The sequence below is a fragment of the Stegostoma tigrinum genome, chromosome 8, assembly GCF_030684315.1.
Source record: "Stegostoma tigrinum isolate sSteTig4 chromosome 8, sSteTig4.hap1, whole genome shotgun sequence".
Taxonomy (NCBI): Eukaryota; Metazoa; Chordata; class Chondrichthyes; order Orectolobiformes; family Stegostomatidae; genus Stegostoma; species Stegostoma tigrinum.
This window is the reverse complement of record NC_081361.1, coordinates 54,511,896-54,619,189: the sequence shown is the minus strand read 5'-3', so window position 1 is coordinate 54,619,189 and position 107,294 is coordinate 54,511,896. Positions and strand designations below refer to the sequence as shown.

At 42.4% G+C, this 107,294-nt stretch overlaps 1 protein-coding gene across 7 annotated transcripts; it reads right to left on the bottom strand.

The window, feature by feature from the left end:
- Positions 1–9,578: 9,578 nt before the first annotated feature.
- On the bottom strand, positions 9,579–82,487 carry LOC125456413 (cytochrome P450 4B1). Of its 7 annotated transcripts, none has more exons than XM_059647885.1 (12): positions 82,319–82,487; positions 74,425–74,569; positions 49,234–49,278; positions 45,956–46,083; positions 41,771–41,898; positions 33,488–33,639; positions 31,396–31,502; positions 24,153–24,343; positions 19,982–20,115; positions 16,071–16,135; positions 13,253–13,335; positions 9,579–11,297 (listed from the first exon to the last, which is right to left on the bottom strand). In XM_059647885.1, the coding sequence occupies exons 1-12, from the start codon at positions 82,445–82,447 to the stop codon at positions 11,129–11,131; spliced, it is 1,476 nt and encodes a 491-aa protein (XP_059503868.1). In that variant the 5' UTR covers positions 82,448–82,487; the 3' UTR covers positions 9,579–11,128. The 7 variants fall into 7 exon arrangements, 5 of the variants coding, with proteins under 5 accessions (XP_059503868.1, XP_048395443.1, XP_048395442.1 ...); XM_048539486.2 differs by having other exon boundaries at positions 16,122–16,135; positions 82,046–82,426; XM_048539485.2 differs by having other exon boundaries at positions 82,046–82,424.
- Positions 82,488–107,294: the final 24,807 nt, after the last annotated feature.

Sequence of the window (107,294 nt, the reverse complement as noted above, 5' to 3'; positions counted from 1 at the left end):
CCAGAGATGAACTGATGCCATGATGCTGGCATCACTCTGTGTCACCAACTTGCTGTCCAGCCAACTGAACTAACTAGCAGCAATGTATGAACATCCTCCCTTAAATAATGAGGCCAAAGAAGTTGAGAAGAAATAGAACTGCAAAGACCAGTGGCAATCTATGGTGACTGCTGAGCTACCGCTATTAAAGAAATTACAGAAGTAGGTGCCTTCAGGATGTACATGTTGGGTACAGTCTAGTGCTCTCGACACCATTTTCACCAGCTGAACGAGGTGCAGTGTTGTTCCGGACTGAGAATGTCCATGGACACTGTATAATTGCTGAAACAGGACCTGCCACCCGAAGAGGTATTTGGCCATACTGTCCTGGAGGCTGCCAAAGTGACAATTGAGCTTACCCATTGTGCTTCCAAGGGTCCCACTCCAGTACTGTTTCAAGGATTTTACTAATTCAATTTATGTTATATCACCTCAGTTGCCTATGAAGATCTCAGTGCTGTAGCCTGGGAAGTAGGCTTAGCTGGCATAGCTGGTGCCTCCAGGGACAGGGCACTATACACCACACACACGTTGCACTGAGAGTACTAAAGCAAAGCTGACTTCATCAGGAAAAATAAGTTTCATTCCATTGATTTACAACCATCTATGATCACTGATTTTGTATCTCAACAGTATGTTCCAGGTATTCTAGAATATTCTGCAGTGATGCCTTTATCCTTGAGAACCCTAAGGTTCCTGCTTCATTTCAAGGGCTGGATGTCTATCAAGGATAGTCATTGCGAGTCCAGGTTATCCGCTGCAACCATGGCTTATGGCTCTATTATGCCAGCCCTGACTGAGCCCAAATGTAAATACAGTGCAGCCATCATGGCCATTGTGAAGTGGATGCTAGGCCTCCTGAAGATTAGCTTCTGATGCTTGAATCAATCTGGTGATCTTTGCATTACACTTCAGACAGAACATGCTGCACAATCCTTGCATATTGTGCTCTGCACATCTGGAGTTAGAAAGGGGATGTGAGCAATGCTGATGAACTGAGAGAGTGACGACTGCCTTCTGAGGATGGAGATGAGAACATTGAGTAGGATTTAAGTCACCTTCACCATATTAGAATGGAGCAGTATTGGACGTAAGTCAGACAAAAGCAAATTGATACTTAGTTCCAGGAGGTTTGAGTAGTGATCACTGATTGACTGTAGTCAGAAGATAAACAATCCCTATGTATCCTCAGAAGCAAACACAGCTTACCTTTATTAAAACAGAAAATGCTGGAGAAACTCAACAGGTCTGTAGTATCTGTGCAGGAAGAAACAGAGTTAATGTGTCAAGCTTGACTCGGAACTTTGGGAGTCACCTCTGTACAGAAGAAGAAATATTAACCATTTTTAGCATTTGCAGTATTTTGTACATATTTGGGTACAGCATTGTTTATCCCATCATCTTCTTTTGCTGTTGCTGAATAAAAGTGAATACATCAAACTTTTTACTAATTGGCACCTATGTGAGCAGGAGGGTACTGGTTGATCAAGTGTACTGGTTGATCAAATATTCCAGTTGATCAAGAGGTCCACATAATCAATGTAAAAATGCACACTAAGTAATAGAAATGTAATGCAGGGGATATCCAAATTACGGTTATACTATATTTACAGCATAAACCATTTAAATAATAGTGCAATTTTGCCTTAAATAAAACCTATTGGCAGAGAGCCTTCTCACCCACACCCTCAACTGACTACTTGGATTTCACAGATATCATGAAAACACAGCAAAATTCCAGTACTTTAGGTATATAATTGCTGCCAGTTTATAGAGAGTGCCAGCTCATTACGTGCCAGTTAAAACAAAGTTTGTTTTCTTTTTAACTGTTTGTTTCCAGTATGTGGTGCTTCCACATTGAACAATGAGAATATATTATACTAGGAGTTAGGGAAAGATGGGATGACACTCAAGGCAGTTAACCTGTGTAGCTTGGTTCTTACAGCTGCAATTACAACAATTGTTAATCAATCAGATGATGTAAAATAGCAATACATGTGACTTGTATTTAAGATGAAATGTCAGCTGTGTCACCTATGACCCCTCAGAAGCAATTCCTTTTATTACCCTCCTATTAAATGCACTGTTGAGATCAGTACTTGGCTGGCAGTGCTTGATTTGATGCCTTAAAAATGATTTTAGGAATCCAGTAGGGTCCATTGCTGAGTGGGGGATTGCTGGAGTAGGATCCTAAAGAGATGTGGTGCGTTGCTAACTAAGGCAAGCTGTGGAGAATAATATGAGGAAACACACTAGGGCTTACATATGGAAACCAGCTATGAAACTGACAAAAATTGAACTGACTTCATATCAGCCATGAGTGAATGGCAGAGCAGACTTAATGGGCCAAATGGCTTAATCCTGCTCTTATGTTTTACAGCTTCTTATGATACTTGATTTCTGGTAAAATTCAGCATACAGTCTTGGAAAGCCAAAGTGTACTCTGGACATGTGGAGAGAAAAAAGTTAGTTAAGACAAATTTAGGTCCCTTACAATCAGAAACAGGGAAGCTATAGTGGGGAATAAAGAGATAGCAGACCAATTAAATGCTTTGGTTCAGGCTTCGCAGAGGAGGATACAAATAATATCCTAGAAATGTTAGGGAATACAGGACCTACTGAAAGGGTGGAACAGAAGGAAATGGTGTTGGAGAAATTGATGATAAAGGCTGATAACTCTTCAGAAATAACACAGCATGGAGCTGGAGGAGCATAGCAGACCAGTCGGCATCAGAGGAGCAGAAAAGTTTACGTTTTGGGTTGGGACTCTTCTTCCTCCCCGTTTCTGAAGAAGGTCCTAATCTGAAATGTCAACTTTCCTGCTCCTCTGATGCTGCCTGGCTTGCTGTGTTTGTCCAACTCCACACCGTGTTATATATGACTCCAGCATCAGCAGTTCTTACTATATCCAATAACTCCTCAGGCCCAGTAATCTACAGTTGACAGCACTTGAAGAAGAGGCTCTAGATGCACTGAATAGTGTTCAGCTTTCTACAGACTATGGAATTGTTCCAATGGATTGGAGAGGAGCTAATGTAACTCTACTATTTTCAAAAAGGAGTTGAGACAGGGTACTTACAGACTTTTTCATCTGACGTTGGTAGTGAGGCAAGTTTTAGAGCCGATTATCAAAGATTAGAAAGCAGAGCATTCAGGAAAACAGGATTGGATAGAGTTGGCATGGATTTACGGAAGGCAAATCATGCTTCATGAATCTACTGGAAATTGCAAGTTGTGACACATAAGTTGATAATTGGAGCAAACGGATGTGGTTTACTTATACTTTCAGAACATTCCATCAGCAATTACTTCACCCTTACGGCTTCCCTTTTCCAGTGTGAACATTTATATCATTCGTTTATATCATATCATTCATTTCCAAAAAAAAGTTTGTATATCCTCCTTTCAACTCTTATAGCTACTTCTGCTCAGATCCACACATATATTATGTATAGAATACATACATACATATATATTCTGTAATACTTTGCATGCAAGTTTTGACAACTGCGTAAATTTCTTCTTTATTGTGTTGCCTATCTCATGATTCTCGTTTTGTTACCTGATGTTATTTTAAACTGAGCAGAATGTCTAATGTACAAAGACAAAACCACAAACAAATGATCTATTTTATGGACAATGATCAAAAATACTAAGTAGAGAAAGAGATTATGTGTATTTTTGCAACAAAACAGCTCAGTGCTCTTTAATGTACTTGGTTACTTGTCAAAAGATGAAGAATTGTCTTAAATTATCATTTCTCAATGGTGCTACTTCAACTATTTGTCTTCAAGTTGAAGCCAGGCTCTTGCCCTGGGATAAGGCTGTTTGGCTAGTTCAAGGAACTGAAAAGTGCTTCTTGTATAATATTCTTAACAATTGTAAAACACACACAAAGATAAGACGTAATTAAAAACACAAATTCCTGTTTTCAAGTTCCTCTAACATTCTTTACAGGAAGGGTTTTCATTTTTCTGGTTGAGACGTTCTCAATATATACTGACATGCACCTACCTCGATTGCTACAGTTTGCCCAATTGATATTGCCTATTATTCCATGTCATAGAGTTGTAGAGTCATGGAGCACAGACACGGACCCTTCAATCTAACCACTCCAAGCCGACCATAATCCCAAACTAAACTAGTCCCACCTTTTTTGCGCTTGACCCACATCCCTTCAAACATTTCTTATTCAAATGTCTCTTAAACTTGTAACTGTATCCGCACCCACCACTTCCTCTGGAAGCTCATTCCACGCACAAACCACTTTCTGTGTAAAGTGAGTTGCCTCTCATGTCTTTTTTAAATTGTTCTCCTCTCACTGTAAAAATATGGCCCCTTGGTTTTGAAATCCCCCACTCTAGGGTAAAGACACCTAGTGTTCACCTTATCTATACCCCGCTTGATTTTATAAAGCTCTGAAGTCACCCCTCAACCTTCTATGCTCCAGTGAAAAAGGTCCCAGCCGATGCATCCTTGCCCTAAAAGTCAAATACTCAATTCCCAGCAACGTCCTGGTGTGTTCCGCCCATCACCGATGCTGCTCCGCCCACTGCCAACCCTGATGCAACTCCGCCCACCGCCAATGCTGACGTAACTCTGTCCCCCACCACCGAAGCAACTCCGTCCACAGACGACGCTGACGTCGCTCCGCCCACCACCTCCACAGCCAGCAGCTTCAGGGAAGACAGCCACACTGAGCCCTGCCGAATTTTCACCACCCCCCCAGACCTCCCCCTTACTGAGGGTGAACGGTCAGTCCTCAGTAAAGGGCTCACCTTTGTCCCCCTCCACCTGCACATCAACGAATACTGGTCACGCTTGGATGCTGAGCATTTTTTCCACCGTCTCCGCCTCCGCGCTTACTTCTTTAACAGTGAGCCTAACCCTCCCTCTACTAACCTCTTCTGACTCCTCCAATGCACCCTCTCCTCCTGGACACCACCCACGGCTTCCTGTCCTCCCTCGACCTCTTCATCTCCAACTGCCATCATGACATCAATTGCTTAAACCTCTCCACCCCTCTTACCCACTCCAACCTCTCCCCCGCAGAACGTGCAGCCTTCCACTCCCTCCGCTCCGATCCTAACCTCACCATAAAACTTGCAGACAAGGGAGGTGTAGTTGTAGTATGGCGCACTGACCTCTACATCGCCGAGGTCAGACGTCAACTCTCCGACACCTCCTCCTACTGCCCCCTTGAACATGACCCCACGCCTGAGCACCAAAGCACCATCTCCCAAACTATCCACAACCTCACCACTTCAGGTGCCCTCCCACCCACAGCCTCCAAGCTCATCGTTCCCCAACCCCGCACCCCCCGCTTCTACCTCCTTCTCAAAATCCACAAACTTGACCGCCCTGGTAGATCCATTGTCTCCGCCTGCTCCTGCCCCACCGAACGTATCTCCGCCTATCTGGACTCTTCTCCTTTTTGGTTCAGAAACTCCCTACCTATGTCTGTGACACCACCAACGCCCTCCATCTCCTCCAGAACTTACAATTCCGCGGTCCCCAACACCTCATCTTTACCATGGACGTCCCTATACACCTGCATTCCCCATACAGATGACCTAAAGGCCCTCCGCTTCTTCCTGTCCTGCAGGCCTGACCAGTACCCCTCCAATGACACCCACATCCACTTGGCGGAACTCGTCCTCACACTCAACAACTTCTAATTTCAATTCCTCCCACTTCCATCAGACATAGGGGGTGGCCATGGGTACCTGCATGGGCCCAAGCTATGCCTGCCTCTTTGTAGGTACGAGGAACAGTCCCTCTTCCGCACCTACACAGGCCCTAAACCCCACCCCTTCCTCCGTTACATTGATAACTGTATCAGCGCTGCCTCGTGCTCCCACAAAGAGCTCGAACAGTTCATCCACTTCACCAACACCTTCCACCCCAACCTTAAGTTCACCTGGACCATCTCTAAAACCTCTCTGTCTCCATCTCCGGCAACCACCTAGAAACCAATATCCATTTCAAGCACACCAACTCCCATAGTTACCTAGAATACACCTCCTTCCACAACCTTCCTGCAAAAATGCCATCCCCTATTCCTAATTCCTTCATCTCTGCAGCATCAGCTCCCAGGATGAAGCATTCCACTCCTGTACATTTCAGATGTCCTTGTTTTTCAAGGACTGCAACATCCACCCCTCAGTAGTTGAGAATGCCCTCGACCATGTTTCCCGCATTTCCCACAACTCATCGCTCACACCCCGTCCCCGCAATAAAAACCAAAACAGAATACCCCTCGTCCTCATGTACCACCCTACCAACATCTGGATCCAACACATCATCCTCTGACACGTCAGCCATCTGCAATCTGACTCCACCACCAAAGACATTTCTCCCTCCCCACCCTTATCTGACTTCCAGAGGGACTACTCTCTCCGGCACTCCCTAGTCTGCTCCACACTCCCCTCCAGCCCCACCACACCCTGTACATTTCCCTGCAACCGCAGGAAGTGCTACACTTGCCCCCACGCCTCCTCCCTCACCCTCATCCCAGGCCCCTAGAAGTCTTTGCACACCAAGCAGATGTTCACCTGCACATCTGCTAACATGGTATACTGCATCCCATGTTCCTGTTGTGGTGTCCTCTACATCAGGAAAACCTAGTGGAGGCTTGGGGACCGCTTTGCAGAACACCTAGGCCCGGTTCCCACTAAACAACTGCACGTCCCAGTTGTGAACCATTTCAACACCCCCTCCCATTCTGCAGATGACATGTCCATCCTGGGCCTCCTGCAGTGCCACCAGGATGCTACCCAAAGGTTGCAGGAACAGCAACTCATGTTCCGCTTGGAAACCCTGCAGCCCAATGTTATCAATGTAGACTTCACAAGCTTCAAAATCTCCCCTCCCCCTACCGCATCCTAAAACTAGCCCAGCTCATCCCCACCTCCCTAACCTGTCCTTCCTCCCACCTATCCCGTTCTCCCACCTCAAGCCCCACCCCAATCTCCTACCTACTAACTTTATCCCGCCCCCTTGACCTGTCTGTCCTCCCTGGACTGACCTATCTCCTCCCTACCTCCCCACCTACACTCACCTTTACTGGCTCCATCCCCGCCTCTTTGACCGGTCTGTCTCCTTTCCATCTATCTTCTCCTCTATCTATCTTTTATCCGCCTCCCCCTCTCTCCCTATTTATTTCAGAACATCCTTTCCCTCTCCCATTTCTGAAGAAGGGTCTAGGCCCGAAACATCAGCTTTCCTGCTCCTAAGATGCTGCTTGGCCTGCTGTGTTCATCCAGCTCTACACCTTGTTATCTCTTTTGAACCCTCTCCAGATTAATACTTTCATTCCTGTAACAGGGTGACCAGACCTGCACACAATATTCCAGAAGAAGCCTCAGCAATGTACTGTACACCCTCAACATGATATCCCAACGCCCATAATTAAAGGCAATAAATAATGAAGGCAAGTGTGCTAAACATCTTTACCACCCTGTCTATCTGTGACATCAACTTCAAAGAATTATGTCTCTCTGTTCTACAGCACTGCCCAAGACCCTACTTTTAGTTGTATAAGTCTTGCCCTTGTTTGCTTTACCAAAATGCAATTTTGGTAATTTATCACATTTATCCAAATTAACCTCCATCTGCCACTCCTCTGCCCACTGATCCAAATGGTCACGATCTCTTTGCAATCTTAGATAAGTTTCTTCACTGCCCATTACACCACCAATTTTGGTGTCATCTGTCAACTTACTGACCTTGCCTTCTATATCCTTAGCTAAACCATCGATATAAATGACAAATAAAAGTGGACCCAGCACTGATCCCTGTGGAACACCTCTGGTCACAGGCCTCCAGTCCGAAAAACACCCCTCCACCATCACTCCCTGTCTCCTGCCCTTAAGCCAATTTTGTAAACAAATGATAAGCTCATCCAGTATCCATGTGATCTAACTTTACTATCAATCTACCATGCAGAACCTTTTCGAAAGTTTAACTAAAGTTCAAGTAAACAATGTCTACCACTCTGCTCATCAATCTTCTCGGTTAAATGCCTCAAAAAACTCAATCAATTTTGTGAGACATGATTTTCTTCGCACAAAACCATGCTGACTATCCAAATGCATATAAATCTTATCTTTCAGAATTACCTCCAACACATTCCTGCAATAATTTCTGGGCCATTAATGTCAAAAGGTATTTTCAATATTGGGTTGAATGTTAGTTGTAAAACATGAAAATCCTTTTCTGCCAACTGATTCTCAGCAAAACAATGACCCAGGCATGTACTGCAAGTCAATTGTGGCTCTGTTAGAAGAACATTTTACTGTTTTACAATTTATTTGCTTTTGTCTCACCATACTTTGCTAAAATTAGTTTGAAAAAGGCAAGAAAACTTGTAATAAGCATTAATCCTGCTTATAAAACGTGCATTTAACCAAAAAGAAGCTCCTGAGCTACCTTATTCTGCCTTTACTGTCAAGAAATGATTCTTACCAATATTGAACATTTTTCACAGGATCCAAGAAAAGATGAAGGCAGCAATAATCTACAGAGTTAAAAAAAACTATTCCAAGCTACTGAACAGCTTACAAATAATGGAATAAATGTGTATGGAGATGAAGACACATAGATCCACTTCAGAAACCTAAGGTGCAAGGAAATGGTAATCAAAAATCTTTTATTTCAGATTCTGCTGAAGTAGCTGTTGTCAATGAGGGGTTATCCCATTAAATAACATGCTTGATTTGAAGCAGCCTGAGTGTCTGACAAAAAAGGAAATAGGGAATTTACAGCAACAGACAGAATGATCAAGCACAGTGCATGGGTAGTTCTGGAGCACATGCTCTCAGTATTATTGTTAGAATGTTCGAGTGATCTATTTTATTTACAAGTCTAGCTTCCATCAGAATTAAATCTATTAATACTTGATACTCCCATACAGTTAAATCACTTAAGTGCCAATACAAATTCGGAAATTTCCAAAAGAAATCTCTGCGGTAGTGCATACAATCTACTGAACTACATTTTCTGTGGTACTATCCAGTCTTTCTAAATTTGTCAAAACCTAACTAGACCTTCTCAGCAGTTAATGAATCATCTTGTTGATAAATTGTATTATGAAAATTAATAATCAGTCCAAAACTTCAACTGTGTTCAAAAGATCAGGCTCCAATTCTGAAAAATAAAGTTATTTTTAGCCTTGCTTCTGTATGATAACAGAAGTGTTAAAGCCATGCCTTGCTTGTTTTTTTTTGGCAAATACCTATCCCAGGTCTACATGCTTGCTTCATTCTTCCATTGGTCCTTAGATCCACCTTCAGAAAATGGTAGTGAGCAATCTTAACTCAATACTTTATATTTTGACTCAACCCTCCTATGCTACCAATGTTATATCAGAAAATTATTTCAGAGGTAGTAGGAACTGCAGATGCTGGAGAATCTGAGATAACAAGGTGTAGAGCTGGATGAACACAGCAGGCCAAGCAGCATCAGAGGAGCAGGAAGGCTAATATTTTGGGCCTAAACATCAGCCTTTCTGCTCCTCTGATGCTGCTTGGCCTGCCGTGTTCATCCAGCTCCACACTTTGTTATACCAGAAAATAATTGTCCTTGAACGGAGTCCAAATCCACATCTTTAATGAAAGCCTTATTTTCATTAGACATATTCCAAGGAACTCACACTCCACTGATTACCAAGTGTCCGTATTTATGCAATCAAATCACCACTAACAAATCCCTATTTATCACAGATTTCCTTGTTCCATTAGGCCTCATGCTTCACTACAGACTGTGTTAAATAATTATATAGGGTTTGCCTCATGTTGCTCCTGGCATGACCCTCAGCAAACTTCATTCACCATCCAGGGATAATGTCTAATGTTATTACCATTAAACTTCCTAACAAAAACATAATATTTTAACCCTTTAAATAATTTGTCACTTATCAAGTGTTGCTTTATGTAGAAAGTATTTTCCTTTTAGAGCTACTTTTCTCTGAAACAACCAAAACTTAAAATGCTATTGCCTTTCAGAAAAAATAGTCATTTATTTGGAAAAAAAATACAGACAGCTGCATTCAATCGCTTCAGATGTTGGTCTAAATTTTATATTAATGTTAGATTTATCTGATTTGTTTGGGGACTCACATAAAATAGATTAAGAAGTCCAAGGGAAAACTCGGTGACATGTAATGAAGCTGCTGAAGGGAACCACTGGCATTATTGAAGTCCAGAGAACTGGGAACACTTGTTTAGTGTCAAACAACAAGACAGGACATACACTATTACTATGCACTAAATATAATTACAGATTGAGCTACGTGGGTGAAAAAAAGGCCTATAAGCTTCGTTTAATCCTACAACAATCATTCTGCCCCATCCTCCTATGATCGACGGATTCACATTGCATTTCAGTCCAAATTAGCAAAAAGTGGTAGTTGCATTGAAGAAAAAAATTGCTGTCAGTAATGTTGGTTAAATGTTCTTCCCATCTGTTATGTGTAATAATGGTTCCACTTTGTTGTATCCTTATTGCATTTCCAAGAAATAGAATTATTCAAACAAAATCAATTTTTGTTCATAAACCAGTGATTGTTAACTAACTTAGGTGATAATTGGGGTGTTGCCCCTCTTAGTAATTTACTCTCATTGCTTAATTTTGTGAAAATATTTAAATCAAAATAGGTTAATTGATATGTGTAGATATCATTATACATCAATTGTATGAGGCGGCCTGGCTATCAAGTTTACCAGGGTGTTCATCAACAATAGATAGAAACAAATTAAAACAATTCATAATGAACACCAGATGCTACGGGAGCTATTTGGCTAATTGAGCATAAATATAACTGTGGGAATCAAAAGACATTGTAAAACTTGCATTTTCCAAGACGATTTGAGCCTTGGCTGAGATTTCACTCTGAAAATGTTATTGAAATAATACCGTAGGGACTGGTAATAAACTCCTTCAATGCAGGTTTTGCTGTGTTTTTTTAAAAATAATCTTTACTGCCACAGCAATATTGCTACAGTTATCTCACTTACAGATTGATTTGTTTGATTTTGATATTATTACTTTCTTATTTCTCAGTTATTTCAGTTATTCTTGCAGGCTGACATTATTGTAGTTTTTTAATCCTCAGGTGTATCCCATTTTTGGATCGAAGGATCAGCTGAGGTATTTTAAGTGGTGGTTTTGACTCATCGATTTCCAGTTCAAATCGATTAATAATCAGCGCGACAGCCACCTTCATTTCATTCATGGCAAAGTGCTGACCAATGCAATTCCTACAAAAGAAAAGGCAAGTCTTGAATCCAACATCTTGAGAAACTTTTAGATCAGAAAATGTGTTTTGTTGGATCACTACAGAATCCTAAATATAAAAAATGGGCCAACATATTTCATGACATAACTCATTCAGCCCCTCAAGCCTGCTCTGATACACATTATGATCATGGCTAATGATCCAACACAATAGCTTGTTCCTATTTTTCCCCCATACCCTTTGATGCCTTTAGCTCCAAGAGCTATACACAACTTCTACTGGAAATCTTACTATGTTTTGCCCTTGACTGCTTCTGTTTGCCTCAGTCTTTATTCCTAAGTTTAACACATTCAATCTACCAGTCAAATGTAAATTGAGGAGAGAAATTTGTGTAAATTGAGCTCTTCAATTATGTGAAATTCCTCTGTGGGAATACATAAATAGGGCTATTATCAAAAATTGAATGACCTTAACCACTCTGCTGGATAGAGTCTCCTAACAAACCTCATCTCCTAATTGTCTCTCACTGGCACTTTTTAAGGATAACATGCAAATAAGACAAGTAAACCTGAAAGAATCCAGCTGTGGAAGACTACAATGTTTATTGTTATAAACTTTCTCAGTGAAATATAGTTTCCTTTTCTAACCTCATCTCATGAACCTGTGGTTGACTTTCTATTATACCCCCGTTTTAAATATATATGCATTTGTTCCTCAAGTTGTAACTTTCCAATTTATTAAACACTTTTTAGAATTTGTGTACTGTGGTTGTTAGAAAAGATAGCACATAACAAATGGTTGGGGACCGCTTTGCAGAACACCTACTCTCGGTTCACAATAAACAACTGCATCTCCCAGACGCGAACCATTTCAACTCCCCCTCCGATTCCTTAGATGACATGTCCAGCCTGGGCCTCCTGCAGTGCCATAATGATGCCACCCGTAGGTTGCAGGAACAGCAACTCATATTCCACTTGGGAACCCTGCAGCCTAATGGTATTAGTGTGGATTTCTCCAGCTTCAAAGTCTCCCCTCCCCCCATTGCATCCCAAAACCAGCCCAGTTCATCCCCGCCTGCCTAACCTGTTCTTCCTCTCACCTATCCCCTCCTCCCACCTCAAGCTGCACCTACATTTCCTACCTATTAACCTCAACCCGCCCCCTTGACCTGTCCATCCTCCCGGACAGACCTAACACTAACCCTAACCCTAATCTTAACACTAACCCTAACCCTAACCCTATCCCCTCCCTACCTCTCCACCTATACTCTCCTCTCCACCTATTTTCTCCTCTATCCATCTTCAGTCTGCCTCCCCCCTCTCCCTATTTATTTCAGAATCCTCTCCCCATCCCCCTTTTCTGATGAAGGGTCGAGGCCCGAAAGGTCAGCTTTTATGCTCCTAAGATGCTGCTTGGCCTGCTGTGTTCATTCAGCCCCACACTTTGTTATCTCACATAACAAAGAACCTGTTTTACAAGAATTTCTGCAAATGTCATGAACACTGTCAACAGAGATTATGGCACTACCACACTGTTAAATTGCATACAATCCCGCACCTTATTCCCCCATGTTCTGATTACAGAGTTGGCAGCACCAGTGACATAGATACATGACTAACTTGTAAGAAAGCTTCCTGAATTCTAATCTGCACAATGGAAAATGTAGTTTTGCAACTCATGGGGAGCCTACAATTTTAAATAACAGATCTTAGTTTGGGAGGTATTAACTCCCAGAACAACCTGGCCATGGTACAGTTTTATTTGCCTTTGAAAAGTGATCTTTGTGCAGTAACTCCCAACATCAAGTGTTAGTCAAGATTAACAATGAATTTGGAGTTGCTCCAGTGAACTGGAACCCACCCATGTGATAAATGCTAAGCCAGGCCTTCATTAAAAAAAAAGATAACATGGCAAGGAACAGCAATAAATTAGCAACCACCGGTTCTAATTTCACTAATATTTGACACATGTTGCTACCTTGGTCCAGCAGAAAAAGGTATGAAGGCATGTGTGTGTCTGCTTGCTGAATTTTCAGGGGAAAATCTTAAAGGGTCAAAAACCTATATAAAAAAAACAAAGTATTATCAATCCACAGTGTTCAGGAATATATGATTAATGAGATTTCAATTACACACTTATCTATCAGATCTGCAAAGAATTCACTTGTCAGATACTGGTTCAAACAAGTATTGCAGGAGCAAAATTATTTCATACCAGCTATGGTTGAACAGATTTTGGATTGTAACAAAAAATTAGGATATTTAGATATGAATTGAACATGGAATTCATCTCAAAAAACAAGAGGCAGGAAACTCAGCATCCTATCCATGACTGGGGCCAATTCATGTCAATATTAATTACTTTGTACTAAGCGAAAACATTGCATGACTGAAAACAAAAAAAAACACTGAAAATCATAGTAAATCATGCAGCATTCTGACCCACTGTGATTTCCAGCACTTTTTGATTTCAGTACAGATTCCAGCACCTACAGTTAATCACACCCCTATTGCACTACATTTGGGAAATTGAGACCAAATTCAGTCTTCATATGGACAAAGTGAGAAGGGGCACGTCACTGGCTTATAGTCTGACATGTTTACTCAAAATCACAAGCTTTTGGAGTGCTGTTCCTTCATCAGATGAAGTGGAGGAAGTACACAGGCACAGAGGTTATATGCAGAGAGATCAGAAGATAAATAAATAGTGTGAATAGTGTCGACAGGCTGAAAAACAAATCTTTGCAGTGATATAAAACAGTGTATAATGTAAACAGCATAATAGCAAGTGAAGGGGTGCCCTATGATCCGATAAATAATTACACAAATTCAGAAATAGGATGGTGCTGAAGACAAACCAAATGGCTCACACATGATAAGAGTAAGAATCACATGACGAGGATCTAACCAAAGTGAAAAGTAATTCAAAACTGTACAAACGAATTAAGGTAGGGAGATAATAAGTTATCAAGGCGATGGTGTCAAAACAGAACGGAAAGGAAGATTTTACAGAACAGTACGGTGGGGTTACATGTAGCGTGACATGGACACAAGGTCACGGGTATGGAACTTGGATTTCAATTTTTGCTTGGCAAATCTGTGTTATTGTGTATCTCAAAGGTCACCTTAGAGGATGCTTACCCAAAAAATAGAGGCTGAACGTCTTTGACTTCTGAAGAGTTCCCCAACTGGGAGAGAACACTCCTGCCTGGTGATTGTGGTGGTGTCCATTCAGCCATTGTCATAGCGTCTGCATGGTCTCACTGATGTACCATGCCTGGGGCATCCTTTCCTGCAGGGTATGAGGTAGACAATGTTGACTGAGTCACATGAGTACGGACCACGATCAGTGGTTTTCCCATGTAGGATGGCAGTATTTATGTTGATAATCTGACATGTCTTACAGAGGTTGCTGTGGCAGGGTTGTATTGTGATGCGGTTGATGTTGTCCTGAAGGCTGGTAATTTTCTGCGAATGAAGGTCTGTTTGAAGTTAGGCAACTGTTTGTAGGGAAAAGTGGAGGCGTAGGAATGCCCTTGACGAGATGTTTATTGTCATTGATGACATGTTGAAGGCTGCAATGAACATGGCACAGTTTCTCCACTCCGGGAAAATACGAGGCCATAAAGTGTACTCGATCAGTCACGTTCAGTGTCTGTCTTTCTGAGGAGGTCATTGTGGTTTTTTGCTGTGAAACATCAGAACTGGTGATCGATGAAGTGAGCATCATATCCTGTTCTTTGAGGACATCTTTCAGTGCCTATAGGTATCCGTCGTGTTCGTTTTTGTCTGAGCAGATCCTGTGCATACGCAGGGCTTATCTGTAGGAGATGGCTTCTTTAACATGTTGGGGTGGAAGCTGGAGAAGTAGTAACTTATTATTATCCCTCTGCCTTAATCAGTTTGTATGGTTTGGAGTACTTGCTATTTTGGTTAGACCTTCATCTTGCAATTCTTACACCTATCATGTTATTCCAGTCATTTGGTTTGTCTCCAGCACCATATCTACATCTGACTTTGTTTAATTATTAATTGGATCATGGGTCATTTCCTTCACTTGCCATTCAGTTGTTGACACTTTACTCACACGATGTGACACTTTTGATCCCCTACAAAAACTTGATATTCAACTTGTCAACAGTCCACTCACACTACTTGCATTTATCTTCTGACATTCTTAATTACCTGTAATTTTCTTGCCATTATCTCTCTGCATATAAATTTGGTGCCTGTGCGCTTTCTTCCACTTCATCTGATTAAGGAACAGCGCTCCAACAGCTTGTAATTTCAAATAAACCTGTTGGACTTCAACCTAGTGTCATGTGACTTCTGATGTTGTCCACCCCGGTCCAACACCAGCTCCTCCACATCAAGTCCTCAACTGCAGCAGTATCGGAAGGCCAACCAGTAGTTGCTCAAGGATCAATAAAAGACTGATGCTACATATCGCATTAGTAGTTGGGTGGAAACAAAGAATGCAGAGCTAAGAAAGGAGTGGAATCGGGAAAATTGAGCAGGAAGAATACTTAATCTCACTACACTTGTATGTCATCTTTTGGTATATATGCCCCTTAAAATGTGACATTGCAATAAATGAATTGTTAAAAAAATCTATTGGGTATATTCAGCAGTACACTTATATTGAAATTTAAAGTGTGCTTGCTTTGTTGTAGGTTCATCAAATGAAGGAATGGCACTAGTATGGATACATTGGGATAATATATGAAGGCAAAGAGTACATGTTGTAAAGTTAATTGCGAGAATCTTCATGTTCTACTTATGGAGGAGGAAATTACCTCTGGATTATCCCAAATCATAGGGTTCCTGTGAATACAGTAGATACTTACACCAACCAGGCAACCTGTGAAATGCAAATGAATATTAGTAACAGTTTCATAATCATGCACAGATAAACTGCTTCCTTTTGGTTTCTCAGACCTCCTTTAAAGTGCATCATTTCTCTGCCATTGATACCAACTTAAAATAGCTTCTTCTTCTCCCATCAGACATAAGGGGAACTGCAGATGCTGGAGAATCCAAGATAACAAAGTGTGGAGCTGGATGAACACAGCAGGCCAAGCAGCATCTCAGGAGCACAAAAGCTGACGTTTCGGGCCTTGACCCTTCATCAGAGATGGGGATGGGGAGAGGGTTCTGAAATAAATAGGGAGAGAGGGGGAGGCCAACTAACTCCCACAGCTACCTAGAATACACCTCCTCCCACCCACTCCCTGCAAAAATTCCATCCCCTATTCCCAATTCCTTCGCCTCGCCGCATCCGCTCCCAGGATGGAGCATTCCACTCCCGCAAATCCCAGGTGGCCGCAGTTCTTCAAGGACTGCAACATCCCCCTCGCAGTGGTCGAGAACACCCTTGACCATGTCGCCCGCATTTCCCACAACACATCCCTCACACTCCGCCCCCGCAATAACCGCCCTAAGAGAATCCCCCTCGTCCTCACATACCACCCCACCAACATCCGGATACTACGCATCATCCTCCGACACTACCGCTATCTACAATCCACCCTTGTCTGCCTTCCGGAGAGACCACTCTCTCCGTGACTCCTTTGTCCACTCCACACTCCCCTCCAACCCCACCACACCCGGCACCTTCCCCTGCAACCACAGGAAGTGCTACACTTGCCCTGACACCGCCTCCCTCACCCCCATCCCAGGCCCCAAGATGACTTTCCATATTGAGCAGATGTTCACCTGCACATCTGCCAAGGTAGTATACTGCATCCACTGTAACCGATGTGGCTTCCTCTACATTGGAGAAACCAAGCGGAGGCTTGGGGACCGCTTTGCAGAACACCTCCGCTCGGTTCGCAATAAACAACTGCACCTCCCAGTCGCGAACCATTTTAATTCCCCTGCCCATTCCTTACACGACATGTCCATCATGGGCATCCTGCAGTGCCACAATGATGCCACCCGAAGGTTGCAGGAACAGCAACTCATATTCCACTTGGGAACCCTGCAGCCCAATGGTATCAATGTGGGCATCACAAGCTTCAAAATCCCCCCCTCCCCCACTGTATCCCAAAACCAGCCCTGCTCGTCCCCTCCCCCCATTGCATCTCAAAACCAGACCAGCTTTTCCCCTCCCCCCACTGTATCACAAAACCAGCCCAACTCCTCCCCGCCTCCCTAACCTGTTCTTCCTCTCACTTATCCCCTCCTCTCACCTCCAGCCGCACCGCCATTTCCCACCTACCAACCTCATCCCGCCTCCTTGACCTGTCCGTCCTCCCCGGACTGACCTATCCCCTCCCTACCTCCCCACCTATACTCTCCTCTCCACCTATCTTCTCTTCTATTCATCTTTGGTCCACCTCCCCCTCTCTCCCTATTTATTTCAGAACCCTCTCCCCATTCGCCTTTTCTGATGAAGGGTCTAGGCCCAAAACGTCAGCTTTTGTGCTCCTGAGATGCTGCTTGGCTGCTGTGTTCATCCAGCATCTTCTTCTCCCATGTCTGGGAGCAACATTCAACAATGCAGGCAAATACAAATGTGATAATCACATCTTAATAGGTCATTTGGCCCTAAATTGTATGCAATTATGAGCCTGTGCCCTGCTTCAAGCAAAATCAGTGACCATCAAAAACAATGGTCAATCCAAAGATCAGAACAGGCAGATAATAAGCAGCAAGCCAGCACTTCCATCTGACAAACTTAATCCTATTCTTCATTACAGGAGCAAAAAGAGCGTGAGGCACACAAACCTAATTCTAATTAAGTTCTCATTTCAAACATGATGCTAAAGCACTGGAGAATTTCAAACTAAGCAAAACCAAATAATTTTAAAAGCTTTGTTTTAAGGATTAAATAGCCTCCGTTTGGTTTCTCCAGTGTAGAGGAAGCCACATCAGGTACAGTGGGTGCAGTATACTACATTGGCAGATGTGCAGGTAAAGAATCCCCCTTGTCCTCACATACCACCCCACTAACATCCGGATACTATGCATCATCCTCCGACACTTCCGCTATCTATAATCCGACCCCACCACCCAAGACATTTTTCCATCCCCATCCTTGTCTGCCTTCCGGAGAGACCACACTCTCCGTGACTCCCTTATTCGCTCCACATTCCCCTCCAACCCCACCACACCCGGCACCTTCCCCTGCAACCACAGGAAGTGCTACACTTGCCCCCATACCTCCTCCCTCTCTCCCATCCCAGGCCCCAAGATGACTTTCCATATTAAGCAGCCACCCGAAGGTTGCAGGAACAGCAACTCATATTCCGCTTGGGAACCCTGCGGCCCAATGGTATCAATGTGGACTTCGCAAGCTTCAAAATCTCTCCCTCTCCCACTGCATCCCAAAACCAGCCAAGCTCTTCCCCTCCCCCCACTGCATCCCAAAACCAGCCCAGCTCATCCCCGCCTCCCTAACCTGTTCTTCCTCTCATCTATCCCCTCCTACCACCTCAAGCCGCTCCTCCATTTCCCACCTACCAACCTCATCCCGCCTCCCTGACCTGTCCGTCCTCCCTGGACTGACCTACCCCCTCCCTACCTCCCCACCTATACTCTCCTCTCCACCCATCTTCTCCTCTAACCATCTTCGGTCTGCCTCCCCCTCTCTCCCTATTTATTCCAGAACCCTCACCCCATCCCCCTCTCTGATGAAGGGTTTAGGCCTGAAATGTCAGCTTTTGTGCTCCTGAGATGCTGCTTGGCCTGCTGTGTTCATCCAGCCTCACATTTTATTATCTTGGATTCTCCAGCATCTGCAGTTCCCATTGTCTCTGAGCTGGAATATTATGTACAGTTTTGGTCATCTCAACCGAGGAAAAATATATTGACATTGGAGACAGCCAAGAGGAAGTTCACTGGCCTGATACCAGGTAAGGGAGGGGCTGTGTTATGAGGAGAGGTTGAGTAGATTAGACCTGTGGATATTGAAATAAAGAAGTAGGTGAGGTGAATTTACTAAAACTGCAGTTCTTAGTGCACTTGATAGTGTAGATGTGGAATGCTATTTCCCCTTGTGGGAGAGTAGAGGAACAGAGGGCATAATCTCAGAATAAGATGTTTCATATTTAACACAGAGAGGAGCGAGTTCTCCCCTCAGAGGGTTGTGAATTATGTGCAAGTGCAGAGGTATGTTAAGGCTGGTCACTACGTATATTCAAGGCTGAGATAGACTGATTTTCAAATCAGTAAGAATCAAGTGTTACGGGAAAAAGGAAAGTGAGGATTATCATATCAGTCATGATCTAGCTGAATTGTGGAACAGACTTGAAGAGCAGAGAGGTCTATTTTTATTCCGCATGTTTATGACTATTTCAGAAACCCACTCACTGTCCTTCATTTAAAGAAGAAGGAGATAAACTGTTAACCAAGTCAATGCCTTACAGTGTGCCAAATAACAGTTGTGAGAGTATAGGAGGCAAAAGCAAAAAGCATAGAGACTTGGCAATGATAAAGATATAGAATCCACAAGCGTGGCTAAGTTCAAAGTTCCAAAGTCCTCTTTTAAGAAGCATATTCTTTTCTAAGCTTATCTCATAAAGTTATGATTTTGTAAAAACGACAATTACTGCACTTGCACATGGCATCATTACCTGTCATATTCAATGTTGTTCAGATTGTGTTTTCTGCTGGTATTTGGAAGCAGATTCAAAGCTGTCAGTAAAATTCAACTCACAACTTAATAAGAATTATCTAATGTCAGAAATGTACTTATAAATGAAACCTTCAGGTATCTTCCTCCCATCAAAGAATGTGAGTGGTTTTGTCAGCCTCCTGGATATCCCTGGCACAGGGGGGAAAAGTCGCAGAGACTCCTTAACGCACATTGTAATGTAAGGCATCTTACTGAGCAACTCCCTGTGAAGGAACAGAAGGCTGTGACTTAGCAAAACAAGGGTGAATGTATGTGCAAATACTAAAGAACAGACGGCTAAAAATCTGTGAGCATTAGATAAGATTACAACAACAGCCCCCACCCTACCACCTCCCCCCCCCCCCACCCCCGCAACTGCAGGACCCAAAGTCTGATCCAGAGTTGAACCGCAGGCCCCATTAACTGACTAAGCTGCTGAACACCGTTTGTCCACTTGAAAAAGAACAAACTCTGAGTCACTTGCAATCAGCATACTGTGGAATCAGGAAAGCATTCCTGCTTTTGCAATTTGACCCCTAAGTAGAGTTGGCTCAGCTCCTATTTAACTCTACCATGAATTCCAGCCATGTGCCTCAAAACTGATAATAATCCCCTTTTAACAGACTTGTGATACTGTACTTAGCTTCAAGTTTCTAAATATGTCTGGTAAATTCTGCAAGAAACTCCATTCCTGACCTGTAACTGGAAAGGAATTCTGGTAGGGAAACTGCAAGATTAGTGTCATCTCCCACCCATTCCCCCATCTCAACAGATCTCAGCACAGCCATAGCCTCTGTATCATTGACATGCATCCCATCAGACATCCCACTAACAGTAATTGGTTGAGAGGAATGGATTTTCAGGCAACAGTACGTTGCTGGCCAGCACCAAAGACTAACTCAGGTAAGTCACAGTGAGGGATCTTTTCAACAATGTCTCTGGAGGAAGAGAATGGGGTTCTTGGTGGCTCTGGGACCGTGAAGTCTATTGAAATTCTGGACTACAATATTCCTCTTCCACATCTCTTCAGCTGGCAGAAAAGCCACAAGAACTTCCCCAGATAAAATAATCAGATCTTGATCTGGGGAAGGTAGTCCTGGAAGTGCTAAGGACAGGGAGGGTGTCTTTAGAAGCTGTTTGCTGGGTTTCCTGCCATTGCTTTGGGCCAGACTGACAGAGTACTGATGAGGAGTCTGACAGTAAACAGTCATGGCTAGAGATCATTGGAGATTTTCCGAGGCAAATAGAAAATGTTGTGAGTTGCTGGTCAGTCAGAGAGTTGCGATGATAGTCCTGGAGATGGAGAATGAGGGGAGATTGCAGCTCTGTGAAGCGTGGGGTGGCTGATCTCAGCAGAGGATTTTCTTGAAAGTCCATGAGGAAGTGATCCTGCTCCTTCCAGATCACAAGCAGTGAATTCAAATGGCTGCCAAGATCTGTGGAACAGAATTACATCCACGTACTATAATCTTTGTTAATTTGGACATCCTCAAACACACTGTGGTGGAAGTAGAAGTGGGATCGTTCACATGGCTTTTTGTACATACGTTAACTTAAACCCAATATGGTACATGGGGGGAGTGGTTCAAAGTGACTCTCCTTGGAAGTCATTCAATTTAATTTAATTTAATCAAACAGCTATAAAGTCAGAAAAGAATGAAGCCAGATGAACTACCCTGCATTAGGTCTGGCATTGGGAATTACCAGCAAATTCAACCTTGCAAAGTCTCCCTTACTTATGTCTTAGGGCTTGTGCCAAAGTTAGGAGAGCTGTCCTACAGAATGGTCTATCAACAGCCTGACATTTTCCTCACTGTACCATTACTAACAAGCTCGGGGTTCAACTCTTGTTCAAAGAAGAAAGCAGGAGAGCCTGCCAGAAGCAGGTAAAGCAAAAAGTGAGCTATCAACTTGATGAAGCTCTAACACAGGGCTACCTGCAAGCCAAACCACAGAAGCAAACAGTATTGGAGTTACTCCAACCTACAACCAATGGTTCAGTTTGTAGTTTTGCTACATTCATTTCTAAATGGCAGTGGAAAATTAAACAACTCAAAGGAAAGAGTTTCATAAATATTCTCTTTCTTGATAATGGAAAAAGTACTGAAGATTTGTGCTCCAGAATTAGTTGTGCCTCTAGCCAATTCATTGCAATACAGTTACAACAATGGCAACCACCCAGGAATGTTGCAAAGCACATTCCAGGACAAATGCAACATGGCCCCATCAGTCTTTGGTCAACTGTCAACAAGGTGATAGAAGCAGTTGATGACACTGTTTTCAAATGCTACTTACTCAGCACTAACCTGGTAATTGATGCTCAATTTAGGTTCCACCAGAGCCATATGACTCCTGATCCCATTAAGGGCTTTGTTAACTCAACAGGTGAGATGAGATAGAGTTCCTTTGGCATCAAGGAAGCATTATCCAAATATGGCATCAATTAGCCGCAGCAAAGGAAATGAAGATCAGGGGAAATTCTTCATTGTTAGGGCCATAGCTGACACAAAGGAAGATGGTGTGGCTGTTGGAGATCAATCATCTCGGCTGCAGGATATCTCTGCAGGAGCTCCTCAGAGAAGTGTCCTTGGCTCAATCATCTTCAGCTGCCTCACAATGACATTCCCTCCATCATAAAGTCAGAAGTGGAGATGTTCATTAATGATTGGATAATGTTCAGCACCATTTGGAACGACTCAGTCAGTGATGTAGCACTTGTTCATATGCAGCATGACCCAGATGACACCCAGGCTCGGGCTGAAAGTGGCAAGTAACATTTGTGCTACACAATGCTGGACAACGGTCATTTCTAAAACAAAACATTGCCATCTCCCCATGACATTCACTCCTGAAATCCCACTGGCACCATTCTGGGACTTAGCATTGAGTAGAAATTAAACTGGAGCAGCATTTAAATACTTTAACTGCAAGCACACGTAAGAAGCTTGGAACTCTTCATTCCCCCAAGGTGCATCAACCCATCTACAAGTCAGAAGTCAGTACTGTGGTGGAATACTCTACACTTTTTTGGATGAAGGCAACTCCAACAATACGTGTGATGATCAATACCATCCAGGAGAAAGGAGTCCATGTGATTGTCCATGTGACCTTAAATAATCATTCCCACAACCACTGGTGTATAGCAGCAAATATGTATACCATCTACATGATCAACTGGAGCAATTCACCAATGCTCATTCAACAAAAACTTCTAAACCCCTGATCTCCAACAACTTGAATATCAAAGTAAGCAGATAAATGGGATCACCACCATCTGAAAGTTTCCCTCCAAGGCACACACAATGATTTCAAACTATGTTGCCATTTATTTTTCATTCTTGCTGGTTAAAATTGTGGAACTCTCTTCCTAACAGCACTGTGGGTGTACCTGCAGTGGTTCAAGGAGGCAGCTGTCAGCATTGTCACCTCAAGGGCAATTTAGGGATGGTCAATATACACTGACCTAGTCAGTAATCCTCACATCGCATTTATGAATAAGGGAAGCAAATTTGCATGCAATGAGCTTGTATAAATAGTAAAGTGATCAGGTCCTGACAACCCAAGATATCAAAGTGTGGGGCTGGATGAACACAGCAGGCCAAGCAGTATCTCAGGAGCACAAAAGCTGACGTTTCGGGCCTAGACCCTTGAAGGGTCTAGGCCCGAAACGTCAGCTTTTGTGCTCCTGAGATACTGCTTGGCCTGCTGTGTTCATCCAGCTCCACACTTTGATATCTTGGATTCTCCAGCATCTGCAGTTCCCATTATCTCCGATACAATTGGTCCTGACAACCCATTGTTCTGGCAGTAATCTTTCAGTGACAAATAATAATATCAGGTCACAATGGACAGATTTCCTACTCTTTAAAATTAATATAATTAACCTATGAAAGCTGACGAGGCTTTGGTTTCATTTGAAAAACTGCACCAGTTGTATTTATCATTGAAAAATAGAACAAAATCAAGTCAGAAAAGTGAAAACAGTTGATCAGTGGTGCAACTGGTTTCGGCAGCACAGACAGCTACAAAATTGCTGAGTGTTAAAGCAGCAATAGTTATGTAGTCTGTGTTTTGCAGGTGAGAAGTGTTAGTACTGAATACCAGAAATTGATCTGGAGCCAAATCCATCCACAGCAGCAGTTTACTGGCCAAGAAAAATTCTGCAGAATCATTCTGACGCAAAGACTTCCAAGCCTGATTAATTGCAGTGGATTCTGTATCATGTTACAACAAATAAAAGCATGATTGGATTAAAACTCACCACTCTATTTGTTCATGACCCTCCAGAAGCTCCTGGATTTCTTCCCTACACTTTTGTTGGTGTTCTGGATATTGGGCCAGGCAGTACAAGAGCCAGGAGATTCCAGCTGCTGTGGTGTCATGGCCTTCAAACATAAACGTATCCACCTCCGCTCGAATTTCTTCATCTGATAATCCTTTTCCATCTTCATCCTGCAAGACAACATTAAGCACCCTTTGGTAGAACCTCAACCTTGATGTACATTTAGGATTTTTCAAAAGATGGAGCAAAAATAAACCTCCTTAAACACCACTGAAGTTCCACTGGCTATAATACTACACAAGCTCATTCTGGACTTTACTCAATGTGGCTAACTGTCTCTGCTGTCAGTTGCTGCCAAATTGTAAACACAGTCAGAAGATTTCATTCTGAATGTTTTTTGACCACAATTATGATTTTTCCAGAAATAGTGAACTAGGAATTGTAACCAGCTCTGTTTACAACATGCAGAAATCATCTCCCTTTTGTTTTTAAGCAATAGCCAACATAGACTTTGAGTGGGAAAGGGTGCAGAAGAAATTACACCCAACAACTTGATAAGGAAGCCAAAGGTTACAGGGGGCAGGCAGAATCAAATTAGTCATGTTTTTATTTGATAGCAGAACAATCTCAAAGGTGTGAATGGTCTATTCTTGGTCCTATTTTTTAATGATATTATATAAACATGTGATTGGAGTTGTTGTAAAGAAACTGAGTACATTCTAACACATTTGGTGAAAACTGCAAAGAGATCATATGCTTGCAAGAATTGGAGAAAAGACAGAAATGTGCAATTGAGGATTTCATTAAGTAGTAGAGCAGACTCAATGGGCTAAATGGTCTACATCTTCTCTTACGTCTTATGTCTACAGCTGAGAGTAAGTTTGGCTCACTCAGTCGAATAAACAATAGGGAGGAATTTTTGGAGGCTCTGAGCATAATATTCCAACCCTCCTTAGACAGGTGGCCGGTGCCAGAGGGAAAGAGAATTGTAAATGTTAGATATTGTTCTAAAAACGGTCTAAGGTAAATCCAGTAACCACTGGTCAATTGTTTAAATCTTATTTATGGAAAAGCTTCTCAGTTCTGAAGGAAAGTCACAAAGGTCTTGAAATGCTGATTTTGTTTCTCTCTCTACAGATGCTTTCTGATCTGCTGGGTTTCTCCTGTATTTCTCTAGATGCAAAGATCGCTGAGTGGTAGGAAACAATGTCATGTTGAACAGTTGTCTTTTGGGTTGCAGAAAATATTATGGGGAATATATATTATTCAGATGGCTCTCTATCAGACCAAGTCTTGATTTGTACTAATCCAGACTCATGTGTACAGGCGACATTTCAAACTTTGTAGGGAACAAAAATATTTGCACGCGTTGTGAATTGTGAGGAGGGAAGCATTCAACTTCAAAATGACACACTGCAGATGTAAATTCATGCAAAGAATTTTGAAGTTATGTGTCATTGTAGGAAGAATGACACGAGATAATACAAAATATTGAAAGAAGTCTAAAGAAGCAGAGAACTGGTAGATATAAATGAACAGTTGATTGAAGATGTCAGGCAAGTTTAAGATACCGGTTATTGAGACATAAATGAGGTATCCTGAGCTTCATAAATCATGACATTGAATGAAAATGTAAGGAAGTTATGGTGAACTTTAGAAAACACTTGTTCAACATGAATTATAGTATTGTGTTCAACTCTGGGTGTTAGGTCAAAAATAAAAGAAAAACTGGGAGGAATCATTTTAAATAAGAATACTACTGTCATTTCGGAAGTTTATAACAGCCACTTCACATTCCTCGCCAGACGTAAACATTTCCCTCATATTGACTGTCTTATTCTCTCATTCCCTTTATAAGTTTTTGGGCTGCCCATTGTTCTTAATTAACGTAAAATGCCATTGATTTTAGTTGACAAAAAAATGGCTGAAGAAGATAGTTAGCTGAAGCAGTTGTTTACACAGTCCGAATTGTGGCCTTCATACACATAGCAACCAGATAAAATACAGAGCATTGCGTTAAAAATCACATAATGGGATCTTATTAAGAAGTAAAAATGTAGCCACTGCTTGCACCGAGACATTTTGATAAGGGGCATCCTTGAAAAGCACAGAGAGAAGCCCCTCTTGCAATCTAATTCAAAGTTTGCTATTTAATAAGGGATAGAATGCGAAAAGATTGACTAACATTACATACATGTACATATATAAATAAGAGTTTCAAATGTAACAGACATTACTGGAGTTAATTGAATTCCTATGCACAGACAATAGGAAGAAGCAACCAGCCTGTTGGCAGAGAGGATTGAATAACAGGTGTGGAAGTCAGCGGTATTGGAATGTTCTTGAATAGGATGCATTGTGAAAAACCCAAGGATAGGTGATAAGGATGTCTGGTAAACATCATGAGGGTTATGGGGGGATGGGTCTGGGTGAGATGCTCCAAAGGCGGTGGGACTTGTTGGGCTGAAGGGCCTGTTTCCACACTGTAGGGAATCTAATCTAATCTAATCTAATCCTGGCAATACCGATAACTGTCCCTCAACTGATAATGCAGTAGCATCATTAACATGATTGGATGAGTATAAAATCAATCAACAACATGATTGGTTTACAATTGGTTTGTGAGGTGATAAACAAATATATAAAAATTTAGCAATAACAAGGTGTGGAGCTGGATGAACACAGCAGGCCAGGCAGCATCAGAGGAGCAGGAAAGATGATGTTTCGGGTGTGGACACTTCTTCAGAAATTTCTGAAGAAGGGTCCAGACCTGAAATATCAGCCTTCCTGCTCGTCTGTTGCTGCTTATCCTGCTGTGTTCATCCAGCAGTACACCTTGTTATCTCAGATCCTCCAGCATCGGCAGTTCCTACTCTCTCTGTATAAAAGTTTATGTCTTTCCTTTATTCTGGGACCTCAGAGGTTTTCTTCCCACTGGTGTAACATCAATAAACACTTTGTTACTGCAAGTGGACTGATTTATTTAGTCATTCTGCCCCAACACTAGGCATCACAATTTAGGCAGGTTCTAAAGACTTTGGAGAGGGTGCAGAAAAGAATTACAGTGATGGTTCCAGAAGATGAGAGATTTCATTAATGAAGAAATGGCATAGCTGCAACTATTCTTTTAAAATAAAAAAAAGGAAATTTGATTGTGGACTGAGTTGAGAAAACAACAAGGATTTCTGGAGTCTTACTAAATGTTTTGAAAGCAATTAACCTTCCCAGGAGTTGATGCGTACTTAGGGGTAAACTAGAGCCAAGGGTGTGTGTACAGATGGATCAGTGGTTGGTATAAGTAGCTGATTAATCAGTGGATTGGTGATCATAATCAATAGATAAGACTTCCTACTTCCCAACAACAATGCGATTGATTTTCAGGTTGCTACAATTTTGGCTTGAATTAAAAGATTAAAAGTGTACATTTAAGAGATAACAAAGTGTGGAGCTGGATGAATAAAGCAGGCCAAGCAGCATCTTAGGAGCACAAAAGCTGACGTTTTGGGACTCGACCCTTCATCAGAAAAGGGTCTATGTACATTATATCAACCACATTCCCTGCATCAATCCTTTCTAGCATCACTTCAAAAATTTCAGCAAGTTAGCTAAACATGATTTCGCTGTTAGAAATCCATGCCAAATGAATTTGAGAACTCTTCCAAATAAACCCACCTTTTTCCTTGTAACTACTAATTCTATCCAAAATCATTTCGAAGCTGCTCCATCACTGAAGTTAAACAGGCTAGTTTTATACTTACATCCTTTTGTGAAGAAGGCTATGATGATTGCAATTTTCCCATCTTGTGGCACTTTACCAAGCCTAGGGAAGGCTGAAATATTGTGTCTAGGGACCCTGCACTCTTCTGCCATTCAAAATCCTTAGATGGATCTCATCTGGTCCTGGTGTCTTGTCAACTTTAAGTAGCTACAGTCTATCCAACACTTCTGTTCTGTCAATTCTGGGCCCTTCCTTTGACTAATTTTCCTCCTCTGTCACCATGGACTAGGTAGCACCTCTCTTTCTTCATTAAAAACCAATGCAAACTATTAAATTAACACATCAGCCACATGCCTCCATGTATACATCCATTTTTTGTTCCTAATAAGGCCTACTCCTGCTACATTTAGCACCCTTTTACTATTCATATGCTCATAGAAGACTTTAGCACAACTCTTTATATTGGCTACCAGTTTTTTTCTCATAATTCCTCTTTGCTTCTCTTATTTGCTTTACACCTCTCCTCCAAACCTGCAATATTCCTCTTGGTTCTCAAATTCATTTTTTGCCTGAGACTTATCATAAGCATATTTTTTCCTTCTTTTCCTTAATTTCTACTTCCTTTACCACCCTGGGGGCTCTGGATTTGTTTACGCTACTTTTTCAATTTGAGTGAATACACCTTAGCTGAACCAGCTCTTCTTTGAAGCTGATCTATTGTTCTGTTTATGACTTTCTTGCCAGCTTCCTGTTCTGGTCAATGCTATCCAGCTGTCTTCTTGCCCCATTGACATCTGCTTTGCGCCGTTTTTCTCACTCTGGATTGTAGCATGCCATTTCCCACCATCATCCTAAATCTTACAATACAATGAACACTGTCTCCCAAATGTTCGTTGGCTGATATTCAATAAACTCGGCCTACAATATTCCCAAGAACTAATGCAGTACTTTGTGGATGCATTATTTGAAGGGCTGAGTGCTGGTTCTTTTTATGGTTTCTGTCAGCCCATTTTGAATAAACAAGCTGATGCTAAAAATTGATTGCCCTGGTCTGACTATATGTGAACTCTTGTTTCTTTCTGGGAGTTTCTTTGGTTACTGTTTAGAGGCAGCTGCAAGCCCAGGAGAGATGGTGAGCTACCAGCCACTAACCTCTGCTGAAGATCAAAGTCTCACTTCAAACTACAAATTTGTTCACTGTGCCGCTCTGAAACATGTCTCCAAGTACAGTGAACCCAGTTTCAAATTGGATCATGTGCTAGGACACAAAAAAATGCATGATGCTGGTCTGAGGCAGTGGAAGACTATCTCTGAGACTGGATCAGTGGACTGGATCGTATTCATGCACCCAGCAGGTGACCTAGGCAAGTCTGCCAGCACCGTCACAGATTCTTGGAAGACTGTTATACCAAAGAAGTCAATCCAAGTGTTCTCCAACTGAAAACCTTGGATGAACCAGGAAGTCCACTCCCTCCTGAAGACCAGACATGCAGCATTCAAGTCGGATGATCCAGATTTACACAGAAAATCCAGATATGACCTCCACAAGGCCATCAGGGATGCCAAGACGCAGTACTGGACCAAATTAGGGGCCCAAATCAACCATACAGACTCCTGTCGGCAGTGGAAAGGCCTGAATAAGGTTATGGAATACAGAATGAAGCAGAGCAAGACAGTGGACAAAGACACATCCTTCCTCAACGTGCTCAATGCTTTCTATGACAGTGGTGCAGTCTCACCTGCCCCAACAGCCCTGGGCACACCCATTCCCTCGGGCACTGCTGCAGACGTCAGATCGGTTTTCCTGGGAGTCAACCCAAGGAAAACGGCGGGCCCGGACAGTGACCCCAGCTAACCACTCAGATCCTGTGTGGACTAAATAGTGGAGGTATTTGCCGACATCTTCACCCTCTCCCTCCCACAAGCCAAAGTCCCTGCCTGCTTCAAGAAGACCACCATCATCCCGTACCGAAGAAAACACGTGCAATATGCTTTAATGAGTACCGCCCAGTGGCTCTGGCTTCAATAATCATTAAGTACTTTGAGTGGCTGGCCCTGTCACTTCAACTCCAGTTTCCCAGCCTGCCTCGATCCTTTACAGTTTGCCTACCAACGTAACAGGTCCACAGAGAATGCCATATCCCTAGCCCTGCACTCATCCCTGGAACACCTGGATAACAAGGATATCTACGTCACACTCCTGCACATCGACTACATCTCCACCTTCAACACCATTATTTCCTTCAGACTTATAACTCTGTGACTCTGGTCTCAGCACAAACCTCTGCAACTGGATCCTCAGCTTTCTGACCCACAGACTGCAATCAGTGAATATAGGTAACTGCACCTCCTCCACAATAACACTCAACACTGGAGCCCTCCAAGGATGCATTCTCAGCCTCTGACTGGACTCCTTATATACGCACGACTGTGTTGCCAAATTCCAAATGAACACCATATACAGGTTCACTTACAACACCACCATCGGGGGATGGATACCTAACAATGATGAATCAAAATACAAAAGAGAGATAGAGGGCTTGGTGACAGGGTGCAAAGAGAACAACCTCTCTTTCAATTTCAGCAAAACTAAAAAACTAATCATTGACTTCAGAAAGATAGGAGGAGAACACGCTCCCATCTACATCAATGGAACTGAGGTTGAGAGGATGGACAGCATCAGTTTCCTCAGAGTGGCAATAATGGGCAACCTGTCCTGGCCTTCCCACATGGATACAATGGTAAAGAAGGCACAACAACCTCCTTTACCTTGAACAGCTCAGGAAATTTGGCACGTCCGCAAGACCCTTCACCAAAATTTATAGTTGCACCATTGAAAACATACTGTCGGGTCAATAATGGCCTGGTGTGGTAACTGCTCTGCAGTAAGAAGCTACAGAAGACGGTGTGCACAGCCCAGACCATTACGGAAGCCAACCTTCCATCCATGGATTCCATTTACATGGCCCATTGCTGCGGAAAGGCTGCCAACATCATCAAAGACCCATTATACCCCCGTAATACTCTCATACCACCTCTTCCATCAGGCAGGGGATACCAAAGCTTGAACACACGCACCAGCAGGTTCAAAAACAGCTTATTTCCTGCTGTTATTAGACTGACGAATAGACTCTCTACTTTCAAATAACACTGATCTTTCTAATATCGATCTTGCCTAGTACATGCCCTGTGCAATGTAAACCGTTTGCCTCAGTCCAAGGCTTTTTTTCACCCTATAATCTATGTGTGCTCACTTAGAATGATCTGCCTCTACGCTCGTAAACAAAGCTTTTCACTGTACTTAATGAAGAGTAATGTGACTATAAATCAATCCATCAATCAATTGGTTGGTAGGAGTACTTCTGAAATATCTTTCAGCATGACTGAAGAGAACAGTTGAAACTACTACATATTTCAAGACAAAACATACTTAAATCTAGTTAAAAACGCGTTTACAAAATGGCTAATTGTAACAAATAACCATTACCACACACAAACACTTACCCTTGCACAAAGCAGAATATCCAAGAAATCTAAATATCTCTTATTTTTGCTTTTTTCCAATTCCTTCTCATTTTTCAGCATTTCTTTCCTCTGGCGTATCACTTCGTCTATAAACAGAAAGTTTCACTTGGACTAAATGCATATATAAATTATTTCATTAGCAATTAGTCCTTTGGTATTACTGAACTTGAAGTATTTCCAAAAAAAAGTCACATTTTGCCAAAGCTTTACATCTTGCACACATTTGACAATTTGCAAGAAACAACAAAATAAAGGCAAGCAACAATTATGTCAAATGAGAGAAGTGTAATGAGGTTTTGCAGTGGAGAAAGCACCAGTTAAATGATGGTTGACAGATAACTGATAAGGTTCTTTATAATTGTAAGCCGTGCAGGTTGGCTCTGACTGGTCAAGGCATTACCCTGAGAAGTGAGCCAGGGAATGGCCGTCACCTATTTTGTTGAGTTGAAAATATGCAGTGCGTGCACATGTTCTTTCTGTCTGTAAAGAATAGGCAATCAAAGAGTTTGGGAAATTGGAGTTGATGTAAATCATTAGCCAGAATCTTACTGACTAGTGAGTAGCTCCACAGCACCACAAAGACTACCCCTGCTCATATTTCTTATGTTCTTACTAACATGTCAGCACCAAGCACTCTTATGTTAAGGACTGCAAAGTTGGAAGCAGAGAAAGTCACTTTACACAGATTACAGTAGAACTTTGATATGGAAGTAAAGCCTAACCCATTCATTACAATAATCAACCTCGAAATCTTCATCTCATGTGCACAATCTATTCAAACCTATTTTCATTCCTTTCAACCACCTGTTCTTAAATATTGACATTATTTCTGCCTCAAGCACTAATTTTGCTGTCTCACACCACTCTATGAATACATTTCTGACATTTAACCTTATATCTAGTTCACCTCCTTCTGGACTCTTCAGCTAAGGAAACAGTCTGTTTCTTTCCATGTTGAAAATCAATCAAGCTTTAATCACCTTAATACTATGGTTCCATTGAACAGAAGCTCCAATCTGTTCACAGTAGGCTGAAATTTATTTTTCATTGGCAGTGGCAGAGGGGAGGTCAGGTGGGGGTGGGTGGCGAGGGATGGTAAGGGTGGGTTAAGGGATGGAGGTCAGGGGGTGCGTAAGGGATTGAGGTGAATGGAAGGAAAGTTGAGGCAAATCTGCTTCAGTTGAACCCTTATCTGATTCTATCGTGTGCAGTCAATTTACTAAATGGCATTCTTCCAAAAGTGGAGATAATCCAATGGGAGTGCCAATGGTTTATTGCTCACAGCAGCGCCACATGGTGGCTATTAGTGGGACTGCACTCAGCCCAAATCAATGTCATAGGGCACCTCTCTGAGAGAAAGTGACTTATTGGCCATTAACAATTAGGGAGGGGAAAGATGTGTTGCTGAGATGTGGGGGAATATTTCTACAGGAGCAGCCCCTACTGCTGGGTACTGCCAAATATGGGTTACAGGATAACCAGTCAGAAAGGAAATCCCTCGATCCTCAGGGCACTGGACCTAATGTGGCAGAGAAGCATCAGCCTGCTCTTCCCAAAGCCTTCATCCCAGTCCCACTGTGATGAGCAAAATGTCAGCAGTGGAATGCGATCCTTAAATGGGTTTGGGCTCTGGGCTCAATAGTTGTCCTGGCTTTCTCCTGCAGAGTAATGATGTTCAGATGGCAATGGATATATCTCTCCCAAATTCCTTCCCAAATCTATGGCCTTACTCCTCACAAACTGCACCTTAAACTCTGTCCTATCATCCAAGATGCAGCAGCACCCTGGTTGAACTTTGAATTTACTTAGATCCAACATCTTCCATCTGGATTTTCTGTACCACTAGTTATAAAACCAACATTCCATATCTCCTTGTGAATCTGAAAGACAAATCCTTTTGTTTATCCACCTCACTCACAGATCATCCATGCAATTTGCTGAGAATGAAAACAATCATGAGAATTGTTTACATTTAAAACCAATACTTAACATCATACCAAATTGGATAAACTTCACAATGAACCTAACTGAATTGATCATTGTTCATCTGTGCCGCTTTCCTCACACTTACCAGTGTGGTGGTGTGCCAAGCTGCAGGCTTTCCGAAAACGATAGCCATGTGGACTCAGATAGTAAATTAGGTTACTGTGATATGGAAAGGTTCTAAACCTCTGATTGGAAAGGAAACAGAGTTCATACACAGCCTTGACATATGAACTGTCACTGAAAAATCAAGAGAGTCCATGAAATTTAGTTCATAATCATAGTTACATGTCATACAATTAAAATGTCACCAGTTAAAAGTTTATAGTGACTTCACATTTGATATTCATTAGCTTGTGAATAATGGTTGTACTGTGCAGTAATTTCAACAAGGATCAAAGTAATTAACCGGGAATTTACCTCCTGCTCTGATGGAGGCCCATCTCCAGGGTTTGGGGTGGGTTTGTTCCGGGAAGTGGGATAAGGAATACGATTTGACTCTTTAGGACATGGTCTCTGCCTTTGTCTATCAGTGATATCAGATTGGGGAATGAATGTTGCCACTGCCTCCTCGTTGGCTTGTACAAAATAATCTGTGACTGCTTGTATGGGTCACACAAGCGCAAGCCAGAATCCGGTCCTCTGCTGACTTCAGAATGTTGGATGCCTGTATAAACCTTTAGTATTCAAACAATACTAATTATCATCGGGAATAACTTGCATTTATAGAAGAAACTACTTGGAAGGATGCACTTCTCAGCTTTATTCCCTTCCCTGTCTGTCAGGAGAGTAGAGAATTGCCAGTTTGTTACTTTCCAACATTTTAAACTAGCAGATTTATTTGATTTAACTGTTACATTCAGTAGTAGGACTTCAAATTTGACAAGAAATTCACAGAAGAATTTACTTAATTACTCTTTTGTCACCAGACTTGGTCAATTATCAAAGGAACAACATTAAAAGACTATGATTTTGCATGAGGCTCTGAAGTTCAACTGTTAAAATTTTATCACAGAGCTTTTTTCTTTAATTTGGAGAAATCAGTCAAAACAAACTTGTACAAAGAGAACTTCAGTTTAAAAGCTTCATCTTGAATGTCGTGCCTATGATCACAGAAGTAAACAATGTTCTGGGATACAGAATGAAGCAGAGTAAGAAAGCTGACAAAGACACATCCCTCCCTGGCAAATCAATGCTTTCTGTGCTTGGTTTAAGCAGAATGTCCCAACAACCCCAGGCACACCCATTCCCTCTGACACCGCTGCAGACGTCAGAACGGTTTTCCTGGGAGTCAAGCCAAGAAAAGCGATGAGCCCGGATAGCATCCCTAGCCAAGCACTCAGATCCTGAGCAGACTAACTGGTGGAGCTGTTCATTGACATCTTCAACCTCTCCCTTCTACAAACCAAAGGCCCCACCTGCTTCAAGAAAACAAGCAACAACCCTGTACCCAAGAAAACACATGCAATGTGCCTTAATGACGACCAAGCAGTGGCTCTGACCTCAATAATTACGAAGTGCTTCGACAGGCTGGTCATAGCCCACATCAACTCCAGTCTCCCAGAATGCCTTGATCCCTTACAATTTACCTACCTGTGTAACAGGTCCACAGTGGACACCATATCGCTAGCCCTGTACTCATCTCCAGAACATGCGGACAACAAGGACACTCATATCAGACTCCTGCTCTTTGACTACATCTCCACCTTCAACACCATTATTCCCTCCAGACTGATTTTGAAACTCCATTACCTTGGTCTCAGCTCAATCCTCTGCAACTGGATCATCAGCTTTCTGACCCACAGACTGCATTCAGTGAATATAGGTAACTGCACCTCCTCCACAATAACACTCCACACTAGAACCTCCCAGGGATGCGTTCTCAGTGCCCTACTGTACCCCCTGCACACCCACAACTGTGTTAGCAAATTCTGAATGAACGCCATCTACAAGTTCACTTATGACACTAGTCGTGGGACGGATACCTAACAACAATGAGTCAAAACACAGAAGGGAAATAGGGGGCTTGGAGGCGTGGTGCAATGAAAACAACTTCTCTCTTAATGTCAGCAAAACTAAAGAACTAATAATTGACTTCAGAAAGAAAGGGGGCGAACATACCCCCATCTACATTGACAGAACTGCGGTTGAGTAGGTGGAGAGTGTCATGTTCCTCGGAGTGACGATAGCCGACAACCTGTGTGGGACTTCCCACAGAGATGTGATGTTCAAGAAGGCACAACAATACCTCTTCCTTCTCAAGCAGCTCAGGAAATTTGACGTGTCCATAATGACCCTCATCAACTTTTAAAGATGTACTACTGAAAGCATAATGACCAGGTGCGTAACGGCCTGGAATGCAACTGCTCTGCTCAGGACCATAAGAAACTACAGAAGATGGTATGGGCAGCCAATACCATCAGAGAAGCCAAGCTTCCATCCATGGACTCCATTTACACAGCTCAATGCTGCAGAAAGACTGCCAACGTCATCAATGATCCATTGCACCCCATTAATGATCTCCTACAACGTCTTCCACCAGGCTGACTTAGCACAAATACCAGCAGGTTCAGGAACAGCTTCTTCCTGGCCATTATTAGACTCTAGCCTACGCCCTGTGCAATGCAACCTGTATGCCTCTGTCTAAGTCTTTTTGATTTGCGCATCCTTGCTTACTATGATCTGCCTGTACTGCTCGTAAACAAAGCTTTTCATTGTACTTTGGTACGCATGATGGTACATCAATCAATCAATATATGTTTCCTTAAGTAGAGGATAAAAGTTGTTTACTATATCCCATGTGTGATCCAACCATTGCCTTTGTATAGTTTTAGCAAGACTTAGCTACTTTTGATACTCCATTCCCTTTGAAATAATGGTCACCATTTCATTTGCCCTCTTTATTAACTGCTGAAGTTGTACATGAGTTTTATGTGATTCATGTATGAGGGAAAACTAAATCTATCTGTGCTGCAGCATTCTGAAGTCTTTCTCCATATAAAAACTTTTGAGTTCCTCTGTTCATCTTGTGGAAGCTCATAAGTTTGCAAATTCCCACATTATAATCCACCTGCCAAGTTTTCTCGTCTATTCACTTAAATGGTTGACATCCCTCTGTAGATGCTGTGTCATCCTTACTATTTGTCTTCACAAATATTTTTGTGTCATCTGCAAACTTAGTGATAGTACATTCATTTCCCTCATCTAAGTTAATATTAACTGTAAATAACTGTGGCCCAGCACTGATCCCTGTGGCACTCCATTAGTTATAGTTACCATCTTGAAAATGCCTCATCCCTCATTATTCCAGCCTTATGTTCTATTGGTTAGCTCATCCTCTACCCATGCTAATATAATGTCTCCAACACCATGGGCTCTTACCTCATTAAGTTGCCCTATATCCAGCCTATTATCAATCCCTTTTGAAAATCCAGATATCGCCTGAGTCAGAAAGTGTGCAAAGCTTAGATAAGGGTAATTTTAAAGGAATGAGGGTGAAATGGCTTGAATTTACCAGAGAAGATAGTTAATTCATAAAATTCACATTATATCCATTGGATCCCCTTTATCCTGCTTGTTACCTCCTCAAAGAATTCTAATACATTTGTCAGGCATTATTTCCCCTTCATGAAGCCATTCTGACTCTGCTTGATTTATCTTGCACTTCTCAAATATCCTTTATAGTAGATTTGGTCGGGGGTGGGGGGGCTTGGAGCAGTGGTGTGGAGGTAGGGTGAGAGAAAAGAGGTGGCACGGTGGCTCAGTGGTTAGCACTGGTGCCTCACAGCACCAGGGACCCAGGTTTGATTCCACTCTTGGGTGACTGTGTGGAGATTGCACATAGTCCCTGTGTGCACATGGGTTTCCTCTGGGTGCTCTGGCTTCCTCCCACAGTGAAAAGATGTACAGGTTGGGTGGATAGACCATGCTAAATTGTCCATCGTGTCCAGGGATGCGTGGGTTGGCTATGGTGGTTATGGGGATAGGGTGTGGGTGGGATGCTCTTCAGATGGTCGGTGCAGACTCACTGGGCCAAATGGCCTGCTTTCACACTGTACGGATTCTAAGTTCTAAGATCTGAACTTTTTCTTAATTATAATTATAAGCTAACTGGCCAATAGGTAACTGTTTCCATTAAAAAGCCTATGTTCATTTTGTTCTTTCTCTTCTGTTTTTAATAAATTTAAAGAAGCACTTACTGTCCTTTTTTATATTACTTATTTGTTCACCCTTGAAGTTTATTTTCTCCCGTTTTGGGTCTCTTGTTGTTTTTAATACCTTTTTTCCCAAGATTCTAGTTTCCTACTAATCTTTTCCCAAATTGCATGTTTCTGTCTCAATTTGACACGATCCCGAACTTCCTTCGACATGAAGATAGGAACAATTGCAGATATTGGAGTCAGAGATAACACAGTGTCGAGCTGGAGGAACACAGCAGGCCAGGTGGCATCAGAAGAGCTGGAAAGTTGACATCGTGGTTTTGAACCTGAGACGTCAACTTTCCTGCTCCTCTGATGCTGTCTGGTGTGCTGTGTTCCTCCAACTCCACACTGTGTTACCTCTTATTTGGACATGATTAGTTTATCCCCTATTCATAATCATTCTTCCTGAGTAGAATTTATCACTGTTGTGAGTCATGAACTACTTTTTAAAATGTCTGCCATTGTTCATCTATTACTTTTTCTGATAGACGCATTTCCCAGTTAACTCCAGCCATTCTGCCCTCATTCCTTTATAATTACCCTTATATAAACTTCGCACCTGTTGTTTACTGACCCAACTTTCTCGCTCTCAAACATTAAATCTCACCCTGCTATAATTATTCTTCCTTAGAGGAACTATTAATCTAAGATAATCAATTAAACCTTCCTCATTAAACTTTCCAGATCCAAAATAGCCTGATCACTGGATGGATCCACAACATTTTGTTTTTAAAAAAATGCACTATAAATTCTTTCTCAGGCTACCTCTGCCAAGTGAATTTCCCAATCTACACGAAGATTAAAATCAGCTATCATTCTTGTTTTAAAAATGCCATTTTTTTCATGGCTTGATTATTTCCTGCTTTATTCTCTGTCGTGCAGTATAGCCACTGTTAGAGGGTGTATAGATCACTCCCAATAGTATCTTCTCCTTGTTATTTTTGACGCCCAACAATATGGATTCTATATCTTTCATTTCTACATTTATACATATTCCATCTCATACCAGCAAAATGATCTCCCTCACCCATTCCTTCCTGCCTGTCCTTTTGAAAAATCACATATCCCCCTGAAAATGTTGCTCCCAGCTTTGATCTCCTTGTTGTGATTTTTGGACAATGGCCAAATGACCATAACCATTAACCTGCATTTGTGTCATTAATTCATTTATTTTATTCTGAATGCAATGTGCCATTAATTTTACACATATATTAGCTTTTTCTTTCTTTGATCTTATTTGCTGCATTTTTAAAAATTTATACTCTCTCTCCCACCTGGCTACCATCACCTAACTAGTTACTTTGCAATGCTGCCAAATCATTTTGCTTTGTATACCTAGGTAAACCCTCTTCAAAACGCACCCCCTATTTTAAAAGTAACACTTAAAAATTGCAAAAGCATTCCAGATGCCAGAGTCACCCTGCGCCCCCACTGCTCCATTTCTGGCAGATTTAATTTTTTGTGGAAAGAGGAAAGTGTGTGATGCATGATTCACACTGGAGGGCAGCCAGAACACAGTACAGCAATTTAAACGCAGTGCTGAATTGTAGCAAATCTTTATTTTGGTTGGTTCCTGAACTTTAACCAGCGCTTAGAAAGACACAAGAGTAGATTTGATTATTCCTGAAGGACTGATAATGTGAATGCAATTGTCATGATGAGTTTTTATTTTAAATGCCCTGTTTTAAGCATAAAACAATTGGCTGCAGTTGACAATGAAAGTTTTAGTAAACGCCTCCTGCTGGACTGCTCTGATTGGCCGTGATTGAAAAAAAATTAGCATCTGATTGTACAGTTTTAATTGTGCTCTCTGTTGGCATTTTCTCAAGATTTACGACTTCATTACAAATATCTGATGGAGCTTCAAAGCTACATTATCTCATAAAAAGTTTCGGAGTTCAATATTTTGCCAATTGCTTAAAGAGACGATGAGGATTAGCTATGATGGCAGCAACTGAAAAGACGTTTCTCTGTTTAATGAGAGGTTAGCAACATGAGGAGATTTAAAAGCTTTGAAGGGATTTGATGAATTTTTTTTCACTTAGACCTGTGGTTAGGAGAGCTGTATTAGGTTGTTAGCTTTTTTTTTTCCCTCTTTCCCACATGATATTTGTCTATAGTGGAGACAAGGTCAGTGATTATGGAGGTGGCACGCAGAGTATAAGGGGCTATAAGGTCAGTGGTGTGTGGCATGGATTAGCATGGATGGTACTGGGGTCATGGGTGTGTCGTGAGTAGGGGCATCGTTAAGCATTCAACAGGGTGTGATGAGCTGCAGAGGGTGGGTGACAGATGACAGGATGCAAGTGGTGAGGCTTTCAGGGCTTCACACCATCTATGACAGCTTAGATGAAGTCCCATAGAACCAAGAGAGGACTCCAAGCAGCAACAACCCCCCTTCCCCACCCACCTTTGAAATACTTGTGCCTACCTAGCCACTGCCTACAGGTTCGGTCTACCCAGTTCTATCCCACCCTGAACCTCTGGGTGGAAAATCCCAGTTTTTGGAATACATACTATGGAGCTGAATTGGGCCGCAGTGGACAATACCCAGTCCTAGATATCTGGTTGAATTGAAGTTATATAAATGAGAGAATTATGAGAGACGGCAGACCCTTCTGAAATCAATGCAAATTGTCAGAAGAACATCTTCAGCAGTCACTTGGGACAGCTGAAAATTGATGTGATTCAATCTTGAGTTAGATGATTTTTCGGATCTCCTTGGCACACAGGACCTTGGTCAGTCAATAAGCATTGCTGCATCTAAACAGAGCAGTATTATAGTTTTCACAAAGACCTTTAACCAACAGATTACACAAAGGAAGAGAGAATTCAGTGGAGTCTATTCCTATGTCAAGCAGTATTAACTCAATCTTTTTAAAATTATACAGTTCTTCCTTGAAGCTTTTCCCTGGCTAGTGGTGGTCTGTAACTAGAAAGCTGGTAAGAAAATAAATCTTTTGTATTAAAAGCTTCCATCCCTATGAAAAGCCTCCCAACAATCTGCTCTAAAATTCTGAACATATTGACTGTAGTGCCAAATTCCACCAGATACTCAGTCAATCCCTAATAAAGAACAAAGAACAAAGAAAATTACAGCACAGGAACAGGCCTTTCGGGCCTCTAATCCTGCGCCGATCCAGATCCTCTATCTAAACCTGGGGCCTATTTTCCAAGGATCTGTATCCCTCTGCTCCCTGCCCATTCATGTACATGATTAGGTACATCTTAAATGACACTATCGTGCCAGCCTCTACCACCTCTGCTGGCACCGTGTTCCAGGCACCCAACACCCTCTGCGTAAAGAACTTTCCATGCATATCTCCCTTAAACTTTTCCCCTCTCAGCATGAAATCGTGATCCCTAGTAATTGAGTCCCCCACCTAGGGAAAAATCTTCAAGCTATCTACCCTGTCTGTATCTGTAGACCTCAATCAGTTCCCCCCTCAACCTCCGTCTTTCTAATGTAAATAATCCTAAACTACTCAGCCTCTCTTCACAGCTAGCGCCCTCTGTACCAGGCAACATCCTGGTGAACCCCCTCTGCATCCTCTCCAAAGCATCCACATCCTTTTGGTAATGTGGCGTCCAGAACCGTGCGCAGTTCTAACATACATAGTTCTAACGTACATTCTAACATACTGAAATAATCATCAGCATTTTAAGCAAAACACCACCACCATCCAACATTCTCAAAATGTCAATGTATCTTTTAAAAGGTTCTAAGATCCAGATGTGCATACATCTTCACCAAAAGTTCACCAATTCTTCCTTTACTTATGTACTATTTGTGTGCTAAATTTAATTGAAATCTGTCCACTGGTTTTGCAGATGTGTTGTTTACAGACAAACAAACAAGGGCCACTGCATTATCTGCACCTACCTTCAGCGGTGCAGGAAATGAAGCACTAATGAGATTTATAAACTAATTATTACTTTATATTGGTCTATGTTTAAATCATGGCAGCTCACAATGTTAAAAATTTTAAGATAATTGCCTCTTGTTAAATATTAATACAGGGCTGTCATTAGAGGGAGAATTTAATCAAATTTGTTACAAATAACATAATATTATGTGAAAGACAATATATGCAGGTAATGTGTTTATTTTAATTCATTATGAAAAAAGCTGCACTACAAACTACTTGTAACACTTTTCAAATGCTAACCTTTCAATCTGGCAGTTGCCACGGTAACTGAAGGCACATTTCAGAATACTATCTAATGTCATTAGGCTGATGTGTTGGTGGATCTCCAGCGTATGGTTTTCTTTTGTGCAAAGTTGCTCCCATTTATCCTGTACAGACAAAGAAATTCATTTTCAACTTATTTAAGAAACCCGTAGTGATCATTAAAGGGAATACTGATCAATTGAAAAAAATAAAATGCATTACTTCTCTTATTTGTCTTTTTTGTCTACTTTCTCTTTCTCCAGTCTCTTATTAAGTGCGGCGTTACATTTCCAGAACTCAGGATATTACAGGTGGGAAAATGCTTTATGCTGAAGTGAATTGGGTAAAGTTTCATGTTGGTCAGCTCCAGAAGTGATGTTGAAAGCAAGCAAAAAGCAATAAATGAAAACCCATTAACAAAATAATCAACTACATTAGTTGTATGACTGCAGTTTAAGCTATGACAAGCTCACATCCGGTCATATTTCTTGGAAACTAACATTCAACTGCTGAAAATCGAGACTCGGGGATTATGATGTGTGATGCAGCAACATTCGCTGATTGTATTAAAAGATATAGGGGCAGTTCTGAACAAACACGTGGACCATGTGAATGCTACAAACTTGCAGATGGGGCAGGAGTAAAACCATCCCTGTCTCTCTGAATGTCTGGAAAGTGTTGGGACGTGGGAGTTCTCCCCTTCCATCTAGTGTCAAAGAAAACTTGGAGCCTGAGATGAACATGGTGGATGCTGCAACCTGAAGAAGAGGATGAACTTCTTCCAAGATGCTCCGGGTACAGGAGGTTGGCTATGGTCCAGTACATGCCGCCTGTACCCAAGGCTGAGTTGGAGAAACCTGACACGCTGCAAAAAAAAAACCAGAATAGGCTCCAGGAAAAAGAACTGGCCTATCTCCTGGACTTAGAGGGGGAAGGATACAGTAATTGTAATGATGTCAGTCAGGGAATATGAATTCCCTGTTTGGGGCAGTTAATCTGGTCCAATCAGGGAATCCTGGCTGATAGACATAAACAGGAGTTTCAGAGTTTCTGTTCACTTTGAGAGCTGAGGAAACCAGACCACTATCAAGTACTAAGCACATGTACACAGAGGGGGATTTGGTAATGGATACCAGCCTCTGTGAAGTTATTTTAACATCAGCATTCTTATACAGCCTTCCCCTTTGAAGTCCTCATCTACGTCCTCTGTAATAAAACCTGTGGTTATGTTATCCTGAGTGATAATGGGAACTGCAGATGCTGGAGAATCCAAGATAATAAAATGTGAGGCTGGATGAACACAGCAGGCCCAGCAGCATCTCAGGAACACAAAAGCGGAGGCTTGGGGACCGCTTTGCAGAACACCTCCGCGCGGTGCGCAATAAACAACTGCACCTCCCAGTCACAAACCATTTCCACTCCCCCTCCCATTCTTTAGATGACATGTCCATCATGGGCCTCCTGCAGTGCCACAATGATGCAACCCGAAGGTTGCAGGAACAGCAACTCATATTCCGCTTGGGAACCCTGCAGCCCAATGGTATCAATGTGGACTTCACCAGTTTCAAAATCTCCCCTTCCCCCACCGCATCCCAAAACCAGCCCAGTTCGTCCCCTCCCCCCACTGCACCACACAACCAGCCCAGCTCTTCCCCTCCACCCACTGCATCCCAAAACTAGTCCAACCTGTCTCTGCCTCCCTAACCTGTTCTTCCTCTCACCCATCCCTTCCTCCCACCCCAAGCCGCACCTCCATCTCCTACCTACTAACCTCATCCCACATCCTTGACCTGTCCGTCTTCCCTGGACTGACCTATCCCCTCCCTACCTCCCCACCTATACTCTCCTCTCCACCTATATTCTTTTCTCTCCATCTTCGGTCCGCCTCCCCCTCTCTCCCTATTTATTCCAGAACCCTCACCCCATCCAATCCCTCACCCCATCCCCCTCTCTGATGAAGGGTCTAGGCCCGAAACGTCAGCTTTTGTGTTCCTGAGATGCTACTGGGCCTGCTGTGTTCATCCAGCCTCACATTTTGTTTTGTTATCCTGGCTCCCTGTTCAATGCCTAGTCACGTGCACATGCGAACTCTACTATTATTGAAATAAATTGTCCCAGTATTTGAACGGGTGGTGGAGTGTGTAATCAAATTGATTGTGTGAATGAGGATGCACTTTCTTCTTGCTGTTCTTCTGCTCCTTGCTCAGAATGTACTTTGTATCTAACAAGGAAAAGGCAAAAGGATAAAGTTTTGGCTGGAGCTGGTGAAGGAGAGGAAAGGAAAGGAAAGACACATATACACAAAACACAATATAGCAGCTTGGAAATCAGAATGAAGTTTGAAATGAGGAGGAAGTGGGTTGACAGGGAGGATTAGCTACAAAGACATTTTGGTAATTTCAGTCCTGTTGTAGTCCATGGTCTCAACAATGGACATGCCACTAATGGTCCATTAGAGGTAAGACATATAGATATGCCAGCCCCCTCCGGTTTACTTCTGCTGATGTTGGGTCTGATTCACCTTGCCTTGTAAGTACATCAAACCTGTCAGTGAGGGTTGTGCAATCTATTTTGTTGATGTGGCTGGTACGGTTGAATAGCTGGGAGTGTATGCAAGCTGGCACATGCGGGTATGAGGCCTGTAAAAATGCTAAGTGTATGAGGCGTAAAACAAAGAATATAAATGCATTATAACTGCCGGTAGTTGAGAGACAGGACTCTGGTAATTTGAGCAATGGTTAAGGCCAGTGTTGCAGTTGGCAGATGTCTTCATTGAACTTGACCACTTGTATGATATCATTAAACTTCTTACGGTATGACAAACAGATTGTGAGTGTTTGACACCTAGCTCTCCACGCTATCAGCTCCAACTGCATTTAGAATCCATACAGTGTGGGAACAGGCCATTTGGCCCAAGAAGTCCACACCAACTCTCCAAAGAGCATCCCACCCTATCCGTGTAACCTTGCATTTCCCACCTAATTTACGCATCCCTGGGCACTATCGGCAATGTAGCATTGCCTATCCACCTCGTTTGAACATCTTTGGACTGTGGGAGAAAACCGATGTGGGACAAGGGGAGAATGTGCAAACTCCACACAGACTGGAACTGAACCTGGGTCCCTGGAGCTGTGAGGCAGCAGTGCTAACCACTGAGCCACCATGCTGCTCAATGTAGTCCCTTGTGGGTGGGCCTGTAAGTACGTGAACCTCTCCTATTTTCCATAGTTTCTACCAAGTCCTCAATGTGCAGTTTATGTAAACCTTGGAGCCAGCTTTCTCCCATGTTGTATCATTTCTCAACATTTCACATCAAAGATTTGCTTACTACATGATCTGCTCTAATGGACCTTCCCTTTCATAACTGCAGGTTGCTTTAAGTTCAGCAGGATGTTACTATTATATGCCCACTGCTGGTGTACTCAGCTAATGAAAAATATGCATATAGCAGTTATTTAATCAAGTAGGCAGCACAAAGTTGCTATGTAACCTGTATTATATACATGATCTCATTGTACGTACTGATCAATGCACCCATTTTCAGGGATTATCCAATTTGGCCTTAGGCATTGCTTATTTTCACTTGTAAATCTGGAGTGGGCTCAGTTGTTTTTCAAGTGGTTCAAGATTGATGAGTGGTGATGGGGATGGTGAGATTTACTTTCAATTCATATTTCAAAAAATTAATGTCCCTTATTCTTTTTCCAACAGCAACATTCATTTTCTCAGGTACTATTACTGTTCAATACAGCAAGCAAAAGGGTTTACTAAAAGTTGAAACTTCTCATCTGATACTTATTTGGACTAACAGACAAGTAACCAAATAAAGAAAGGGAACATCAATGTATACATTATGGGAAGAATGTGGTGATTGGCTGGTCCATGCATGGCATGGTCAGGCAGTAGTAATTGTTAACTGTCTATCTTGGTTAGCTGAAGAAAAAACACAAATCAACAGGTAGACTCCGATTATCCAGAGTGTAATCAATATATGTTAAATATGTTCTGCATGCAATAAATGAGTATACTTGCCGCACTGAAATGATCTCTTTCCTGCCAGCCGAAATTAATAAGTGCTTACTGGAAAATTGAACCATAAAACAACAAGGGGACTTTATAAAAAACAACCCAGAACAGAACAATGAAATAATAATGAGCTAAAGATTTTTGAAAAGAACATACCAGCATGATCTTGGTGGAATCCGCAACCAGTCTTACGTATGGCTTCAAAACATCATAGTGAAACCCAGGTGTTAACAGTCGTCTGCGGTGGAACCACTTCTGTCCGACACTCACCAGTAAGCCATCACCTGGGAATCAAAGATATCACTTCTTAATATCAATAAATGTCAAACTGCATACAGTTATTCCTCATTAGTGTTGCAGTTGTGTTCCTGAAAGGTGCTGTGAATGAGGGCTCAAGACACGATTGGCAAGTGACAGACGGCAAACTACAGAGTGAGAGCAACTTTGAGTTGTAGAGTAATGGAAGGGAACTGCAAGACAGAGAGGTAGTGAACAGGAAGGTAAAATGCAGCAGGATCCATGGCTGGGAAGGCAGGCCAGCAGGAGTGTTGGTGAGCATGAGGTTAGCAGACTGGAGGGATAATTAGGAGAGTGAGCCTGTTTCAAGGAGGTAAAGGGAGTTTGGAAAGCAGAAGGGGGCCACCAAGAGGACAGTCAGAAAGCAGTAGGAGGACTGGGCAGAGACAAAAAAGACTGCAGATGCTGGAATCCAAGGTAGACAAACAGGAGGCTGGAAAAACACAGCAAGCCAGGCAGCATCTGGAGGACAGGAACAGTCAACATTTTTGGTATTACCCTTCCTCAGGACTGGCCAGCTAAGGGGGCCATGCCACAATGGCACCAAACATGACTCTGTCACACAAAATAACATTAACTCGAATCTACAACATGGATGGCAAATATCGGCCCTGCTAAAGACATGATGTTAAGGTGAAACAATTTAAAATGGGGCAACTTAAAGTGAGGTTTTTAATTGAAGTCAATTTTTAATTTAAATCTCCAGCTCCTTGTCTTATATTTTTCCAGTGACTAAATGCGCGAATGTGCTATTTATGAATTGAATGAAGTTGGTGTGGCTCAGTTGTTGGTCTCTATGGAAATTGTTGATTTTTATTTGGGTTTGTGATCAAGCTCTACAATTGGCATCGGTGTCCTTAGATTACGCATGAAAAGAATAATAATCTGGGTGCATTATACCAACTGCAATGCGGCCAAATGGGAACAGGATTTGCTTAGAAATGACGGTGGCTATTATGACAAACAATTGCTGGCCAGAATTATACTAGGGTGAAGGTTTCAAGGCAGGTAACGCTCATGAATAACTACAACACAATAGTCAGGCTTGACTGACAAAAGCATATAATTTTCTTACAACATATTCATGCCATTCCTTTGGCACATGCTCCACTCATTTAAAATTCTGAACATATAGTGTACATTGTGTTTATAATCTTCCTCCTCGCAAAACAATAATGATTAAAGCACAGTACCAACCTACAAATGCAAAAAAAAGTCCCAAGTCTAATTGTTTGTTTTGTTTGTGTTGATTTAGTTGATTGTAGCTGGGCAACTGTTGAGCACTACATTTAATCTCAGCATTTGTGCTAGGGATGGGAATAATCCAGGACTGTTCCTCCCAAATGATATCTAGTTACTCATATTCAAAAAGGAGGTGAACAGGTTTTGGATGAAAGAATAAGACTTGGCATTGATGAAATATCCTCCAGGTTCAAATGCTACTCATGTTTTTTTTTAAATGAAACAGGAATAGCTGCCTGAGGAAGATGGTGGTTTGCTGGGGAACTGTAAGCCATGAGCAGTGATCATTAACATTCAAGTAGTGCATGCTGACACTTGAATGAATTAAGAAATATAAACTTCTGTTAATCAGCAAGTGTAACTCCTCAATTTTATCCCAAAGAGACAAAATTTCCAAGAATCAAATATGTAGCTACAAGTGAGTTGGCTCACGTGGATATAGAGGAAAGAAATTGTACTTAGCCCTTTAGCCTGGCTTAATCTGATGATGTATTAGTCGTCTTATAATGGAAGGAATAAGCAATTCTAGATTTTCCCACTAAATCAAGGCTGCAAGTGCTTTATGATTTCTGCTTTTCCTTATCCAAATGACTTTTAATTACATATAAGCAGCTTCCCATACAAACATTCAATTCTTGTGGGAACAACACCGTTTCTCAAGTATACCGCTCCCATTTCAGCATGAGTCAGAACAATTAAGGAAATGCTGTACCATCATAGGTGTTACTTTTGACATGAAAATGATGAAATTAAACTTAACTCAGGCATAAATGAAAAAGATCAAATTGTGTTATTGAGAGAGCAAACATTCCTTAACAAGGAAGCACGACGTTACAAGACAGACCAAGTGAATAGATAAAGCTGTGACAGATAAGAGTTAGTACGAGAAAATACACAGTCACTTTCTTTGGGTCTAAGACAATTTTTTTCACTGGTGAAAGACTAAGAATTGCTGACTGTCCAGGGATGTGCAGGCTAGGTGCATTAGCCATAGAAAATGCAGCGGTGGGGAGTGCTGGTTGTGGTAGGATACTCTTTGGAAGGTCGCTGTAGGCTCGATGGGCCAAATGACCTGCTTTCACTTTGTAGGATTTCTATGATTCTAATGACTGATCCACAATCCAAAGAGGACTTCCCAGCAGAAATGGCCATCCTAATAGCTCCAAACTGCATTGGAAGGTTTGCTTCTCTTGTCAATGAGGCTGGTCAATCTGGCCCTGGTGCAGTAAATTTAAAATAACATTGTCTGGCTTTCAGTGCCATCTTAACATGAAGGTTCCCTCTTCTTCATCCTGTACTGACAACAGTAGCCACTTCTACCAGTGACATTGCTGGGACCACTGAAACTCCAACTGGGCCTGCAGCTCTGAGAAGTGAGCTTCCATTCTCAAAATTTTGTGGGTCTATAGAATTTCCTTCCACAAGATGCAGTAGATGCAGAATTTTAAAATATTTTTAAGGCAGTGGTATGGAGGGTCATGATTATCAAGGGATTAAAGATTATTGGGGTTATGAAGGACTGTAGTGTTGAGGTTAAAAACAGATCAGCAATGATCTTATCGAATGACAGAGCAGGCTTGATGGGTCAAGTTACCACCACTCTTGCTCCTTGTTCATATATTTGTAACAACACCTGCAAGCTCCCCTCCAAGTTACACAGCATCCTGACTTGAAACTATGCTGCTGTTCCCTCACTATTAATAGGTCAACAAGCTGGAACACTCTTGCTAATTGCATAGTGAGTGCACCTAGATTACAATGACTACAATGATCCGAAAAGATGGCTCACTGCCATGTTCTCCAGGCAAATAAGGATGGGGCATATGAGCTTTGCTCGACACTCACATCCCATGGTTAATCATAGTAAAAACTGTAATGATGCTAGAAGCACTTACCAATCCAAGGAGTTATAAATTGGTACACCATATCATCTTTTGGCTCTGTAACACATGTAAACACAAAAAAGATATAATTCAGACACTTTTACTTTTGCTTTTCAATTATTCCATGTAAAACACTACAGGAAGTAAAGTTAAAATCATGCAGGCACATTATACCACACTGATCACAAGAGGTATGAGCAAGAATAAATCATACATCTTATTGAACTTGCTCCACTATTCAGTATGATCATGGCTAATCTTTGGCTTCAAATCTACTTTTCTGCCTGCACCCCAGATCCCTTGATTCCTTGACAGACTGCAGCACAGTTCAGTCTTAAATATAGTCAACAGTGGAGCATGCAAAACCCTCTTGAGCAGAGAATTCCAAAGATTCACAACCCTTTATATGAAGACATTTTTTTTCTCATCTCATTTGCTTCTTATCCTAAAGAGGTGTTCAAGATTTCTCATTTCACGGCCGGGGAAACACCTTTCTGTGACTGTCCTGCCATAACTCTTCAAAAGTTTGTTTTAAAATCTTCTATCTTTATCCTTACCATCAATTTTTTTGCAATGGTTTCTAAAATACTCCCAATCTTCAAATTGCTAATATCTGTGATATCTCACTTGGAGTAACACACTGGATAGAAAGCCCCATTTTTCCCTGAATTATCACAAAAGGTAAAAACTTTGAAAACTAAATAAAATCCTCCAATTTCCCTGTTTTCTAGACACGAGTTTACAGAAAGCATAGATGAGGTTTCTGTACTTAACAACAATGATTATTTATTACATATAATTAGCCTCCAGCTATGGATAATTACTTATAAACCATCAGTATATAACTCTATTGATGAAAACTCTGATCCTCTTACAAAAAACCCTTACACACATACATACAGACAACAAAAAAAATCTGAACAAGTGATTGAAAATAATAATAATCCTTTTTCTTTTAATCAAATGCGATTCTTAACTTCTTGAGTCAGCCACAGAAAGACATTCTTGCTGAGTTTAATGGAATCTATATTATTGAACATTTTGATTTGTTTCTTTGAATATTACCCAGTCTGACTTACATGTTTAGATTAGATTAGCTACAGTGTGGAAACAGGCCCTCTGGCCCAACAAGTCCACACCGCCCCTTGAAGCATCCCACCCAGACCCATCCCTGGACACTATGAACAATTTAGCATGGCTGATCCACCTAGCCTGAACATCTTTGGACTGTGGGAGGAAACCGAAGCACCCAGAGGAAACCCACGCAGACACAGGGAGAATGTGCAAACTCCGCACAGACAGTTAACCAAGGCTGGAATTGAACCTGGGTCCCTGGCGCTGTGAGACTGCTGTGCTAACCAATGAGCCACGGTGCCGCCCCAAATTCTCAATGTCTAGCTTGTCTGGCACATTTGGAAAAATTAGGAAGTTGAATATTATTGAGGTGAGTTGCAGAGTTAATAAGCTACAATCATCCTTAATTTGCAGCTCATTGTTGTCTAGTGAAAATCTTCCCTTGCCACAAATGCATAAAAGATGCTGCAAGACACTCCTGATATCGAACCAGATCTTGTCAGACATCTCAACCGATTCTGACACAAATCTCCCGCAGCTTGGGCCACCATAAGATCCCACCCTTTGCCCCTTCCTGACCCACTCTGTTCATCTTTACTCATGTCTCTACACTATCCTATTGTCTCAAGTTTTCTCCTTGGATTTCTAAATCTCGCTCACCAACACCTCCTCTTCACCCAAATTAAGCCCTTTGTATGTTTAAACGCCCATCCATAACCTGAGTTACATGATTCACTATGGCAGTAGTGACATCCCTATGACATCATTTATCCTGGCATCGGGAGGAAACATTTCTTCTTGGAATTATGTCTATGGTGATAGAAATGCCTGTCTTTCCCGAGTGATTGAACCTCCTCCCACTATTTCAATCCACTCTGCTCACCACCCCACCCATTGCCACCTGCACAGCTGAGCCACTTGAGGTGCCACATAGACTGGATATTGAAGAAGGCATCTGGTACACTTGCCTTCATTGGCCAGTACATTGAGTATAGGAACTGGGCTGTCATGTTGCAGCTGTATAGAACATTGGTGAGGCCACTTTTGGAATAATATATTCAATTCTGGTCTCCCTGCTATAGGAAAGTTGTTGTTAAACTTGAAAGAGTGCAGAAAAGATTTACAAGGATGTTGCCAGGGTTTAGAGTGTTTGAGCTATATGGAGTGGCTGAATAGGCTAGGGACACTTTCCATGGAGTGTTGGAGGCTGAGGGGTGACCTTATAGTGATTTATACAATCATGAGAGTCATGGATAGGGTAAATAGACAACACCTTTTCCTTGGGGTGGAGAGTCCAGAACTAGATGATGGAGGTTTAAGGTGAGAGGGGAAAGATTTTAAAGAGACCTAAGGGGCAACTTTTTCATGCAGAGGGTGGTGTGTGTATGGAATGAGTTGCCAGAGAGAGTGATGGAGGTGGGTACAAATACAACATTTAAAAGGCATCTGGATAGGTATATGAATAGGAGGGGTTTAGAGGGATAGCTTCTAAATGCTAGCAAATGGGACTAGATTAATTTAGGATATCTGGTCAGCATGGACGAGTTGGACTGAAGGGTCTGTTTCCATGCAGTGTACCGTCATGACTTTAACCATTTGTTTCTTGCTGTAATCCTCAGATGAATCATTGCCCTCAACAGTTTAGAAAATGTGAACAAAAGCAAAGTTGCTGGAAAAGCTCAGCAGGTCTGGCAGCATCTGTGGAGGAGAAAAAAGAGTTAATGTTTCGGGTCCAGTGACCCTTCCTCAGAACTCAGAAAATGTGAAACTGGTTAACGAGTGACATAGATTGAGCGGAGTCTCGCATCACATGCCTGGTCTTTCTAGACTGTCTAGCATTCACACTTTGTCTGCAACCTCTTAATCTGCAGTGACCAATTTGTTAGATGTGCTGTCCATGCAACATCACCCCCTGTAGGCTTCACCAGCTTTAACAAACTCCGCATACCATCTCGCATTCCTGTAAATTCAGCAGAACCAGTATACGTTAATCAGCAACTAAACTGGAATTTGTTGAACAACACTGCTGAGAGTCGAATCTTCCTGCTGCACACAACTGTGATATTGAAGAGAAGGTGGCAGGGTTAAAGGTGACAGCCCTGCCTCCAAATTCACCAGCTTAAGATCAGGATCTGTCTATTCTGCATACTTCTGGCACTCATGCCAAAGGCCATGCTGACATCTTCATTAAAACGGTACTCGGTGCTGACTGCTGGAAGTGTACACATATTGTTCACAAGCCATTTCTGTCCCAAAACAGTAATGTGGTGTCAAATCCATTGGTGTTAGGGAGGTGCAATACTCTTTGTTTTATCAGTACATCACAAAGCCAGGGCACAATGTACACTCTGAGCTCTCTGACTCCGAACCTACTTCTTCTGAACCTTTGTTTTCAGTCACCTGTCTCTCCCACTTAAGGGGCTCCTACTTGAGGTACAATTATCTTTAAGGGGGTTTTCGGAAGCTATTTTCTAATCAACCTGTTCACAGGTGTTACGACACACCTCTGGAGCAGGTGGGGCTTGAACCTGGGCCATCTGGCTCAGAGTTAGGGACACTAACACTGAAACACAACAGCACTCCAAGGGCGATAGTCTGAAAGATCCCTTGTTTTTTTTTTATCAGGAGCAGGGCCCTCCTCAGCCTACGGTTACAGAGCCATAGAGATGTACAGCACAGAAACAGACCCTTTGGTCCAACTTGTCCATGTCAACCAGATATCCAAAATAAATCTAGTCCCATTTGCCAGCATTTGGCTCATATCCCGCTCAACGTTTTTGATTCGTTTACACATCCAGATGCCTTTTAAATATTGTAATTGTGCCAGCCTCCACCACTTCCTCTGGCAGCTCATTCCACACACATACCACCCTCTGTGTGAAAATGTTGCCCCTTAGATATCTTCTAAATCTTTTCCCTCTCACTTAAACCTATGTCATCTAGTTTTGGACCCTCTTACCTTGGGAATAAGACCTTATCTATTCACCCTATCCATGCCTCTCATGATTTATTAACTTGTATAAAGTCACCTCTCAGCCTCTGATGCTCCAGGGAAAATAGCCCCAGCCTATTCAGCCTTAAAGCCCAAACCGTCCAACCCTGGCAACGTCCTTGTAAATCTTTTCTGAACTCTTTCAAGTTTCACAACATCCGTCCAATAGCAGGGAGACCAGAATTGCATATAGTATTCCAATTGTTGCTTAACCAATATCCTGTGCAGCTGCAATATGACTTCCCAACTCCCATACTCAATGCACTGACCAATAAAGGCAAGCATACCAAACACCTTCTTCACTATCCTATCTACCTGCAACTCTACTTTCAAGGAAATATGAACCTGCACTCTGAGGTCAGTAAAACTCCCCAGGACCTTACCATTAAGTGTATAAATCCTGCCCTGATTTGCCTTTCCAAAATACAGCACCTCACATTTCTCTAAGTTAAACTCCATCTACCACTCTTCAGCTCATTGGCCCATCTAATCAAGATCCCTTTGTACCCTGAAGAAAACTCCTTTGCTGTCCACTACACCTTCAATTTTAGTGTCATCTGCAAACTTACTAACCACACCTCCTACTTTCACATCCAAATCATGTATATAATTGCCAAAAAGCAGTGGACCCACTTGTGTGGCACACTGCTGGTCACACACCTCCAGTCTGAAGAGCAACTCTCCACCATCACCCTCTGTCTTCTACCTTCAAGCTCATTCTGTATCGGCACTGCTAGTTCTCCCTGTATTCCACATGATCTAACCTTGCTCACCAGTCTACCATGAGGAACCTTGTCAAACACCTGACAAAAGTCCATATAGGCCACATCCACCACTCTGCCCTCATCAATCCTCTTTGTTGTGTCTGCAAGAAAAACTTAATTAAGTTAGTGAGACACAATTTCCCACACAGGAAGCCATGTTGACTAACCCTGATCAGTCCTTGCCTTTCGAAATATGTGTAACTCCTGTCTGTCAGGATTGCCTCCAACAACTTGCTCATCATTAATGTCAGGTTCACTGTCTATAGTTCCTTGGCTTTTCCTTACCACCTTTCTTAAAGAGGGTACAAGGTTAGCCATCCACCGCTCTTCCAGCACCTCACCTGTGGCTATTAATGATACAAATATCTTTGCAAGAGTCCCATCAATCATTTCCCTAGCTTCCCACAGAGTTCTAATACACTTGATCAGGTCCTGGTGATTTATCCAACTTTATGCCTTTTAAGCCATTCAGCATCTCCTCCTCAGTAATGTGGACATTTTTCAAGATGTTACTATTTATTTCCCCATGTTCTCTATCTCCCATATCCTTCTCCACAGTAAACACTGATGCAAAATACTCATTTAGTATCTCCCCATATCCTGTGGTTCCACACACAGACAGCCTTGATGATATTCAAGGGACCCTATTTTCTTCCTAGTTACCCTTTCGTCCTTAATGAATTTGCAGAATCCCTACTGATCCTTATTTATTCTGCTATACAATGTTCTGATCAAAAATAAGTGGGTTCATCAGTTAAGTGATGCTACTGAAGTCCAGAAGATCAGTCAGAAGATTGGACAGAATTTAAAAATCACCAAAGAATGACTAAAATAAAAATGAAGAGTGAAAATTAAAGTATGACAGCAAGTTAGCTGGACATATGTAATTAAGTAGTAAGGCAGGAAAGATCTCAATGATGGTAGAGTTGCTGGTTTAGCTAAAATAGTGCTGGGCTCCTGAAATCTGAGATGTTCCACCTCTGAACCTAGTGCCCAGCATGTTCACCTGACCCTTTGTAAATGACCTTTTCTGCAGTTTATAACCACTTCCCTTCTTCCAAATGTAATTCTTTTAAAAACTCAATTTCTGAGTTTAAAACCCCATTGACCAAAACGAATTGCCCTTGATCATATGGCATTAGCCAGCTTTCTTGAACTATTGTCATTCATTTGGTGTAGGTTCACCCACGTTGTTGTTAGGGCAAGAAATCCAGTATTTTGACTCAGCAACAATAAAGCAACAGCAATGTATTTCATGACGAGTAGCTTGGAGAGGTACTTGCAGGTAAGTGGTGATGTTCCCGTGTATTTGCTGCCCTGTTGCTTTTGATGATTGTGCTTGTAGGTTTGAAAATGCTGTCCAAGGAGGCTTGGTGATTTTCTGCAGTGCATCAACTATTATACAAAACAAGAGCTCATAGTATAGTGGACTACATTTTTGCACACATGGAGAATTAATGACTTAACATGAAGCAGGCAGAAGGATTAAATGGGTTATTTTGGAAGGACAAAATGTAATTGGTGGAGTGCCACACAGTCCAATGCGACAGTTTCAACAATTTACAGTCTGCTAAAATGACTTAAGTGAAAGATTTAAATGCATGATTGCTAAATTTGCTGACAAAGGTAGACTGGAAAGCAAGTAAGGAGGATGTAAGGAGACTGCAAAAAAAAATAGAGGTTACATTTATGAGCAAAACTTATTAGATGGAGTATAATGTGGGAAAGAATAAACTTGTCCACTTTGGCAGGAATAGGACAGAAAAGAAACTTATTATTTAAATGAAGGGAAATCAAAGAGCTCTGTGGTGTAGACAGATCTGGGTGTCCTGGCACATGAATTAAAACAAGTCAGTTTGAAGGTATACTATTTGGTATCAAAGGGCACATGAGGTAGCAAGGGAGGCAGAGTTGAGGCCACAATCAGAAAGCATGATTTTACTCATATCTGCAGCAGGCAAGAGATGCCAAATCGTTTACTCTGGCTCCTAATTCAGATGTATGTAAGACAGGCACAGTGAAATTGATTAAATAACAAGATAAAAATCCAATGAGCTTTTAAATTCTCCACAAATTTAGTTATTTCAAAGGAAGTCTTCCAATAGATGCAAAATGCTTACAAAGTTGTCTAGATAGTTTCTTACATACATATGAATTAGGAGCCAGCGTAAACAATTTGGCATCTCTCGCCTGCTCCAGTTATGAATAAGATCATGCTAATCTAAACGAATGACTGCAACCCACACATAGATTTTTTGTTTTCATTTTCTTCCAGCTGCTGAACAACAGTTATACTGACTTAATTCCAAGTGCTGTGTGGTGCAATTTCTGTTGCTCTACACCATTGCCATGGAAGTAAACATGATACCATCTTCAATGCTGACTCAATCAATGAATATCTAAAAAGTGAATAAGGTTCAAAATGTCTCTAGTCATGCAAAGATAATGGGGTTGGTACTCCTGAGATGGTAATTTAAAATGAATGGAATTGCATCAGATGGCTGTTTTAAACAAAGTGTGGAGCTGGATGAACACAGCAGGATAAGCAGCATCTTAGGAGCACAAGATGCTGCTTGGCCTGCTGTGTTCATCCAGCTCCACACTTTATTACCTTGGATTCTCCAGCATCTGCAGTTCCCATTATCGCTGATCAGTTCCAATGAAAGTCAATGCAAAGGAACACTGAGTGGGGCATATAACCAGCAACCAGTGTGAGGCTGCCTCTTTCTGTTATTGTCTAAGTTGAATTTCTACTCCAATTTCTCTGTTACATCTTTGTCAAATGAGGTTAAGATGAAAAATGTTTTTATGCTTGTTTTATCTGACTTAGTAATTACACTTTATTAACTGTTAAAATTAAGTGCTTGCATTTTCTATCTTTGCTAATTAATTATTGTGCCCAATCATAAATCTGCAACAAAAACAAAAGTTGCTGGAAAAGTCAGCAGGTCCAGCAGCATCTGTGAAGAAAAATCAGAGTTAATGTTTCGAATCCAGTGACTCTTCCTCAGAACTCATAAATCTGCGACCTTGTTTAAGTTTTATTAGTTCCTTGTTCTGTGGAAAATATCACCTCTGTGGTTGCAATATCATGAATACATTTGTAAAGGAAATATTTATAATTTTACCTGAAATAACAAAATAAGATTATGTTTCCTCAAAGTGGGAAAGGATACTTTAATAATATTTAGTGTTGCATCCTGTTTGTTTAACTGCTTAATGTGTTAACAATAATAACTCTCACCTGAACCAAACTTCTAATATAAACAGAATGCTAGCTTGAAAGAGACTATCTATCTGCATCCCTGAAAAGATGCAGGAAATATTGTGAGACAGCTTTATCCTGGTGGTTTTAAAATCCTCAGAAATGTACACACCACAGATTAATGTTATTCAAGAAATTCTGAATCCTCCATCACAAAACATTCAAGTATTTGAAATAGTAACAAACAACTATCAGTGAGCTATACATGAACAAAGGACACTCTTATTGATGTAAGAGAAGCTATATTGTAATGTAGAGAAGGACCTATCCTGTTTCTGAATCTCTATTACTGTATCCTTTTGTGAGAATCTTCACCAATGCCACATTTGTAACAACTTTAGCTACTGTTGCAACATTATAGTCTTTGTTTCTCGATATTTGGAGAAAGTTGGGAATACACACTTTTACAATGTGATAGCTAAGCCAGCAGGGAACACAGCTAGAGAGAGAGAGGGAGACCTATCCATAATGGGATTTTGTTTTGTTCTCAAGGTATGTAAGTTGTATCAGTAGGCCCAAGAGGGCAAAAAGAGGCTCACTGACTTAAATGTAAGGTTTATTGCATTCATAATTCAAGATGAAATGCTTTCAATTAACTGTGTAGGATACAATTTAACCTCACATTCTATCAGCTTAGTTACTGATCCCCAAAGTTGCGGTTGTAAGTTAATATTTTGCGGTTCATGGTCAGAGATATCAAAGATCGCCATGGAGCTCTAACTTAGTTATGAGTGTATTCCTATTGCAACAGGCCCTACCCCATTCTTAAAATTTTTACTGAAAGGACTGTGACAATTTTCCAATGTTATTACTAACCTAAAGCATCAAAATGAGGAAAGAAAATACTCCATTGGCAGCATTTACAGGAAACTAAATATAGCACACCAATATCATTGCCCCCCCACCCCCAAAACAATCCCACCCCACCTCAACTTGTTTCCGAAAGTACCAGATTTTGCTGGCACGCATGGGAATGGGTATAAATCACTTGGAAGGAAAATCCAAAGACAGCAGGACAATTTGAATTCTGAAGCCCTTAACCCCTGATGCACATGTCACAAATTGCTGGAGTAGATGTGAATGCACTTGACGGGCAGACATGATCTGTTTAAGTGTTGTAATCTGAAATATTTTAAATAGCCCACATACCTGGCACCTTGACAGAAGACCTATTAGGCATCTTATCTCTCTTGTTCCTGAACCCTACTCTGAGCTTCAGTGCACAGCTACATATTTAAACTATGTGCTGCTGGACATTTAAATCACAGATTATGGCAACTACTGGCATGAAAAGGAGATGGGTTTTGACTGTCTCTAACTACGTGAAAGACAAGGAAGTTCTGAGTTAGCTGTAATTGGAATCTCTTGCCAGCAATGCAAAGCTCGCCTTAATGTAAACCAAGATGGCGACAGAGTAGGGTGCTTTAGCTAGAGCTTATCTGCTCTGTCCATTTCTTTCTCCTTTTTCTTTCTATTTTTTCTGTCTTGGTGATTCTTTTCTTCACTCCTGCCCTCAGCATGGATCCAGCAATGTGTCTTCTTCGCCTAGCCTGTGGTGGCTCCTTAACCTGATCTCACAATGGCACATGGCAGTCTCTTGGCCTGGCATGGCAGTGTCTCAGCCTGGCATCTCGACCCAGTCTCACGGTGGCCTGTGGTGATCTCTCGGCCCAACATGGCAGTGTCTCGGTCTGATGTTGTAGTATCTCTGCGTGTGGGTGGGTTATGCCCAGTTATGTTCTAGAGGCAGCATGAAGAGCTCAGGGAGGCGGGCAGCTTCAGCAGCAGCAGCAGTGACAGCAACATGGCCCATCATAGGAAGAGCAGGCAGTGAGGGATGGTCCCCAGTGCCTGTGGCAGCAGCAGAAAGAACAGGCAGCCGAAGTCTCCCAGAGAGAGAGCCACGTCTCAGCAAAGACTGTTGAATTTTTAACTTTGTTCTTTTATTTTTCTAGTTTATATTAAGAAAGACTTTAACATTAACTATTCTATGATGGTTTATGTTTAAATTTTTTATCTTTGTTCCTTTAATATTTTGTATCGAAGCTTTTTGTACCTAGGTATTTTGTACCAAAGGTGTGTGGTGACATTGTACACATTTCGCTGTACTCTGTACTTCTGTATTTGAGTACACATGACAATAAAATATAAACCTTAATCTAAAAAATCTAATGGAAAAAATTAGGAGCAGAATGGCAATTGTATCATGATGGCACTCCTCAAGAAACCCAGCCCGATGTTTTTTGTTTCATTTCACTGTGCCAAATGTGAGCAGAATGTAAATATGTGTTTCAGTTATTCTTCCCTACATCAACCTTTCTATCAGTAATACATAGCTCAAAGTCACTTTAGAGAATTATCAGGACAGAGAATTTTGCTCCTTGGAAGGTGATGAAAAATCAGATAAAGTATTCTAATCTGCTAATTAGGAATTTCATTTATTCAATCTGACTTCACAAGAAACACAAACGAGTTTCCGGTATTAGTGATAATGGGAACTGCAGATGCTGGAGAATCCAAGTTAATAAAATGTGAGGCTGGTTGAACACAGCAGGAAGGGGCTAGGCCCGAAAAATCAGCTTTTGTGCTCCTGAGATGCTGCTGGGCCAGCTGTGTTCATCCAGCCTCACCTTTTATTATCTGAGTTTCCGGTATTTTCTTCTTTTGTTTCAAATTCCCAGATTTCACAGCATTTCTCTCTTGCACGTATTAATTTTTTATACAGAGGCACAAAACTATCAACGTGACGTACTGCTATCATTTGAAAAGAGTAGGAGTATACAGCGGTATTATTCACGATTTCCAAGCAATGTATTGTTTTTGTAGAAGCACACTATCCCAAACACCTTGCACATAGAAGTTATATTTCAGATCCTGGGATTACATGTTCATTTATGAAAAATATTGATAGATATTGATAAAATAAAAGAAAATCGAGTACCTAGACAGTGGTAAAATTCACACACCTTCATTCATCTGAAGGAATCATGACAATCAAAAGAAACTTTAACCTCTGACCTCTGAGAAGATGGTAGTTTGTGTGACTGTGAAAGAAGATAAGGTGTGATTGATGTGTAACATCCAAATGGTATTTTAGTTCAGACCTTGGACTGTAGCATTAACTCACAGAGGAACATAAATATTTGCTTTTAGAAGAGGATACAGTTTGAACTCAGCGCACTGAGTGCTGAATCCTGCTCATTGCCCTATGTGGAGGCTAGAAAAGGCAACCTCACTGTCATTAGCGTGTATTTTACCTTAATCTGGAAAAAACATCACAAACATGTCTGGTTAACTGCATATCATAATAAAATAAAACAAAGAACTTAGGATGGTGGTAATGGGAACTGCAGATGCTGGAGAATCCAAGATAATAAAATGTGAGGCTGGGTGAACACAGCAGGCCCAGCAGCATCTCAGGAGCACAAAAGCTGACGTTTCGGGCCTAGACCCTTCATCAGAGAGGGGGATGGGGTGAGGGTTCTGGAATAAATAGGGAGAGAGGGGGAGGCGGACCGAAGATGGAGAGAAAAGAAGATAGGTGGAGAGGAGAGTATAGGTGGGGAGGTAGGGAGGGGATAGGTCAGTCCAGGGAAGACGGACAGGTCAAGGAGGTGAGATGAGGTTAGTAGGTAGGAGATGGAGGTGCGGCTTGGGGTGGGAGGAAGGGATGGGTGAGAGACAGGTTAGGGAGGCAGAGACAGGTTGGACTGGTTTTGGGATGCAGTGGGTGGAGGGGAAGAGCTGGGCTGGTTGTGTGGTGCAGTGCGGGGAGGGGATGAACTGGGCTGGTTTTGGGATGCGGTGGGGGAAGGGGAGATTTTGAAGCTGGTGAAGTCCACATTGATACCATTGGGCTGCAGGGTTCCCAAGCGGAATATGAGTTGCTGTTCCTGCAACCTTCGGGTGGCATCATTGTGGCACTGCAGGAGGCCCATGATGGACATGTCATCTAAAGAATGGGAGGGGGAGTGGAAATGGTTGGCGACTGGGAGGTGCAGTTGTTTATTGCGAACCGAGCGGAGGTGTTCTGCAAAGCAGTCCCCAAGCCTCCGCTTGGTTTCCCCAATGTAGAGGAAGCCACACTGGGTACAGTGGATGCAGTATACCACATTGGCAGATGTGCAGGTGAACCTCTGCTTAATGTGGAAAGTCATCTTGGGGCCTGGTATAGGGGTGAGGGAGGAGGTGTTGGGGGCAAGTGTAGCATTTCCTGCGATTGCAGGGGAAGGTGCTGGGTGTGGTGGGGTTGGAGGGCAGTGTGGTGTGAACAAGGGAGTCACGGAGAGAGTGGTCTCTCCGGAAAGCAGACAGGGGTGGGGATGGAAAAATGTCTTGGGTGGTGGGGTCGGATTGTAGATGGCAGAAGTGTCGGAGGATGATGCGTTGTATCTGGAGGTTGGTGGGGTGGTGTGTGAGAACGAGGGGGATCCTCTTTGGGCGGTTGTGGCGGGGGCGGGGTGTGAGGGATGTGTTGCGGGAAATGCGAGAGATGTGGTCAAGGGCGTTCTCGACCACTGTGGGGGGAAAGTTGTGGTCCTTTAAGAACTTGGACATCTGGGATGTGCGGGAGTGGAATGCCTCATCGTGGGAGCAGATGCGGCGGAGGCGGAGGAATTGGAAATAGGGGATGGAATTTTTGCAGGAGGGTGGGTGGGAGGAGGTGTATTCCAGGTAGCTGTGGGAGTCGGTGGGCTTGAAATGGACATCAGTTACAAGCTGGTTGCCTGAGATGGAGACTGAGAGATCCAGGAAGGTGAGGGATGTGCTGGAGATGGCCCAGGTGAACTGAAGGTTGGGCTGGAAGGTGTTGGTGAAGTTGGTAAAGAACTTAGGATGCTGGGTAGCTGTAACAAACAAAAACAGAAATTGCTGGAGAAACTCAGCAGTTCTGCCAGCATTTGTGGAGAGAAAGCAGAGTTAATGTTTCTGGGTCCAGTGATCACTCTTCAGAAATCCTAAATAATGGTTGCTGGACTCAAAGCGTTAACTGTGTTTTCTTTCCATAGATGCTGTCAGACCAGCTGAATTTCTCCAGTAATTTCTATTTTAACTCTATTTCATGCTGTGAAGAATCTTCTGTGGCTGTAGGAGAGGCAGTCATCACAACAGAGCCACAATCTGGGCATGTGAACAAAATAGATGCAGTACTCCTGACCACTTCTGTGGGTGCTACTCAAGTTGACACACCATCTTTGTCAATGTCACAATAATGTCCTGATCCATTTTCATCCTTGCATTTTGCACTCCGCTATTTAAATGGTGACACAGAGTGATGATCTGCTGGATCCATAAGCAGTCTTTGTTCTTATCCCAGTCTTCGATTTGAAACAACCCAAACATTTTGATACCTCCGGCATTTAAACTTTCTAGTAACCAATTTTTAATAAGCTGCTGTTTTCTTTATATTCCCCCAAATTCATGTAACTGTATTTCCAGTTTTGCTAACCAGGCAATACATTAATCTTGGATGACTTTAATCTTCATGTTGATTGCGATCTGGTATATTGACAGAAGAAACCATGAGGAAGAATTCACAAAGTATATTCAGGATGGTTTTCTAGAACGACATGTTGTGGATCCAACCAGGGATCAGGCTATTTCAGATCTCGAGATGTGTAATTAGGCAAATTTAATAAATTATGAGGGAGTTAAAGATCCCCTGGGAAATTGTGACCATAACATGGCAGAGCTTAGCATTTAATTTGATTGGGAGGAACTTGAATTGGAAATATCTGTGCTAAGCTTAAGAAAGTTTATTTACAAAGGAATGAGAACAGAATTTGCTAGACTGGACTGAGAAACCAGATTAACAGCAAAGACATTTGGGGAAAAATAGCAGACAATGAAGAAAATAGCTCATTGCTCACAGCAAAGATCTATTCCAATGCAGAGAAGAACTCCAAAAAGCGAACAAGCCAAGTGTGCTTACTCAGGGAAGTTAAGAGTAGAATAAGATTTAAAGAAAAACATAAAATGTGGCAGAGATTAATGGTAAACCAAATGATTGGGAAAGTTTTAAAAACGAACAAAAGCTAGCCAAAACAATACTAACAAGGGAGAAAATGAACTTTGAGGGTAAACTTCGAGTAATATCAATATAGCAAGAGCTTCTTTAAATATATAAAACAAAAGAGAAAAGCCAGCAAAAACAAAGTTGCTGGAAAAGCTCAGCAGGTCTGGCAGCATCTGTGAAGGGGAGAAAACAGAATTAACATTTCGGGCCCAGTGGCCCTTCCTCCGTTCTGAGGAAGGGTCACTGGACCCAGAACATTAACTCTGAGCTTTTCCTGCAATTTTGTTTTTGTTCCTGACTTATAGCATGCGTAGTTCTTTTGATTTTTAAGAGAAAAGCCAAAGTGAACATAGGCCCCTTAGAGAATGAAGCTGGGGAAATAATAATGGAGAACCAGGAAATGGCAGAGGAGCTGAATAAGTACTTTGCATTAATCCTCATAGCAGAAAACAGTAATGGCATTCCAAAATTAGTAAATGGTCAAGGGCATAAGGATGAGAGGAAATAAACACAATAACTATGACTAGAGAAAGGGTATTAGGGAAACTAGGGTTAAAGACCATGTCATTCCCAGGACCTGGTGAGATGCATCATAGGATATTAAAAGAGGTAGTTACAATGATAACAGATATACTGATAGTAATCTTAGAACTATTTGGTTCTGGAGAAGTCCCAGAGGATTGGTAAAGTGCCAATGTAAGATGTTTATTTTAAAGGAGAAAGAGATTAAAACTGGTAGCTATGGGCCAGTTTGCTTACCACCTGTTATTGGGAATATGATAGTGTCTATTACGGAGGATGTAATAGCAGAGCACTTAAAAACACACAATATAATTGAGAACAGTCAGCGAGGTACAAAAGCAAAAATTGCTGGAGAAACAAAGTAGATCTGGCAGCTTCTGTGGAGGGAAAGCCGAGTCAATATTTTCAAAGTCTAGTCTTTCTTACAACTGATTGTAGCTTGGAAAAGGTGGTATTTATGCTGATGACAGGGGTGGGGAAGGGATGAGCAGATAGATGGAGACAGAGCCTAGAAAGAGAAAGAAAGTTAGGCAAAGGTATGGTTGGTAGTAAGTCAGGGAATGAGAAAAGCTGACAATGGGGACAATGAGTAGGTGAAAATGGATTTGCTGTGCTGAAATGGCCTGAGGTCTGGGTAAGGGGCATGGATGGAGTTTGTTATGCTCTAAAGTTATTGAACTTGATACGGAAAGCTACAGGGGCCCAAGTGGAAAATGAGAAGCTGTTTCTCCAGCTTGTGTTGCGTGGCCGCTGTGGAGAACACCTGCATTCTGTCTGTAACGATGACGCTGTGCTTCCATCAGCCTGCTACTTCAACACACCACCATGCTCCCTGGCCAACATCTTTGCCTCAGGCTTACTGCAGTGCTCAAGCAAAAGTCAGCTCAAATTGGAAGAACAGGATCTCATCTTCTGCTTGGGCACCCTGCTTTCAGCACTCAATGTTGAATTCAATAATCTTCTTCCTTCCTGAAAAATGGTAAAGTTCCTCTTGTCCTCACTTTCCAATGCATCAGCCTCAGCCTTCAAAGGAACAACTCCCAACATTTCCAACAGGTTGCCACCACCAGCCACATCATCAAAATATTCCCATTCTTCCCTTCCTGCATTTTTGCAGGGGCTATTCCCTCTGCACTGCCCTGGTCCATTCCTCCTCAATCTTCCATGGCATCATCCCATGTAATTGCAAACTGACCTTTTTACTTCCTTCCTTCTCACTGTTGAAGACCCCAAGCACACCTTCCAAGAGAATCAGCACTGTACTATTTTTTTTAACCTAGTCTAAAAATGCAGTCTCCTCCATATTGCTGACTGGATATTCGCTTGCTATTTCAATGCACCACCTTGTTCTCATGATAACAATTTTGTCCTGGAATCCAATGGAAGCTGGAGAAGCAGACTCTCATTTTTCACATAGGCACTTTGCAGACTTTAGGATCCAACATTAGATTCAACAATTTCAAAACATGAACACAGTTTCCCACCACCAAGTGTCTTGTTTATATGTGTTTTCCTTCAGCATAAATGACCTATTTTCTACTATTCAAACCTACCATTAACACTTATTCTGCATTTGTGTTTTTCCTTCACTACTATTAGCACTCCTGTTGTCTTTTTCTCTGGGCACCCTCACCATTTATCCCATTCGCTCTCTCCCCCCACGCCCCCAACAGCTCCCCCACTTTGTTGACAACATAAAAACTCAATTTTCCGACCTTCTTCAGTTCTGCATTGCACAGAAAACATTAACTCCTTTTCCCTCTCCATAGACCTGCTGGGTTTCTCAAGGACATTCTATTTTTATGCAAAGATAATGGGAACTGCAGTTGCTGAAGAATCCAAGATAACGAAGTGTGGAGCTGGATGAATACAGCAGGCCAAGCAGCATCTCAGGAGCACAAAAGCTGACGTTTCAGGTCTAGACCCTTCATCAGAGAGGGGGCTGGGGAGAGGGTTCTGAAATAAATAGGGACAGAGGGGGAGGCGGACCAAAGATGGATAGAGGAGAAGATAGGTGGAGAGGAGTGTCTAGGTGGGGAGGTGGGCAAGGGATAGGTCAGTCCGGGAAGGACGGACAGGTCAAGGAGGCAGGATGAGGTTGGTAGGTGGGAAATGGAGTGCGGCTTGAGGTGGGAGGAGGGATTGGTGAGAGGAAGAACAGGTGAGGGAGGTGAGGATGAGCTGGGCTGGTGTTGGGATGCAGTGGGGGGAGGGGACGAGCTGGGCTGGTTTTGGGATGCAGTGGGGGAGGGGGAGATTTTGAAGCTTGTGAAGTCCACATTAATACCATTGGGCTGCAGGGTTCCCAAGTGGAATATGAGTTGCTGTTCCTGCAACCTTCAGGTGACATCATTGTGGCACTGCAGGAGGCCCATGAAGGACATGTCATCTCAGGAATGGGAGGGGGAGCTAAAATGGTTCACGACTGGGAGATGTAGTTGTTTATTGCAAATCGAGCAGAGGTGTTCTGCAAAGCCGTCCCCAAGCCTCCACTTGGTTTCCCCAACGTAGAGGAAGCCACACCGAGTACAGGTGATACAATATAATGTAGTATACATAGTATACATCCTCTATCCATCTTTGGTCCACCTCCGCCTCTCTCCCTATTTATTTCAGAACCCTCTCCCCATCTCCCTCTCTGATGAAGGGTCTAGGCCCAAAACGTCAGCTTTTGTGCTCCTAAGATGCTGCTTGGCCTGCTGTGTTCATCCAGCTCCACACTTTGTTATCTTCTATTTTTATGCAGGCTCCTTTGTTTTGAATGGTATTAAGATTCACTAATTCAGGCAAGTGAGGATTGTTTTATCACATTCCTGACTTGTGATATGCAGATCGTTCTTCACCTGAGATTCCTCAGCCTCTGAACTGCTCTTGTAGTCACAGCATTTGTGAAGCTAGACCATTTCAGCTTGCGGCTAATGGTCCCCCCAAGGTGTTAATATTGAAGGATTTGGTGATAGTAATTATGATAATAATGATGACAGTAGAGCAGCAACTTCTCAAGGATAATAGGGATGGACTGAAAATTCTGATCATGTCAGCAGCATCCACATCACATGAATAAATATTAAAAAAAACTTGCCCCTTTATCTGTGGGAGTGAAGCCAATTATTGAGAAAACTAAGTTTGATTAATTACATACCCAATAATGGACCTAAAGGTACACAATCACCCCATGCATCATGGACTTGTGGCAGGCAGCTGACAAACATTGTTTTGCCTGGAGATCATCATACTTGTGTGCGTGTAGCGTCTGTGGTGTGTGTGTGTGTGTGTGTGTAGCGTCTGTGGAGTGTGTGTGTGTGTGTAGCGTCTGTGGTATATGTCTGTGGTATCACAGGATGAGGGCATCACTGGCCAGGCAGCACTAATTGCCCATCCCTAATTGCCCAGAGGGCAGTTAAGATTCAACCACATTGCTCTATGTCTGGAATCAAATGTAGGTCAGAGACCACGTAAGGATGGCAGTTTCCTTCCCTATAGGGCATTAGTGAACCAGATGGGCTTTTCCAACAATCAGCAATGGATTCATGGTCATCATTTGATTCTTAATTCCAGACATTTACTGAATTCAACTTCTACCATCTGCCAGAGCGGGATTCGAACCTGGGTCCTAGAACATTACCTGGGTCTCCGGATTAACAGTCCAGTGTTAATACAACTAGGCCATTGCTTCACGTTTGAGTCCATCCAAGCGTGAAATTTTGTGCTAACTGGCTAGACCCTCCACAGAAATGTGATGGTCAGCGTGAGAGTTAGACTGCAATCCTTAAATTTGGCTTACAACTCTTATAGAGGAGTTGGATATACGAGCTGGTTAAACTGTCTCTGAAAATCTTCATGGGAACAAAGGAAATCACCCGTTGAGGAATAGACCACAGAGAGGGCACACAAAATTGTCGATGTTTGACACCGGAGATCTTAAGATGCAGGTGAAAAGGATGAGTAAAGTCATATTTCCGCAAATACCAAATAGTCCTCTAAGCACTCTCTGCAAAATAAATAGGAGAAGAGGAAGTATATTCCCAGGGACTGGCCCCAAGGACCTGGCTGTAATGTAGAAGGATGTCAAATCACTTCACACCAGTGCTCAAGGTCAGAGAATACATCTTCAAGTAACATCTCCTATCAACCATACCATTACCTTCTCACAGTTTGCAATGCACCAGCTGCTTATTGCTCATCCATCAGCAATCAGGGTTCATGCCAAACATTCAGATGCTTCACCTTGCCCTCACACAGTAACCAATGCTCTCATCTTCCACCTGAGGCTTTCATTTATGACCAGCTACTGAGCTATGGTAAGTGTTTCATCCAAATACAATCACAAATACTCTTCCCTCTCTTAGCAGGACACAATCAGTCCCAACAAGAGGAAGTAGCAGGGAACTGGTGGGAGACAGGAACACCTACATCTCTGAATATCCTTGAGGGAGATGGTGCTCCACATAACACAGCCAGCAAACCTGAGCCTGCTGCATGTGGTGTCACACAGTCATTCAGCATGACAGTATTTTCTTGCCTTTTGTACCTTCCCCAGTTCAATTTTACCCTCTATCTTGTTTTTAGTGTTAACTGCACATGGTATTAATTTGAATATCTTGCAAATCCCTCAGATACACATGCACTACAAAGTGGCCAGCTGAGAACTTTAGCTAGGCAACCTTAAGGACAAAACTGGTGGGCATTCATGCTAAGGTGCTTGGCACGGCAGCAGCTCATCCAGACTGTGTATTCTTACTGCCAGGCACATATGAGTGATGCCAACTCCAAAGTGGCAGAGGTTTGCTTACTGAACTTAGAAGCCCTCTTTTCCAAAGGAAGGCAACTGTATGAGAACTCTTGGAGAACTAGCTGTGATGGTGTGATGGCTAATGTCATGGCTAATATTGTAGTTCAGGCATTATACATCCACCAACATCAGACCACTGCAGTAGATGCTCAGACTGAGGTAAAGTGATCAATGCCTATTGCTATTCAGGCTCAGACTGCTGCCATCATGGCCAGATTTAAATGCTCAGAAGGGCTTGGACTCTCACAACAGGTCAGCATTCCATCCTCCTGTAGATTACCAGGGCTGCTGAGAGACCAGACAAGGAGATTGATAGTGGTACTATGGAGTATGCATCTGCCATCAATCTAACGTTTTTGAGAAGATTTGTAGCTCAGGTTGTGGATGAGGTTAAAGACTTGTTCGCTGAGCCAGTGAGTTTGGTTATAGACACTTTGTCACCCTGTGAGGTAACATTCTCAGTGCGTCTCTGGTGAAGCATTGGTGTTCTGTCCTGCTTATTATTTATATGCCTCATTTTGCTGGGGTGGTTGGCATCACTTCAGGTTCTGTTTTTCAGTGGGTTTACTGAGTCCAGTTGGATATGTTTGTTGATGGAGTTCCGGTTGGAATGCCAGGCCTACAGAAATTCCCTGGGATGTCTCTGTTTGGCTTGTGCTACTATGGATGTGTTGTCCCAGTAAACTGTGCGTCCTGCTTTCTCCCTGTGTATTGACACCAGTGAGAATTGGTTGTGTTCCTTGGGGGCTAGCTGGTGTTCGTGTATCCTTATTGTCAATTTTCTTCCAGTTTGGCCTACGTAATGCTTCTCACAGTCCTTGCATGGTATTTTGCACATTATGTTAGTTTGATTGGTTGTGGTATGGATTTCTTTCCGTTTGTCATTAGATGTCACAGGATGGTTGATGATGTGCGGGCTACCCTGATACCTAGGGTCTGAGTAGTCTTGTAGTCATCTCTGATATGTCTCTGATATACGGTAGGGTGACTAGTGTGTCTGGCCGTGTTGTATTTTCTTGTTGTGGCCTGTTGCAGAAGTTACTGCAGATTGTGCTTTTTGGGTATCCATTCCTTTTTAAAAACTCTGTATTTGCTCCTGTTCTGCCTGGCACAATTCCAGGCTGCTGCAATGTGTTGTAGTTCGTTTGAATAATGTCCTGATGCAATTCCTGATGTTTGTGGGCATTGGGGTGGTCACTGGTGTAATTTAGTATCTGGCCCGTATGGGTGGTCTTTCTGTATACGCCAGTCTGGAGTTCTCTGCTGTTCTTACATTCCACCATCATGTCTAGGAAGGATAGTCGGTTATTGTTCTCTACTTCTTTTGTGAATTTTATTCTGGTGAGGATGTTGGTTATGTGTTAGTGGATTTCTTCTCGTCTTGTGAGTTTGATAAGCTGCCATCTATATATCGAACTCAGAGTTTGGGTTGTATAATGGGGAACGCTGTTCGTTCTAATCTCTGCATTACCGCTTCTGCAATCAGTCCTGATATTAGGGATCCCATTGGTGTTCCATTGATTTGTTTGAATATACGGCCATTGAAGGTGAACTGGATTCTGAGGCACAGATCCAGCAGTTTCAGGGTGCTGTCCTTGTTGGTGTCCTGGGGTGCCAGCTTTCTTGTTTTGTCCAACACTGTGGCAATTGTTTCTTTGGCTAGGTTGATGTTTATGGATATAAATAGCACTGTTATGGTCAAACAATATCATTATATCATCCTGTTCTATTCTGGTATCCTTGATGATGTGGAATAATGCTTGGGAGGAGTGGATGGAGTGGGTAGTGTTGAAAAACAGAACCAGAAGTAATACCAACCACTCTAGTAAACTGAGGCGTACAAATAACTAGAACACCAGCACTTCACCGGAGGTGCACTGGCAATGTTACCCAGCATGATGATAAACGTCTGCAATCAAACACAGCGGCTCAGTGAACAAGTCTGCAACTCCATGCCATCAATCTCTTAGAGGATGATACTATTTGTGTTCTCACCATCATCTTTCAGTCAGCCCGCCCAGACTGCTGCCACCCATTCCAAGTAGTGCCATTTGAAGCAGGCTTTCTCAGCCCAGAATTGCCTAAGAATGTTCTCCAAGGCCATCAGCAGTTTCTCCCAGTTAAAGTCATGCTGTGAGTATTGTGTAGCAGCATTAGAATAAAGACACTCAAAAGATAGACAATAAGGGAATGCACAAGGGTACCTGACTTAATACGTATTATTATTTGTAGGAAACTGTTATGAATGTTTTTTTGCATTATCCATTACTTCAGGATTTTAACCCAAAGGACACCATGAATCATTTGCTGAGGGTTGAAAAGATGCAGAATTGTGAAACAGCATGATGTGAGGATGAAATCTTTGTGGAACAAGAATCCAAGTTTCTGCTCATAGACTGCCAACCCAAAGTGAAAGGGTGCCAGATGCATTCTCACTTTGTCTTCTTCTTACTTCTCCCAAGTTAACCTCCAAATGACAATATTTGACCCACACGACAGAAGCAACCTCAGGGGATCTCTCTGCCACTGCAACTCTCTTGTAATCTCTTCAGCCTTGAAACTGCTCGACCATGTCCTGAAGCAAACCAGGTACCACAGTCATGTCACCTTCCTCAGCACCTGCCTACGGAACTGGATCATCCCCAATGGAATACAGTCTACATTCAAGCCTTCCCAATTTGGACCCGACCGTGACCACCTCTACACCCAGAGCATTCAGACCCTTCAGAAGCGTTTCTCCCTGCGAGTCCTGAAACAGACACTCGCAGCCATGTGCCGGCACCTCCAGGTACTGCAATCCAGCCTGCCCCAGCTCAGAGCCTCCCTCTCCCAGACCTGCAAAGGACCTCTGCTGTTTTTTATCCTCCACAGGATCCACAGACTGAACATCCAGTTCTACTCAGTTTTACTGGACTCCAAAAATCGTAAGTACAACAAACTCACTTGCTCCTGCCCCCTACAAGAGGATTCCTGCACCTCCCAAATCCCGAGCCTTTGCCTGCCCCTCCCCCACCATGCACCCGCCGCCATTGACCATGAGGACACTGCTGGTGACCCCACCGATGACGTCACTTCCGCGACCGCGCACGCGACCGCTGCGGCAGTCACCGCCTCCACTTCCAGAACCAACACCACACAAATCACCCTCACCGCTGCTGCTGCCGCCCACTCCGCTCCGCCCACAGCCGACGGAACCCCGCCCACAGCCGATTCTGACGGAACCCCGTTCACAGCCGCCACCACCGACGTAACCCCGCCCACAGCCGACGCCGCCAACGGAACCCCGCCCACAGCCGACGCCACCGACGGAACCCTGCCGACAGCCGACAACCTCATCGCTCAGCCCACAACCTCCACAGCCAGCAACCCCAGAGTAGACAGCCACACTGAGCCCTGCTGCATCTTCACCATCCCCGCAGACCTCCCACTGACTGAGGACGAACGGTCAGTCCTAAGCAAGGGGCTCAGCTTTGTCCCCCTCCACCCACACATCAACGAATACCAGTCACGTTTGGACGTCAAGCAGTTTTTCTGCCGCCTTCGCCTCCATGCTTACTTCTTTAACCGGGAGCCTAACCCTCCCTCCACTGACTCCTTCAACCCCGCCAACACAAGTCCTCTTCCCCTCCCCCCACTGCATCACAAAACCAGCCCAGCTCGTCCCCTCCCCCCAATGCATCCCAACACCAGCCCAGCCTCTCTCCGCTTCCCTAACCTGTTCTTCCTCTCACCCATCCCTTCCTCCCACCTCAAGCCGCACCTCCATCTCCTACCTACCACCTCATCCCGCCTTCTTGATCTGTCCGTCTTCTCTGGACTGACATATCCCCTCCCTCCTCCCCACCTATACTCTCCTCTCTACCTATCTTGTTTTCTCTCCATGTTCGGTCCGCCTCCCCCTCTCTCCCTATTTATTCCAGTTCCCTCTCCCCATCCCCATCTCTGGTGAAGGGTCTAGGCCCGAAACGTCAGCTTTTGTGCTCCTGAGATGCTGCTTGGTCTGCTGTGTTCATCCAGCTCCACACTTTGTTATCTTGGATTCTCCAGCATCTGCAGTTCCCATTATCACAGAAAAAATTTGGACATGCACGTGTGCCGGAAGTGCCGCTGACTGAAACAACTCAAATTCTGGGTTTTGGAACCTGAGCAGCAACAGGGCACTATGGTGCAATGATATGGCTGAGATGTTCACAGATAGTATATTTAAGGATGCGGTCACCTCACAGTTTAAATAAATGCTTGCGGCCAATTAACATATGAAATAGCAGCAGGAGCAGGCCAGTCAACCTCTTGAGCCAACTCCATTCAATGATATCAAAGATGATCTACTTCATCACCATTTTCCTGCAATACCCCATATCCCTTGATGCTTTTAATATGTAGAAACCTATAAATGGTGACACATTACATAAGGCATAGTTTGACTCACAATCAGCTCACTCTGTCTGAAACTGTTGCACATACAGGATAGGCCTTGCTCTCTTCCTTACAAATATAGTACACTGAGCCAGAAATGATTGGAAATGGCTGGCTATCATTTTCTAAGCTCTGGACTTCCAGCATTAATGCTCACTGTATAAGTGTTAATTTAGTTACTTCTTGGATGAGAGGTTAATTACAGTGAAACTGCAAAATGTTAAAATCAGATTATTCAAAATTCTGGTTATGATGAATGTGTCAGCTATTCATTCTGGCAGAGTATCAAACTCTAATGAGCAATCGCTGGGAGAAGCTGAATGGGTCACTCCAGACTGGCCAAAATTGGAAACGAACAAAATCCATCAAGTCAAATCAATCAAACTGTGAAGTTAAACCACTCGAAATTGTTTGGCATGAACGTTAGACCCCTGAAAAATAAAAGATTTGGAGCATTCCCAAAAGACTTCAAATATTCTTTGAACCCTGCAACCTATCCAAATGGTGACATGGCTGCTGTCGGCAGACAAAGTGGCCATTGTATGGTGTCAGAGTCTTGTTGGGAAATGTTTGGCATCTTAGACAACAAGGTGTAGATCTGGATGAACACAGTAGGCCAAGTAGCATCTTAGGAGCAGGAAAGCTGACAGTTCGGGCCTAGACCCTTCATCAGAATCCATTTCCTTTAAATTTCTTACCTCTCCAAAAGACAGAAAGGCTCAGAGTATTTCCACACAAGACTTTATGTAATTCCCCATTCATTATCCATGCTGTCAACCATGAGGTCACATGAATGCCACCTTAGGGCCTTCCCACATGTCACAAAGCTCTCTTTGACTCGAATTTCATGGGGATTCCCCTGTCATTCCACTTTGAGGTTTTACTATGATAATCTCTGGCCTACTGAGTAACATTCAAGCAATAAAAATAATTGACTGACATTTTAAAGAGGTATTGTATTATATTGGTTCAAAAAATTACAACATTACTGGTTAAACACAACAAAATTTGATGTTTATTCAAATGTTATTGTACCTTGAAGGCATGGAGAAGGGATGTAGGAGGTTATTTCAATTTTTAGTGATAGAGATAAAGGGACATTTTCACAGTTGCTACCTAAAGTTGACTAGGAAAATCAGATAATGAATGATTGATCTGATGTCATCCATGTTACACATTTTCCTGAAATTAAAATTAATTCCTTGTGCACAGAACAAAATATCTTATTGCTGTTCCTTTCCTTGCATGAACAGCAATAAGACAGTGATGTTCACAAGCAAGATTTGGAAGCTGATCCTTACCAATAAATAAATAATTGTTGGTTGCATAGCAACAAAAAGAAAGCTTGTTTAATATTCTTACCTGCAGTTGTAAGTAATGTTTTAACATAATCGGGATGGTTGATACTTAGGAAAACTGTAAACGGACCAAACCAGATTGGATGAGCATACTGATATTGATTTGCCCATGTCATGGTCTTGTCTAAATCTGTCCCATCCTGAGGAAACTAAAATGAGATTTAACAAGATGAAATAAAACTTCAACAAATTGAAACATATTATCTCAATCAACTCTTCTTGACGTACTAAGCATATATTAGACATGGGGCTCAAAACAGACAAAAACTGGCATAAGCATGTTTTGTTGACCACTTGAAGAAGTTAATTGGTCTGAATCTTGCAGTAGAAAGGAAAATCAGATTTTCTACATTCCTTTGAAACTGACAGTAACTTGTGGAATTCATACCTACCATTGTTAATTGTGGCAATCCAGAAGTTACTACCACTGATTCTATGCATCATGTGCACTCTTGCAGTCTCCAAGGTCTGTAGGCAATTATAAATTACTGAACTTCATGAAAAAACATGGGCCTTTACACTATGTATCACTCAAAACAAAACTCAAAAGTTTACACCTTATTGAATGAAGCAATCTTCGGTCATAATTACTCCTAATCAATCTCACTGACCTGAAAACTTGATTTTATATTTGTTGTTTATGCAATTTAATTTTTAACAAATCACATGATATATTATTACATAATTAAATGTGCATTTGGCTTATTTTGTTCTGCAAAACCTTGTTAAAATTGAAGGAATACAATCCCATTTTACTTTCTGATATGCTGTCTTTGAGGAAATTTGAATGCAGTTGGCTGATTACGTTGCTTGAAGACAGTACTACCGGTGAGACTTCCTCAACTGGAAGCCTAATTCAAACTGGCATCAGGAAAGGTAAAATCCACTGTACATTAACATTAGATTTTTTGGGCAGTTTTCTTCATGGTCTGCTTCACTGCTGTGCCAGTTATGAGGTCATATGACAATGAAATCTGGATCATCAGTTCCTTCATCAACTCAGTGCTGATAAAGAAAATTACCTATTGCTTTAAATTATAGGGGCAAAAGCTAAATCTCTGCAAAGTTTGGTTTGTTCTTAATTGCATAACTATAGTTACACAAAAGGCATAGAAAGAAAAGGGAGAAGTTCAGCATCAGAACTAAGCGCTGAAATGAAAAAGTTATTGAAGAGGGAGCCATAATCATAGAAGTCCCTGCACTGTCAAAGCAGGCTATTTGGTCCAACAAGTCTACACTGAATCTTCGAAAAGCATCCCACTCACCCACTCCTATCCCTGTAACCTGCATTTCCCATGGTTAATCCACCTAGCCTGCATATTACTGGACACTATGAGCAATTTAACGTGGCCAATCTACCTAACCTGCAAATTTTTAGAATTTGGGAGGAAACCGAAGCCCTTGGAGGAAACTCGCACAGACATGGAGAGATTGTGCAAACTCCACACAAGCAGTCTCCAAGGCCAGAACTAAACCCAGGACTCTGATGCTGTGAGGCAGTAGTACATAGAACATTACAGCACAGTACAGGCCCTTCGGCCCTCGATGTTGTGCCAACCTGTCATACCGATATCAAGCCCATCTAACCTACACTATTCCATGTACGTCCATTTGCTTATCCAATGACGACGTAAATGTACCTAAAGTTGGCAAATCTACTACTGTTGCAGGCAAAGCGTTCCATTCCCTTACTACTCTCTGAGTAAAGAAACCACCTCTGACATCTGTCCTATATCTTTTACCCCTCAATTTAAAGCTATGCCCCCTCGTGCTCGCCGTCACCATCCTAAGAAAAAGACTCTCCCTATCCACCCTATCTAACCCTCTGATTATTTTATATGTTTCAATTAAGTCACCTCTCAACCTTCTTCTCTCTAATGAAAACAGCCTGTCCTCGTAAGACCTTCCCTCCATACCAGGCAACATCCTAGTAAATCTCCTCTGCACCCTTTCCAAAGCTTCCACATCCTTCTTCTAATGCGGTGACCAGAACTGTATGCAATACTCCAAGTGCGGCCGCACCAGAGTTCTGTACAGCTACACCATAACCTCTTGGTTCTGGAACTCGATTCCTCTATTAATAAAAGCTAAAACACTGTATGCCTTCTTAACAGCCCTGTCAACCTGGGTGGCAACTTTCAAGGATCTGTGTACATGGACACCGAGATCTCTCTGCTCATCTACACTACTAAGAATCTTACCATTAGCCCAGTACTTTGCCTTCCGGTTACTCCTACCAAAGTGCATCACCTCACACTTGTCTGCATTAAACTCCGTTTGCCACCTCTCAGCCCAGCTCTGCAGCTTATCTATGTCTCTCTGCAACCTACAGCATCCTTCATCACTATCCACAACTCCACCGACCTTGGTGTCGTCTGCAAATTTACTAACCCATCCTTCTACGCCCTCATCCAGGTCATTTATAGAAATGACAAACAGCAGTGGACCCAACACTGACCCTTGCAGTACACCACTAGTAACTGGTCTCCAGGATGAACATTTCCCATCAACTACCACCCTCTGTCTTCTTTCAGAAAGCCAATTTCCGATCCAAACTGCTATATCTCCCACAATTCCATTCCTCTGCATTTTGTACAATAGCCTACTGTGGGGAACCTTATCGAACGCCTTGCTGAAATCCATATACAACACATCAACCGGTTTACTCTCATTTACCTGTTTGGTCACCTTCTCAAAGAACTCAATAAGGTTCGTGAGGCACAATCTTCCCTTCACAAAACCGTGCTGACCATCCCTAATCAATTTATTCTTTTCTAGATGATTATAAATCCTATCCCTTATAGCCTTTTCCAACACTTTACCAACAACTGAGGTAAGGCTCACTGGTCTATAATTACCAGGGTTGTCTCTACTCCCCTTCTTGAACAGGGGAACCACATTTGCTATCCTCCAGTCGTCTGGCACTATTCCTGTAGACAAAGATATTTTAAAGATCAATGCCAAAGGCTGGGCAATCTCCTCCCTGGCTTCCCAGAGGATCCTAGGATAAATCCCATCCGGCCCAGGGGACTTATCTATCTTCACCCTCTGTAGGATTTCTAATACCTCTTCCTTGTGAACCTCAATCCCACCTAGTCTAGTAGCCTGTATCTCAGTACTCTCCTCGAAAGCCTTGTCGTTTTCTAGAGAGAATAGTGTTGAAAAATATTCATTTAGCGCTTCCCCTATCTCCTCTGACTCTACACACAACTTTCCACTACTATCCTTGATTGGCCCTAATCTTACTTTTGTCATTCTTTTATTCCTTAAATACCTAGAGAAAGCCTAAGGGTTTACCCTGATCCTATCCATCAACAACTTCTCACGTCTCCTCCTGGCTCTTCTGAGCTCTCGCTTTAGGTCTTTCCTGGCTACCTCGTAGCCCTCAAGCGCCCTAACTGAGCCTTCACATCTCATGCTAACCACTGAGCCACCGTGACACCCACAAGCACATTAATTGCACTTCCTCTGTCATATTTTCCCCTACCACTACAAAAAGCAACAGCAAAAGATAGTGAATACGTGGGGAAACACTATTTTCCAAAAGTTTAAACTTGTTAAGGCTGGCGAATGTTGTACTGTGCTCCTTGGCTCAAGCTAAATATCTTGCCGACTTCAACCATATCAGTACCTTTTATTATTTTAAAGACAATTTCAGTGATCACTTCTTTAGTACTGTTGAGGTTTAAAACAAGTAATACTCTGAAAGTCCTTTCTTTTCATGGAGACAATTTCTGTTAACATGACAATAAACAGAATAAAACCAATAGGCTGGAAAGTGTGGTCAGCAGTGGAATAACACAATTCACCAATGACTCCAAAGAAATCATCCCACAGCGATATCTGTCACGGGTTTTCCTCTTTAAATGGCCACTTAATTCTTACTTCAAGCCAAAAGGATGTCCTGGCATGCAGGAGCAGTGATGTCAGGAAGCAGGTAATCAGCCAATCACTGTATTCTCACTGTGTTGTCACCCCAATAGAAACAGATTACCCAATTTTTTTTCCCGTAATCAATGGAAATAACCAAAAGAGATTTTATGTTTTAAGATGTTTGTTATAACTAATAAGCTAAAATCAAGATAGTTTAAAATTACTTAAAAGGTAACTACTACATTGAACTAAGGAGAATGTATTTCTGCACTAACTAACAAACACAATCAAGATACATCCTGCAACTACTTTCCCTATGCATTTCACTTTTGGGAGGCACATAGAATTATGAGATCCAAACCCAAAATACACTCTGGTTTCAAGCAGGCTCACTTGTCCCTGCCAGTTTCTTTCAAAGATCTTCCCACTCTGCCTGAGTACTCATGAACTGCCCACTACAGGCAAAAACCATCTTGGCAACTCCTTGTTCCTTAAATCTCCAAAGGTCCCATCTGTTCTGTCTTCATCTTTTTGAACAGAGATCCACCTGTATGCAGCATCCTCCTTGTCTGCTAACATATGCACAGTCTATCCCTATTCTTCACAGTAGCGGCATTGTTTGTCTTTTTATTCTCTCGATCTCTTTCTGTATCCAAAGGTTTCAGCAGGTTGAGTGCTCACTTGGAGATTAGAACAACAAGTGGCGATATTTTTGAAATATAGAAGACTCTGAGGGGGCTTGAGAGAGTAGATGCTGAAATTATGCTTTCTTGTGGGAGAATCAAGAACGTGGGGACACAGGTTGAAAATGAGGGAATTCCCATTTAAGAATGAGAGAAAGAGAAAATTCTTTTCTCATGAGGTGCATTAGCTTCTGGAATTTTCTTCCATTAGAAGCAATTGAGACTGGATCAGTGAATATATTCAGGCTGAGTTAAAGAGACCACCATGTGCATTAAGGATTAAGATTTAGATGCCAAGTATAGACCTAAACATGATTTTAACCCCAGAAAAAATGGGGTTGTCTTATACTCCAGGTTGAATTATACACCACAATCAACAGTATTAACATTTACATTTTCAGATAGTGAAATAAATCATTATTATTGAATTAAGCTAGAAGTCAAATTAAAATTAACTTACTATTTTACAAATAGCCAATTTTGAATACATTAAAATTGATATTCAACAAATATGAAATTGGTTTCTCACAGCAATTGAGATTACACAGAAGTATTTATGAAGTTTGCATGCCAATAAAAGCCGAGCTATACTTCCCTTAATGGTCTTTACAGTGAAAAAACAGCTTAAAAGTTGAAGTTGTCATCACCTTAATTGATTTTCCATTGATTTCAGCCTATACGTGCCTCAAAACTAGAGTCAATGACCATATATTTATTCTGTACATTTGCAGACTTCAAAATTATATATCTATTTCAGTGGAGCAATGATGACAATCTTAGTGATTTACTGCTGTAAAAATCCAGGCTAATGGAAAGAAGAATGCAAGCTGGCTAGTCGTTTTTTTTAAAAAAAGTCTGCTGATATTTGGAAAGACAACTGGATTTTTTTGACATTATTAATTTGGATTTGGGACTGTGGAATTTATTTATGGTTAGATCACATAGTCACATACAAAGTACAACAATATATTATGACTGACAAATTGGAAGTTTCAGAGGTTTATAAGCTGGATTTTCCCAACTGTCAGAAGTTTAGGGTTGGAGGTGTGGGAGGGGACCAGGAAAATAGGTGGAGCCAATTAAGCAATTGGAGGCAATTTGTATCACTAATGGAGGTTCCATCAATCTACATACCGATGGAGGTTGCATCTCCTGATGATTGGGTCACGAGGATAAAAGGCTGCAACGGCATCCCTGAGTAAGTCTAAAAAGAGGTTTTCCCTCTATCTTGATATCTCTGTTGTGTTTGGCAGTATTCACTGCTACCCTCCTGACGGCTTAGCCAGCTAGGGTTCTTGCACGCTGAAGTAGCCTCATTCTCCTGACCTTTGATGAGGCTGCCTATGCTTGAGAGCTATGAGCACTCTACACAACAAGAACTTACCAACTTTCCACAAAAGAATGGTGAATGCAAAATGGCCAAAGAGAGGCCTACCCTTTTGAAAGTTTGTGCCACTGGCTTTGCTGAAAGAAATAAACAGTCTAGTTACCCTTTCTGGTCTCAACACTGAAGTCCTGAAATCCACAGGAAAATCCAACCCCTCAGCTTTGCAAGAAATGTGTTAAATGCAAAGCTCAAAAAAATCAGACCAATACATAAGTTATATTGGATAATGAAGACATCGATTGAGGACTGTACAACTACACAGTAATAAGAGGAGTACTAATTACATTTGGTATTCAAATAAAGAAACTATTGGAACTGCACCTGTGTTCCGTTCCAGAACTTTCAGGTAAATCTCTTAATGCCCCTGTTACATAAGTTAATGGGAAAGAGAAACTCAAATTAGAGACTACGTATGGAAAACAAATAAATGGAAGCATGTCTCTGAGCTGAAGTGGGTATTGATCCTTCATAATGAAATTGCTTTGTGGTGAACAGCTTTGCAATGTTTTCAAAATTTGCAAATGGAAGTAATAACATGATGGACTATTTTTGGAAGGTAGGATTACGTTATACAAGTTTAACAGTTAATTTTGATTTACTTTGCTTTATAAATAGCTGGAGTAATTGTTAAAAAAACATCGTCAATCTATTTTGAGCTTTAGATACTGGAAGAAGGTGCAAAAGTGCAATACATGCAAAGATCTAAGTGGATTTGTTTGTGATGCCACTAATGGCACCAAGGTACAGTTCAGTGTGACACTTTGAGAGTAGCCACTTGGATGATGCCCTGAAGGAAGTTGACACCAGTGATGCTGAAAAAGAATACCTCTGGAACACAATATCTAAGAAACTGGAAGGCCAGGAATGAATTAGGGCACGGTAATTAACTTCAGAGAAGAAAAACCACCAGCCAGTGTGCCGTTCCTCATTCAGATCTAGCCATACCTGTTAAGAGGTGCCTGCACTGAAGAAGGCAAGATTGGAAAATAACTCATGTCGTTACATTTCCTCACCACATAAATTCACTTCAGAAAAGTTAGTTGGCTGAGATATCTGAGAACTGGTAGGATCCTTTCCCAACATTGGATACCTGAGGGAAGAAGAATTGGTCTTTTGGGCTTCAGTAATAGGTCCAAAATCTAGCAGCCTATGCTCTTAAACTAACTGGTCATCACTCTTTGAGGACAATAGCCCAGACTAGATTCGACTCCAGAAGCTATGGAGCAAATCATTGGTACTGTGTTAACACCCAAAAACAAAGCAAAGCACGGCTAAATACAAACACAAGTATCACACTGGATTCAAAACATTTACTGTTTCACTCTCTACAGATACTGCCAAAGCTGCTGAGTTTCTCCAGCACTTTGTTTTATACTCCAAACATGGCAGTGAATTTAGGTTAAAAGAGGACATGCTCCTACTTCATGCTTATAAAGGCGAATAATGCTATTTTGCATCCTCCTCAGATTCCTCACCAATGTCAATTATTCTTGATTTATAACAAATGCAGTCAGTTTGGCATTTTGCTTTTATAAAAAACACGGGCTCAGCAGAAAGAACTACCCAAACACATATCCCCGCGGCCACTCTATTCAGTGCTGCTCAGTGACAAAAGGACACTGAAATGTACAAGGTAGTTTGGGAGTATTGACCTACAGTACTGTGTAAGGTAGTATACTGACCTCCAGTACGTGACCAAATAACCAGTGGGCAGGAGGTCCCGGGAACAGTTTCATTGCTGTCATCATCTCCCATTTTCTACGGAACAGTTTCACTGTTTTGAACAGGAAAGACACTACACAAAACACAGCGATCAAATGGAATAGCCGACAGAGTTCCACAGGGAAGCACAGCGACCTCAGTGCTTCTACAATGGCCATTCGGAACAGGCTGAAGAGAGAATCCACCACAGAGACCTAAGCTCTACAGATCTTATCATGCGACTGTTGTCATACCGTATTTGACTTTGTCTTGTAGCCGCGCCCCAACGTCAATAAATCCGACACTCCGCTGTACGTGTTCTCTCTTAAAGCTGGATTCCTGCTTTGTGATTTCCATCTAAACTCAGCCCATTCACCTCCCATCTGATTATTGTTTTAGTATCGCTGCGCTTTTGTAACACCAAGAGTCAAAATGAATTGTAGCCTACGAGGTGAAAAGAGGTTAGAAAGTGAATACATGCACCGGAGCACAGAACTATTTTGGTCCCCAGTCTAAAGTCATTGGGCTCACAATACTGAGCTAAATACCAGGTCAGGATCTCAGAGTTGGTCTTGGCCAGACAGAGGATATTTTGGTAGAATAGATTCTGTACTTTCCTCGCGTCCCTCAACTTCACTGTTTTCGTAAACATGAAACAAATAATCCAGTAATCTTCTACCTGATGGAAGAGATTAGAAGAGAGAATTACCAGGTGGGATGGGTCTTTGATGCTGTTGGCAACCTTTCTGTAGCAACATGAAGTGTAAATAGAGTCCATGGATGGAAGGTTGGCTTCTGTAATGGTCTGTAAAGTACCAAGCCATTTTGCACCCTGATGGAATGTTTTCAGTAGCAAAAGAATCATGGATCATAGAAGCCCTACAGTGTAGAAACAGGCCATTCAACCCAACAAGTGCACATCACCTCTTTGAAGAGCATGCCCCATAGCCATTTCCCCACCCCTGATTTTGCCATGTCTAACCCATCTAACCCAAACATCCCTGGGCACTATGGGCAATCCAACTACCCTGCACATCTTTGGACTGTGGGAGGAAACTGGAGTACCTGGAGAAAGCCCACACAGACATAGGGAGAATGTGCAAACTCCATACAGACAGGTACCTGAGGTTGGAATTGAACCTAGATCCCTGGCACTGTGAGGCAGCAGTGCTAACCACTGAGCCACTGTGCCACCCTGCCACTCCAGGAAATAGCGACGAGAATAGGACTTGGACCCATGCGTGCACAGCACAATGGATTGGCGAGCCATTGCCTTAACCTCTCAGCCAACTCGTCATTGCGCATCTGTAAAAGTTGGTGAGTGTCCTTATGGACTTGCCAAATTTCCTGAGCTGTCAGAGGAAGAAGCAGTGTTATTGTGCCTTCTTGTCCATCACATCTACATGGGAAGTCCAGGAGTTGTTGGGTATTGTCACTTCTAGGAACTTGACACTCTTAACCCTCTCAACTTCAGCTCTGTTGATCTAGACAGGGCCATGTCCTCCTCCTTGCTTCCTGAAGTCAATGATCTGCTTTTTGATTTGTCGACATTGAGAGAGAGGTTGTTATCATTTACGGATGGAGAAGAAATTTAATAGTAGAGTACAAGATTATGACAGATGTGTATAAGGTAGACAACAAAAAAGCTGATTCTAGCTGATTGTAGAAGGACCAGGGAGCACACCTGTGTTTCAATATTTACCAGTAATTATTGTTTCATTTTAGCAAGCCAATCCTCAATTTACCTTGATCACTTGACAGTTGACAGCTGCTCCAAAATGGTGAATTTGGAGAAGCTCTGTGAACTATTAGAAGATAAATTAATTTTTCTACAAGCTTATAAAGTAAATGGTAAAGTCACCATAGTTCCAAAGGGGCTGCTGTCGAATTAGACAGAGATGACTGGTGGTGGTTTAAACTAAAGATCATCACAGCTCGTGGAAGGGGAGGGATTGAGAAGGGGTGTCCTTCACGTAGCCTCAGCTGGTGCAGGAATTGACCCCATGCTGTTGACCTCATTAGCTGTCCAGCCAACTTAGCGTAAAAATTAGCTACTGGATAAACTTAGCATCTACAAACTGAAAATAAAGTTAATGTTTTGAGTCCAGATAGCTTAATTCACAACTAATGGTAGCCAGAAAATATGTGGTATTTATGCTGATGATGGGTGAGGGGTATGGCTGGGGAGAGGAGTGAGAAGATAGGTGGAACAGCACCCAAAGCAAAAGCAAAGTGGAGGTGGAAAGCAAGTTGTAAGGAGGGTAAATGAAAAATATTCTATACAAGGTTATGAGTAGCATAAATGAGTAACTAAAAAAAATGTAGAGGTGTCTAATGCGGATAAATATGAGTTTGTCCACTTCAGCTGAAAGTATAGAAAAGCAGAACATGATTGAAATAGAGAGACTGCAGAATGTTGCAGTACAGAGTTCTGGCTATTCTCAGACATGAATAACTAAATATTTACAATTCAGGTGCAATAAGTAAATATTTATTTACTTTTGAAATGATTAATTCAGCTTTCTGAAATTTGCTTACTCTCTGCCAAATGGGAGAATTGAACTTTGTCCATTCTCCTTCCCCCTCCCAATCCATAAAGTTTGGATGAGCCTGAATTAGTAAAATTAAGATGATCCTAATGTAAGATGCAAGATTCTAAGATGACTTGACCGATTGGATGCTGAAAGAATGAATCCCCTCAAAATGCGTCTGGAGGGACTGTTGAAATATATGGGATTTGCCATATAAGGAGTTGAGGAGATGTTTCCTCTCCAAGGGTTAGTGGTCTTTGGAATTCTCCTCCCCAGTGAGCAGTGGGGACTGATTTTTTTTTAGATTAGATTCCCTACAGTGTGGAAACAGGCCCTTCGGCCCAACAAGCCCACACTGCCCCTTCAAGCATCTCACCCAGACCCATCCTCCCATAACCCACACACCCCTGAACACTATGGGCAAAGTCCACATTAAGCAGAGGTTCACCTGCACATCTGTCAATGTGGTGTACTGCATCCACTATACCCGGTGTGGCTTCCTCTACATTGGGGAAACCAAGCGGAGGCTTGGGGACCGCTTTGCAGAACACCTCCGCTCGGTTCGCAATAAACAACTGCACCTCCCAGTCGCGAACCATTTCCATTCCCCCTCCCATTCTTTAGATGACATGCCCATCATGGGCCTCCTGCAGTGCCACAATGATGCCACCCGAAGGTTGCAGGAACAGCAACTCATATTCCGCTTGGGAACCCTGCAGCCCAACGGTATCAATGTGGACTTCACCAGCTTCAAAATCTCCCCTTCCCCCAACGCATCCCAAAACCAGCCCAGTTCGTCCCCTCCCCCCACTGCACCACACAACCAGCCCAGCTCTTCCCCTCCACCCACTGCATCCCAAAATCAGTCCAACCTGTCTCTGCCTCCCTAAGCTGTTCTTCCTCTCGCCCATCCCTTCCTCCCACCCCAAGACGCACCTCCATCTCCTACCTACTAACCTCATCTCACCTCCTTGACCTGTCCATCTTCCCTGGACTGACCTATTCCCTCCCTACCTCCCCACCTATACTCTCCTCCCCACCTATCTTCTTTTCTCTCCATCTTCGGTCCGCCTCCCCCTCTCTCCCTATTTATTCCAGAACCCTCACCCCAACCCCCTCTCTGATGAAGGGTCTAGGCCCGAAACGTCAGCTTTTGTGCTCCTGAGATGCTGCTGGGCCTGCTGTGTTCATCCAGCCTCAGATTTTATTATATTAAATGAAATCTGATTGCTTCACAAAAGGCTATTCAATAATAAGATTGGAAAATGGACCAACAAGAAATAATGACGAAAGTTGACATTGCTCAGGCTGTTGAAACACATCTGTGCAAAGTTTTTTGTTTGAAAACTTCCATAAATTTTCAAATGAATTTTATAAAAACAAGCTCTGGGGTTCAAATGTTTCCATCCTCTTTGTTTTGTGCCATCTGGTGGCAGTTTATGGAATTATATCAATGATTTCTAAATTCTCTATCACCACAGCAACATAATAGTCAATAAACAATAAACAAATCCATTCAGCAGCAGAGTGAATTGAACATTAGCAAAGGATCAGAGTAAACAAAGTAATTCGATATTCATCCTACTATGTATATCAGATCAGATGATTCTGACAGACATGCCGAGTTTCTCCAGCAATTTCTGTCTTTGTTTCAAATCATAGACTGGTTTCTATGACCAGGGTGGAAGGAATCCATTCAGACCATCAAGCCCATGCAAGCTTTTTAACAGAAATAACCTGGTAAATGCTTTACTTTGGAATGTTTAACTATCAATCCAGAATTGCATTGCAATGCAAGTAATAACAGCAATTTAGAAAGGGGGCTGCTGAAGGCGTGAGATTGTATTAAGCAGCATATGTCACCGAAATAACATTCTGAGATTTGATAGTGGCACTGATCAGCTTTTGGCATTTTTGGAAATTTGCGTCTTTTTTTCAGTGAAGTGAAACCTGTCCGCTGTTCAAACTCACACAAATACAATGATAGGGATTGTTAAAGTTAAGAAATGTATTCACACAGGAACAAAGGAACTGCAACCAGTCAGATATATGCAGGAAAGATCCTTTTAGTGAGTAAATGGTGTTTTTAAGTTGCAGATAACAGATTATTTGGTACAAATTACTTTGGGGCAAATACTTAATAAATATACCCACAACCATTATTTTGAGAAATCAACAATAAATTTTAAGTTTTGAAAATTACTTTTAGGAATTGGCATTAATTGTAAATGAATCATTTGTTGGAGAAATGGATCAAAATAAACAAACTTTCTTGAAGAACAAGAAATACTATGTCATGTGACCTGACACACGTTAGTTTGGAAATGGCACAAACAGGAAGGCGGTTAACACATAGATGCCATGGCCAGGAACACAGGAGAGCTGACGACCAAAAGGACAACAATACGATTTGGAGCTGAAAGGTGGATGGTGACCTAATGGAAGTTTATAAAATCATGAGATCCATGGATAGGGCGAGTAGCCAAGGTATTTTTCCCAGGGTAGGGACCCCAAAACTGAAGGGCAGAGGTTTAAGTTGAGAGGGGAAAGATTTCAAAAGGGATCTGACGGCAACCTTTTCACACAGAGTGCAGTGCATGCATGGAATGAACTACTAGAAGAACTGGTGGATGCTGGTACAATTACAACATTTAAAAGGCATCTGGACATGTACACAAATAGGAAGGGTTTAGAGGGATAAGGCCAAATGCTGGAAAATGGCACAGATGAGTTGGGCTGAAGAGCCTATTTCCATGCTGTATAACTCTATGATTCTATAAATCTAACTGTGCCCATTTTTCAAATTGAATTCACTTCCTCATTGTCCTTTTGTTGACTAGGAACACACTGCCTTTTAGCAATGCTTCTGAATTTTAATATTCTGCTTTGGAGTCAACTTAATTCCTGGCATCAAATTATACAGCCTTCTTTTCGGTTTATGATTTATCTATTTACCCTTTGTTGCCTGTCTCTGTTGCACCTAATGTGATTCTACTGTTCCTAACTATTGACTAATATCTCAAGCCAATGGGCATTCTTCTATGTGCATATTTAAGATATTTGACTGCAGTAAATATTCGAGTCATACTTGTTTCAGTCCTCACCTGTCTTTTCCAGACAGTGTCATTATTTATCAATCAAGAGTAGGAACACTGGATGGCTTTTCCTCTTCTTAGTTTAGGGAAATTAAAGATAATCTGGACTAAGATCACCTTGGCCACACTTTTTCCATTTGAAGGAAAATAACTTTTGGATCAACGTCCTGACATTGCTGATTTTTTTGGCTCCAATTTCAAACTGAGGCTATATTTGACGGTCCAATTTCAAAGCAAACTTTTTACACTTACTATATTCTGAGGAAATGTCATTTTTAATGCACAGAATTGATTTGATGGCTCTTAGCTTTCTTAATGCTCCGTCCCAGCTATCAGTGCCTTGTCTTTTAGTGGCAAACCATTTCATTCAGAACCTATAGGCTTACAGCATTCCTGTAAAATGGAGGAGGAGTAGGGCTTCAGAGCCCAGGGTTCGACTGCTCCATTCTTTTTTCTCTTCGTTTCTGTTCCTTCTTTTTTTTCTCTTTACTTTTCCCTTTTGTTTTTGTTACCTCTGGTTGAAGAGCTCGGTCGTGGCAACAGCATCGGCAGTGAGTGAGCCCAGTGCAGACTCAAGTGGGCCCGGCGTGGATTCGTGGTGACAATGTCAGAGGCGGGTTGGGGTTGCCCAGCAGCTTCTGCATTGACGAGGTGGTCCTAGAGCCGACTCATGGCTGCAGCGGCGGAGGTGAGTTTGGGTCCAGAACAAAACCTGGCAGCATTGGTGGCAGCTGCATCAGTGAGGTGGGCCTGATGCTGATTAATGGTGATAGTGGAGTCACGTTTGGGCCACTGCTATATCTGGCAGCATCGGTGGCATCCACATTGGCGAAGTCCAGCTAGAATTCATAGTGGCAAAGCTGTCAGTTGAGGCAAGATGGCACCAAAGAGTGGTGATTTTCATTCCAGGGATGGTGGCGTGGTAAAGGGAACATCTGCCCGGTTACTAGGCCCATGGCAGAGCACTTAACAAGGACTGTAAAGTTGAACATTTTATTTTTCCCTTCTCTGCCTTTATGTTCTATGATTTCGTTTATATTTCTGTGCTTTAAGATGGTGCTGGAGAGTGGTGACACTATACAACACTTTTCACTGTCAAATAACTCAGACAGAAAGCCAAACAACTTGTTATTATTGCTGCACTGAACAGTCAAGGGCTGTGGACATATTACTTTATGGGTTTATGCCATGTCAATATCACAAGGACATCCTGCAACAGCAGTTTATACTGCAAACAAACTGCATCTGCTTCAACCAAACACCATGCACGGAAGTCTAAATGGAACAGTCTTCTGTGGAGTGAGGGTGGACTACAGTCAGTCAGTGGGTGCCACCACTCTCATTGTCCTGTCCCAGTCCAGGATGTTGACCAGAATCAGGCAAGCATTTATTGTGATAAGGTGAAGGACCCATGTCTTTCGGGGACTGGGTCACAGTCAGTCCTATAGGTCAACTGCAACTGGGGATTACAGTTGAGTCAATTGGAGAGCTGTGGGCTCAGCTGGGGCTGGCTCATGCTCAGTTATCCTAGGGATTTGGGAAGCGAGTATCAAGATGGGTTGTCAGAGACAGTCTGTACAGTATTGGAGAAAGTGGAAAACTCAAGTGCAGGGATTTTGGAATCAAGGGCACAGAGGCGATAATGACTGTGAAGTGCAGCAACTCCATATAGAAGAGTGGGATCTACGATAGCATGGGAGGGCATGGAGTACTGAATGAAGGGGATCGGGAAGTGTTATGGACCAGACCAAAAACAGAGAACACCAACTCTCACCACTCTCTGCCTTTGAGTTCAATAATCTTAAATCCAAACTGGAATGAGAAATTTTTATACTAATAAGAGCTCCCAATTTGTTATGGGCCAGACCAAACCCCCTCAAAATATATTAAGAAAACAGCCTAGGCTCTATCTTATTTCTCAATTTAAAGGTAAATGTAAGGCATTGTGTTTCAGCTGCAATTTGATTGGTCAAATTACTCGACTTTAAGCAAAACACAGTTTATTTTTAGATTACGGTTAAAATACCGACCAAATAAAAACAAGAATATTGTCATAACTGTGAGTCTACCAAAATCCTTAACAAAGTAAATATATAATTGACTGTCCCAATATAACAACATCCCGTAAACACACCCTTGACAAAGGCAGATTCTGTAGAATAGATTGTTTCACATTCAATTCTCGCAGCCGGAAGAGAACCTCAGCTTTTAGCTGTATCCGAGAGAGGAATAAGAACTTCTACATTCAGCTTTAAGACCATAGCAACTGCTGAAAGATAAAGGTAAAAATCCTGGTTCTGTGGGAGCTTGACTGCACCCACTCAGGATGCTTCTGTTATCCCAACTTTAATAAAGAAAATGCAAGGCCTCAAGCTGTTTACTAGATTTGAGGTAACAGGTCTCCTCTGTCTCAACCTTTCTTCATAAAAGAAGCCAGGACAGAATACGTGTCTTAAAGCAATAGTATCATCACAGGAGACAGATGGAGGGTTCACACCTCACCAGCTTGCTTCAATGAGAGGGACAGCGGATAGTAATACTGAGCATGGCGATGCAGAGGCCAGGGCTGAAGGCAAAATTAGGGGATATTGATTGTCAAATAAAAGGATTGATGAGATTGGTGTTTATAAGACAGCCACACAAACAGGTACATGGGGTCTAGCCCAAAACGTCAGCTTTTGTGCTCCTGAGATGCTGCTGGGCCTGCTGTGTTCATCTAGCTTGACATTTCATTATCTTGGATTCTCCAGCATCTGCAGTTCCCATTATCACAAGTACATGAAGGTTGTTTGCTGTGGGGAATACTGACTTTCAGGCAGAGCCTGCAACTCACCAGAACACAACTTAGATGGTGTATTACTTTCAACAAAACATCACGTATGAAATAATGATGAAAAATGATTGCCAGCACATAGAGAGGGTAAAGTAAATTTGCTACGTTTTGTCTGTGGGGGTAGGGTGGACTTGTTGGTGATGTGAGACCTTTCAAGGGGAAATTAACCAGGCATTCATTGATTCGATAATGGCACATATGTGCTATGAAATTACTCTTACAAAAGCAAAATACTACAGATGTTGAAAATCTGAAATAAAAACAGAAAATGCTGGAGAAATCCAGCCAGTTTGGCAACATCGTGAAGAGAGAAACTTTTTTTTTACAGCTTTCAGCCTGGTAGGTTTCCAGGTCCCTGCCCACAAATTGGGGTTTTAATTCTATCTTCTCTGCTTAAGTGAAAACAGAGAATGACTGGTAGAAGTGCCATTAACATGATGCAATTTTACAAAAGATTACAAGACATACAGAACAACTGGACAAGATGTGACTGAACCAGGTAGAAGTGAAAATGTGAAAAGTGATCATTGAAGAGGTTCAACATGCAGATTTTCAGTAATTAATGTAAAAAGTGTTAATTTATCATCTTCAATATTGCCAAATAAGAGCACCGTATCTCATTCATCAATTAGTGCTTATTCTGATCATTTCACAAATTCAAATTAAAGCACTGTAGTTGCTGTGAAAGCCTTTTATGTCAAGTGATTATCACGCATAGTAATGAATGGGGCTGATTAGCTATTCAAACAAATGATGCATTAGCTATTATATTGAAAATAATATTATGACTTTTGAAGATGAATTGTTTGTATTTGTGAAAGGTCACAAATTAAAATTAGATTTTTAAAAATTTACCCTGAGTTCTGTTTAAAATTGCAATCTTAAGTGAATAAGCTTTACAAACTTAAAGGTTAAAAAAAAAATTCCCACTGCTTTTAAAGAAATTGCTCAGGATCAATGTACACTTCCAGCATTTTCTTTTGCCATCATTTGATGTTTTCCTCCTTTTCACTGACAATATGCTCTAATTAAGTAGCGGTTTTGAGCACTTAAAGCAAATAATTAGTGAAGTAAAAACAGAAATTGCTGGAAAAATTCAGCAGGTCAACTCCAGTTCTTAAGAAGGGTCAGTGATGCTGCCAGACCTGCTGATTTTTTCCAGAAAATTCCATTTCAGTTTCTGATTTCCAACGTTTGCAGTTCTTTTGATTTTTAAAAAATAATTGATGAAATCATTCCTAAATAACAACATATCAGTAGGTATCAATTGAGAATGCATCCAATGCTTCTCATAGCTAATAAAACTCTATAAAACAATTGACAAATTATTCCAAAGGTTAAAAACCCTGCTCAGTTTCTACATACATCTTGGACTTTGAGTTAATCAGGATGCATGTGCAGGATGTTGGGTGTACTCCTATCATTCCTGTATGCATTCGAACACTTTGACACAAAATTGTTTTGAATAGTGAAAGACAAAGAAAGCAATTACGGTGTTGGACTGCTCAAGCTGATCTGGCTTTGTCAGCTGCTTGCACAAGCCTCCATGGCAGCCTTCACTTCACTAACTTGCTCGCCACAGCAGTGGGCCCCTGACAACTCATCGTGACTTTCAGTGAACAGTCCCCCGGGACTAACCATGGCTCAGTTCCCATCCCTCACTAATGAGTGAACAGACCGTCAGTTGATCTTGATGCAGTTCTGTGGCTGTCCTATTACTAATTCCTGGTCTGTTTGCACTGGATCTGCAGTACTGACGATGGTCCACTTCTTGGGCTGCAATGACACGGAGCCTCTGACCCTGAATGCTCAAAATGGCTGATTAACTATGTTTAAACATCTCGACCGAGATTGGACAATGCTCAGACTAACTGAGATGAGACCCCCAAACTGATGACAGTTCCTCCTTAACTTGCCTGAGAACTACTTCACATAGACTTTGTGACGTAGCCATTTAGTTGAAGCACAGTGTGTTTGCCATGTAAGCTTCTGGCACATGCAGTAGATAGCATGGTCTTGTACAACAACCTGCCCGGTCCCTTGACTGTGCATGTGCCAATCTCCGTGAACAAAGGATGTAGGCAGTGACTACCCATGGAGCATGCCCTGAAGTGCTGGGGAATGCTGTCCAAGATGGAGGCTTGGAGGAGATATTGCTCAGGGAAATTGTTCAATGAATTGCAGCCACCAGAAACCTGCTGAGACTTTCATGTCAGGAATTGTCACTGTCTGATTTCTCTCTCTTACAAATGAAGTGAGATTATTTAACAGTGAGATGTTCATACATGCAAGTTGGCCCTGGAACTCACTAGCAAGATTGCCATTTAAACCTCTGATAGAAAATTTGACTTTTTTGACATCAGGAATTTCAGTTTTCCAATCTTGCCATATTTTCCCAACTGATTCACACACATAAAAATAGCACATAAATTACATAAGGTCCTGACAGGCTAGATAATTAGATGATATTTTCACTGGTTGGAAAGTCAGGGACTAAGGGTCATAGTCTCAGAAATAAGGGATTGGCCAATTAGGACGGAGATGAGAACAAGTTGAATCACTTGTGAGTCTTTAATGATAGTCTCTACCTGTAAGAACTATGGATCCTCAGTCACCGAATTTGTTGAAGAGAGGGATCAATAGATTAATGGATATGATAGGAATCAAGGTATCGTGCTTTCAGTGGAACTGAAGTAGAAATGAGGATTTTAATGTATGATGAAGCAGGCTCAAACAGCTCTACAGCCTATTTTTGGTTGTATTTCTCATGTTCCTATTTAGAAATGTATGTGTTCATCTATAAAATTAGAGGGAAAATACATAGAAGAATGAAACAACAAAAAAGGTCAAATGTAAAATACAGAATGTAACATGAATGCATGCAAAAATCTATTGAAGGGCTGAAAGGAAAATTGCAAGCTTCCATACTTCCAAACAGTAAGTTTAACATAATAGTTCAGTAATTGCTGACACAATCAGTACAGTAGACACTTTCTGCATGCATGTCCAACTTCTTTGAAGATCGATAGGTAACTCATGATCAAGCACTACTTCACCATATTAGCACTCTGAATACTCAATATAAATACTGAAACTGAGAAAGGAGCTCCTTTGTTCTACAGAAACAACAATCAGACTAGTTATTCCTGAATATAGCGTGCACATTTCACTGATGTGGTCTTGTTCTTGTGTTGCAGCAGCTGTGCAGAAATAATAGGGAGAAAGTGACGTGTGGGAATAGTACCAAAAATATGATAGGATGCAAGAGTAAAGTCAAGGACAGAATATGTAAAGAGGCATCACTAGAAAGATTAATGCAATGGGAGGTACAGAATGCATGCCACAGGGGAAATGGAGGGTGAGTAAATGGCCACAAAGGTGGGGATGAAGTAAGAACCGTAAGGAAGGCAAGTGGAGAAAATGGACGGTAATGAAGATGGGAAGGGGCAGGAATTTGAATTAGCACTTGTCTAATAAAGTAGAAAAATGTCCCAAGACATGTCCTAAAGGTAACCACCAGACAAATAAGGTTACTGAGCTGAGGATACTCACTTTATCTCTACGTCTATGACTGAAACTAGAATGACAAAACAGAAGCTGCTTGCAGAGTGTGGAGCTGCAAATTCAGCCACTTTTTAATAAAGTGCAGACTTCAAAACTTCCAATGCGTAAGATGTCCTCTTGAATCAAAAATTGTTTCACATAAAATCATGAACTTTAACACAGGTAAATTGAAACTATTCTCTATGTTAGGAGAAAAACAAACATCACTTGCACTTAATAAGTAGGAAACTGCTGGGCAAAGAATTTGAAGGACATAGGTAAATAACTTTGAGAAGTACCATCACAGGTCAGTTCCTAACATGTTTTGTAAATTGGGGGATTTATTTCTAGGAATTTTGAATTTAAAGGTTAGGGAACAGTGTTAAGTGTAAACAGTCTCTCGTCAGACTGCACTCTGGTTTCCATACCATCTAACGGTCATGCTATGCGCTGGAGAGAGTGAAATAAAAACACTTTATACCTGAGCTGAGCCATTATATGTAACCAGAAGGATTGACCAGAGTGGGTCAATATTTCTATAGGAGACAGAAAACGTAGAATTGAGACCCAATAGACATTTTTAAAATTATGGATGGGTTGGAAATGGTGGATGTAGAATGTTCCGACATGTGGAAGAATCCTAAACCAGAGAGCATAAATAGACATTATTTTGAATGCTTCGAAAATGGAATTTGTTTTTTTAGCAATAGACTGAGACAAGTAGCGTAGATGCTCCCAAAAGGAATGGGACAAGTATATGATAGACTAGAAAGATATGCTGAAAATTTAAGATGCAGTAGAAGGACTGGGGGAGGCCCGTTTTGAACAGAAATACTAGCAGAAAATACATCGGCCAAATAGTCCGGTCCTATGCAGTACATTCAAAATGATGTTTTGTATATTCACGAATTCCCCCTATAAATAAGAGGTAATATTTAAAAATGTAAATTACCTAACATAAATACTCAGGAATTCATGTTACCAGCGTATTGAGAGAAACTTGGCAGGAGATCTAAATGAGAAGAAGGAGTTATAAATAGTTCTTAGAGCTGAAGTGATCCAAGCATGTGGGGGGAAAGAGGAACTGGGTACTAGGTTGGATGATCATAATGAACAGTGGAGTAGGCTCAAAAGGCTAAATGGCCTAGCCCTGCTCCTATTTCCTGGGTTTTTTTTAAGGAGATCTGCGATGTAGTCACAGTGGTCAAAACAGAGTCTGAGGAGACATCAGCAGATTGGAACCAGGCTAATGGTGTATCAATATGCAAATAGCATATTCAATCTGACTCAAGCAATTATAGACACATTTTCTTATTTCCACTCTATGTAAGTTAATGGAATTAAATATTACTAAGAATAAACTTCAGGATTATCTATTCAACCCCCAAGTCCCTTTGCATTTAAGATTTCTGAATTTTTTGCCCCATTTTGCCTCTATTCTTCCTACCAAAGTGCATGACTTCACACTTTTTGACATTGTATTCCACTCTGCCACTTTTTTGCCCACTCTCCTAACATGTTTAAATTAGTTAGCAACAATCAAAATTGATGCAGAAGAGGAATAAAACTGCTTGACAAACCTGAGTGGATGCCCCAGGACTCAATACTGGCAGCAGTACTGGTTTCTAATTTTAAATACATGATGTCAATGCAGAACATCAATACGCACTCTCAAATTTGCTGCTAATGTCAAATTAGGAAAGTGGAACCATAAGAAATAGGTCAGGAATTAGCTACTAAATCAGAAAAATTTCCAAGTGACCAACACAATGGCAGATTAAATCTAATGCAGAAATAGACAATGAGAATTTCATGATTAGTAAAGCTTCATGAAAATGGAAAGAGACTGATCAACATATTTTAAGAATGCAGAGCAGTAATCAACAAAGTAAATAGGTAATTGACATACATGGTAAAATCAAAAGACTATAAATAAGAGAAGGAGTATGTGATGAAACTTATAATGTCCCTGTCAGATATGCACCTTGAATAGACCATAAGACATAGGAGCAGAAATTAGGCTATTTGGCCCATCGAGTTTGCTTTGCCATTTAATCATGGCTTATAAGTTTCTCAATCCCATTCCGCTGTGTTCTACCCATAAACTTTGATCCCCTTGATAATCAAGAGCCTTTCTATCTCTGTCTTAAATATACCCAATCAATGGGCCACCATAGCCTTCTGTGGCAATGAATTCCATAGACTCACCAGTCTCTGGCAGAAGAGGTAGTTTCTCCTCATCATTCTCCGAAAGGGTTTTCCATTTATTCTAAGGTTGTGCCCTTGGGTCCTAGTCTCTCCTGCTAATGGAAACATCTTCCCAATGTCCACTCTGTTCAGGCCATCCACTATTCTGTAAGTTTCAATTAGATCCCCCTCAACTTTCTAAATTCCATTGAGTATAGACCAAGAGTCTTCCAACATTCCTCATATCTTCTTGGATCATTCTCATGAACCTCCTCCGGACCTGCTCCAGGGCCAGTGCAATCTTCCTGAGATATGGGGGCCAATTTTGCTCACAATATTCTAAATGTGGTCTGACAAGAGCCTTATGAAGCCTCAGAAGTACATCCCCGCATTTATATTCTGTAAATCTAAATGCCAATAAATGCTGAAATAAATGCCAACAATGTATTTGCCTTCCTAACTACAGAATCAGCCTGTAAGTTTACCTCAACAGAATGCTGGACTAGGAGTGCCAAGTCCCTTTGCACCTGAGATTTCTGAATTTTCTCCCCATTTAGAAAATAATCTATGCTCTATTCTTCTTTCCAAAGTGCATGACCTCACACTTTTCTACATTATGTTCCATCTGCCACTGTGAGGATTGATACAAAGTACTTGTTCAGCTCCTCTGCCATTTCTTTGTTCTCCATCACTACTTCTCTAGCATCATTTTCCAGCAGCCCGAAGTACACTTTTGCTTCTCTTTTGTCCTATATATAATTAAAGAAACTCTTGCCATCTTCTTTTATATTACTGGTTAGCTTACCTCATCTTTAATCTTCTCCTTCCTTATTTCATTTTTAGTTGTCCTCTGTTGGTCTTTGTAGGCTTCACAATCCTCTGGATCCCCACTCCTTTCACCATATTAATCTTTCTTTTTTACGTTTATGCTGTCCCTGACTTCCCTAGTCAGCCACGGTTGCCTCATGACCTCTTTAGTATGCTTCGTTTTCCTAAGAATAAATTTTTGCTGTGCCTCCAAAATTACTTCCCGAAACTCATGCCATTGCTATTCCAATGTCTTTCCAGTTAGGCTCCTCTCCCAGTCAATTCTCATCAGGTCTTCTCTCTTGCTTCAGTAGTTGCCTTTATTCAACTGTAATGCTGTTACATCTAATTCCACCTTCTCCCTCTCAAATTGCAGAGTAAATTCAATCATGTTATGGGCACTGCCACCTAAGGGTTCCCTCACCTTAAGCTCCCTTATCAAGTCTGCCTCGTAGCACAACACTAAATCAAGAATTGCCTGTTCCCTACAGGGCTCCACCACAAGCTGCTCCAAAAAAACCATCTTGTACACATTCCACAAATTCCCTTTCTTAGAATCCACTACCAACCTGATTTTCCCTGTCCACCTGGATATTGTAATTCTCCACGATTGCTGTAACCTTACCTTTCTTACATGCCTTTCCTATCTCCTGGTGTATCTTGTTGCCTACATACCGAGTACTGTTTGGAAGCTTGTACATAATTCCCATTGTGGTTTTTTCACTCTGCTGTTTCTCAATTCTACGCACGCAGGTTCTACATCATCTGACCCTACATCGTTTCTTACTATTGATTTAATTTTATTTCTTACTAATAAGGCAACCCAACCCCCACCCACTTCCTGTTTTTTGATAGGATGTATCTTTGGATATTTAGCTCCCAGTCTTGATCCCCTTGGAGTTACATATCTGTGATGCCCACCGCATTATACCTACCAATTTCGACCTACGCCACAAGCTCATTTACCTTTTTTTGCATCCTGCGTGCATTCAAATACAACACCTAAAATCCTGTATTTACTGTCCCTCTTCTCATTGTATACTGCATCTAGTTCTGCCTCACATGAAATTTGAACTGTTCGTCACCAGAAGCTTGCACATCTGAGGTCCTAAGTTGATTCCCAGTGGTCAGGGGCCTACATAGTGAGGAATCACTGGAAATGTGGAGATACGGAAGATTCCAAAGCTTCTCAGAATTGTCCCCTGAGTTCGGAAAATGAAAATGGTGAGGAAAATGGTAAGAAAGTCAGAAAATCATGAAACAGTTAGACTCACATTTATTGAGGGGAAATTATGAAAATTTACAAGTAAGGATAAAATGATGGAGAACTTAGAGAGAGTTTGGAGCCAATTAGAAAGATGGAATATATGTTTGCAGATGTACATAATCGCGAATAAAAAAAGTTTAATTTTTTGCTTAAGAGATTATTAGCTAAAATTAGAACTCATGAAATATAATTCAGATTATTGACTTGTTTAGGAAATTGGTCCAGTGTCAGAATGATCAGAGTCAGGTTACAGACAGTTAACTTGAACAGGGAGGAACTGATTAGTAATACCCCACAAGAACTTCTGGTAGACTCTGAACGGTTCACTATATATTGATGGCCCGATCAAACAATAACCCTCATTGTTCATTATGCTTACAGCTTCCAACAGAATATTTGCTGGCTTCTGAAAGACAACTTGCTAACAGAGATTTTTAGCAACCTGAGGTGTTAGTGAGCCAGGTAATTAATAGAATTGAAGAACTGCCACTGAGACATAGAGAGACTAAACCAGGCAGCGTGAATTAAAGCATTCAATTCAATGTAGATACTGCACAGACAGTGAAATAAAGGGAAATAAATATGGTAAAGAGACAAAAACAGTACATGATTTAAAATTATCAACAATAATTGAAACCTGAAGAATTGACACTCTACTCTTTAAAAAAACGATTTTCAGCATATACAAGTCACTTCTTGGTAATTGAAACTAATTGGATTTTTAAATATTTACTTTCACGTGAAGATGCCAGTTCCAGCATTTTCTGCTAAGTTTAGTGGGTAACTAAAGTGTTCATCAACAGCAAGTTCACATATCTAAATGTTCAGTCTCAACTAATCCCCAGCATGATTTGGTTTGTGGAGGTGCTGTCCAGCAACCTGATTGACTGGTACCCCATCCACCAGTCTCCACCCTGACAAGTAGTGGCAGATGTGTATACCATCTACAGATGGACAGTAGAACCTCAATAAGGTTCCTTTCACAGCATCTTCCAAACTTGTAGCTGGTGCCACCTAGAGGAACAATTGGCAGAAGGTCCATGGGACTGCCGCCACCCACAAGTTCTGCAGTAAGTTATATATTATTCTTACTTGGAACTATATTGCCATTTCTTCACTGTCACTGGGCTAAAATCAATGGAAGTCTGCTCCTAACAGCACCGTGGGTGTATCTAAGGTTCATGGACAACGGGAAGTGACTCACTATTAACTGCTCAAGGGCAATAGATTGTGGCCTAGACAGTGATGCCCACATCCCATCTGTGTTTAGCTGCACAACTGCAGATGTGGAAGTGTTCCTGCTCAATTTGCACTTATGATGAGTATCTACCATAAAATCTGGAGTAATGATTTGCATAATAGAATAAGAAGACATGCCTCAGTTTTAAGGTGATACAACGATTGGTGGCACACTAAATTGGAGGGTGGGAACGTGAATTTATAAAGAGATAATAATAAAGTGAGCAGATAAAAACATGGCTAATGGATTTCAAAAGTCATTCATTTTGGATGAGCAAAGAATGTAGCCATTTTAAAACGAAAATCGTAAAAATCAAGGAACTACTGTGGATTTCTATGGATGGATAAATGACTGCTCACTTAATGTAGAAATGTGCACTATAAAAAATATTATGAAATCAAATGTGAACACTGTACTCCATGCCAATACCCTTCAGGCTTTGTAGTCTCAGGGTGCCTTAAGCATTACAGCAGACACTGTATGCTCTCATTATCAGGTACAGTCCTGGCTGCAGAAGAAGCAGGCAGCCAGAATGAATAACATGTTAAAGTGTCAATGCAGTGAGGAACTGGAGGAACACAGCAGGTCAGGCAGTCAACATTGACTTTCCTGTCCTGCTGTGTTCTTCCAGCTCATTGTACTGACTGACTCCAGCATCTGCAGATTTTGCTCTCTCCGATGTTAAACAGAGCATAATCTGAACCTTCGCCAAGCCTAACAGCAGACACAGAGTAGTTCCTCAGGCATGCCCAAAATAGTGCAGATGCTGGAGAACTGAAAAAAAATTGTGCTAGTTTTTCTGAGCAAAAGGGGCAAACTCCTTGTTTCTGACAGGAGATTCTGAGCAGGGCTCTTTCAGAGATACACAGCTTTTGTTCCATTCTGACAGTTAATACCATAAGAGTAGAAATTAGGCCATTCAGTCCATTGAATTTGCTCCGCCATTCAGTCATGGATGATAAGTTCCTCAACGCCAATCTCCCGCTTCCTCCCCATAACCCTTGATCCCTTTGATAATCAAGAATCTATCTATCTCAGTCTTAAATGTACTCAATTACCTGGCCTCCACAGCCTTCTGTGGCAGTGAATTCCGTAGATTCACCACTCTCTGGCTGAAGAAATTTCTCCTTATCTCCGTTCTAAAAAGTCTTCCCCTTACTCTCAGGCTCTATCCTTGGGTCCTAGTCTTTGCGACCAATGAAAGCATCTTCCCAACATCAACTCTGTCCAGGCCATTCAGTATTCTGAAAGTTTAGATTTTATACTCCCTATCCTTCTAAACTCCAATGAATATAGTTCCAGAGTCCTCAAATGTTCCTCATATATTAAGCTTTCCATTCCTGGGACCATTCTCGTGAACCTTCACTGAACCTGCTCCAGGGCCAGTATGTCCTTCCTGAGATATGGGGCCCAAAAATTCACACAATACTCCAAATGTGGCCTGACAGGAGCCTTTTAAAGCTTCAGTAGTACATTGCTGCTTTAAAAGTCAAGTCCTCTCAAAATAACTGCCAACATTGCATTTGCCTTCCTGACTACTGACTCAACCTGCAAGTTTACCTTGGCAGAATCTTGGACTAGAACTCCCAAGTCTCTTTGCACTTCAGAAAATAGTCCATGCTTTTATTCCTCTTACCAAAGTGCATGACCTCACACTTTCCCATGTTGTACTCCATCTGCGACTTCTTTGCCCACTCTCCTACCTGTCCAAATCCTTCTGCAGCCTCCCCATCTCCTCAGTACTACCTGTCCCTCCACCTATCTTTATATTGTCTGTAAACTTAACCAGAATGTCCACAGTTCCTTCATCTAGATCATCAACATACAAAGTGAAGTATGCATTCTTTCACAATACAGAAATGTCAAGGAGAAGGCAAACCACACCCTGTTTTCACTGCAGTTGAGCTGACTATTTTGTAGTATGAACATCTGGATTCATAGAAAACCACTTTGACAGATGCTGTTAAATGGTCAGTGCATAAGGTTTAAGGTTGGGTGTCAGGATGATTGTGGTGGTGATGGATGAATTTTGTGGGGTGGGGCAGAGGAGGTTGCCAACTGCTAAAGTACAAGGGTGCCAGAGAATTGTGTATCAGCCAGTTAGGTTGTAAAATAAACAGGCTGCCAGCTGGGTACAGTCCCAAGAAATAGAGTGCCAGGGTACAATGTAACAAGGCAGTGACAAGTATGTTATTCAGTGTTTAGGTTGGGTAGAAGAAATTCGGTCCGGCAGGAGTTGGTAATGGTTAGGTCCCAGGGGCTGAAGGTGGGGTGTTGTGCAGTTCCTGGGACGTCAGGTCAAAGTCTCCAGGGTATAAGTGGTCTGGAGAATGTGGAGAATATGCAGTTGGGGTGAATGAGGTAAGTATTGGTTCCGTTGATTAGGTACTGAGACTTAGACAATATATTTAATAGTCTAACTTTTTCTGAGGGACTATTTTACTTTTTTTTAAAGAGAATCCCTACAGAAATAGGCCCTTCAGCCCAACAAGTCCACACCAACTCATCCCCCTATAGCCCACCTATTCTACACATCCGTGCACTATGAGCAACTTGGCTTGGCCAATCCACCTAGCTTTTGGACTGTGGGAAGAAACTGGAGCACCTGGCAGAAACCCAGACAGACACAGAGAGAATGTACAAACTCCACACAGGCAGTCGCCTGAGGGTGGAATCGAACCACTGAGCCACCCTAATTTCATCAGAGTCCTCACAGGCCTCTGACTGAAATGCAGACTTTAAGAGGGTCCCATGGAGCAAGCAAATACCCTGCAGATAAATCAATTGCCTGGGCAATTCCTTTGGAGACTACTACAATCAGAATTCTGCTTCCACAACATAGATGATATGAGCAGGAAAAGGCTATTTGACTTCTTGAGACTGATTCTCCATTCTTTATGATTATAGCTGATCATCAAGCTCAATACCCTAATCCCACCTACTCCCCACATCCCTTGATCTCCTTCTTGAAAACAGAATGTTTTGCCTCAACGGCTTCCTGTGGTAGTGAATTCTACAGGCTCAGCTGTCTTTGGGCAAATAAATTTCTTCTCATTTCAGTCATAAAAGATTAAACTATGACCCTTGGTTCTGGACTCCCCCACCATTGGGAATATTCTTCCTGCTCCAACCTGTGTAGACCCGTTAGAATTTTATAGGTTTCTATGAGATCCCCCTTCTTCTTCTCAGCTCCAGTGAATACAATCCCAATTGACTGAATCTCTCCTTTTATGCCAGTCCTGCCATCCCAGGAATCAATTTGATAATCCTTTGCTGCAATCCCTCAATAGCACAGGCACCTTCTTCAGATAAAGAGACAAAAATTGCACACAATATTCTTGTTGTGGCCTCACTAATGCTCTGTATAATTGTAGAAAAAAAATCCTTGTTCCTTTACTCAAATCCTCTCATTATGAAGGCCAACAGACAGTTTGCTTTCTTTAATACCTGCTGCACCTGCATGCTTACTCTTAGTGACTTGTGCACAAGGAAACCATGTCTCAGTGAACATTCCCCCCGTCAATTTACAGCCATTCAAATAATAATGCCCTCCTATTTTTGCTACCAAAATGGATAACCTCACATTTGTCCACATTATAATTCATCTGTAACGCATTTACCCACTCACTCAGCCTGTCGAAATCACATTGCATCACCTCCGTATTCTCATCACATTTCACACTTTCACGCAGTATTGTGTAATCTGCAAACTTTGAACTTCCATCCATGCTGGAGTACGAGCTAATAAAATGTGAGGCTGGATGAACACAGCAGGCCCAGCAGCATTTCAGGAGCACAAAAGCTGACGTTTCGGGCCTAGACACTTCATCAGAGAGGGGGATGGGGTGAGGGTTCTGGAATAAATAGGGAGAGAGGGGGAGGCGGACCGAAGATGGAGAGAAAAGAAGATAGGTGGAGAGGAGAGTATAGGTGGGGAGGTAGGGAGGGGATAGGTCAGTCCAGGGAAGACGGACAGGTCAAGGAGGTGGGATGAGGTCAGTAGGTAGGAGATGGAGGTGCGGCTTGGGGTGGGAGGAAGGGATGGGTGAGAGGAAGAACAGGTTAGGGAGGCAGAGACAGGCTGGACTGGTTTTGGGATGCAGTGGGTGGAGGGGAAGAGCTGGCTGGTTGTGTGGAGCAGTGGCGGGGGGGGGCAAACTGGGCTGGTTTTGGGATGCGGTAGGGGAAGGGGAGATTTTGAAGCTGGTGAAGTCCACATTGATACCATTGGGCTGCAGGGTTCCCAAGCGGAATATGAGTTGCTGTTCCTGCAACCTTCGGGTGGCATCATTGTGGCACTGCAGGAGGCCCATGATGGACATGTTATCTAAAGAATGGGAGGGGGACTGGAAATGGTTTGCGACTGGGAGGTGCAGTTGTTTATTGCGAACCGAGCGGAGGTGTTCTGCAAAGCGGTCCCCAAGCCTCCGCTTGGTTTCCCCAATGTAAAGGAAGACACACCGGGTACAATGGATACAGTATACCACATTGGCAGATGTGCAGGTGAACCTCTGCTTAATATGGTAAGTCATCTTGGGACCTGGGATAGGGGTGAGGGAGGAGGCAAGTGTAGCATTTCCTGCGGTTGCAGGGGAAGGTGCCAGGTGTGGTGGGGTTGGAGGGCAGTGTGGAGTGAACAAGGGAGTCATGGAGAGAGTGGTCTCTCCGGAAAGCAGACTAGGGTGGGGATGGAAAAATGTCTTGGGTGGTGGAGTTGGATTGTAGATGGCGGAAGTGTCGGAGGATGATGCGTTGTATCTGGAGGTTGGTGGGGTGGTGTGTGAGAACGAGGGGAATCCTCTTTGGGCGGTTGTGGAGGGGGCGGGGTATGAGGGATGTGTTGGGGGAAATGCGGGAGACGCAGTCAAGGGCGTTCTTGACCACTGTGGGGGGAAAGTTGCGGTCCTTGAAGAACTTGGACATCTGGGATATGCAGGGGAATGCCTCATCGTGGGAGCAGATGCGGCGGAGGCAGAGGAATTGGGAATAGGGGATGGAATTTTTGGAGGAGGGTGGGTGGGAGGAGGTGTATTCTAGGTAGCTGTGGGAGTCGGTGGGCTTGAAATGGACATCAGTTACAAGCTGATTGCCTGAGATGGAGACTGAGGGGTCCAGGAAGGTGAGGGATGTGCTGGAGATGGCCCAGGTGAACTGAAGGTTGGGGTAGAAGGTGTTGGTGAAGTGGATGAACTATTCGAGCTTCTCTGAGGAGCAAGAGGCGGCGCCGATACAGTCATCAATGTAACGGAGGAAGAGTTGGGGTTTGGGGCCTGTGTAGGTGCGAGAAGAGGGACTGTTCCACGTAACCTACAAAGAGGCAGGCATAGCTGGGGCCCATGCGGGTGCCCATGGCCACCCCCTTTGTCTGTAGGAAGTGGGAGGAATCGAAAGAGAAGTTGTTGAGAGTGAGGATGAGTTCGGCTAGGCGGATGAGGGTGTCGGTGGAGGGGGACTGGTCGGGCCTGCGGGACAGGAAGCAGAAGGCCTTGAGGCCATCTGCATGCGGAATACAGGTGTATAGGGACTGGACATCCATGGTGAAAATGAGGTGTTGGGGGCCAGGGAATAGGAAGTCCTGGAGGAGGTGGAGGGCGTGGGTGGTGTCACGGACGTAGGTCGGGAGGTCCTGGACCAAAGAGGAGAAAATTCCATCCCCTATTCCCAATTCCTCCGCCTCCGCCGTATCTGCTACCACGATGAGGCATTCCACTCCCGCACATCCCAGATGTCCAAGTTCTTCAAGGACCGCAACTTTCCCCCCACAGTGGTCGAGAACGCCCTTGACCACGTCTCCCGCATTTCCCGCAACACATCCCTCACACCCCGCCCCCTCGACAACAGCCCAAAGAGGATCCCCCTCGTTCTCACACACCACCCCACCAACCTCCAGATACAACGCATCATCCTCCGACACTTCCGCCATCTACAATCCGACCCCACCACCCAAGACATTTTTCCATCCCCACCCTTGTCTGCCTTCAGGAGAGACCACTCTCTCCGTGACTCCCTTGTTCACTCCACACTGCCCTCCAACCCCACCACACCCGGCACCTTCCCCTGCAACCGCAGGAAATGCTACACTTGCCCCCACACCTCCTCCCTCACCACTATCCCAGGCCCCAAGATGACTTTCCATATTAAGCAGAGGTTCACCTGCACATCTGCGAATGTGGTATACTGTATCCATTGTGCCCAGCGTGGCTTCCTCTACATTGGGGAAACCAAGCGGAGGCATGGGGACCGCTTTGCAGAACACCTCTGCTCAGTTCGCAATAAACAACTGCACCTCCCAGTCGCGAATCATTTCCACTTCCCCTCCCATTCTTTAGATGACATGTCCATCATGGGCCTCCTGCAGTGCCACAATGATGCCACCCGAAGGTTGCAGGAACAGCAACTCATATTCCGCTTGGGAACCCTGCAGTCCAATGGTATCAATGTGGACTTCACCAGCTTCAAAATCTCCCCTTCCCCCACCGCATCCCAAAACCAGCCCAGTTCGTCCCCTTCCCCCACTGCACCACACAACCAGCCCAGCTCTTCCCCTCCACCCACTGCATCCCAAAACCAGTCCAGCCTGTCTCTGCTTCCCTAACCTGTTCTTCCTCTCACCCATCCCTTCCTCCCACCCCAAGCCGCACCTCCATCTCCTACCTACTGACCTCATCCCACCTCCTTGACCTGTCCGTCTTCCCTGGGCTGACCTATCCCCTCCCTACCTCCCCACCTATCTTCTTTTCTCTCCATCTTCGGTCCGCCTCCCCCTCTCTCCCTATTTATTCCAGAACCCTCACCCCATCCCCTCTCTGATGAAGGGTCTAGGCCCCGAACGTCAGCTTTTGTGCTCCTGAGATGCTGCTGGGCCTGCTGTGTTCAGCCAGTCTCACATTTTATTATCTCGGATTCTCCAGCATCTGCTGTTCCCATTATCACTGGAGTACGAACTGTCTTGTCAGCAGAAAACTCAGCAAATCTGGGTGCATCTCTGGAGCAACAAGTACCGATCACATTGTCTGTTGACAACTCCTCTTTAGAATGTTTCAGATAGTAGGAACTGCAGGTGCCAGAGAATCTGAGATGATAAGGGGTAGAGCTGGATGAACACAGCAGGCCAAGCAGCATCAGAGTAGCAGGAAACCTGATGTTTCAGGCCTAGACCCTTCTTCAGAAACCCTTTTTCTGAAGAAGGGTCTAGACCCAAAATATCAGCTTTCCTGCTCCTCTGTTGCTGCTTGGCCTGCTATGTTCATCCAGTTCTACACCTTGTTATCTCCTCTTTAGAACGGCCTCTTTGTAAGATTAACTTTGAAGTCGGAGGCCTTAAAAATCATTCAACTAAAGCCAATTCTAAGTATGTATCTAGTTATTCCTGATTGATTTAACTACTGTCTTGGTTTTTACAATGATAATAGTTCAAATGGAAGCCATGTCGATTCCATTGGGAAAAGTGGAGAAACAACTGACAGCAACATGCAGATTTCCGCATTTAGGTGCATGCCAGAAATTGGTGAAAACAACGACACTTGGCAACATCAAATTGAATACAATCAAAACATGTTTATCAGTCATGTTATGATAAACCTTTGGCGCGAGTGGGACGTGAGCCCAGAACTCCTTGTCCAAAGATAGGGGCATTATTACTGCACTACCAGGTTGTAAAAGCGTTCTGAAGAAAGGTCACTGGACACGAAGCGTCGATTCTGGTTTCTCTCCAGAGTTGCTACCAG

Bases quoted from the DNA above. Each gene is read 5' to 3' on its own strand.
- LOC125456413 (XM_048539485.2), bottom strand. From the start codon at position 82,243: ATGGCCATTGTAGAAGCACTGAGGTCGCTGTGCTTCCCTGTGGAACTC. The intron at 41,899-45,955 runs GTATGTTCTTTT...TTGTCTGTACAG, and splicing joins ATTCCACCAAGATCATGCTG to GATAAATGGGAGCAACTTTG. The intron at 16,136-19,981 runs GTTTCATTTATA...TGCATTTCACAG, and splicing joins TGGGAGGAAGATACCTGAAG to GTTGCCTGGTTGGTGTAAGT.